A 144179-nucleotide genomic window follows, 5' to 3' on the forward strand; every position below is an offset into this window, starting at 1 on the left:
GCAATCACCAGGTGTGCGCCCAGCACAGTGAACACTGGACGTGCTTTGCTACGTGTGTGTTTCAAAGCCAGACCTACTCCAGTGCTGATGACACAACTCAGTCACAATTAGGTGACTGGACCTTCAGCCTAAGGAAATTGTATTAATCACTTGCATAATTACTGTAGCTTTAAACGATATCCTTATAGCTATAGAACAAAGCTGCCTTTCTTACTCCTATTCAAAATTGTCTTGACTTGCCTTTTAGGTTTATGGACTTACTATGACTCCAGATAAATGTGCTTACTCATGTGGGATATCAATGCCCAGACCCTGATTTCAAACACCACAGTGAAACTCTGTCTGGGAATTCGCTCTGCCTTTAAAAATAAGAAGGAGGCGAAGAAGAAAGAGGAGGAGGAAGAGGAGGAGGGAGAAAGAAAATTAAACAGAACGAGGGTGAAAACAGCTTTCTCAGTTACACCAACCCAAACAATATATTGCCATTTTTTCTGCTTGCTTGTGCATTATGTGCCTCGTGACTTTATTGAATGTGTTACAGGATAGTGGTTAGGGTTAACGAGGATGTGGCTTTGAGATCTAAGGCGAAACATGGTCGTACATCCTTTGGGCACGTTGTCAGGAGAGACCAGTCCCTGGAGAAGGACATCCTGCTTCGTCAAGCAGAGGGGCAGTGAAAAGAGGAAGGCCCTCAATGAGATGGACGGACACAGTGGCTGCAACCATGGGCTCAAGCACAGAAGCCATTGTGAGGATGGTGCAGGCCGGGCAGGGTTTTGTTCTGTTGTGGTCGCCCTGGCACCACAGGGCTCGATGGCACCTAATGTGGTTAGGTAATTACTGGTAGGTGCCATTGAGTCCATTTCAACTCATAGTGGCCCCAGGTGACAGAGTAGATTTGCCCCATGAGACTTCTGAGGCTGTAACCCGTCTGTGAGCCACTTGCTAGGCCTTCTTCTCATGGACCGAGTGAGTCTGAATGGCCAACCTTTCTGTTAGCTGCCGAGCACTGTAGGGTTTTTTTGTTTGTTTGTTTTTTAAATGAGGAGATCGCTTGAAAGGAGAGAGACAGAAAGATGAAACGAATCTTAGAACCTGACGGGAATGTGGACAGGGATGCTCAGGGAAGAGAGACCCTAAAGAGCAGGACGGATGACTCCAGGTTACTTCGAAACCAGTCCCAGTGGATGCTGGGGCTCCCAACAAGGCGGGCATGATTTTGTGTTTTCCATTTAAAATTCTTGTATTAAGACGTCGACCTTTTCCTGTGTTGCTACAGAGCCTTTACAATTACCTTTTGTGATTGTGTTAGTGTGGGTAGACTAGAGAAACAAAACCATGGACACACATGTGTATAAGAAAAAGGTTTATATTCAAGAGCAATTGAACATGGAGAAAACATCCCAGCCCGGTCCAGGTCAAGTCTATAAGTCTGATATTAGCTTATATGTCTGATAGCAATCTATAAAGTCCTCTTCAGACTCAGGAAACATATGCAATGAAGTCAAATCAGGACAATCACAAGCCAGCGGGTAGAAAGTCTTTGGGTCCAGTGGTGTAAGCATCTCAGCACTGGCAGGGGTCTCTCTGTGGCTTCTCCGGCTTCAGAAGTCTGGTTGCATCCATGTGGCTTGTCTTCTGCAATGTCTCCAAGGGAGTAGCAGGGAGAGAGAGGTGTCTTCTGCCTCCAAAGATTAAGTACCTGATTTCCCAGAATTCTCAGGAGAAGCCCATGCCCACAGAAGTCTCATTGGCTATCTCCAGATTGACAGCCCAGACTCCACCCCTACACTCTTGATCCTTAAATTGACTCCAGACTAGGTGACTGCCACAGTGATCTACTGACACATTGCCCTGTATTTAGGTATTGGATAGTCAGTTTATCATTAATATTAATAACACTGATACACATCTGTAAATAGAGAACTCTTGTGTCACTTACCTCTCTCCCTCGAGATAATTTCTGGGGAATTAGAAGTGTGGGATTTAAAAATATAATAAATGTTCTGCTTTGCCATATTGCTTAGATGTCTTCCTAGGACCAAACCCGTGGCCATCGAGCAAATTCTGACCTGAAGAGGTGTCCAAGGCTTGGTAAATCTTTACCGAAGCAGATGGCTGCAGTTTTCTCCCTTGGAGGCATTTATGTTGCTACAAGAATTAAAACAAGATTTCAAATTTCCTGTAAACTTCCCCAGAATTGGATTTTTATCATTTTCTTAAACCTTTGAAACTACTGCTTTATTCCTTTTATTTGCCCTTGTGTGATTTGCCTAGATCGGCCCTTCGTGTTTGTTATCTCGAGTGGAGGGGGTGCTGTTTACATACAGACACACCGACGTAGCATGCTCATAGAGGACAAACAATAACTCGGGTAGTTTTAGGAGTAGTTTGTGGTCAGTTGTTGCTCTTTTTAACTCTTTGTGCAATTAAATTTGAGCAAAATCTGCCCTGAGCTCCATATGCGGTGCCCTATCTCCTGATAGTAGTGGTCAGTTTGTGTTGTAGGATCAATGTCCTCATCCTCCCGACCCCCACCCCGCCCACACTTATTGAACCACGAGCTCCTTTCTGTAGTCTCTATACTCCGCATACAGCATTTCCCCCCTCTTTTTGGTAAACTTGTTTATATTTTATTAAATGTCTTAATTAGACCCACCCCCCTCGCCACTAGTAATGCTACTTACCATTGAGCACACACAGAAGAAGATGCTTGAACTTACAAGTATCTTCAAACCACACTGAAGATTATCAGAACCATTCCCCCTCTTCCTCCTTTTCCTCTTCCTCCTTCTTTTCTTCTTCCTCCTCTTCCTCCTCCTCCTCCTCCATCAGTTAAGAATTATATGAGTATTCTCTCTAAAACATAGATTAACTGACCCTATTGCCAATTTGTCTAAAATTTTGACTTGGAGATGTCTATTAGCGCAAATAACTGAAATGGTGTAAATTTTACTCCAAAGAATGCCTCCATATTTCCATCTCCACAACCACACAGTTGTACACACAGTGGCATCACTTCTTAAACACTCTCTCCAGGGACTTCCAGAATCAGCGGTTCCTTCTGCGAAGCATGAAGACTCATTTTCCGGTCTTGTGCCAAACTGCTCAGTAAGGACGAGGAAGCAGTGAGTCGATACACTCATTTCCCAACGAGCACTTGTTTGGGGGCTTTGTCAGCACTCTTAGTCTTTAATTTTTAAAGAACCCCTTTCCTTACCCTTAGGTTGTCTCCCACTCTTCTGCCCGTTGCCACCACACACATTTATATTTCATACACATGACACTGGGCCCATCTTTAATGCCCGCTGTCGTAAACAGCGAGGGCCCTGGTGGTCTGGTGAGTGTTGGGCCACTCCTCAGGATAAAGATGGAGCAATCTGTTTCCGCAATGATCCACATCCTGAGGAACCTATAGAGCAGTCCTTTAGGGTCATATAGAATCCACTGAACAGCCGTGGGAGCAGATCATCAAAAAGGAGAAGGAGGAACCCAGACTGGATAAATGGAACCGCTACTCTTTACTGCTAGGCTATCCTAGAGGATTATTTGCAGCACTACTTCAAGTCTAACCTACCATGGGGAGGGGTGGGAAGAATGCCTTGTTTGATATCGCCCTTTTCACTGTGTGCCTCACCACAGCCACTTGAACCCTAGAGCGGTGGTTGGGACCCTACAGGGCCAAATTCTACCTTATTCCTGTTTTTGCTTTTCAATTGCGTTCTTGGTTTACACTGTAAGTTGACAGCCAATTGGGCTCCCAGTCAACATTTTCTGTGCAAATTGTTCCGTGACACTAATTTTTCGTAGTGTGTCTACATTCACCCTCACTGTGTTCCTCTTGTTCTGCTTTGCATAGGGGCTTGCTCCGACTAATATTTGTTCACAATTGCTTGAAGTGTTTTTTAAATCATTTTATTGAGGGTTCAGAGCTTTTATAACATTACATACATCAATTGTATTAAGCATATTTGTACATATGTTGCCATCATTTCTAAAACATTTTCTGCTTGAGCCCTTGGTATAAACTCCTCTTTTATCCCTTCCCTCCCCCACCCTTCCACACTCGTATATCCTTGATCAATTAAATATTGCTGTTATTTCATATCTTACACTGTCCACTGTCTCCCTTCACCCACATTTCTGTTACTCGTCCCATTGGGGTGTGTGCGCTATATATCCAATCTTGTGATGGGTTCCCCCTTCCTCCTCCATGACCCTTATGATACCACTACTCCCATTACTGTTCCTGACGGGTTTATCTTTCCTGTTTTCCATGTGTCGAGAGCTCTTATCTGTACCAATGTGTGTTCTCCGGTCTAGCCAGATTTGTAAGTTAGAACTGGGTCATGTTAGTGGTGGGGAGAAAGTATTCAGGAACTAGGGGAATGATGTGTGATTTGTCAGTGCTATACTAAACTTTCCTTATACCGCTTCTGTGATGGGATATCCAATTATCTAATGATGGGCTTTGAGTCTCCGCTTCAACATCCCTCTTTCATATTGATATAGTTTGATTTGGATCTTTTGATACCTGATGCCTGATCCCATCAACACCTCATGATCATGTGCTTTTTCATGTGGGCTTATTTGCTTCCATGCTAGATGGCCGCTTATTTGACTTCAAGTCTGTAAGACCCCAGACACTATATCCTTTGATAGCTGGGCACCATCCGCTCTCTTCACCAAATTTGCTTAAGCACCCATTTTGTCTTCAGTGATCATGTTGGGAAGGTGAGTATCAAAGAGTGCCAAGTTATCAGAACAAAGTGTTCTTGTGTTAAGGGCGGCCTTGAGTAGAGGCCCAAATCCATCTGCTCTCTTAAGGCTTACCATATAAATATATGTACCTTGGCCTCTATCTCTTTCATTATAAATTGATATGTTTACATATATACATGCCTATAGCTATACCTCTATAAATAGCTTTTGCCTCCTACTTCTTTCCTCTCTTTCCTTTCACCTTCCCCCTATCCCACTGTCATGTTCGCCCTCCTTTCGGCTCTGAGTTTCACCTCTGTGGCTTGCTGAGGTTTTGAAGGACATGGATGTTTGGGTGAGGAATGAGAGAAGAAATTCACTGCGTGGAGCCACCATTTTGAATGCCGAATACTAGAGTCAGCCCAGTGTTCTTCCTTCAAGGCCGCAGTGAGGAGGGAAGCCTCTGGCTGACCTGGGACGAGGCCCAGTGCTTGGGGAGCAGGTCTTCCTCTTCCCTTGGGGCCTCACCCAAGACTCTGAGGTGCTGCTGGGAGAGCCCTTGGGGGTCTGGGTGGGCAACTGCTTTCCTTTGGCGCCACTTTCTGGGAAAAAATTTCCTGTGTTTGGATTTTATTAGCCAATAAAATTAAGGGGAAAATTCTGGAAAAAAAATCACAGCACACTGTTGTTACTCTTGTGAATGAATAACATAACTTGCAACTAGACTAATAGTGTCTAAATGGATTTTCTGTGCTCCCAGCCAAAACACATTTCATAAAGTTACACAGAGATGGACGGTATCCCAGTTAATAAAAACAGCCGTGGGTGAAGGATGTGTGGTCTAGCAGAAGGGAGCTGATTATTGATGCACGGTCCCGGGATTGCTGCATTTCAGCCTGGTTTTTATTTTAAGATGAAAATCAAACACGTTACTAAACAGTTGAACTTCAGCATTACTGCCAAACCCCACATGTAAGATGTATATTTATTGAGAAAGCCTTTGGATAGAAAAATATGTAGGTGGAATTTTATGAGGTATCTTGAATACGTCTCAACATTGCATTATCAGTCCATTCAAACCAATCCTAGATTTCCCCTCGTCTTAAGTAGAAATGATTCACTTACTTGACACAATGGATGTATATATGGATTGTGATAAGAGTTGTACGAGCCCCCAATAAAATGATTTAAAAAACACACACCAATAAATGATTCATTTAAAATCACATTTGTTTTTTATTTCTTGAAGTAATTACTCCTTACCCGGGGATTGATGCACAAATTCTAGAATTTTAACTTAATGGCTTAAAACCAAAATAAAAATTCTCTAGTGCTGGCAGCGGGGGATTCTATAACTTAGAGAATCATTTCCATAAGCACCTTTCCTCACAATCTATTGTCATAATATATTTCAGAGTCTGACTTCCTTAAAAACCCAAACAGCCAACCAGTTGCTACAAGTCAATTCTCTCTCATGGCAATGCCATGAATCTCAGAGCAGAACTGTGCTCAGAGGAAGTCAGACAGTAATTTTTCATTTTCAATGTGCTGGGTTGATTGGTGTGCTAGCAACCATTTAGCCAAAGACTATCAAAAACACAACTGTATGAACACCTATGCATATTTATTTAAAATTTTACTGATAAATGTGTGGCGCTCTATTTGCAAATAGCAATAAAACGTGTAACACTCATGAAATCCAGGAGAGGCAAATCTAAGTGACAGTAACAGGATTAATGGTTCCTTGGAGTTATGGATGGCGACGTTGGAAGGAATGGGGAGCTCATAATTACGAGTACAAAAGTGAAGAAAATGTTCTCAAACTGATAGTGGCGATGATTTAACAACTCTTCTTGATGTCATTGAACTAGCGAATTGTATGATATGTGAATTATTTGTCAGTAAAACTGTTGGAAAATTAATTTTAAAATGAAATATCCAATATTCTATTGCAAATTCAAAAATGCCAATTGTATCTTTTGTGGACTTTTAAAAAAGATTGTGATTTGAGTAAAAGCTTACAGAGAAATTTCATTTTCCGTTCAATAATCCATGTGCGTGCTGAACTGCGCCATCGACTGCAGCGGCCACAAAGTAGCAGCACGTTTCTCAGTCCCTCCTCATTTCCATGCAGACTTTTCCTATTCCTTCATGTCTCCTGAAATTTGTTCCTGGGCAGATGTTGTTCTCTTCGCCTTGTGTGGTTGATGGCTATAAGGAGTGTGTACCTCTGGGGTGGGACTGTTCACCTTACAGACCTATTGCTTGACCTATTGAAAGGTGAGTCACAGGGAAGGATTCAGTTCCAGGGTTGAAGAGTGAACGTCTGAAGGTTCCACCAGTTTCTATCAGTCCAGTAAGCCTGGTCTGTGGGGAACCAGCCTCCACAACCAAATGGATCCTAAGGGGCGCTTGTGTAACTGAAAGGTAAATTAAAGAAACACCAGCAAGGCATGCAAGGGCTCACCTCTTCTGATGGCAGGATCCAGAGAGAGCACAAATGTGTTCTCACAAGCTTATATAATCTTGGACATGCAAGCCGCGTCATACACATTCATGTTAGAGCCATACACAGAACAGAAAGGGGGCATGGTAGGGGTTTACATGTATCAGGAAGGTACATAGGTAACAGGATGGACAGATTCTAGAGTGAAGACGGTGGCTTACCCTTGGCTGTCCCTGAGTTGGCTTGCTCTTAGTTTTCCCCGAGCTCTTCTCCAGGGGAACAATCTATAATCCTTATCAGAAGGGGATGGGCCGAATTTAGGGTGGAGAGGTCTGATTGCTTTTTTTTTTCTTCCTTTTTTATAAATTTTATTTAATGTTAATAAATTTTATTTAATGAGTTTTACATGTCTTTGTCATCCATCTGTTGCTATTTAGTTGGCTCAAAATCTTGTAAAAGTTCATCTTCATGATTGCTTTTGATGGCAAACAACCTTCCGGCAGATAACCGTCAAGCTTATAGAAGCAACCATGTGCTTGCAAGCAGCATCTTAAAACTGGCGTGATTATGGGGAACATTGTGGACAATGACTTTAGTTAGGAGAATGTTACTGGGCTTCATCTCCAACTCACAAATGTGAAGGCCTCCCTCCACCAGAGTCTGCCTCCCAGACTCTTCATGACGAATGCAGAGAATTTGGTCACATACACGGTCTTCCTGGTTCTCAATTTCCCACACTGGTCTTTTTCATGGTTTTGAGTTTTCTTCTATCTAGTACCTTCTAAAGTGATTCCTTTCAGAACAGTCAGTAGTGGGCGCTGAGCACCATCTAGTTCTGGTCTCAATCACTGTGAAGACAGTTTTCTTGGCCCGTTAACTCTGTAGCCTAATTGTTTCCATGCATATTTGATTTTCTTCATTTTTCTTTGCTCCAGGATCAATAGTTGCTCATTAGCTGGCTATTCACGAGCTTTTAAGACTCCCGTTGCAACTCACCAAACTAGAATGTAGAACATTGTCTTACTGGACTATGTTATGCCTATTGACTTAGTGTTCCCCGAGATGGTGATCCTAAGACCCAAGGCCTAGCAACTCATTCCTTCAAGGTGTTTGGTATGACTAAGACATTTTCAGAACTCTGTCCCTGTACACTCTACTGCATGCACATGGATATACTTGCAGCACCATGTAAATACACACATAGAACTATCCTCTGCCAATCCTATGCACACTGACCCTTGTTAAGCTTGTCTATGTCCATTAGTTGTATTTGCTGTCGAGTTTGTTTCGATTCATAGCACAACCCTATGTACAACAGACAAAACACTGCTCAGGCCTGTGGCACACTCTAAATTATTTGAGCCTGTTGTTGCAGCCACTGTGCCAATCCATCTTGCCGAGGACCTTCCCCCCTTTCACTATCCTTCGACTTTGCCAAGCATGATGTCTTTTTCCAATGACTGGTCTCTCCTGATAACATGTCCCAAGTACGCGAGACAAAGTCACATTGTGTTTCTAAGGAGCATTCTGGCCAGGCTTCTTCCAAGACAGATCTGTTTGTTATTTTGGTTGTCCATGGTCCATTCAAAATTCTTCACCAGCACCACAAAGTATCCACTAGTAGATTATTCTTACTGCTGTAGTAGGATCATGTCTTCGATGCCTTTAACTTTTGCGCTCCTCCGGTGTTTTTGTTTGCTTGTGTACTTTTGCATTGACATCCCCATTATTGTACATTGCCTTTCCCAAGTTAATACATGTCTACCCTCCAGTTAGTGATTTCCCGTCCTTTCCCCTCTCAGCCCTGTGACAGAAGGATTCTGGGTGGAAGCCTTTTCTTGACTTTTAATAGTAGTGATCTCATACAATTTTTGTCTTTCAGCCACAAGATTTTCAATGGCTGATTTTTTCAAGTGGATTGCCAGGACTTTCTTTCTTTTTTTACATTTTATTAGGGGCTCATACAACTCTTATCACAATCCATACATATACATACATCAATTGTATAAAGCACATCCGTACATTCTTTGCCCTAATCATTTGCTCTCCACTTAAGCCCTTTGCATCAGGTCCTCTTTTTTCCCCCTCCCTCCTTGCTACCTGCTCCCTCATGAGCCCTTGATAATTTATAGATTGTTATTTTGTCATATCTTGCCCTATCCGGAGTCTCCCTTCACCCCCTTCTCTGCCATCCATCTCCCAGGGAGGAGGTCACATGTGGATCCTTGTAATCGGTGGTTCCCCCTTTCCAACCCACTCATCCTCTACTCTCCCAGCATTGCCCTTCACACCCCTGGTCCTGAAGGTATCATCCACCCTGGATTCCCTGTGCCTCCAGCTCCCATATGCACCAGTGTACAACCTCTGCCCTATCCAGTCCTGCAAGGTAGAATTCGGATCATGGTAGTTGAGGGCAGGAAGCATCCAGGATCTGGGGGAAAGCTGTGTTCTTCATCGGTACTACATCGCACCCTGACTGACCCATCTCCTCTCCTAAACCCCTCTATGAGGGGATCTCCAGTGGCCGACAAATGGGCTTTGGGTCTCCACTCTGCACTTCCTCCTTCATTCACTATGGTATATATAATTTTTTTTGCATGATGCCTTATATCTGGTCCCTTTGGCACCTCGTGATCGCACAGGCTGGTGTGCTTCTTCCATGTGGGCTTTGTTGCTTTTGAGCTAGATGGCTGCTTGTTCACCTTCAAGCCTTTAAGACCCCAGACACTATCTCTTTTGATAGCCGGGCACCATCAGCTTTCTTCGCCACATTTGCTTATGCACCCGTTTGTCTTCGGCGATCGTATCATGGAGGTGTCCAGCCAATGATATGATTTTTTGTTCTTTGATGGCCAGGACTTTCTTTCAAGGAAACTCTGGGTCTTGAACTTCTAACCTTTCAGTTTCTAATAGTGTATTAAACATTTGTACTATCTGTGGGCTCCTTAGCTTAAAACAAACAAACAAAAACAAGCCTATTGCTGTCTAGGTGATTCTAATTTATAGTGAAGCTGTTTTTCCCCATAGGCTTGCCAAGGCTGTAGTCTTTATGGAAACACACGACCACATTTTGGGTTCAAATTACCAACATTTTGCTGAGCAGCCGAGCACTGTGCCATTGTGTCACCAGGGGTCCTTTTAGCCTTTTGGGGGGTTTCCAGTATACTCAGCACACTTCATTTTAACACTTTACTTTGCCTTCCTGAGCTGCCCTAAGGGTTATTCTGTTCAGCTTGTTGACTTCATCATTTCTTGCACTTGCCTTAGCTACTCTATGACGAAGAGCAAGTTTCAAAGTCTCTTCTGACATCCACTTTGATCATATTCTTCCTTTCTTATTTCTTTCTTGACTTTTTGCTTTCTTTGTGTATGATGTTCTTGATGTCATCCCACAGCTCATCAGGGCTTCTGTCCTTAGTTAGTGTTTAATGTATCAAATCCATTCTTGAAATGTTCTCTAAATTCAAGTGAGATACACTCAAGGTTGTATTTCAGCCCTCATGGACTTATCTTAATGTTATTTAACTTCAACCTGGACTTACATATGAGCAATTGATGGCTTATTACACATCTGGTGCCTGCCCTTGTTTTGGTTGCTAATATTGTCCTTATCCATTGTCACGTCCCATTCCTTCAAGCTCAAAATCTCACTACCATCAAGGCAATGCTGTCTCAGCCACCCTTGTGGGTTTCTGAGACTAAAACTGTTTACAGGACTAGAAAGCCACATCTTTCTCCCAAGGAGCTGCTGGTTTTGAACTACCAACCATGCAGATTGCAGCCCAACATGTAACCACTACAGCACCAGGTCTCCTAATCTCTTCCTACAGATGTCATCAATTTGCTTTCTGTGTATTCTGTTTGGCAAGGTCCAGGTATAGAATCACTGTGTATGTTGTTCAAAAAAATGGTATTTACAATGAAGAAGTTGTTGATCTTGCAAAATTCTATCTTGTGATTTCCAGCTTCATTTCTATAACCAAGGCCAACTACTATTCCTTTCTCTTTGTTTTCAACCTTCAAATGCCAACTGCTGATAATTACCAATGTGTCTTGATTGCATGCTTGATCACTCTTAGACAGAAGAATTTGAAGAAAAAAAAAGAATTTGGTGGAATTCTTTAAATTTCTCCATCACTATCGTTAGTGGTTGGTGTGTAAGTTTTAATAATGATTATGTTAACTGGCCCTCCTTGTAGGCACATAGATATTAGCCTATGCAGACAACATTGTACTTCAAAATAGATCTTGAAATATTTTTTGTTGATGACGAATATGATACCATTCCTCTTGAATTTGTCATTACTGGTGTGGGGTCCTGGTTACAACTGCTGGCACCAGCACCATGACAGGCTGAATAAAACCAAAGTCTGGGGCAGGCTTAAGCTCTAATTTCAGATTCCTGGACACTGAGGTAATTCTGTCAGAGAAGGCATCACCTGTCCCAGACTGACCAGTAAGGAGCAGCGACCCCCCCGCCCAATTGACCAGTCAAGAGAATATGCGCAAAACTGCTCACCAACCGCCAGTAGACAACGCTGATGCCAGAAGTTTTCTCCAATAAGTTTAAAGAACAGCAACACTGGACTGCCCCTGGTCCCTAGCCCCATAAAAGCCCAGGGAACAAAGAACTCGGGGCTGATTCCCTTTTAGACGTTGGATTCCCCGCAGCGCTGGGCAGTGGAAGGAGGGAAGTCCTAGCTCGAGCTAGCGAGTAAACTCCTTTTGCCGCTTTTGCATCTCAACTGGTTGTAATTCTTCCGTGTGCCCAAGGTGAGCTCGCGTTCCCTTCCCCAGTCCAACACTGGCATGGCAAACCATATGCTTGTCTGATTCAGAATGCCTGATACCAGTCCATTTCAGCTCACCAATGCCTAGAAACCCGATCTTTAAGCAGTCTATTTCATTTTTGACAACTTCTAGTTTTCCTAGGTTCATGCTTCATACATTCCATCTTCAGATAGGTAATGGGTGTTTGCACCTTTCCCCCTCATTTTGATTTGTGCTCTCATCAGCAAATGAAGGTCCTGAAAGCTTTATTTCAGCCACATCATCAAGGTCAACTCTACTTTGAAAAGGAAGCTCTTCCCCAGTCGTCTTTTGAGTGCCTTTCCCTCTGAGGGGGCTCATCTTCTGGCACTGTATTGACGACGCTTTCTTGCTGTTCATATGGTTTTCAGTAGTTAATTCCTCAGAAATGGACAACCTATCCCTTCTTCGCAGTCTGTTCTCAGTTGGGAAGTTTTGCTGAAACACTTCAAATTGGGTTACCTTGCTGGAATTAAAAATACCAGGACAGTTTTCAATACCACAACAACACTTCAGGCACCACAATATGACAAACAGACATATGCAAAGATCTTTAGTTAGAAAGTAAAAAAATTAAGAATGCACTCAGCATATTGGAAGCTGGAAGAACTGAAGAAAAATTGCAACAGTGAAGGATATTTTGGGGAAAAATATTGAACAATGCAGAAAGCATCAAAAGATGATAGAGGGATCACATAACTCATTGTATCAAAAAGGCCTGGGGGGGCATTCCATTATTTTGGTAGGTATCATATCATCAAGAACAAATGACACTGAGGAAGAAACCCAAGTTTCGCTGAAGGTGTTAGTGAAAAGCAAGCCTCCGGGAATTGAATGACCAAATGAAATGTTTCAGTAATCTAATGAAGCAGTGGAAGCACTCACTCATTTATGCCAAGAAATTAGGAAGACAGCTACCTGGCCAATCACTGGAAGAGATCCATGTTTGCACCCAGTTCAAAGAAAGGTGACCCAGAAGAATGCAGAAATTATGGAACAATATCATTAATATCATATACAAATAAAATGTTGTTGAAGATCACTCAGACAGGTTGCAGCAGCACACCTCCAGGGAGCTGCCGGAAACTCAAGCTGGATTCAGAAGAGGACATGACAGGAGAGATAGCATTGCTGATGTCAGATAGATCTTTGCTAAAAGCAAAGAATACCGGAAAGATGCTTACTTGTGTTTTATTAATTATGCCAAGGCATTTGACTGTGTGCATTACAATAAACTATGGTGCACATCAAATATGGGAATTCCAATGCACTTCCTTATGTTCGTGTGCAACCTATATATGGAACAAGAGGCAGTTGTTAAACAGAACCAGGGAATACTGCATGATTTAAAATCAAGAAATGTGTGCATCAAGGTTATATTCTGTCAATCTGTATGCTGATCAAGTAGAGAAGCTGAACTTATGAAGAAGAATGGGGCATTGGAATTGGAGGAAGACTTTAATATGTAAATGACACTTGCTTACTGAAATCAAGGAAGACTTGAAGCCTTGTTGATAAAGATCAAGAACTTCAGCCTTCAATGTGGATTTGCAACTCAATGTAAAGGGGAGAAAATCCTCATAATTGGACTAATAGCTGACACATGATAAATGGAGAAAAGATTGAAACTGTCAAGGATTTCATCTTGCTTGGATCCACAATCAATGATCATCGAAGCAGCAGGCAAGAGATTTGAATGATGCACTTCATTGGGCAAATCTGCTGCAAAAGAACTTTTTAAAGTATTGAAGAGCAAGGATGTCACATTGGAGACTGAGTTGGGCTTGACCCAAGACAGGCATGTGAAAGTTGGACATTGAATAAGGAAGTCGGAGGAAGAACTGATTGATGTACTTGGATTTATGGTGTTGGTGAAGAATGTTGAACAGTACCATGGACTGCCCCAAGAACAAACACTTCTGGACAGCCAGAACATCCTTCGAAGCGAGGATGGTGAGACATGGTCTCATACACTTTGGACATGTTGTCAGGAGAGACCAACCAGTCCCTGGAAAAGGACATCATGCTTGGCAAAGTAGATGGACAGTGAAAAAAAGGAAGACCTTTGAGATAGTTAAAGCTTATTGTGCCAACATGGCCGATAAACACATGTGGGGTTAATTGAAGGGCGGAGAGATAAATGGCTCAGTGAGCCTCACCTCTATAGTTCTCAGGTCTCTTGCTTTCTGATGGTCGGGCCAGGGTGCAGTTGTCTTAGCCGGTTCTCTGATTTAGCTGGCAAGGTTCACTTCCTGCAAGACAACCCTGAGGAGAAGTCCTATGGACCTACCCCGATGCAGCCCTGGGTGATGGAGCAGCCATGTGGAGACCCCTGCCAGCACTGAGAGGCTTACACATTCACTGACTTGGCTTTCCTCCTGCAGTCGGCATCATAGTGTGTGTTTTGTGAGATGGAGGAGGACTTTGTGGACTGGTGTCAGACATATGGGTTAATGTTGGACTTGTGGGCTTGGGCAGCACTGGGTTGGGATGTTTTCTTGATGTGCACATACCCTTTATATAAAACTCTCTCATACATAGGAGTTTCTATGGATTTGTTTCTCTAATGTACCCAGACTAACACACCTTGAAGAGATGGATTGATACAGTGAGTGCAACAATTGGCTTAAATACAACAACAGCTATGAGGGACCAGGCCAAGGCAGTGTTTTGCTCTGTTTCACATAGGATCGTTGTGAACTAGAACCAACTTGACAGTGCCTAGCAACATGGTACTTAGCAAAGGGGGGTGGGGGCAGATGATAAGTCACGATACAGGAAATCTAAAAATCCTAGGCTTTCTTTTTTCTTCTGGAAAAGGTAACTTTTAATTCTATTATTATAAAAGTTTTCTTGTCTAACAGATCTCTTTAGTGGGACTCAGTTGGTGGGGGGGGGGATACCACTGGGAACTGCAACCTTCTCTTTCAACAAGACTGTAGAAATGACTAAGAAACCGTGTTACAGGACACACGCAGCTTGCACAGAGTGGTTAGAATCCTGTGTATGATAGTTTCTCTCTTTTTACACCTCTACCACAGTATAGGTATCCTGTCGAAAAACAAGGACACAAAAATCAGTTTTATGGACATGTGCCAAACGTGTTACTTCAAGGCCATGCAATTAGAGTAAGTTTTTTATATTAATATACTTATTGCTGCTTTAACTTTTTCTGTAGTAAGTATGCACCGGTGGCAGAGTGGTTATCCACTGGGCTGCTAACCACAAGGTCAGCAGTTCAAAACCACCAACTGCTCAGTGGGAGAGAGATGAGGCTTTCCATTCCCATAAAGAGTTATAGTCTTGAAACTCCAGGGGCAGTTCAACTCTGTCCTATAGGGTCACCATGAGTCAGAATCGACTTGATGACAGTGAGTTAAAAAAAATTATTATGTTAGGCAAGGAAAAGTACTATTTTTCCTTAATTAAAAAAAATTTAAAGCATCTTTCTCACTTAGTGCTATGGAGAAAGTGCTGACTCACAGCAGGCCCTGTAGGTGTCTGAGACTGTAACTGTTTATGGGAGTAGAAAGACCAGGCTTTCTCTGGAGGAGCTACTGATAGTTTCGAACTGCTGACATTGTGGATCGCCGTCCAATGTATAACCACTACACCACCAGGCCTCCTGTTTCTTTTTTATTTGGGGGCTCCTGTTTCATAGCAAGAAAAATACTGATACAGTCCCATATACCTACCACCAAGACTTATAGGTATGCAATTGTATTGCTACATTATGTACATTTTAAATCATATACAAAACAGATTTTGAAAAAAAAGGATGTTAATGGAGTAGTCCATACTTTAATAAAAGTTTTGTTCTTATTTATTTATAGCATGCCAGTGAGTTTGAGAGTGATGATGTTGACTGTGTTCCATTTCCCAGTGAACTTCAATTTTGGAATCGTGTTGCATTTACAGAGAAGTTGGGAAGATAATACAATGGGTTCTTCGGAGCCCTTGGTTACAACAGGGGTGGGAGCAGGGGCAACACGCCTCCCAGATCACCAGGCGGCTGTGGTACTGAGCCTTAATGCAGGAGACTACCGTCTGGACCTGCTGTTGCCCTCCGCCGCCTTCCCACCTCAGTTTCCTCTTCTGAAAACAGGGTTGAGAACTCATCCATCGCAGAGTGTAGAGGGAGACTAAGTCCCCGAGAAGATGGTTGACTCTTTGTGGCAGCTTCCTTCTCTGTAAGGGGACATTGCCTTCCCTACAAGGTTTCAAGTTGTCCAGCCACAGAATCGTCTTTCCTTTCTTTGTTCCTGTGCTGCTCAGGGGTTCCCCGTGGGCTGAGCTCTGGTTTGAGGTTGTGGAAATGCCCAAGGAGAGAACCAATATGTGTATGGCTCCGCGGTGGGGGTGGGGTGGGGGGTGGGGGACAGAATTCTCTCGCCTACAAGTGGTTTGGGTTCAATTCCGGGTCCAACACACCTTGCCTGTAGCCATCACCCTCTTTCAGTAAAGGCTTAGGTGGCGCTGTGATGCGGATCAGCTTTCAGCAGAGTTCTCAGACCGACTAGGAAGAAAGGCTTGGCAATCTACCTCTGACTCAGCAGCCCATGGCGACCCTAGGGATCACAACCGTGTGTGAGGGGGTGCAGGGCCAGGCAGCCTTTTGTTGGGCGGCTTGCCATGAGTCGAAGCGACAGCATGACAGCTAACCCCAACAACACTGCTCAGACATCACAAAGCTTGTTCTGGAAAACACAGCCCACAGCCCTTCCAGTATTAAGGTTGTGTGTGTATGTGAAAGACAGAGAGGGAGAGAGTGGTTGGTGACCTTTTGAGAGCCTTCCCGTCTTGAGATTCTTGGAATCCAGATAAGCAGAATCTAAGCTTGGTACTTGGATGCTGGGAGGAGTCTTGAGCTGCGTCTGGAAAATTCCAGGAGGAGGCTTCTTCGGTACATATGTCTGAAAGGCTGATTTGTTCTAAAACGAGCAAGTGCGTGGGTTGCTTCATCCCGCTGCTCCTCAGCACCCTCTTCTCGCCCCCACGCCTGCAGAAACCTGCTCTGCCTTCAGCCTCCACTGCTGCCTCTTCTTCAGACTCCTACAGGTGAAGCGGACACAACCTCTGTCTGGTCCTCTGTCCCTGCCTCCTCCTCCTGCGTGATGACAAGGATCAGAACAGCCATTCTAGAATTGCTCGCTCCTAGAACTTAGAACCACCGGGTCCAGTCTTTCTTGTACCTTTAGCTACTTTGATCACTTAGGGGAACTTACACGTACCTGGGCCCCATCCTCAGCAGCTCTGGCTTCATTGACCTGGAGAGAGGCCTGCGCATGGGCGTTTTGGAAACCAAACAAAAGTAACTCCAGTGTACCGTCCAGCCAGGATGAGAAGCCCTGCTACTCTCCTGGTTTTTCCAGAGCATCGCTGACTGAAGACAGAGGCCCTGCCTGGCTCATTAGCTACTGTCTCCTCCTTATTTGTTGAATTCACGAACAGCACATGTTTGTTGACTAAACGAACACATTTACTCTTCAGACTGAGTTTCTGGGACTCCAGGCCCCAGTCTTACTTCAGCCGGCATGGTTTGCTGATTGTTTTATGGCTCTAGTTACAGCTGGTATGCATAACACCCATCGCTCTAACTGAAAACTCCTGTTCATAATGTTGTTGTTGTTAGGTGCCTTCGAGGCCGTCTGACGACCATGACCCTGCGGCAGCAGAAGGACGCATCGGCCGGTCCGGCGCCGGCCTCCCAATCGCCCGGATCCTCGAGTCCATTGTGACAGCCACGGTCCCCTCCATCCTGTGCAGGGCCTTCCTCTTTGTCGCGGACCTTCCGCTGCTTCGTAATTAATCCTTCACAGCGAGGGTTCTGCCCAGAAGAGCCGCAGCCCGGTCCAGGTTCTACTTCCCCTAGGCGAGGGATCGAACTGTGTCTCCTCCGGACAGGCGTCGAATCCTCACCCCTGTACCTGTGGATGCGATCCTGTTGGAAGGTGGTCCTGTGTGGAATTTCTGTTATGTTAACGACGTGGGGTCGTGTGAGTGCGGAGTGTGTTCTAAAGCTAACCACTCCGAGTTAGCAAAAGAGCGGATGAGACGCAGCGACACACGGGGAAGAGAAGACAGGAGCCAGGTGATGCCCGTCTCTCAAGGGGAGAAGCCACGCGCAACCGTGGGCTCTCACGAAGGAAGGGAAGAGCCAGCACAGCCACGCGTTGGACTGTTGGCCCTGAGAGCTGCAAGAAAAAACATTTCTAATTTTTAGACATTTTTTGGGGGGTGGCATTGTGGGGGAACTAAGACATCCTTCCAAACATGGACTTTCTTCTACGATGCAGGTGGCCTCCGCATGTACCTGTTCAGCCTGATCCTCGCTCCCGAGATCCGTCTCCAAACCTCCACCTTTTCATTTGATAGTTCTACTTAAATGGTGCTCATGAATTTAAACATGGCTGAAATGAAACCCGTCCGCTTCTCTTCCAATCTAGCTTATTTCACCCGCTTTCACCTTCCCATGAGTGGCTTCCCTCTGCCTAGTTCACCCCCAGACTCCAGAGTCTTAGCTGGATGGAAGACGTCCCATCTGCAATATAAATTGCTTCTTTCACACTTATCCTTAATTCCACCCCACCCCCCACTTTTCTTTCCTGTCCTCTTTGATAATTCCATATGATGATATTATCACTACTTGTTATCTAAGATATTACAATAAACAGCCTTCTAACTCACCAATTCAATTCAGTTAACAAAACTATTTGAAGGACTTATTTTGCACCAGGCCTTGTGCTATCTTTTGGGGGTACAAGGTAGAGAAGACAGTGTGGCGCATTCCCTCAAAGAGCCAAGAATCTGGTGGGAGAAAGCAGGAAGTGGGATAGGGTGTTGAAGTCTCATGTGACAGGCATTGACCTTGGAAGACCACCACGAAACCTAGGTGAGGAACTTGAGCTGCTATCACGAGGGGAACAAGGACGAGTGAAGAACTGTAGGGGGGACAGGAACATCATCTGATCTGCCTTTTCAAAAGGTCATTCCAGCCACAGAAGGACGGCCAGGGAGAGACTGGAAGAGTAGGGTAAACAAAATGCTATTACAAGAATCCAGGCAAGAGGGTGCGGAGCAGAGAATCACTTAACATGATCCTACCATTTTCCATTATGTGAGCAATCTGGGACAGTTAGGAGCTGTCAATGACATTAATGAATCAAGTTGAGGGGGGGATGCATCTGGAATCACCAACTCAGAAGACGTGGCTCGGGTCACCACCGTAATACACCTCTGGACCATGTTACTCAAGCAAGAACACTTCCTTTGAGGCTATGCTTCGCGTCCAATGTATCTGAGCGCTCTGATAAAGTTCTCTCTCGTGCTCTGAGCCTGGCACCTGTCTCATCTTCATCTGTCTTCCAGCTCGTGGGACTTGAACCAGCAGCCAATCGTCTGATCCAGTTCTCTGGCTTCTGCGGCCCTGGGAGCCAGCTTACCAAAGTGGGTTCCCTGGTCCTGGAAACCACATGAGTCGGGAAAGGCTTCCAGACTGACATCTGACCCACAGATTCGGAACTTACTATCCTCCACTGCTGAAAGATGGGAGGGAGAGTCCTGAGGGGAGTGGGTATTGGAGATGGTGGAGCGGTACAGAAGTGTGACATCTTTCACCTCCTCCTATTGTGTAGGAACCTGCCTTATGCTGACCCATTTAACAGAGCCCGTTCAGCTAGAAGGAACGAGCACCTCCACTGGAGCAGAGAGCACCTTCGATGAGAAGGGAGACAGGGTAGACTTCAGAGATAGTTCAAGTTTGGGCAATACATCCGTGTACTTCTGGAGATCAAATGGCTTGTAGGGACTTCAGAAAAAGCCATTTCAGCCGCCCCTTGCATCATTTTCTATGGAAGGAAAAGGGAGATGAATGATCTAAGGCCACTCCCTTACTGAAGCCACCTGGCCCGACCCTCCAGCCAGAGTGTCTTCCCTTTGCACCTGCCTTTGGTAACTGATGCCCGGATAGACAGACGGTCACACGCTGTAGGAGGAAGATAGATCTGCTGTTAGTGGGTATAGAGTCAGCACCTGGCTCATGGCAACACCATTCACACTGGAACAAAATGCCTCTGTCCCTGCATCCTCCTTATAGCCGGTGCAGTCACACCACTGTGATCCATACAGCCTGCATTGGCTGACTCTCAGAAGTAAGTCACTAGGCCTTTCTTCCTAGCCCATCTTAGTCTGGAAGCTCTGCTGATACCTGTCCAGCATCATAGGCAACGAGCAAGTCGCCCCTGACAGATGGCTGTTCATGAGGTGCATTGGCCAGGAATTGAACCTGAATGGTTAAGAAAAGTTGACTAGAGGCGAATGAAGCCTAAATGGCAAGGTTTCTCACTTCCCCAGGCCCCTCTTCAAGGTGCTGGATGACCTTTAGCAATGTAGTCACCTGGGTAAACATATAAAATCATACTTGGGTACCACCTGATCCACCTTCCTCTCCAGTTTCTTTCGACTATACTTTCTCTTGTAAGAGAGGAGGGAGAGTGGCTGTGGGCATTTGGGGGAATCCAGCTAAGAGGAATTGGAGTTGGGGATGCATTTAATTTTCAGTCAGTGGGATAACATATGTGATTCATATTCTTTTGCCTTTATAATGATTACTATTGGGAATGTCTTCTAGAAATACTCTGTCACCCACTAGCCTAAGCAAAAGGTCTTGGCTGGAGATGGGGCGCTATGAATGCACCCTAAAGCACCTGGCAACAGAAGTGTGTAGCTACCGGAGGAGAAACGGCTACCCACACCCACTGCCATCCAGCCGATTTTGCCTCTTGGCAACCCTATATCTCAGTGCTTCTCAACCTTCCTCATGTGTGTGACCCCCAACCATAAAATTATTCTCGCTGCTACTTCATCACTGTAATGTTGCTACTGTTATGAACTGTGATGTAAATATCTGATATGCAGGATGTATTAGGTGACCCCTGTGAGAGGGTCATATCGATTGTGGAATGGAAAAAGCTACTGCCAAAAAGCTAGAGGCAGTGATGCTATGCATTACCTTCCCTACTGAAAACAAACAAACAAACAAACAAACCAAACTCACTCCCACTGAGTCCGTTCTGACCCTCAGGGACTCTACGAGGCAGGGAAGAACTGCCCTGTGGGCTTGGAGACGTTAACTCTTCGCAGGAGTAGAAAGTCTCCTTTTGCTCTTGAGGAGCAGCTGGTGGTTTCAAACTGCTGACCTTGCACTTGGCAGCACCCTGTGCCACCAGGGCTCCATTTTCACAGCAAGAAAAGTGGGAAATCGGTTTGTGTTTCTATTTGCATTAAGGAGGTTACCCTGTTGACTCAATGGTTAAGTGCTAAGCTACGAGTTGAAAGGGTAGTAGTTCAAACCTACCCTCCTGCTTCCTGGGAAAAACCTGGCATTTTGCTCCTGTAAAGATGACAGTCCAGGAACCCCTAGGGGCAGCGCTACTCTGCCACTTGGGGTTACTGTGAGCAGGAAATGACTCAACGGCATACAGCAGCAACAAAGAACGCACACATAATGAATGGGGAGTTTAGCTCTAAAATGATTTTTTAAAAAATTGAGTCAATTCTGATTCCTGGCGATCCTGCAGGACAGGGTAGAATCTACTGCCTTGTGGGTTTATGAGATTGCAATGCTTTATGGAAGTAGAACGCCTCGTCTTTCTCCCAAGGAGCAGCTGGTGGTTTTGAACTGCTAACCTCAGGGTTAGCAGCCCAACATGTAACCACTACAGTGAGCTAATTAAAAACGCAGAAAAGGCGTTCATCTCTGAGACATGGAAGTGGGCGGGTATGGGTAGTGGAGGGGATAAAACACTTTTTAAAAATCACTTGATTGAAAATTAAGTTAAAAATTTAAATATCTAGACGCTATGCAAAATGTTTATTTGGAGGGCAGTGGGGGAACAGGTAATATTTATTTACATGTTTCACTTGGCTGTTTTGCATGTTTTCAATGTTTCGCATGTATACATAAGGCGTTACTTTAAAACATGTTTTCTAGATGATAAAATTCATAATGGAGAAGACCTTAATGAAGATCCTAAAAGAGCCATTTTTTATTATTATTTAAATATGTGGTTTTAAAATCATTTTATTAGGGACTCATACAACTCCTATCACAATCCATACAAACATCAATTGTGTAAAGCACATTTGTACATTCGTTGCCCTCATCCTTCTCAAAACATTTGCTCTCCACGTAAGCCCCTGGCATCAGGTCCTCATTTTTCCCCCGCCACCCCGCTACCCTCTCCCTCATGAACCCTTGATAATTTATAAATTATTGTTTTGTCATATCTTGCCCTGTCCGACGTCTCCCTTCACCCACTTTTCTGTTGTCCGTCCCCCAGGAAGGAGGTCACATGTAGGTCTTTGTAATCAGTTATAAGGACCTAAAAGACTCATTCTGTTGGGTGCTGTAAATGTGAACCCTTTTCCACCTGGGGTGATTTGTTCCTCCAACCTGCCAACCTGCAAAGATACACTGTGGACTACATTTCTAGTTAATAAAAACAACAGTCCCCAGAATTCCCTCTGGAGTTGCGTCTAAGAGATGCCATGCAGGTCTCCCAAGATCAGGCCAGTCCTTTCCCCCCCCCCCCAATATTGATTCTGATGATCTCCAAAAAGAAGCCCCCCCCCACCACTTTTAGGGAAATGGAGAAATCCAATTTAAAGATATTCTGTGAGCATTGTTGATTGATGGTGAATTTAATCTATATTTTAGCTCAATTCATGTGCTCTCTCTTCAGAGTGCGCCTGGTCTGTTTCTCAGCTGTGTTTGCCCTAGTTAGACTGTGAAGTATGGCTGGGTGTTTGTTGACATATTCTCTGGGCAAGGCTATTTGGGAAATACCAACATCGCCCTAACTTCCTCTCTAGGCATCAACCCAATTAGTTTCCCTGCTCCTGTTGGGGCTTGTGTTTCAGTGAGTTTCAGTAATTAACGTAGCCCTTTTCATCATCTTCCTGGGAGCTCTGATGGTGGAGTGGTGAAGAGTTGAGCAGCTAACTGCAAGGTCAGCAGTTCGAGCTCACCAGCCTCTTCAAGGGAGAAAGAAGGGGTTTTGAGTTTTGGAAACCTAAAGGGGCAGTTCTATTCTGTCCTGTAGGGTCACTACAAATCAGAATTCACGCCATGGCAGTGAACTGAGAATCAACCACTTTGAAATTTCCACCAAATGACTTGGGAGGACGATGCAAAAGTCAGGTGTTTGTGATCCACTTAGGGGGTTAGATAGCTTGCTAATAATGTAAATAAGGTACATGGTGGGGCCATGCAAATGAGGTATATGAAACTCTAATGAGGTGATAGATTTTGCTATGCTGCTGGACTTACAATGAGCCAACACAGAGGCAGAAAGGGGGATCACATACCATCAAGAAAGAAGACCATCCCAGGAGTAGAGAGCGTTCTTTAGACTTGACATTCTTCATGCTGAACCTTCTTTATTCAGGAGACAGAGAACAGTGACACTTCAGATGGCAAAACATGACAAAAATCAGAGCCAGACAAATGGTGGCAGAGATACTTGGAGACTGTCCAGAGACATAATGGTGGGCTTCCTGGCCCCTGGAGTAAGAAAACTTGAGTGTCTTCTGCCAGGAAGCTTGTGGGTGGAGTGGGGTATCCCCAGGCATTTGTTCAAAGAGCCACAGCTGAGTTTCTCCCGACTTCCTGGTAGAGTGGAATGCCTTTGGGGAATGCCAGAGGTGAAAGAGGTATACAACACTTGCCTGAGCAGGGTGGAGGCCCAGGGACTACATGATTGAGAAGTGAGGACCAGACAGAGGCGCCCTGGTGGGCATGTCTGTCTGAGAGGAAACTATCAGATAGTTCCTGTCTTGACCAAAGAACTGTATCCTGAACAATTCTGATCCAGAATTGTAATGTGTTCACATCCCTTATAAACCCTATACTCATGAGTATTAGTTGTGAGTTCTGTGTACCCATTGCATCAACCTCAGCAGAGTCAGGGTGCTGTGGGAAGGACGGTGGGTGTCTGAATTAGTAATAAAAGTAGGAAGGTGGAGTTATATCTGACCTTCACCTCAAAGGGCTCTTCCATTGGGCTCATATTAATGATAATTGTTTTCTCTCCTCATAAAGGCAGAGGAGGTCAGTTCCCGGCCTTGTTCCTTTCCCCGCCCCCTCACACGCATACATCATTTCTACAGGGCTTCAATCTGGCTCTCTTGCAAGAGAATAATCTAGTTTAGTTATCACAATCACTTTCAGATTTTCTTGATTTATTTTCTTCTCCAGCCTTGTCTTTATTCCATTGCCTGGACCTCTGCCTAGCCAGCTTCCAAATCACGTTGTCGTTCTCAGCAGAGTCCTCTTCTCTCAAACTTGGAAAGGACTTCAGAGATCTTTGCAGTTCTTAAATCCACCCACTGCTGTCAAGTCCATTCCGACTCTCTGCAGCCCGGTAACAGAATTTCCCAGGCTGTAAATCTTTACCGGAACAGCAAGCCGCCTCTTTCTCACGGGGCTGTCAAGTGACTTGGCTTTCCATTGTTGGTAGGAAGGGGTGCTTAGAAAGCTGTTCTCCAAGGATACTGAGAACAAGCTAAGAGGACTTTTGCTGACTCTTTAATATCTCATGCAAATGACAAGAGTAACCCGAGGGGAAGAGATTGGGGAACAAGGTCGTCATTGCTTAACCTTGGGTCAAAGGCAGCAAATTTAAGTCAGATGCTTTATTGAAGGCCAATAGGCTGGTATGGAAAGCACTCTGCAGGTGGCCTCATAAGACAAGGACACAGAAAACAAAGGGCTTGGTCACAGCTCACCCATTGCCAACTCGTGGTAACCTCACGTGTGTGAGAGCAGAACTGTGCTCTGCCGCATTTCCAGTGGTTGATATTTTGGAAGTAGATTGCCAGGCCTTTCTCCGGAGGCGTTTCTGAGAGAACTTGACCCTCTAAGCTTTCAGTTAGCAACGCAGCACGCTAATCATTTGCTGCATCTAGTGATTCCACCTTTCAACACACTGACCCAGTGGCCTTGGACAGTCATTCCTACTTGCAGTCTGGTTTCCGTTCTTTCTACAATGGGAGTGGTCGTAATCCTTCACGGTACACAACAAAATACAGGTGAAAATGCTTTGTAACTATCAAGAGTCTTACAGAAGGGAATGCACGTGTTGTCTAAGGTGCTATATACCTCGTTTAGTAAGTCTGGGAACCAGCCCAGCCCCTGGAGGTGACAAAGTGGAGGATTTGGGGTTGACCTTGTCTGAGCCTGCGTGGCACTGGCAGAATCAGCCGTGACCACTGTTCACTTCCACAGAGCCAGGGGCAGCCTGATGTGTGACGCCAGAGTGTGGGCAGGCTGAAACGCAAGGATAGACACTCCCTTCCCGTATGAAACACTCATTTTCAAAACGGATGAGAAGAATTGACTCCATAAAACGGGTTGAATTTTCCCCTCAGGACCAATAATGAGCGTAGTGCCACCAGGAGGGGGGAGGGGAAGGTGCAGGGAGGAAGTGGGAACTGATCACAATGATCTACATACAACCCCTTCCGGGGGGGATGGGCAAACAGAAAAGTGGGTGAAGGGAGATGCTGTCGGTGTAAGCCATGAAAAAAAAAAGATAAATTATCAGGGGTTCATGAGGGAGGGAGGGTGGGGGAGGGGAAAATGGAGAGCTGATATCAAGGGCTCAAGTAGAAAGAAAGTATTTTGAAAATGAGAATAACAACCTATGTTCAAATGTTCTTGACACAAAGGATGGATGGATGGATGGATTGCGATAAGAGCTTCAGGAGCCCCAGTGAAATGATGAAAAAAAAATAAAATAAAGTGTAAACTTTCACCTAAAACCCCCCCCCAAACAACTAGCCATTAAAAACCCTACTGAGCACCATTCTTTCCTGACAGACAGGAGATCACGCTCCGTTAGAGTTGACTCTTCAGCAGCTGGTTCTTGGTCCCACTAATGCCAAGTGTCATCAGAGTTCCGGTGGTGGCAGCCACAGCTCTTTTCTCTACTGTGTGCATTTTCTCTTGGAAAGTAAGTCAATCATTAATGGGATGATATTTTAGTGATATGTAAATATCCAGTTTCCCCAAAACTAGTTTTTTTTTTAACATAAGGGATTTTGGTTTTAATAAATAAAATCCAAACGGTAAAAACAAACAAAACAAATGGGTGAACCTTGACCCAAGAAGCTGATTTCCACACGGGGCACCTATAATGTTTTCTAACAGAAGTGCACTTGGTGTTTTGGACGGCACTGTCTCCATTGTGCAGGACTTCCAAGCTTAGTATCTCTGGTCCCCATCCACGCACTGTTAATAGCAACCTCTAGCTTCAGGAATATCCAAAGGCTCTTTACCCTCTGCCCTTGTGTCCAGGGAGCCGTACAGCCTCACACCGGCTACTGGAAACCTAAGTGATTATTCCTAGAAGGAAACGACGTTGGAGCAAGAGTCAAAAAATTATGCTTTAATTCTAATTCTGCCTTCAACTAACTCTGTAATCTAGAGAAATTAATTTCATGTCTCTAAACCTTAGCTTTCCCACAAACAAAATGGGGGCACAAGTCTAGAGGTCCTCTGAGCTCTCCTATCGACCGTTGCTCACATGCGCCTCTCTCTGACTACCTCTGTCTGCAATGCTTCCATTCGTGAGCCTTCTCTTTAGTCTGGAAGTGATAGGTGGTGTTTAGCTGTGCTATGTACTGACCTGTGTGCCCTCAAAATAGGTTGAATCCTAGTCCTTATACCTATGGATATGATCCCATTTGGGAGAAGGCTTTTCTTGTTGTTATGTTGTGCTAGGGAGGACATATCAGTGTAGGGTGGAACCTAGACTTAATAACATTTTAGTGATAGAAAGAGCAGCATAGACAGCCTTCCTCTCCAGCTAGTTTCCTGAATTTGAACTTCTAACCACCTAACCTGTAAGAAAATAAATTTCCCTCTTAAACAAGTGGTGCTGGAAAAATGGATATTTACCTTCATAAAAATTAAGCAAGACACTTATCTCACTCCATACACAAGAGTAAACTCAAGGTGGATCACAGACCTTGAAATTAAACCCCAAACTATTAGGGGCATCAATGAGGGAATTGGGACCAACTTGCGAACTTTGGCGCAGGGAATACACAGGCTATGAGAAATAGGGAAGGACACAAACACAGAGGAGGCACAAATTGACAAATGGGATATACTGAAGATAAAGAGAGTAATAAGAGAGTCCACGGACTGGGGAAACATCTTTAGCAATGATACATGAGACAAAGAACTTATTACTAAAATCTACAATACTCTGCTAGCTTTCAAAAAGAAAAAAAACTAATTGCCCACTTGAGAGGTAGGCAAAGGACTTGAATAGAAGTTTCACAGGGGCAGAAATCCAAACGGCCAACAAACATATGAGAAAATGTTCCCGATCTTTAGCCATAAGAGAAATGCAAATTAAAACAACAATGAGGTACCACCTGACACCCTCAAAGGTAGTCCAATTCAAAAAATCAGAAAGGAGGGGGGAAAGGAAGTGGTGTTAACAAACCCAGGGACAAGGGAACAAGTGATCCAAATTGGTGGTGAGGTGGGTGTGGGAGGCCTGTTAGGGCATGATCAAGGGTAATGTAACCAAGAGGAATTGCTGAAACCCAGGTGGGGACTGAGCATGATAGTGGGACAGGAGGAAAGTCAAGGGAAACAGAGGAAAGAACCAGGAGGCAAAGGACATTGATAGAAGTCTAGATAAAGACATGAACACATGCAAATAAATTTATATATGAGGATGGGGAAATATATCTATGTGCATATATTTATAGGTTTAGTATTAAGGTAGCAGAAGGACATTGGGCCTCCACTCAAGTACTCCCTCAATGCAAGAATACTTTCTTCTATGAAATTGGCATTCTATGATGCTCACCCTCCCAACACAACCGCTGAAGACAAAGCAGGTGAATAAGCAAATGTGGTGAAGAAAGCTGATGGTGCCCAGCTATCAAAAGATTTAGCGTCTGGGATCTTAAAGGCTTGAAGATAAACAAGTGGCCATCTAGCTCAGAAGCAACAAAGCCCACATGGAAGAACACACCAGTCCATGTGATCACGAGGTGCCGAAGGGATCAGTTATCAGGCATCAAAGAACAAAAAATCATATCATTGGGTGCACACCTCCATGATACGATTGCTGAGGACAAAGCGGGTGAATAAGCAAATGTGGTGAAGAAAGCTGATGGTGCCCGGCTATCAAAATGTATAGCGTCTGGGGTCTTAAAGGCTTGAAGGTAAATAAGCGACCATCTAGCTCAGAAGCAACAAAGCACACATGGAAGAGGCACACCAGTCTGTGCGATCACGAGGTGTCGAAGGGATGAGGTATAAGGCATCATCAGAACAAAAAAATGTTACCATAGTGAATGAGGGGGGCAGTGCAGAATGGAGACCCAAAGCCCATTTGTAGGCCACTGGAGATCCCCTTGCAGAGGGGCCTAGGGGAGGAGACGAGCCAGGCAAGGTGTGATGTAGCAACGATGAAAAATACAACTTTTCTTTAGTTCCTAAATGCTTCGTTCCCCCACCCCCCACTGTCATGATTCGAATTCTACCTTGCAGGACAGGCTAGACAAGAGGAAGTACACTGGTACAGATAGGAACTGGAAACACAGGGAATCCAGGGTGGATGATCCCTTCAGAACCAGTGGTGTGACTGGCGATATTGGGAGGGTAGAGGGAGAGTGGGTTGGAAAGAGGGAACTGATTACAAGGATCTACATGTGACCTCCTCCCTGGGGAATGGACAATAGAAAAGGGGGTGAAGGGAGACATGGAACAGGGCAAGATATGACAAAATAATAATTTATAAATTATCAAGGGCTCATGAGGGGCGGGGAGTGGGGAGGGAGGAGAAAATGGGGACCTGATGCCAGGGGCTTGTGGAGAGCAAATGTTTTGAGAATGATGAGGGCAATGAATGTACATATGTGCTTTACACAATTGAAGGATGTATGGATTGTGATAAGAGTTGTATGAGTCCCTAATAAAACGATTAAATAAATAAATAAGAAAATAAATTTATTTTCTATAAAACCTGTGGTATTTCTGTTACAGTAACACTAATAACTAGGACAGTTCCAATACATGTATATACATATTTCCCCCTATACTTTTCTACTTTGCACACATATTGCTCTTTATAGCCAAACATTTCCTCTTGCTTTATATTTGCTCTCACACTTGCTTTCTTTTTCATTCTGATGCATGCTCTCTTTCACACTTTTATCCAACCTCTCCCCTCTAGTGGCATCTTTCTATTATATTTAAATATGCTCATGTCTTTCCCAATGTATCTCTTTCTCCTCACAATCAACATTGTTTTCTAGAAAAGTGTCTTCCATTTTTTTCTGCTTACAACATAATGCGTGCTAATTAAAAAAAAAACTAAATTTTTCTCACTTTAGATTTTCTCAAATTTGTGAGAATGCTGTAAACAGTTTTCACATAAATTCATCTACATCGTTAAATGTTAACATTTCATCAGATTTGGTTTATCTGTCTATCACCTATGAACCTATCTATTGTTAAAAATAATCAAAAGCCAAAGAAATGGAAACAAAACCTAAGGTTTATTCTGTATGCATATTCGGAGATTAATCCAATTGTAAAAAAAAACAACAAACCAATGACTTGAAGTTGACTATTTAAAATGAAATTTAAAAAGAGGATGTAAGGGAGAAGACTAGAAGACAAATATTGGCTACCCCATTGTGTTATGTAGGGCTCTCTAGAGAAGCAAAATAATATATAAAATGAACTATATATGATTATATATGGATATTTATTATGATAGATAATACAATATTGTATAATTATATATACTGATTTTAATACATGCTCTTTCAACATTGTCAAATTTCTTTTTAGTGTTCATGGAAATTATCTTATGATTTTTCCTCTTAATTAGTATGAATTATCCCAATAGATTTGTTAGTATCAAACCATCCATGAATTCTTAGAGTAAACCGGATGTTAGAGTAAATCAAGAACCTACTGCAATCAAGTTGATTTTGACTCATAGAGACCCTTTAGGACAAATTAGAACAAGGCTGTAAATCTTCATGAGAGCTAATAATCTCTTCTCTCTCCCACAGAGTGACTGGTGCATTCAAATTGCTGACCTGACAGTACCACCCCCAAGGCTTCTTATTATTATTTTATTTATTTTAAGACTGTCTGTTTGTTAATATTTTATTTAGAATTCTTGCATCCACATTTATAAATAAGATTGATTTACAGTTGTGTGTGCGCAAGGTTTGCTATTTATTAGTATCATTGTTAGATTCTTACATAAGGAAACCATCTAGAAGTTTTCCTTTCTAAGCTGTGAATCAGTTTCAAGAACATTGGTGTAATCAACTTGCACAGGTTTGGTAAAATTTCCTGTGAAATTCTCTGAGTCTGTTGCCTTCAGGAGCCCTGGTGGCGTAATGGTAGTGAGTTAGGCTGTGATCCACGAGCTCAGCAGTTTGATACCACCGGCTGCCCCGTGGGAGAAAAACTGGGCTTTCTACTCCTATAAAGAGTTAGAGTCTCAGAAACTCACAGGGGCAGGTCTACCCTGTTCTATAGATTCACTTTGAGTCTGCATCACCTCAATGACAGTGAGCTTGGTTTGTTTCTTGGCTGCCTTTTCAGGGAGTAACTCCCTGTGTTAGTCTGGGTTGGCTAGAGAAACAAATTCATAGACACTCATTATATGTATAAGAAATAGCTTTATCTAAAAGAGCAATTGTGAGAATGCCACGTTAATAGAACAGTGTTCTTGCAGTGAGGGAGTACTTGAGTAGAGGCCCAATGTCCATCTGCTACCTTTAAGCTAAACCTATAAACATATGCACATAATCTGTTTTCCCCATCATCATATATAACAATATTTACATATGTACAAGCCTTTATTTAGACCTATATAAATATCCTTGGCCTCCTAGTTCTTTCTTCTATTTCCTTTTACTTTCCTCTTGTCCCACTATCATGTTTAGCCTTCATTTGTGTTTCAGTAATTTCTCTTGGTTACATTGCCCTTGAGCAAGCCCTATAAGCCTCCTACACCCTCCTTGCCATCAATTTTGGATATTTCGTTGTTCCTTTGTCCCTGGGTTTGTTAACACAAACTGGCATTTCATGATGCTCACCTTCCCGACACAATCTCTGAAGACAAAGCAGGTGCATAAGCAAATGTGGTGAAGAAAGCTGATGGTGCCTTAAAGGTTTGAAGATAAACAAGCTGGCTGAGAAGCATCTAGCTGAGAATCAACAAAGCCCACATGGATGAAGCGCACCAGCCTGTGTGATCAAGAGGTGCTGATGGGATCAAGTATGTGAATGGAGAGGGGGGTGCCCATGGAGTGGAGACCCAAAGCCCATCTGTAGTCAATTGGACATCCCCTTACAGAAGGGCCACAAGGAAGAGACACACCACTCAGGGCTCAGTATAGCATCAATGAAACATACAATTTTCCTCTAGTTCTTTAATGCTTCCCCCCTTCCCACTCTCATGACCTCAATTCTACCTTACAAATCTGATTAGACCAGAGCATGTACACTGCTACAGATAAGCGCCTGCAACACAGGGAATCTAGGAAAGATAAACCCCTCAGAACCAATAATGAAAATAGAGATACCAGGTGGGTAAGGAGAAGGTAGGGGGAGAAGGGGGGAATCGATCACAAGGATCAACATATTACCCCCAGTGGGTGAAGGGAGACAGCAGATGATGTAAAATATGAAAATAATAGTTTATAGTTTATCAAGGGTTGATGAGGGAGGGAGGGTGGGGGAGGGAAGGAAAATGAGGAGCTGATATCAAGGGCTCAAGTAGAAAGAAGATGCTTTGAAAATAATGGCAAAATATATACAAATGTGCTTTGCACAATGGACGTATGCATGGAGCTGTAAGGGCCCCCAATAAAAGTATTTAATAAAAAAGGCTCTGCATGTTGTTTTATCATTATTGTCTTCAGATGTGGCAAACAGCAGTGGAAGTGGACATATGTGGTTTACCTATTGCCATGAGGCAGACACGCCTCCACACTTCTTCCTTCTTCACCTATTCCGACACCCACCATTCCTCCCACGGCGCTCCGTTTCTGTGCTAGGTTCCGTAATTCGTTGCAATGGCCTCACAGAACTTGCAAATAATAGTCATAATTAAGGGCAGAATTAATTAGGGAATTAACAGGTCACCACAAGTTAGGATCAACAACAAGAAAGGATATAGTCATTGGTCTCCTCAGCCGGCAGCCAAGTCTTTCTCCTGTTCTCAGTCTCTCAGCCACATGGTCCCTAGGCCTTTGTCTCCATGGGCCAGTAAGCTAGCCCCCCTCTCACTTTGTCTCAGGCCAGATGGAAAGCAGGTCCCCCACGGTCTCGGCACTGCTGTTCTGAGTCTTCCCGTGACCGTCGCAGATGTATCTCAGTAGCCCCTGCCCCTCAGACAGAGATCTTGCAGGTGCTCTCCCGAGGCCCTTGGGGTTTCTCTCTCCAGGATGCTTAGAACTAAGAGGGTGGTAACGAGAGCTGGAAAATTCCCTCTACTCCCTGTTCGCAGAATTCCACCAAATCATTTGGTCAGAGGTACAGAGAGTTGGGAAAAAAGCCCTATTAAGAAATTTCACCCCACCACACTAGATAGTTACAAATTTAGTGGCTATTTTCTCTTAGATTCTCCAAGAGTTTTCCCAGGTTGAATTTTTACATTGTCACATGAAATAGACTTTTTATGTTCTAGTCGTCTTATTAATTCTGGTTTTGTTGTATGCTAGACTGAGAATGGTTTCTTGCAACCTACTACCTTGTGAATTTTCATGAATGTTGTTTCATGGGCTCCTGTTGAGGAAATGTATATTCCTTGGTTTCAGAGCACAAAGTTCAAATTTTACCTACTGGAACTTTCTACAGTAAAAATTTTATCCAGAAGGTCCTATATATGCACATCATTGTTTGTTTACCCACTTGATCTGTCATGAATGAAAAGAGGTGAATTAAAGCCTCCTTCTAATATGTTTTTGTTTATTTCTTCTTATTCTTGTGTAATTTATGGCTTATGACCGTTATTGTATTACTTGGTGAATGGGTCTTTCAAAGTCATTACATCTTCGTGGTGGATCTTTTTTATCTCATTTGTACGGTGTTTGAGACATACAAAACCTTTTAAGGTCTTATATGATCAAATTTTATCGAAATTATTCTTTATGGTTTCTGTGTTTTGTGTCATGCTTAAAAAAGTTTTCTGTACTCCAAGCTTTCAAAATTATTCGTTCAACCTTTCTTCTAGTACTTTTGTGTTTTTATTTCTTACGTACAAATTTGAATTCACCTGGAATTTACTTCGAGGGAACGAGTGGATAGGTGCCTAGCCTCACCTGCTCCCCAACACATATAATAACTTTTACCTCTTCAACTGGCTTGTCAGATGTCTAAACTTCTTCACTGAAGAATCAGTTAGACCAGATCTGTTGATTTGCCTGGTGCTCAGCATCCTTTGCCTCTTGTTTAATTAACAGTCTCTCTTTCTGCCTGTGGCACCATCTCTCAGTCTACACGGTTTGTTTCTAGTTGGGGATCCTGCTCTAGGGTTGGATGTGTCATGAAACCTGGTCACACCACCCTGACTACGGTGCTTGGTCCAGGGATGGGATGTGATACATGCTAGGTCAATCAGAGTCAAGAAGATGCAGCGCTATGACTTTTATTGTTATTATTTCAGAAGAGAGTTTTTTTTCCTCTGGGACTTCAGGTTGTAAAAGTGTGATTCTGGAGCTTCCAGAGTCCACAGCCACATGCAGCCCAAGATAAAAACAACACTGAAAAGCAGAGTGTTGGAGAGATTTGGTGTCGTTGAAGTAATTTCCACCTCGGGGTTCAATTATGCTGAAAATTTTCACTTACGTGAGCCATTATCTTTAGGAAAGTCTTGAATGATTTTGAGTTGGGACTTTCGCTTTCGATCTAAAGAGCTCTGACTGAAATATCTGCGGATATGAAATAATGCTTCTGTATCATATGTAGTGTTCTAATATGAACTTTCCTCTCTAATCTGTTCCGTTGATCCACTGGTCTCATTCAAAGATTATAAACTAGGGGGATTTGGTTTTCAGATGGCTTTTGTTTGATTAGTTGAATATTTAAAACCTATTGAAATATCAGTGTTGCTGTGACTATTGCTGCTTCCTTCTTTAAAATATTCCTTTTAGCCAAACTGGAGTTTTCTTTGCAAGAAGGCTATGGCCCCTGGGCAGCCGCAGATTCTCCTGATGGCTAATTGGCATTGGATAGAGGTGAGGCTAATTTCATGTTCCAGAACATTCTTGCTTAGTTTTTCCTCCGATAGCCTTTCCTTCCTGTCATCTAAGGGCCTAAACCAAACCAAACCAAACCAAACCGGTTGCTGTGCCCTGTAGGGTTTTTTATAGCTGATTCTTTGGATGTAAATTGCCGAGAATTTTCTCCAAAGAACATCTGGGTACTTAAATCTACAACCTTCCTATTAGCAACTGAACACACGAAGCATTTGCACTATTCACCAGTCACCGCTAGATCACTAGAGCAAGGACCCCCAACTTAGGCTTTGTCCTAAGCAACCTGACCTAAGAAAAAGTTCTTTCCCAGCTGTTCTCAATACCCCGCCCTCGTTACAGTCACTAACTTGTGCAGTAGATCTTCCAACACTTGAAGTGGTGCCGATTTAGGATGTTAATTCTTTTGAAAGTGCCTGCAATGTTTTCTGGATCTACTAACCGTTAAGTTCTACTGGATGAGCAACCTCCAGTGTAATTTGATTTCGGCAAGATCCACAGAGAATGATGAAAACCTTCAGGTGAGATTTAGCTGGGGAACAGGTTACTTATTAATGGCTTTGGGGAAAGGGTACTTTATATTGGAAAGACCTGTCACCTCCACCTTAACCCTGTGATTGAATTCAGCATCACTAATAGTGGCACAAGCAGACATGATTGCCTTCTGAGGTGATTTGATAGGAAGTACACAATGACACGTAAGTAGTAGTCCGGCCTGAAATGTTTAACTGAATCCAAGCGTGAGAAAATATCCGACAAGTCAAAAGACCTAGAAAAGCTCCTTTCACCTAGGAGCTGAAGTGTGTGAAAAAAATATACAGATAGATAGAAGGATAAATTACTTTAAGTGTTCAGATGAGTCCATTAAACTACTCTTTCAATTTTTTAAAGTTATAAAATAAAAAATAAATTTATTTTTTAAAAAAACCTATCCTTTGTACAACTTCACAAAAGATATGCTACGTAAAAATCTCACGTGCCTTCAAATTTGGTGTTCCTCATTCAATTAAATAATTAAAACATCATTTTATCAAATCATATTGTGAAATGTGTATTATAATTATAGTCACTACTCATCTTACTTCAGCTCCTAATAAGATTTTCTATCTCCTATTAACAAAAATAAAATTATATGCGAGCTGTTGGATCATCTTGTTTTAACAGTATACACCTTCCTTTTTCATTAACAGCCTGGGGAATTTCATGCGTCTAATGAAATTAATGGAGCTATTTCAGACTTTTATGCATTATTTTATTACATTATTCTCAAAAGTCGTACACAGGGCACAGTGTCCACATGGACACACATTTACTGAAAGAATACCTGTTCTTCCAGCATATTCATTGCATCAATAATAACTGGAACTTTAGTCACCCGTTAACACTTGTCTTATTTTGGTGGCTTGAATGTTATTCATGACAATCAATGTACAGATATTTAATTGTGACTTCATTGCTTTAAGCACTCCTTCTTATAATATGCATCGTGTGCTAGTCTGGGTTGTCTAGAGAAACAAATTCACAGAGACACATGCATATAAGGATGAACATTATATATGAGAGCAATTGAACTTTGAGAAAACATCCCAGCCCAGTCCAGATCAAGTGCATAAGTCCGATATTAGCTCATATGTCCGATACCAATCTACACATTCCTCTTCAGACTCACGAAACACAAGCAATGATGTCAAATGCAGGGCAATCACAGGCCAGTAGGTGGAAGGTCTTGGTGGATCCAGTGGCGATACAAGCATTTCAGCGCTGGCAGGGGTCTCCACGTGGCTCCTCTGGCTCAAGGCACTAGCGTAGCTCCAAGTGCCTTATCAGCTGCAATGTCTCCCAGGGAGGGAGCATGTGTCCTGCCTCCAGCCATTTATTTATCTCATTAGTATCTCCAAAATGAGGTCACCAAGCTGCGACCCAGTAACAGGCCAGACTCTACCCCTTCACTCCTAAGTCTCAAATTGACAACAGATGACGTAGCTACCACATATTGTAAAATGTTACTCTAGATTTTTTGTTACTTCTTAAAATGTACAGTAACACTTTTATTTGAATTGAAAAATGACACCAGATTCTTAGTAACAGGAAGTAACTCTGATTTGGCTGATTGACTTGACAATGAAGTCCAGCCTTCCAACAAAGGTTCTGGTAAATATTTTCCCGAATCTTTATTATAGCCTGATTAAAACAGAACCTCTGAAGTTTTCAAATGTATTTAAAGCATTGGATAACACAAAGGCATCTAAACAAAAACTATTGAGTGATGAGGCAGACTGAAAGATGGCCCATGATCTCCAACCCAAGGGAGAGTCCATGCCTATAGATATTGTCCATTCGTATAGATAGAGATATGTTTGGTATCATGTTTTTAAAGGCCCTGAGTGTAGGTGGAACCTGGAACTTGCTCCTGACCAATTGAAAATGGCAAAGGTGATGGGAAAGATGAGATTATATGCATGTGCCTATAAGATCGTATCACCCATTTGGCTGAGAGATTCCCTCCTTTGCTGCCTTTGAGGATGCAAATGCCCATCTTGGGAAGGCACCTGTGGTAAGTGTTTATCTCAGATGTGTTATGTCACTGGAGGTCACTCTCTTGAATGTTTGTTATATGTTTTTCATATGAAACCCAGGATTGATGAACCTATAGAGACTGCAAGTAGAATAAGTTTTGGGGTGGGGAGGGAGGGAGTGTACAGTGGAGGTGGTAGTTGGGTAAAAGGGAGCTGATGTCAAGGAGTTCAGGGAGGAAAACAATGCTTGAAACTGACTGGTAGCAATTGTACAGTACTGCTTGATGTGATTGAACTATGGAATAATATGCTATCTGTGTTAACTCCCAATAAAATGGTTTTGAAAAAAAGAACAAAAAAAGGCCCTTCTCGCCATTCGGAGTTTTGAAGTTCACATAAAGTGGCTGGGTGGAGCTATGCAAACAAAATGCTTGTGAACCACCAAGGAAATTGGACAGTTTGCAGGGGTGGGGCCACAATGCAAATAAGGTGTATGGGACCTTTGCAGGGGCAAAGAGGGTGTGTGGAGTGCTAACGAGGAATCTGATCAGTTTTGTTCCCCTACTAGGCATGCAATGAAGCATCATAGAGGCAGGAGGAGGGGGCCTCAGTATATCCAGAATTACCTGGAGCTTAGTATGTCCTCCAGACCGGGGTGCCTATGCCGAGAACCAATCAAAAGACAGAGAGAGCTGTAACATTGGAGATGATGTGAGACAGCAAGCATGGCAGAGAAGCAGCACATACCTGAGAGATAAGTAGCAAATGGCCTGGGGGGCTTCCTAGTCCACAGAAGGAGGTGGCTTCAGTAGACTTGGGGAGAGAGCTTGTTAACTTCACACAGGAAGCTTCCTGACAGAGTCATAGTCCAGACTGAAGGCTGCAATCCTTGACCGTCATCAGCAAGGGCTTCCACGTCCTCACTTTCAGCAAGCAAGGTTGTGCCATCTGCCTACTACAGGTTGTTAAGCATTCTTCCTCTCATCCCGATGCCACACTCTTCTTCAAATAAGCCAGCTTCTCTGATGCTTGACTCCGCAAACAGATCAAATAAGGATGCTGAGAGAGTATAAGCCTGTCACCCACACCTTTCTGGATTTTAAACCATGCAGCAGGCCCTTGTTCTGTCCACACCACAGCCTCTTGATCCAGGTACAAGTTCCACAGGAGCACAATGAAGCATTCTGGAGTTCCTAGCCTTCTCAAGGATATCCGTAGCTTGTTATGATCCACACTGTCAAATGTCTTGGCATAGCCAATAAAAAACCAAACATCTTTCTAGTATTCGCTGCTTTGCGCCAAGATCCCGCTGACATCAGTAATGATAGTCCTTGTTCCACATGTTGGAATGGAGTTTCTGAAACACTTAATATGCTTATGCAGAACCTGTGTACAGACTAACAGAACTAGAGGATACTGTGTGTTATAAATAGGACAGTTATGTTCCGGGGTCGTATCCTTTGACAATATTTATTTGATTTGTATGTGGAGCAAATAATCTGAGAGACTGGATGGCATGGGGAAGAAAACATCACCAGGACCAGAGGAAGGCTCATTACCAACCTGTGCGATGCAGATGACACCACCCTGCTTGCTGAAAGCAAAGAGGACTCGAAGCCCTTGCTGATGAAGCTCACTCTACAGAATAGATTATAGCTCGACATAAAGAAACAAAAATATGCACAACTGGGTCAATAATACCACCTTGCTAAAAGTAGAAAATACTAAAATTATCAAGGATTTCATTTCACTTTGATTTATAACCAATGCCTGTGAAACCCAAGTCAAAAAACACAAACACCATATTGCATTAAGACAATGTACTGTTTGCTGAAGCCCAAGCGGGTGAACAAGTAAATGTGGTGAAGAAAGTTGATGGTGCCCGGCTATCAAAAGAGATAGTGTCTGGGGTCTTAAAGGCTTGAAGATAAACAAGCGGCCATCTAGCTCAGAAGCAACAAAGCCCACATGGAAGAACACACCAGCCTGTGTGATTGGGTGGTCCTGAAGGGATCAGTTATCAGGCATCAAGGAACAAAAAAATCATATCATTGGCTGCACACCTCCATGATACCATTGCTGAAGACAAACGGGTGCATAAGCAAATGTGGCGAAGAAAGCTGATGGTGCCCGGCTATTGAAAGAGATAGTGTCTGGGGTCTTAAAGGTTTGAAGGTAAACAAGCGGCCATCTAGCTCAGAAGCAATAAAGCCCACAGGAAAGAAGCACACCAGCCTGTGCGATCATGAGGTGCCAAAGGGATCAGGTATAAGGCATAATGCAAACAAAAAAAAAAAGAATATAAGATATAAGAGTATTGTGAAATGTTGTCCAGGAGAACCCCGTTTAACACACCCACTCACAAGAAATCATTCAGAAGTGGGACAAAAGTCAGAATAGAAAAAGGATCAAGTAGAATCAAAGATCAAAAAGGAAAGTCAGTCAGATCCTAGAGAAAAACAGGCAACGAAGGGAAAAAACTCCTGAAAATCAGCTACCAGTTGATTTTATGGAAGGTGATTCCCCTTCCAAACAATGAATCTCTCTCCATACCTGCTCTCCACATCCGTGTCCACAGATCCAGATCTTCATCAATCTCAAGGTGGATTTTGGGTCGCTACTACATCCACAGTCCTTCACATCAATTTGGTTGCTTGTTTTTGAACTTCGGATATCTATTCCCATTGACACCTCATGATCTTACCTGTTGGTGTGCTTCTTCCATGAGGGCTTTGTTGCTTCCCTGCTAGATGGCTGCTTGTTTAACTACAAGCCTTTAAGCCTCCAGACGCTATATCTGGAGAAGAAAGAGCAAGGTGAGAGGAGAGGAAAAGGGAGAGAAGAAGATGCAAAACACCTATTGATTCCATTCAGATGCAATTCTAGAATAGCCAACACAGATGTCTGATGAGAGAAACCCGCACGCTATATCTTTTAATAGCCAGGCACCATCAGCTTTCTTCACCACATTGCTTATGCACCCATTTTGTCTTTGGTGATTGTGTGCTGATCATAAACACTTAATTTTCTACATGGCAGATTCCATGTCAGAGAGAACAGTCCTTGGAGAAAGACATCGTGCTTGGTAAAAAAAGAGAAGCAGTGAAAAAGAGGAAGACTCTTGACACGATGGATGGACAGTGGCTGGCACAACAGACTCAAACATAAGAACAATTGTGAGGATGGCACGGGACCAGGCGGTGTTGTCTTCTTTTGTACATAGGGCTGCCATGGGTGGGAACCAACGCAAGGGCACGTAACCACAACAACATCACAAAGTAAATCAGCTTTCCATTCAACAATTCCTAAAAATAAGGAATTTATAATGAAAGGCACCAATGAACAAAGAGTCATTACTATATTTGCTGATGCACTAGATATTTTTTAAAACATCTCCTCTGCACGAGGGATAAAGCAGTTAACAAAGTAGACATGGCCCTGCCTTCATAGAACTTACAATTTACTAGGGAAGAGAATAAATTAATCTTGCCTGTAAGTGAATAATTAAGAGTTGTGAGAAGTGGTATGGAAAAGATACTGGGAACTGAAAGAGTAGGAGGGTGAGAGAAAATTAGGTGAGCCAGAAAAGGCTTGCTGTGTGAGCCCTGAACTGGAGTTAAAAGCTGAGCGGACGTTAAGCTGCTTGCAGGGCAGAGATGGGATCAGAGGTGGGGTAGCATTTCCTGTCCAGGGTATAGCGCGTGTCAAAGCTGGGTACTGGTAAGATAACCACAGAAGTCTAGGAGTGCTGGAACATTTAAAACAAAGAGCGGGGCGCGATGAGCCTCACCTTGTAAGACTAATTGAAGGACGTTGTCTTTTCCCAAGAAATAGCTATACATGTTGTTGTTTTGCATAGTTAAGAAAAATACACAGACTCCAAATGCTCTGTTCAAGAGTTTTGGAAAAATATGCACATCCACCTTTGTTAAAGAGACAATACACCATTCACCCCAGAATACTCCCTCCGACCCATTCCTGCCCACTGGTTTGCTGCTCCTATTTTCTGGCTTCTGTTATGTTAGTAGGTGTCTCAGAGGCGCTTCTGATTCACGGTGACCTGATGTACAGCAGAGCTAAACACCGCCATCCTCCCAGCGTGTGGGTTTCTCTCATCAGACATCGTGCTGGCTATTCTAGATTTGCATCTGAATGGAATCAATGTGTATTTTGTGTCATCTTCTCTCCCTTTTCCTCTCCTCTCACCTTTCTTTCTTCTCTTAAAATGTTGTTGAGCTTCATCCATGATGCTGTATAGTGTCAGTAGTCCTTTTCATTTCTTAAAATTTACATCATTTTTTGGATGATAAAATGATGGATCATCAATAAATCATCTTATCATCAATAATTGGTTTATCATCAATTATTGATGGTGAAATGATTATCATCAGCTCTCCGTATGTCAAGCACATGTGTACATATGTTACCATCATCATTTTCAAAACATTTTCTTTCTCCTTGAGCCCTTGGCTGCAGCTCTGCTTTGTTACTGAGTAATTTCCTGTTGCATAGCTGTAACTGTTAAGGATATACATGGGCATCGATAGTGGCTATTAGGAACAAGGGGTTGAAATAAAAAGAATAAGGGGTTTATACATATTCCTGTGTAGGTCATTTTGTGAGCATGTGTTTTCTCTCACTCGGATTCGTACATTAGATTGGAACTTCTGGGTCCTATGACACATGTATGCTTACCCAGTATTATTATTTTGCTGTCAATTATGTTTGCTGTTTACTTGTGCTTTATTAATGATGCCAAGGCACTTGTGTCAATCATAGCAAACTATGGATGACATCCCATAGACGGGAATACAGAACACGTCATTGAACTCACATCGAATATGTACACAGACCAAGAGGCAGTTGTGCAAACAGAACAAGGGGGTACTGTGTGGTTTGAGATCTGGAAAGGCGGGTGTCAGGATTATATCTTTTCCCCACCCTTCCTCAGTCGGTATGCTGAGCACAGAGTCCGAGAAGCTGCCAAGTACAAAGAAGGCGGCAGCATCAGATGAGTGGAAGGTTCTTGGACAACAACCAGGACCTGTAGGATTTTCTGTGCTACCGGCAGAGCCTACGCTGCTCACAGGCCCTCTAGGTGGGTCCTCATCTTGAGGCAGCTGCAGGCTGGCGAAGCAGAATCAAGCAGCAGGGAGATCACAGGCTGCTGGGTGCAGAGGCGTGGAGATCCAAGGTTGCTGGGAGCCTGTCTGAGCACTGACCATGCCCCAGTTGGCTCCCCGGGTCAGTGGCCCAGCTGCTGCTGTCCCTGGAGGCTAGCACAGAATCCAGCAAGGCTGAAGGGAAAGGGGTCCTGATTGTTGTTTTTTTTTTAAAGTGGTTGTCCCATTTTAGTCTTACAGAACACTGCATCCTCACCAGATGCTGCGATTTTAGTCATGCTAGTGAGTAACATTGGAAAGCCTTAAAGCCAGATATCAATGTTACCAGTCTAGGGCATTAGCACCCCCACCCCCACATCCACTCCCACACACCCGCACTGGAGGGGGCTGGAGTGAGGCAAGCGTGGATGTGATGCGAGCCACTAAATGGGGATTGTAGTCGTCCAGGTGAGAGATGATGAGGATGAGGAGGATGATAGATTGGTTTTCTGACACATCCAAGTCACCTCAAAGGTTAAATTCCTGCCCTAAGATGGCCAAACAAGTGACCCTGACCACACTGGATAGACAAAATCAAACGTGTTTGCAGCCCCAAACAAGCCCCACAGGGCATGCCCCACAGAGCCATGGAGGGAGTTTCACTTGAAAACCGAGTGACGATGCAGGGGCAATGGGAGGCAGGTAAGAAGGTGGTGAGGTGAGTCCTGGTTTCTGGGGAAGATGTTATTGGCTCATTTGAATAATTTTGTGGCTGGTAGGGAGATGAGACCTCTTAGGTTGAGAACAGCGTGGGGTACAGCTGCTCTGGTTGATAAGAGAACTAGCCAAGTATGAATGGGATATGCACATGTGGCAAAAGTCAGGAAATATGTGGGGCCTTTTGGGGCTCAGAGATAATAAAACACATCGAAATTTAGGTAGTGATGATCCAGAAAATAAAATTAATAGGACTTGGTTTCTGACCGACAGCACTAGAAGTGATCCAAATTATTGGTTTTTGTTTCTTTGCTTACTTCTTTGGGTGGAGTCACTTGCCTTGGATTTGGCCTTAATCACAAACAAAGAATACTTCAATATTTTATGCTAAACATATCATCATTAAAATGGTATTGTGGAAGAGTATTTTTTGACCTGGAAAGAGTTGTTAAAAAATACATGTATCTTATATATATTTAAAGCAACCACTGTGTCTAACCTATATAATATGCCCATATTTTTATATTTAAAAAACATTACAGAACCGAGAACCCAGGCCGGTGCCATAGAGCCCTGAGACACTGAATTCTGCATCTTTGGGATGCACTGCATGCTCTAGAAGCTGCATTTGTGAGACCCCACAGGGAACCCCACTGGGTGAACTGAATGCTCTCTCAGACACACTTGTAACCTGCGTGAGGACTCAAGCCGGAAAACACACGGTGTCCCAGGAAGTAGAAGACAGCTGTACCAACAGCAGTGTCCTGTCGGCTGGTGGACAAACAAGATCTTGCTACATCAACATATGTATTATTCTGGCAATCCTGTGATGTCTATTCTATTAATTTTGCTTATGCTTGTGTTTGGTAGGGTGGATCTCAGGGGTGCGCTACCACTGGGGGGTCACCATCTTGAGGTTGGGTTATTTGTTTCTCTGTTTTTTGGTAAATAAAACCCAAGGATGTTGAGCATACAGAGAAAAGAAAATATAACAAGGGTTTGTGGGGAGGGGTGACACATAGGTGTGGATAAGGAGATGACATCAGGAAGCCCAGGAAGGAAAAGTATGTTTGGAGACTGATTATGGAAGCAATTGTACAATTATGTTTGACATGTTGAACTATGGAATGATAAGACATATGTATGAATTCCCAAGTTACAGTGAATTAAAAGCAAAACAAATAAAAACAGCATAGATCTGGGAATGAGTTCTGGGCTCATACTGAATCCTAGTTCCAACTTAAGAATAATTAGTTCTTACATTATGGTCCTGCTCAATATTCACCTTCATGAAATGATCACTGAAGATAAGGTGCTACAGCAAAGTGTGGTGAAGAGACTAGATGGTGCCTGGCTATCAATTAGAATAGTGTCTGGAGTCTTAAAGGCTTGGATTCAAACAAGCAGCCATCTAAGTGAGGAGTCAAGTTCACACAGAAGAAGCATACCAGCATGTGTATCCAACAATGACATTTACAAAATTCGAATATGGTGAAAAGTATCGGAGCTAAAATTATGACCATCCAATTTGTAGGAGACATTGGAGGACAGTGGGAGCCCAAAATCCATCTGTAGTCGGAAGAAGCCACGGGCAGACCTGCTCTAGCCAAAGGCCAAGAGTCCCAAACAGCCTTGCTATCAGGCAGAAGCCATTGTAATCTTGATTGGGCTAGATCAAACTTGGCATTTGGCCAGTTGACGTCCCAGTAGACACGGCCTGAATGTGTTCTGGGTGCCAATATCTCTTAGTTGTTCCACGACAGAAATCTCTTCCCTGGCTTTTAGATGTTGATGGAGGTCTTCTCCCTCTCAAGCAATAGTCGTATTTTTGTCTTTATAATTTGATCCTTCGCACCTTGGTGCAATTTGTTTTCATTGTTTTCTCTTGGTTTTCCCAGCTGCGAAGCACAGGAAGACTGGATGCATGCCACTGACACACAGTGTTATAGGGAATGCAGGGGGTGGGGGGATGGGGGACGGGGGGGAAAAGGGGGATGGGGAGTAAACAATGAAGGTAAGAGGGGGCAGGGAGCACTAGAACTGATCATGATTGTACAACTCATTTGAAAGGCGATTTAACTACGGGGGTGGGGGAGTGCTCTAAGATAGATGTGGTGGTGATTGTACAATCTGATCGAACTATTCAATTGTATGCTATGTAAATTACGTGCCAATAAAACTGTTGGGACAAAAACAACAACAGTACAGAGAATAGCTACTGAGAGAAATGCACAGGAAAGTGTTAACTGCAATCTCTAGACTGAATTCAGAGTTGTGCTTTATTTGGGTGATGGATTTTTCTCCTTTCTCCTACGAAGAACAATGACTAATTAGGTAGCATGAAAAAGGTTATTGAAAAACACTTAACATTTGAAAACTAGAAATTATTTTAAAGAACACAAAACAATAATGGAGTCCTTTGGGAATGGAAACACGGTTGGAAACGACAACAGCATTGTAACCTCTCCACCTTTAACCTCAAATGGCAATTTCCCACCCACTTCCTTCGGAGAGGAGACTGGACGTGGATTCACATGCCTCGTTCAGAGACAAGGGTTTTGAGAGCTGAGAGAAGAAGGGTTGGTAAGAGAAGCTGAGCTGAACTCAAAGCCAGGATTTGGGAATCCATGGACCCTTGTCTGATCCCTGCCCCCAACTGAGAGCAAACCCAACCTCCTTGGGGTGCAGTGGTATTGCTCAATCCTACCTCTACCATCCCATAGAATTCGCTCTTTCAAGGCATTCATGACCTCCATATTGCTAAGCCCATGCTCAAGTCCCAGGTTTCACCTTGGCCATCTGGGAAGCTTCCTCGCAGTTGGTCTCTTTCCTGCTGGACAGCTTCCGGGTTGTGTCTATTTGATCGGCCACATTTTTTCACTGTTCTTTGCTGGTTGCCTTTCATCTCTCCAACCTTGTTATTTTAGAGAGCCTGAGGTCTTTCTAACTATACCCCTTGCTTTGATGATCTCATCCAGTCTCAGCTTTAAATACACCTTTACAAACTAACAGATCCCCATTTCCCACCTCTGCCTTGTGCGTCTCATCCCTGGACGGAAGACTTGTACCTGATGGTCTCAACATGTTCATGGGAAAATGGAACGAAACGGTAATGTAATTCTTCCATGAACTTTTTGAAGTCGCCTTGTGCATCCCAACCCACATTTCCATTTGGACTTCTAATCGGCATCCCAAACTTCACGTGGCTGAAACAGACCTGCTGTTCTGCCAACCCTGTCCCAAGTTTCTCCTTCTTCTCCATCTCAATCAATGATGATTACCCATCCTGGTGCTCAGGCCCCAAACCTTGGGGGCCACAATTGACTATTTTTCTCCCTCCCCACATCTAAAACCTATTGACTCTACTTCCAAAGCATATTCATTTCCATACTTATACTTCTCTGTGTTCTTGGGCTGGACCCCCAGCTCACCTCCCTTGAATTCCTGGAGCTTTCTACTTGGCTTCCTGCTGTTCTTTCTTCCCACTCAGCAGCCAGCACAACCGCTTGAGACATGGATTGGATTATGTCACTCCCGGGCTCAAACTTCTAGTGACTTCTCATTTCACTCAGTCAATGCTGGTCTTTAGAACACCTACATGGCTCTAAATGAGATGGCCCCAGTCCCTTTCCTATCCCTCACCATTTTTCTCACTCCCTCTGTCTGGCCCTGGCCCATCAAGGCGCCCTGGAGGCATCGTGGGTTAAGCATTGGGCTACCAACTCCGAGGACAGCAGTTTGAAGCCACCAGCTGTTCACGGGCTTTCTATTCTTGAAACTCCATAGGGGTAGTTCTACCCTGTCCCATAGTCACTGAGTTGGAATTGACTTGATGGCAGTGTTTGCTTTTTGTGAGGATCACCATCAAAGAACCCATCTGCACCCACACTCTTGACTCGGGGGTTCCCTTAAGGGGGAACTAAGTTAGTCATTGGGTCACTTCTGCATTTCCAGATGGAAGGAGAGAAAGTTCTCAGTAGGATGATGGAGAATCTTGGGGCTATGGATTCTCTTGTGAGTCCTTCAGATCCACTTTAGCTGGGAATGGGGGTGTATTTTCAAGGAACGTTAAGTGCAAGGGCCTTAGAGAAGGCTGGTGCTTTGGGCTGCCATGGGTCCGTATGAATGGCAGCGTGGAAGGCATTTAAGTATGTGCATTGACTGGAGCATTCAAATATAAAGAGGTCATTCCATGTGCTATAGGACCATGAATAGAGTGTTAGTCTGGAACCAGTGTGAAATCATTCCTATCTAGCAGTGCCTAGACAATCACCATGGCTTTGATGATGAGACTGAGCCTTCTTCAGAGCTTCCTTAAAGGCGGTGTCTTAATGCTGAGATAGTTTTAGTTTGAGCATTGTGTTGTTGAGAAGATGCGCAGTGCATACACCCATTCAAAACTGCTACAGGTACATGTCAGAGACACTGATTCCATTCCCTGAGTTGTGCAAACATTCTTAGTCCCCTTTGTCCAAATGGTTTCTCCCCCATGAATGTAACCTCACTGCTTCCAAGATTTCCTAGATATTGATGTTCCTAATTATTACACTCGGGTACACTCTCACTCTTGGACTTCCTAAAAGAGACAAAGACAGAGAACAGTGCATGAGTAACCTCACTGACCAGGAGGTTAGGGCTAGAGCAGCTGAGACCATCTAGTGAAAGAAATCCTTCCAACCACAGTGCTGGGGCTAGAACCCAAACGTCCTGCCTCCCAGTGTCCAGTCCTCTTTCTACAGTAGCCACTGGGAACAGTCCAAGAAGACAGCCATTCGGAGGCGAACTGCCCTGAGAAATTTCAGATTCAATTTCAACAAAGTGTTACTATTTAAGTAAGGCTGCCAGAAAGATAATGGCGTTGAAGAGAGGCTCTGGAAGCTATAAAGTACTATCCAAAGGTTAGCGATCTGTGGCTCACCGCCAAGGTCAACAAACCCAGGCCCCGGTGGAGGGCAGCTCCGAAACTGAAGGAGCTAATGCTAGGCCAGTCCTCCAAGGGGCCCTTTCGGAATGGGACACCAATGTATTTCCTGGCACCAAGAGGACAGTGTTTGCCCTGTGTGCCGTGCCACCTCTATTCCAAGGACAATAGTTCAGCTGGCTAGAATCAATGCTTACATTATACATTTGTGCTCAAACCTAGTTTTCCTGGCCTCCTTTCCTTTCACTAGTGTTCCAGAGGTCAGACTCTGGGCTCTCGCCACCTGCACTGCTGGCTGGCAGGGTGCCTCTCCACGGTTCCCAACCGCCTGGGCCCATTTGTTCTCCACTTCTGCGCTAGTCAGCATCGGTCCCAGCTGCATTTGAGTTTCGACTCTGCACACCGTCGGTCGGGCTCTCAAAACCACGTTCTGTGCCTTCACACTACCTCCTTTGTCATCCAACGACTGAGTGAGGATTGTTTCCCCTGGCTTGGCTCGTGAAAGGGGATCCCGATGCTGAGCAAACTTCGCATCTTCTGGCCTCCCTGAGCTCCCTACGGTGGCAGTGTCTAGTGACTCTCTCACATCACGTTAACCATCTGGGTCTGGGCCCAGGCTGGACGCGCCCGTGAAGAATGGGGAAGCCAATCGCAAAGCCTTATCACGGTGAAGCAGAGAGGCAAAGCTAGCTTTGGCCGGCACCCTCCTGCCCTTCTCCCTGTCCGGGCCGATGGCATTTCCGTGGCAGGCATTTATTCTTCCGGGGCTCCAATGCAGGCTGCTGCGCTGGGGCACTGTCTCAGGTGTTTCTACACTTAAGGGCTTGTAAAGCAGTAAAAGAGAGTAGATAAACACAGAGGAAGCCTCTGTGCTCGGATGGGAAGAAGGCTCTGCATACTTCTCTCCTGTAACAGGAGTCTGGAAGAGCCCACATTGAAGGTGCAGAGGAAGAACACGGGCATGAGACTCCCGTACGCTTGCCAGCTGTTCTTGCTCCCACTCGTTTCCCAAGTGAGATGCACAAAGAGCCAGACTCGGAGGGAAGCGTTCTGCTGCTTCAAGGCTACCACAAACCAAGCTGGCAAGACCGGAGGATGGTCTGGGAGGGTCCAAGGCCTCACTCAAGATTTTTACTTATCAGCATCAGGACGTGTTGGGCAGTGGCAATTAGGGAATAAAAGGACTTACCTAGTTCGAAGTGGTTTGCACAGGACCATTCGAAGGGACGCGGCTAGGATGGCTTACCCTTTCACACACACTGGAGCTCAAATGTGAGCTGTCCGTCTTAACCAGCGAGCTGCCTTGTGGATGACTAAGAAGGTGGGCTCCAGGAAGGGGGCCCTCTCTTTATCTCTTAGCCCTTTGGATCAATTTTTTAGCCAGGCTTTGAGTGCTGAGACTAAACAGCAGCTGTACCCCTCGATTTCCAGGTAACAATCCCCTCAACAACCCTTCACCTGTCTCCCCTCGCACCCCCGAGCGTGGGAAACAGCCAACCAGACAGAAACATGGAGCCAGGTGGCTTCACAATGAAAGCACTCGAGGGAAAGAAAGAGGCCGGTTCCAGGCACTCGGTAAACTGAAAGCAAACTTCTTTATTGTACACAGTACAGAATATAACGCAGCTTGGCAGGATGCATACGGCCCTGCGCAGGGGAAAGTAGTCCAAACCAACCGGCAGCTTAAAGCCTTTCTGCACTGTGGGCTTCCACACTCTGGAAAAGAAGCCAAAAACAACACAACACCCCCTCCCCTCCAACCAAAAACCCATCCAGGGGAGCATGAGTTCTTTGGGGATGCAACGGTGGTGCCGCATCCTCCGCCCTGTGACAGCACAGGCCTTCCGGTCACAGAGGGGAGGGGACCTCAAAAGTCCCTTCCTACTCAGAAGACAGCGAAAATCTACCGCTTCCCCAAACAAAACACCCAAACCAGGAGAAGTCAAGAAAGCCAAAAACAAATCCTATACAGCATTTACAACAAATAAATCTCTAGCCGGCTGGGGTAAAATGTGCATATATGTATAGACTACGAGTAGGTTAGAAAGCTATAAATATGGTCTGCAAAGACTGTTGATTAGAGCACAATGCTAATTAGGACCCAAGCTGTTGGTTCAATACCTTTGGGGGCCAATTAGCTTCCATTAGAGGGAAAGCCTTGTGTTTCCATAGCTGTAAAATCCACCTCCCCTTCACCCCCTGAGCCACTTCCCAAATATGCTCTTGGTCATATGGGGGACTTGGGACCAGTGAGCCTGAGCTTCACTTATAGAAAAACCAGCCCAGGCCCTTGTCTTCTGCTCCCCGAGCCAGCCTCGCCCATTCCTTCTTCACGGGCTCAGGGGTGTGGGGAGCACTGAGCTCCAGTGCCAGGCAGGCATCTGCCTGCCACTTCCCATTAACATTTCATCTACTTTGAACTCCACTGATACGTAGCTGTAGCTTGGCCGTTGAAAACGTTTTCCGTATAAGACAGCAACCAGAATAAACGTTTCCAAAGAAAACGGTGGCAGGAAGCTAAAAGGCCAGCACTGTGTACCTGTCAGCGCCACACAGAAGCCTCAAACCCCATTGAGTCATATGCAGGGTTCAAAGTCCAAGATGTAACGATAAAGGAAAACAAACGGGTGAAATGGAAATTGTCGTCAGTCATGCCCGGAAAAGAGTCCCTACGGGAATTCCCAACAGGTGGGCCAGTTTCAAATGGGCAAGACATGTATTATGTACATATGCTTTCCAGAGAGGGCACGGTACTGAACATGGGGAGCTATACACATGGAATCGAAGCTGGGTGCCCAGAATGCCCTGCACACTTCAAACATGTACAACTCGGTGCGGGTGCTCCCTCAGGCCATCTGGTGCAGAAAGCACAAAGCAGGCCACGGGCAGGCTTTGACCTGGCTTGGGAGAAGTCCCCAGGAAAGCCCCTTCAAGCTGCAGCGTCTTCATAAGGCGGCCTGGCCCCGTCGAAAGGACATGGTGCACAGTTACCAAAAGGTTGGCTTTTTTTTTTTGGCTTTTTTTTTTTTTGCTTTAAATACCAAAACTACAAAAATCAGTTTATAAACTGTTGTTGGTTTTAAACTCCAAAACCATCACCCAAACAAAATATTGCCCAAATCAAAGCAAAATACTGTCAAGTGTTAACCCCCATCTCTTATACTGAAAGCCATCCATACAGTCATGTGACTTGGGAAGCGGAGGGGTTTGAGTGCGTGGCCACATGTCCAGAAGGTCCCCAAGAGTCCTGGTGCTTTATTCTTTGAGAACCAAGGCGTGGGGAATAGCTGTTCTGACCTGCCCCTCGGCTTTCTTTACCCAGGGGAATCTGTTTCAATTGAGCTCCAAATTCCAAGATGGATTTTAAACCCTCTGCAGTCTGAGCCTCCCCAACTTAGCCTAGTTGCTCTATGGATTTGTGATTTTTTTCAAGACGTTGTGCAAATCGGAGCCCACCGGTATCAAGGCATTTAGTAGTCCACGATCAAAGAAGATTGTCACTTACACACTCACCTGGTTTGCAGGTATTAATTAACCTGAACAAGGTATTGCTTTGCATATATTGTCCATGGCAAGGAGGCTCCATTTCAATCCCTTTCCAGAAACCTCATCAGCATCGGGGCCGAGGCACCAGCCCCTTCTCCTTGGTGGTTTTCTGCCCCACCCCCACCCCCGTTTCCACTTGCTAGCCAAGGTGTCTGTCTTTAAGGGTGACAATCCGAAAATGGCTTGGGCTCTCCAGATAATACTCAAAGGACAAGCTTTAGGAACAGCCAAGAACACAAACAAAACCACTGCCCTCGTTTGCCTGAATGGGAACTGCAAGCTCTAGGGTTTGGCCGCACAGCCACTGAGAAACTTAGTAAGCAAAGCCTTCAGCGTAGGGGAGGCTGCCGCAGTGATCCATATCCAGGAGGTAAGCGGGGCTGTCTTCAAAGTGGGTCAGTGGCAGGGTGTCCTCCTCGTTGAGGTGGCCCTCGGACTCAGCCTTCAGGAACGGGCGCTGATGGTCAGGAAAAGCCATGGAGAAAAGGGCATCCGGGTCACAGACGAATTTGTAGACGTATCGCTCACCTGCCACCTGAGAGAAAGAAGACCGCCTTCAAGACCCAGCCGGATAGGAAAATTACAGCGATGGGGACGGCAATCAATGACATGAAACAAAATGCGTATGGATTGTTACCCAGAAAACTGACCTGACTTTGTAGACCTTTACCTGAGTCCTAATAAAGTGGGAGAACAAAGGCCAGCTGAACAGGGCGCAGAGAGGAAGGATAGACTAATGAAATATTTGTAGTCACCCAGCTCTCAGGGAGCCAGGGACCAAGGGAAGCTCATTAGCTAGCTAATTAGACAAATCATTTAGCCTTACTTTGATAAACCTCAGGAGCTATTACCTACCAATTGTTTTGTTGACGCTATGCTGAGAGTGGATCCTATCAGCAGCTGAAAAAACAGCCATTGGAAATTCAAATCCACACTAGATAAGCTTTTACAAGAGAAAAGTCTCACTTTCTCTCTATCAAGGGAGGGTAGGGTTACCCCCAAATGATAAGGACTGGGAAGTAGTGCAATGCAGAAGTCAGGCCCCATTTTCAGTTCCCTTCAAAGCACATCATCTTTGCAATATGGCTTTGTTACTTAGAAGGGTTAGAAATTAATAGAGAACCTATGTGGCAATTTTAAGTACCTACCAAAGCCAAATGGAATGGTATTTTGGCTTACCTCCAACTTCAAATTACTCAATCCATGGCCTTCTCTACGTTGAAGAAAGGTAATGGATAACTGCCATTCCGTATGGCTTTTATGCACACCATTATGAAAATGAAGGCGTCCTGGTAGCGCAGCAGTGGGTTACACACTGAACTGCTAACTGCAAGGTCAGCAGTTCAAAACCACTAGCTGGCTCCACGTGAGAAAGATGAGACTTTCTATACACCCTCCCCTAACCCCCCCAAAAATCACATCCTCAGAAACCCCAGGGAGCAGTTCTCGTCGGTCCTACAGAGCTGCACTGAGTCTAAATTGACGCAATAGCAGTTGGTTTGGTTTTCATGATCAGAACCAAAAGGGTCATGGTTACTCAAGGGCCTGATGATGTAGCTGAACGACCAATGGTGAAAGGGTTCACCCGCTTTTTGCTGGTTGTTTAGCAACAGAATACCAACAGCTGATTTGATCATCGCTATTGGTGAAATACTGCAGAAAGTTGAGAACAGTGGCTATAATTACTGACACAACATTCTAGATTAAAAAATTGATTGTTGAGCTTAAGCCTACCTTTCTATCATAGGAAGCCAAAGACCAATGATGCACGCTTCACCATGCTATTGAAGCTCTAAAATCTTTGGGCTTTGCTTCCAAATGCTAAATTTAAGGAGTCTGTTGCTGCCGACCTAGTTATATAGGGAACAGTCCTATTATTCTGGGAGGTCTTCCGGCCCGTGGATAGTGACACTTCTATGTCTGGTCACCTGAACTTGGCTGCTCTTTGAAACTCAAACAATGGAAAAACCCGGAGCTGTGTTTTCACTAATAGTGACTCCGACCCTCTCAAGCGGAGTCGGAAATGCCCCTTTCGGATGCCCAGGATGTAAATCAGTGGTTCTCAACCTTCCTAATACCGTAACCTCCCAACTGTAAAATTATTTTTGTTGCTACTTCATCACTGTCATTTTGCCACTGTTATGACTCGAGCGAGCCTTGTGAAAGGGTCATGTGGCCTCCAAAGGGGTCGCGACCCACAGGTTGAGAATCACGGATGTCAATCCTCTTGGGAGCAGGAAAGCTCATCTTCCTCCTGAGACACCAGCGCCTAACCCCAAGAGCTGCACTTGCATCATCGGGAGTCTTTAGGGAGGAGCAGAGGCATACTCCCAACCAGCCCTTCTTGTTTTTGAAACCAGCTTTCTCTTACTGACCTTGGGCCCACCGCCCCTCCCAAGTCAGTATGTGTATGGGGCAGAGGGAGGCAGGAAGGTACAGTGGGGGCTTTCGGGTCTGGAAGGAGTGGTCAGGTGGTCCATATGCTGTGACCTATGCAAGCAGGGATGGCCAAGTAAAGAGGGCGCTGGGAAGGTTCTTGTTCTTAACAGAGCAAGTCGTTTATGATAGGTGGTGGGGTTTGGGTCCCCTTCCGTTTTATAGCATGCTCGATAACAGGCAGGCAACATTTATCCTGTGGCAGAACAAAGGCGCTATGAAAACGTGCCTGAAAAAAGATGGCTAGACTGGGGAAAACAGTGAAATCTCAAGGAATTCAAGAGCGCTGGGAATGGACCAGTTCTTAAACCATGCAGGTAACTTCACAAGGATGCACGTGTGTTTTCTGTTCATGTGGTAACATGCCTGATACCTTACAAGCGCATCACATAAACTCTCTGGTGGCGCAGTGGTGACGTGTTGGGCTGCTAACTGCAAAGTCAGTAGTTCAAACCTACCAGCCGCTCCCCGAGAGGAAGATGGGGCTTTCTAGTCCCATAAAGGGTTCCAGTCGCGGCCACTCACAGGGACAGTCCTACCCTGTCCTACAGCGTCACTGGACAGCGAGTCCAGAATCAACTTGATGGCACTGAGTTTGGCTTTTTTTGGAAAATCAATGGTTCATTAAATCATAATTCAGAGTGGGGTGGCCTTAGATCCTGTTTTGCAAGCACTAAGAACTCAAGGCAGTGCTCCCCCAGAGATGGATTGACTATCTGAAGGTGGAGCGGGGAGCATAGGTCACAGTGCCATGTGTTCAAGAGAAAGACGGACCTGGCTTCAGGGAGGACCGTCTCGGGAGCACTGTCCACAGCATTTCTGCCAAATACAGCTCATGGGCCCCTAACTACCCTGACAAAACAAAAACACTTCCTGCCATTGAGTTGACGCTGACTCACAGTGACCTGTCTGTCTGCCTTGGAGTGGTTAGTGGTTTTGAACTGCTGACCTTGCAGTTAGCAGCCCAATGTGTAACCACTATGCCACCAGGCTCCCTCAATGACCCTATAAACTGCGGAAATCCATTCAGGCACCCCCTGCTTTTCCAAAGTTCTCTTTACTTTGCTTTTAGGGAAGATGTACCTATTTTTGCCACGTGAAAAGAACTCTACGTGAAAGAATTTTTACCAAAAAGTGCAAAAACGCAAAACGAGCGCTCAGCGTCTGTTTGCAGCAGCTAAAGAGGCTGAGCACTTCCTGAACGCTGAGAGTAGTGTCACCAAGCTCCGGCCCCTGGACCTACAATTGGCATCACGTTACCAGAGCTTTGAATCTCGTCTGTGAAGTGTGAGACTGTATGTACGATTTGGTACATGGTGGTGGTGGGGTGGATGACGCAGTGGGCTGCTAACTAGATGGGGAGCAGTTCAGACCCAGCAGCCCACAGGGGAAAGATGAGGCTGGCTGCTTCCAAAAAGATCTAGAGCCTCGGAAACTCATAGGGGCAGTAATACTCTGTGCTTTAGGGTCAATAGGAGGCAGAATGGACCCATTGGCAGTAGACCGGGCTTTGTGTTGCTCTTATGTCACCTGACTTGGGAGGTTACTTAGGCCTAGGAATGCTGGGAAGTTTTTCCCCATCCAAATAAATGGTAATTGTGTCTTCACTTTAGGCTACACAAAACACTCTACTTTTGGGTAGCAGGGAAAACCTGTCAATGCCAAATTGTGGCGAACAGCACAGGATAAAACGTGATGGCTATGAACCAAGGGTCTGTAGTCCTCACCGTCTATATGTGGGATTTTAAGATTAACCTCCAACCACTGAGCCCAAGAAGGAGTTTGTTTTGGCTGCCTCAAAATCGGCTTCGTCCTCTATCCTGCCAACAGCACTATGCCACCAGTTGACCCAGCTGCTCACAGACAGACCTGGCCGATTTTGGCTTCTCAGTCCGAGTTTCCGTTTCTTTTGACTGTGAAAGTGAAGGAAGATTTCCCGACGGGTCTAACACCTTTGAGAGTAGCAAACTATCGTATTTGGAGGGCTGGGTGCTTTAACTGAAGACTCTAACCAAGCTCCATGGGAGAGGAGCCCTTCAGGGTGACACCCCCGCATGCTCCTTTATGGGTACAATGGACGGCCTACTTTCCGGGCCATCTTTGTAATCAGAGACAAGGTGGCTACAGCCCCGCAGCCTACTGTTCCTGCGGTGTCTTCCACATGAAAGCTCTGGTTTCCACGGGCCCCAAAGCATTAAAGGGACCTCCCCATATGCCACTTTCTGGAGAAGGGTAAGAACTGTCTACTCCTGAAAAGAGTTTCAGTCTCAGAAACCCACAGGGGTGTCGAGACCAGGGCCCTATAGGGTCGCGATGAGCTGGAATGGTCTTGATGGCAGTTGAGTTGGAATTTCTGAAAATCCTATTTGGCTCTTGCCTTAAGTTGCCTTTTTAAAAACAACAACAACAAACCCTCCCCCCTCCCCAAACCCCCAAGGTTTTCTCTCCAATGACACAACCGCTAGACGCGAACATCTGCTGCTAGCCACGTTACAGAGTCTTGGGACGGAAGTCCTTGCTGTTCTCTATGAGAGGGTTCAGGGTAGTGTAAATGTCTGGTAAGCGCCCACCTTCTGCATGATGCCCTTCTCGTAGTAGTAGCGCAGAGAGCGGCTGAGCTTGTCGTAGTTCATGGCTGGCCGGTTCTTCTGAATGCCCCAGCGCCGAGCAACCTGCAGAAGAGAAGCACCGAGCAGTGGACACACATTCCCCTGCACCTGCTGGTTTGCTCTGATTCCCAGGAGGGTCCGTTCTGTAACCTCACTGGCTCTGGCCAGGGACCCGTTTCCCTGACCTGGAAGGGAAAGGGTTTACTTCTCTCCAAGCCAAGCATTCACCAGAGGTGATATTCAGTCCTGGGAGCTGGGAGGTGAGACCAGGAGGTGGAAAGCTCCTAGCACTTTAAGACTGTGCAGGGTTTGGCGACCATCCCAGAAGCAGCAGGCCCTCCACCGTTCCTCCACGTATGAATTATTGACCAATACCCATAGCCCATTAACATGTTGCCATTAAGTGCTATGGTTTCTGTAGCAGTCAATAAGGAATAATTAGAATGGTCATTCCTGAAACATTAGAAACACACTAGTGAGTTGCTAATGGGCCAGCAGAGCAAAAGTTCAATTCTAATAAGATTGGAGAGGGGCTGGGAGATGTTTACTTATTGCAGCTCGTGGAGTAACGGGGAATCAGATCATTCCAGCCTGCTGCCATCCAATCGCCTGCTCCCAGCGGACTTGCAGAATGGACACTAAAGCATGTAGCACCATTATCCACTCAATGAAATATTAACAGGGCTTTCCACACAGTTCTGCAGTGCATTACATCCAACCCAGTCCACCTGAGGTACTGTGATGGGCAGACGTAACTGGAGCTTTGGGCTGAGAGATCTGGTAGCAGGAATACTTCTCAGTGGGGTTAGCCAATTACCAGAGCAGCCCAGCAATTTCTGCTCTAAGTACTACTAAAGGCACCCCAACTCCTACGTATAAAGATGACTAATGAGGAAGGAAGACTGCGGTGGCACAGCGTGTTAAGCACGGGGCGGTGAACCCAGAGGTCTGAGATCTGAACCCACCAGTTGCTTCTGTAACGACTTACAGCCATGGAAACCCCGCGGGGGCATTTCCACTCTGTCCTGGCAGATTGCTGTGAGACGGTGGTGCGAGAGCCAGGAAAGAAAGGACGACCACTAGCAACAAGAGTCCTCAAAGGTCTGCAAACGTGTGCACAGCAGGGGCCACGCCACGAACGTTTTAGGTCATTTAGGAAACTTTATTTTTCTTTCTTTGAACAAAATTACCTACAGTCGCGGTACCACATAATGTGTGTGTGGGCAACATCCAACTGCATCCACATGCCTGGTCCCATCGTTCTATCAGAGCTTCCGAGATCCCAAAGGCCGAGCCGGAAATAAATGCAATAGCTTCGCCCAAGCAACACGTAGGCCTCCTGGCTGTGGTATACAACGTGACTGAGCTGTCAGGTGCATAAGGTATGTATGGTCCAGACACAATTCATCATACATGTTTTGATAGCCACAAAAAAAGCCTCTCATACTGGCTTGTTGGAAGGGGCTTATATGAGGGGGACTCCAAAAAGTTCCTGGGAAAATGGAATTGGAAAACAAACAAAAAAAGGCCTTAAAGCCCCCTCCCATGGACTGTCCTGCCTACCTAAAATGTTAACTGTGCACTAACACATGTGCAGACTCACACACAGACAGCAGTGCCCAACCTCATGTACCCTCACGTAGCATTGCATCTCGAGGATTGTAGTTCTCTCTCCATTCCGTTTCCTTTAAAAACTATGACCATGAGGTACATCGCAGCACCCACACGCAACCAAAGCTGTGCTAGTGACAGCAGCCACCAGAGGCAAAGGTGAAGTATTGTTTGGAAATGAACCCAAAGGTGAAAGATCAGTGCCTGCTACTGCTTGCAGTTTGGACATGTCCCACCGGACAATCACAGCCATCCTCAAAAGAAAGGAACGATGCTCTCTCTCCAACCTAGTCAAGGATTAGCTAGGCTACTAGACTATTGAAAATCTGAAATGGACCTCTGAAAGACATGGAGACCTTGCCAATGCTGTACCCTGAGAACCCAACACAAGCACGACCCCTCCCTTGTGGCATGCTGGTGGGCCCTGCTAAGGCACGCAGCGAGTTTGGAGACAAAGCAGGACCGGATTCCGATATGGTGTTCACCCCCCCATTTCACAGGGTGTACCCTGGACCTTAAGCCATGCCTGACTATATTCTTTTGATCTTGTGAAAATCAAGCAGGGAGTGGGAAGTGAGTGGAGAGAAGAAGGCCAAAAGAAAAGTGGATCTTAAAGCACGCTTTCCTTAAGGATTTTGGCAGGTGGAAAGGAAGAGTCCCTGAGTTTGGGATTTTACAATGACCTTTAGTAAATACCAGAAATGATCATGGCAAGTGAATAAGAATGCACCTGTCCTGATTACATTAGAATACTTCAATAGCAGGCTTCTTGTTTGCCTGGCCCAAACAAAACAAAACAAAAACCAAGAAAGCTCCATTTCCAATTGCCTTCTTCATTCTCCTATGCCTTGGGTTGGGTCTCCAGTTTTCTGTCCCACATGGTAGTTACATCATCTGGTGTCAATTTGGGACTTGAGAGGATTAAGAGTGAAGGGGTGGAGTGTAGTCTGTCAATCGGGTCATAGGCAACGAGGCCTTTGTGTGGGCATGGCCTTCTCCGGAGGATTCTGGGAACTCCGGTATTTCCTCCTTGAAAGTGGGAGACTCTCTGTCTGCTCACACCCTGGGAGATATAGCAGCTGACAAGACACATGGAACTACCCTAGTGCCCCAAGCTGGAGAAGCCACGTGGAGACCCCTGCCAGCGCTGAGATGCTTACACCACCACCGGATCCACAAGACTTCCCACCCACTGGCCTGTGATCTTTCTGCATTCAGCGTCATTGCATGTGTTTCGTGAGTCTGAAGACTTTATAGATTGGTATCGGACATTTGGGCTAATATTGGACTTATGGACTTGGTCTAAACTGGGTTGGGATGCTGTCCTAATGGACAATTAATTACCCTTCATATAAAACTCTCTCATACACACATGAGTCTCTATGAATTTGTTTCTCTAGTCTACCCAGACTAACAGACCCCTTTCAGCCATTCAATTTTATCTTCATGATCACAAAGGGCACAATTTACCTCAATCCCACTGAGAACAACAACAAATCCCAAGAAGCCCACAAATCCAGGAACCAAGGGCAGATAGCGGCCGAGGAGGGGAATCTGTTAAACCAATCACGTTGTTTAAAAGAAACAGCACATTATGAACGTGTACTTAATTGCTGTCAGCCACAAACGAGGCAGGGAACTTTAAACGAAACGCAGCCTCTCACTTTACTATGTTCAGTGGTGAAAAACAATGCTGGCATTTTTGTTTTTGAATATTCTTAACTTCGGATGCGACCTCCTTTTTCCCCTGTCACTTGCATATGCAACAGCTGACTGGGTGTTTGTGTATGCACAGATTTCAAAGCAGTTCTGGTAGCCATAGTTACTGACTCATCCTCTCGGGCCAGAGCCCGCCGCTTCCTTGGCCCTCCCCTGGGCTGCGCCTTCCATAGCATGGTGTGATGCGGCACAGCTCCGACGCAGCTGGAGAGCAGGGCTGCCCCCTTTTCTGGCGGGTGGCAGCGGGGTGCGAGACAGGCAAGAGTTTGTTCCTGCTCTTTCATCTTGCCCATCAGTGACTATAATAGCACACATCTGAGGGCTGATGCTGAAGGAGTTAAACTGTACTCATCTCCCTTCCTGCTCTTGAGAGAGAGAGAGAGATAGAAAGAGAGAAAGAGAGAGAGAGAGAGAGAGAGAGAGAGCCCAAGCCACAGCGCGGGCGAGCAGCCCGTCCTTGTGAGCCTCTCCATGGCATCAGTTATCTGCCACATGTTCAACAAACAACCCTACCCCCAAAATATTCATTAATGCAGATTCACAGTTAAAATGGCTCCAGATTAAAGCCGAGTCCGTCATAATTGAGAGGGTGCTAAGCTGGATGACGAACAGAAGACATTTGATTAGGGGCCTGCCAAAACGAAGTTCTAAAACCACAATTTCCATGCACAGTGTAATGGATACGACGGATAATTACCCAGAGTGCACTACTCAGCCCACAGCTGCCTACAATTACGTCCCAAACAGCTTCCTCCTCCGCCTCACCCTTCAAGCGCCCCACATGACAACAACCCTTTTCGTGGGGTTAGTGTCTTCCCGGGATTAACAGGGTGCGGCCCCCAGAGTTGTGCGTGGAGGGGGGCAAGGCTAGACAAAGGTGTGTCCCCAGGCCAAAGTGCTCACGTGGAGCTGAAGGGGCCTGGGCTGTGGGGCAGCAGCAGGCAGAGCTCAGGGAAGGCTGGGGGCTGCAGGGTGGGGCGGGAAGAGGCACTTCCCGAGGCCCGAGCTGCCCAACCCGCTCTGGGAGGAAGCCTCAAGGGCACGGTCGGCCTCTCAGGGGCCTCGGCTGCTTGGCATTTATGAGCGTTCTGGATTAATATTAGTTTCTTGTTAAAGTAAGAGAGCCAGGGCCCCGTGCCATCTGTTCATCATTTTCTTTACCACTGGTAGGAGAGCAGAAGATTCAATAACCTCTTCACAAAGGGTCATAACCAGGTTTACCTGCAGCTGTCCAGCCTATGCTTAGACCCCAGGCAGTGGCCATAAAGTAATAAAAGCTCCTGTTTGTGAAATGAGATAAATCAATAAGGGCTGCCCACATGACAGACCTGCTTTCAGAGTGAGTCTGGCCCACATGCTCTCTCTCCCCCAGCCTCCGGCAGATGAGGAGGGCGGCGAGGAGAAGAAAGATGCGCGAGATGGCTTAGCGCTAAAGCAGGGCTTAGAAAACCCGGCAGCGCCCACCCAACTCGGGCTTAGAGCGCGGCCTGGGCTGTAACGGAAACTGTCGACACGTGAGCTAGGTTGACATATTTCCACTTTCACGAATGACTCCAGACAGGGACCGTCATGCGCAAATCCTCTTTAGTAACTGCCTTAGTCTCCTGCCAATCGGGATTCGTTAGCTTCGAACTCACAGTCTCCTCCCCACCCCTCCCACCCCCCATCTTAACGTTCAGGCTGGTTCCCTGTCCCAGGCCAGATGCCTCCCGCTGTAACCCCCACGCCGATTTCTTCCCTCCGTGTGCTAAAGTGAGCGCTGGATTCACCCAACGCCTGAGAACACTGTTCTTGCTCACAAGCCTCCCAAATGCATGCATCTCCCGTCAACCCCAAGCAACCCAAAGACCGTTCCTGTTGATTTAATATGTGACACCCAAGTATACGTTAACCCTCCAAAAAATGCACGCCAGCTTTCCCAGGTAGTTATTTCTTCACAATCATCTAACCGATAAAGCAAATAGGAACCGCATGCTAAGCGCAAAGCCCAACGTACTGTGTCTTTCTCTAGGATAGCCAGGAAAGGGATTCGGTGCTGTGGCTTCTCCTCTGAAGAAGTACTGGTTCTTTCCATAGGCTTTTCTGCCATTAGTTTTTGGCAGACCAACAATACCCTTTTTCTTGCTCCGCCCGCCCCTTACAAACAAAAGACGGAAGGCTTGTGTCTATCTCTGAACTATTGTGACGCCACATAGCACGCTTTAATAGAGCTAGAGAGAGCTCATAAGAATGACCGATCTCTCATAATTTCATCTCTTCAGGTCAAGGCCATTTGAGACACTGTAGTAATTGCCTCCTGTAATAGCTTCCCGAAATCCCACACGACATCTTCATGCCGCCTCCTATATAGGCTACGGCATGCAAGGGCCGAGGCCGAAACTACCGAGCCATCATGTTCAGAAGACCTCTCAAGAGGGAAGGTCATGTCTCCTCCTTGACTGTGAGTCTCCCCATTCATAGGCCCCAGGACTCAGATTTTGAGGAAATGCAACCAACTACGCTGAGGAGTTCTGGCTTATCCGATTCACAGGAAGGACAGTGCCCGGCGACTGCTAGGCCAGGATGGGAATAAGAGCGGGAATGTTTAATACAGTAACGAGCCCCAGGGAAACATGAACAACAAGCTCATCACAGGCGCCCTGCAGCCAGCACTCACCTCCTCGGGCTCTATCAGCTTGAATTCCATGCCTCGGCCGGTCCAGGCAATGAAGTGGGCATTGGCTGGGTCGTCCAGCAGAGTAACCAGGAACTGCCACAGCTGCAGAGAACCTCGCCTCTGATAGGGGGGCCCCTCTCGATACAGCGTGGGCTCCTGTTTGACTTTGCCTGTTTGGGGGGCACCCACACACAAACGCACAAAGATTCCCGTTAGAAGTTTCTCAGGGGATTTGGAAAAGGAGCTGTGAATGCCCAATCAATCACTTAACTCCGTTAGACTAACCCAGTTGCCGTGACATCTTTAACTTTCCGGTTTAGCAACAAAGCCTTACCTTCCAGCCTCTCAGGTACCACACAGGTGTCATCGAAGTACAACCGGGGATCTTTTTCGTATGGAAAACCTGAAGGAGAATTTAAAAAATAAAGGCTCTGTGGTTAACAAGTTCTGTGGTGCATTCAAACTATGGATTTAGGGACTACAATGGGATTGACCTTTCCAGGCTCTAAGCCCTACTGCTGTTCTATCTTTGCAAGCCTGCATTTTCTGGGGCTTGAAAAGGACTCAGGTGCTCATGTTCTGATGTGGTCACCGGAGCCTCATCCACAACAAAATCAATTCTGCTGTCAGAGCTAAGACTGCAAGGAAGCACTGCGTCACCTGTCAGTTCCTGCACATCTTCCTTATGGGTCTGCGTGGATCAATGGTGCCGTGACTAAGCCGTTGTATCTGGAAAAATCGCACCTGTTTCACTGGATGGATTTAGTTTAATCTGTATACAGTCCCACCACTTTCCTGTTGGCTGCTATGAATTCCAACCTTCCGTATAACTTGTCCAGACTCCATCAATTATGAAAGCACCTGGGGTACAGGGAATGTTGCCAAAACGAATACAGACTTTGGGGCTAGTGGAGCTTTTCAAAGAGCAGCGAAAGTTTCAGAGTACCTTGGGGATGGTATTATCACAGACAGGCTGGAGAGAATTATTCAAGAGCCCTAGCAGCGAAATGAAGTCAAGCAATGAGAACCAACTGATCCCATGACATCACTAAGAGGAGATGACAGAAAGGGTCTGACCAGGGCCAACCCACATTCGGTGCTGGCCACCATGTCACCAGGCACCCTGACAAAACCAGAACTAGGTAGCAGGCAGCCTCAGTGGGACGACCTCCTTTCCTGTGGCTTCATCCATTTCACAGGGGTGGGGATTAGAGAAACCCTCTACCAACATAACTGCTCAGGAGAAAGACCCAGGAGCCCTTACTTCCCGAATGAGGCTTCCCTGTGCTGGCTGACACACTTAGTTGGACGGCACAGGTGAGTGCGTCAGGTATGCCGTGGGGATACACAAGGAATGGTGCTCTGCAGTGAGGCGCTTCCATTGGCTTTTGAGGGGGAACCCGCTGGAACTTGAATAATCCCAAGGGTAAAGACGCCAAGAAATAATGGGCTGTTTATTCTTCTTCACAAACTGTCAAGATCCACTCGCTTCTTGGCAGGCCTGATTTCAAGGTATAGGACTGTGAGACAGGGCTTTGAACCACTTCACCCTAGTTCCACTCCGGGTCCCGTGATCGATCCCCCTCCCGGACACCGAATGAGCCACGAGATGCATTCTTTTGGCAGTTGGCACAGGCGTGAAGGGCTATTGAGACTCACGCTTCAGCACACAGAAAAGGCTGGAAGCATTTTTCGATGATTCAATAGCTGCATGTGCAGCAAGTTGAGGTCGCGGTGGCACAGGAAGCACTGGGGGTAGGGGTGGTTCTAAACTAAGGCAAACTCCCTTGCAGTGGAGGGCAAGCACCAGTCAGACTTTTTGAAATGTAGCGACTGCCTGTATATGGATTCAGAATCTAGATTTTTAACAAGATCTTCAAACGATTCTGAAGTTTACAGAAGACCGCCGATTCCGATCCAATATACCTGGGGTGGGAAGGCAGACTGTCAGCAAGGAGTCAAACCAGGCTCCAAAGCCTACCTTGGAGGAAATAGACTCTTTTGAGGTTTGTAGGATTTATTTTGCTTTCCTACCAGGCCCTGCTTCCCGGTTGCTTGACAACATAGAAAGGGGGGATATTTTATTGGCTTTTATTTATTACCCAATACAATTAATACTTATTGTGGGAACTGCTAAGAGACACTGAGCACAGAGAGAGACACGTGGCCCTTATATCTCGCCTCGGAGAGAGGCAGACCACAAGCTAGGGCAAGAAATCGAAGAGTCGAAGTGCAGTGTGGAAGTTAAGAGAGGGCAGGCCCTGGGAGCAGATCCCATCAGCTGTGTGACCGAGAGTGAGCTGAATCTCTGGGGAGAACGGGGTGAACATGACTCAGGCCTTACAGAGTTGGGGTGAAAATTAAATAAGTGCCAAGAAGAGCTCAGCGTACGACGTGTGCAAAGAACAACAGGTGAGCAGGAACTGCACTCTGAACTAAGTATTATATACAGCAAATGTCCAGGGAAAAATACAAGCTTTAGCCTCTAGCATAAGTCCTAAATTCCTTGAGGATAAAAACCAAGTCCCGAATGTTGTTATCGCGTCCCAATATTTTATACACACTAAGTGCTCCATAAATATCGGAAAAAGTGAGAAACCCAATAATCCACACGCACCAAAATGATACCACGCTTAAAAAGTAGCAAATAAAAAGAGATTATCCTTCAATGACCATGATGATATATTTACTATCTGATTTGGTACTGGGGAGCAGATGGACTTTTATGGCAAGCTGGTGTACTTTGTGTTTACCAATCGGAATTACAGTATCCATCACGGGTCATGTTTTGCCCCGGCTATCAGGAAGCTCTGTGTTTCCCACCTTTCCTGCCTTAGATATCTAGGCTCTCGAGGGACTTCCTGGTTTTTTTCAGCTTCCTGGTTCCCTGAAGATGGCCGTGTATCTGAGCCCATCTCTGCTTGCTCACTTGTTGACTTATAACACACCCACAACTCACCTGGGCTACTAACCAAGACAATCCACTCCCTTATGGGATTATATCTGCAAGTATCAAAACACCAAACTGCTGGTGACCCTACAGCACAGGGTAGAACTCCTACCCCTGTAGGTTTCCAAAACTGTGAACTGTTTATGGGAGCAGAAAGCCTCAACTTTCTCCTTCAGGGTAGCTGGTGGCTTCCAACTGCTGACCTTGAAGTTTAGCTGGCCAAGTCTTAACCCACTCTGACAGACGCCACCAGGGTTCAATATCGACAGGTACTGGGGTGGGGGGTGGGCGGGGTGTCTGCATGGGGGTGGGGCACAATTCAATTCAACCCATAACAGTTCCATGTGGGTTCTGATCCACACTATAAAGTCACGATAAGTGAACGACTTCAGTTAACCACCCGTCCGTCAGCCACGCCAGGTTATTTTTGGAGCTTTTCGTTGCTCTAAGGTAAGAACATGTTCCAGGTGTCTAAGGGGCTGGGGGTGGGGGGCATCGAAATTCTAGGTTTGGTTTTCAGAGCTAATCGGATGAAGGCCTGCCTACACAGAGTATCATTTAGGGGCCTTTTGTGGTTTCCAGTGTTTGCCTCATGTGGTTCGTGAAAACATCTGGAAGATGCTGTTGGTGTAAGGGACGTTTCAGCCGGCTGCATTGGCCCCAGCAATTCCATCAGTCATCTATCTAATCAGCCGAATAAAGGTGGCAGGAAGGAAGGACCGTTTGAGGGGCAGAGTGGAGATGAGACTCAACCCCCTACACAAGGACTCCAGGTGAACGTGCAGCGCAAGATGGCTATCTGAACCAGCACAGATGCCAATCAGAGACACTTGTCTCCCTAACTGCTTGGCAGGCATCTGTGGTCAAGCCCGTGTGGGGAGGACAGAGAAAGCACGGCAGGGTAATTTAGAGCAATTAAGACTGCTGCTGTTGTTGAAACAGCTTCTTCCATGTGTGTGGGATCAGGGAACGGAGTGGGAACGAGTGGGCAAAGAACACACAAACTTGCCAGATATTGTGTGTGTAGTAAGCAACCCAATGCCTGACGAAAAATATTTCCTATAAGAGCGTGCTCTTTCCTAAATGTTATAATTATGCAAAATGCTCTCTCTTCCCCAGCTTGCCTGCTGCAGACATCCATTGCTATATAGGAACATTCAGGAACCTGGAAGAGAGCCCCACACAGCTGTGCCTATCAGTCTGTGGCCCAGATGATGTGCCTTCCGTTCCAGGGCTGGACACTCAGAATGTCACCAGGAGTTCAGTGCAACCACACTGGGTCTCCCTTCTAAGCAGGTCGAAGGCAAGCAGCCACTTCACAGAGACCACTGTTGGGAGCTTACCACTTAGAAAATCCAACTATGCTTCATACAACTCCCACCCCAGCCCATCGAGTCGATTCCAACTTACTGTGACCCAATGGGCCAGGGCAGGCCTGTTCCTGTGTTTCCCAGACGGTACATTTCTATGGGAGCAGAGGATCATCATTCTCTCTTGGAGCCTTGGTGAGTTTGAACTGCTGGCCTTGTGGCTAGCCGTCTAATGCCTAGCTAGATGGCTACGCCCACAGGGCTCCCTCCCTCACCATGCTTCGTGGAGTGGCTTTATCAGCTTGATCCACCTTCTGTGTCAACTCTGGAATGCAGTGGCTCTCAATCTTAGTTGCACACTGGAGTCACCTGGGGAGCTCTGACACTGGAATCACCTGGGGAGCTCTGACACTGGAGTCACCTGGGGAGCTCTGACACTGGAGTCACCTGGGGAGCTCTGACACTGGAGTCACCTGGGGAGCTCTGACACTGGAGTCACCTGGGGAGCTCTGACAAGATACTGAAGCTGAAGGTCCGACCTCAGAGTCTGAGTGAATTGCTCTGGAGCGAAGTCTGTACATCAGGATTTCCCCCCCCCTCTTTTCCCCAAAGTTCCCCAGCTGATTTGAATGTGCAGCCAAAGTTGAGAATCATTACTTGACTGTGCAAGAATCTCTTGGATATTGCTGGGCTCCACACCTGGCATTTTTGATTCTACAGGTTTGAGGGAGGAGATCCGGCAGAGCGGTGCATTAAGCTGCTCTGCCAGCAGTTCGAGCCTGCCAGGCACTCCGTGGGCGAAAGACGAGGCAGTCTACTTCCATTACCATCTGCGGCCTCAGAAACCCAAGGCCATTCTGTCCCGTCCAGTAGCCATGAATTGGAATCCACTTATGGCCGTGGGCCTGGTGGCCTGACGTGGTTCCTGAACATCTGCATTTCTAACAAGTGCCAGGTGAAGCTGCTGCTGTTTTTTGAAATTGTCACTCTAGATGCTTATGGAGAGATGTATAAAGGCTAGAAAGGAGCGCTGTTGGTGCTGTGTGAATCCTAACCACAAGGCTAGCGGTTCAAACCAACCAGTTGCTGTGAGGGAAAAAGAGGAGACTACTGACTCCCGTAAAGATTTATAACCCTTAGGGGGAAATGGGGAGCCAACAACAACAGTAACTAAAAGAAAGAAGAAAATATTCTAAAATCGATGATGGCGATGACTCTTCAACTCTTCTTAATAGGATTGAATTCTATGATATGTGAATTACATACCATTAAAAAGCTTAAAGTTTTAAAACCTTGGAAATCACTGCAAGGGTCTCTAAGTGTTGGAACTGACCTGACAACAGGTTTCATATGACACACCTTCCAGGGAAAGTGTTCTTTCAGGAAACCAGCAACAACCCCAAAGTCAACGACTTCCCTCTTTGGGTGTTCAGAAGGGGAACCTTGAGATTCTGTTCTCTGAAGTCTTGCCCTCATCTCTTTAGGCCTTTCGTGCCTCCATTTCATTCCTTTCTCGTCAGGAGCTGAGTCAATCCACTTGCTTTTGTCATTCCTTTTAAGAAGCAGCTAGTCAGCAACTTCTCCTTCCCACTCTGGCCAATCCTGCCCTCACACAAGACTTCCTTTTTTCACTTTTAAGAAAGTCTTCATTCTAAAAATCAGCAATAGGCACTCAAACCTAAGACAGCCCCAGCCATGTATGCATACCCCCTCCCCAAAACTGGTGCAGCAAAAGCCCTCCGACACCCAGAATGTCACCTTCAGGAATTTGTCCTCAAGAATTCATCAAGGGAGTGTGGGAAATTTAGCTAGCTGGATGTTCGCCTCGGCTTGGTTTATTTTGGGAGTAATCTGGAAATACCTGCTTACTCATGCAACAAGTATTGTTACAGCCACTAGAGAGGTACTATAGAGGGACGTGGGGGGCTATACAGTGTCACTGGCTGTAAAACGTGCAGGCACAGGAAGAGCGTTGGGCCCTAGAGCCCACAGGGCGTAGTTCTATCTCCCCAGCTGTGTGACCTTGACAAGCCTTTTACACCTGAGCCTCAGTTTCCTCATGACACCTGGGAATAAGCAGAAAGTCCACTTAAGGCTGCGAAGGATTAATTAGCTCACAGAAGGCACAGCAAAGACCCTAAGGAGAGGGCTTTGTAACAGGTTTGTAGAAAACATGTTACTAAAAGATGATGTTTTTCCATACAATTTTTGAAACCCCTTGACAGATAGCAAAGCGTTAAGATTAATTCTCGACAGCGAGGTTGAACGTTTTCCCTTCTGTTTATCTACACTTGCATTTTCTAAATTCTGAGCAACCAGTATTTGTGATAATAAGCTATGATAATAAGTTTATACCATATACAAAAAAACACTCAAAAGAAAGCTCCTAAACCAAAGGGGATTCTAGTCCTGACTACTTGCTTGAAGTCATACATCCTGTACAACATTGATGCTTTGAGACTATTTATTCTAAATTACTTCTGCCGCACCAAGGAGGGCAGTGCTAAAAAAGGCAGAGTCACGGTGCCTTCTCACGACAGTACGATTTCCCTGAGACTCACTGAATTAGTTGGTCCCAAAGGGCCTGGACACGAAACTATAAAACCCTGACATAGAACCATCATCGCCACACACGAATAACCGTCAGGACACGTGATGAGCCAAGCTTGTGGGAAAATGGCCTTTTTAAAAAAATGTTTCTTCTTGGAGAAAATTTAATTAACTAATTAATTGTCTTTGAGTGAAAGTGTACAGAGCAAATTGGTTTTTCATTCACCAATTCATACACATTTTGCTTTGTGACACTGACTTTAAAAACTATTTTATTGGCGTCTACTTCACACATCATACAATTTAATCATTCAGTCATATTAAGGAGATATGTGCAATCACCATAATTAATTTCAGAACACGTTCTTCTCATTGTTATTAGCTCTCCATTTCCTCCATCCTCCCCTGTCATGCCGCTAGGTAATATCTAGTTACGATCCCTACAGACCTACCTAGTGTGGACTTCATATATCAAAAATCATCAAAAACACAAACAGGAAGCAAACACAACAACAAAAATCCAACAATAATGACTAGACAAAACAGAAAAAAAAAACCCTTTGGGAGTCCCCAATTAATCAACATTTCTATAATTAAACAACATTCTCCAATTAAACATTTCTACAGAGTTGTATCCATCTACAAAGTTTTGAATATAATGTACGGTACTTCTACAGAGCGTTATCAAGGAGCCCTGGTAACAAGTTGGGCTGCTAACCCTAAGGTCAGCAGTTTGAAACCACCAGCCACTCCTCAGGGGAAAGATGGGGCTGTCACTCCCTATAAGAGTTGTAGTCTTGGAAGGGGAAGTCTTCACAGGGGAAGTTCTATCCTGTCTTACAGGGTCACTATGAGTGGGCATCACGCAATAGAAGCGAGTTTGACTTTGGTTTCACAGGGTCTCATGACTCGCACCCTGGCGGCCCTAGCTCACCATAGGAACACCTCAGATTGCTCTCCCATTTAAAAAGTAACAATCATTTCTCAAACAGTAATAAGTGCAAGGGAGTACTCAACCAAGCATCCAAACTAAGTACTAAGGAGAAACACATCGAAAAGCTCGTGTTTTTTTTTTTTTGAGGGAGTTAGTAGAATAAGAGATGGTACACTCACTGAGGGTTATTGCAAAAGATGAGTTGAGGCAGAATATGTATGAATTATTGAATGTAAAATTGTGATTTGCTCTGTACCCCCTCAACTACTTCCCAAGAAAGTTAAAAGAAAAAAGAAAATAAATCAGTTTTAAAAACCTCATTTCTGAAACATCCTTGAAAAAGTTAAAAAAAGAAAAAGAAAAAATTAATCATGTTAAAAAAAAAGGAAAACTCATTTCGGAGACATCCTTGGATCCATAGAAAGCCACCGTCACTGACATAATCCCCAAGTTCTAACTTAGGCAGATCGTAACATACACAGAGGCCACAGAAAGGTTGTGAAAAATGAAATGAAAAGATAATGGAATTTTCCCATGTGTTTTACAAGCCCTCATACTGCCAGGTAACTTTCGTGTGTAAAAACAGAGAAATCAGATTTTTTTCTCCAAATTTATCCCATGAACTCTGGAAAGTCAGTGTCATAAATATTCAAAATAATAGGAGGCCTCCATGCCTGAAACCTTTGGTATAAAATGAGATAAAGATGAATTAGCTCTCATATTCACTAGCTAGGAATTTATGACTTCAAATGTAAGCCTGGAAATGGGGCAGTTTGAAGCTTCTTTGAGTGTTATTAAAATAATAATAAAACACCCAAACAAAAGACATTTCTTACCCTCATGGCTGCTGGAGAAATAGCCCCCTCTCATGTAGGACGCCTGGCAGTTGGGTACTTCTGGAAGGGAAACACACAGACACACACCATTGTCAACAGTTCTGGGGCAGAGTAAGTACACAGCTTAACCCGAGTGCCATAGTGAAGGCCCAGTGCTGCCTCGTGCCCCACGAGCCTGTCTTTATAGCACTATCCGAGAAGAAAGATTACCCCACAGGCAAAGAGGACATCTCAAAATCAAAGCTCTCTAGATCAGGGGCCAGGGGAAGGAAAACGCTCTCAAATCTGGTAAAAAATGAATTAATGGTAGAAAAGAAACTGTCTTCCCAAAGACTGTTTGGTCTCCTGCCTGTACTGACTCAACAGCTTTGGGAGTGGGCTGCAGAAGACGCCTGCTCTAGATTTTCTCCAATTTGCCCCCCAATGGTCGCATCCAGTCCTGCTCCTGGAGGCTCGTGGTATTTTTAGGCCAGAGAGATCAAAGAGGTTGGCAGTTCAAAACCAGCAGCAGCTCTGCGGGAGAAAGACTAGACTTGCTTCTCCCGTAACAGGTCCAGCCTAGGAGACCCACAGCGGGTTGTTAAGAGTCAGCAGTGACTTGATGGCAGGGTGTTTGGTTTTCCCCCACAGGGAGGCCACTCAGATCAGTTGTAGATCTATGAGGAACCTCCAAAAAAGCTCATGGGAAAAGGGAATTGAAGATGAGAAAAACACTGCCAGACAGGCATGCTCCAGAGGAGAATACACCAAAGCCGGAGAATGAATGCCAGGGCGGAGGCTTACAAGCTGGCAGTTCCAGGCCCTTGGTCATATTTCTGCTGTCAAGCACACAATGTCTCCCTTCTTCTGTTTGTCCCCAGAGCCTTCCTTCCCTACACCTATTTCTCTGCGTGTCAGCTCAGAGGTCAAAAGCAGATTCTACAACCCATTCCATTTATAAAAGCCATTTAAAATACCTATCTGCCTCGCCTCTGCCCAGGATCTTTAAGGGAACGAACTACACACAGGGGAAGACTGGAAACTTACCCACCACCCTCATATTCCCAACTCAGGTCGGGGTGGGGAGTGGGGGGAGTTGATTTCCGAAAAGAAGAAAAACAAAGAGGAGTTTCCAAGTGTGCAAACTGCAAAGTTCCAATCGTCCTTTCCCTTCGCTAATATTTCACTGACTAAGTCTGGTCTATAAGATATGTAGACAGTAAGCGGGTGATGTGCTTCACTGTGTTCCCAGACAAGAGGGGGCCCCATAACCTAACAGTAGGCGCTCTAACATGTTCGACTTCGACTGCTGATGGATGTAGGTCTTTTCTCAGTCAGCAAGATGGCAACAGAACAGATAGTCCATCAAGGAACCACAGGAGCAGGCTCTCCTATGGGGCCACTCGTACCCCAGACAGCCAGGAAATTCTCGCAGCTTACATGCGGCCTCTCTCCTTACAGCTGAAACAGTGTCAAGGTTCGCTGTAGGGACTGCCAGGTTATGAATGAGATTCGTTCCTGCATGCGTCTCTAAGTCAAATGTGCAGGTCAGGTGGAGCAGGTGCATTCAAATCGTATTTGGCCTTTTTTGGTGCAGGTATTTTCAATGGTTTAAAAGCTCCACATGCCGCCAAGAAGACTTTGTCATGAGTAGGGTTAGAGGTCCGTTCAATTGTTCCAAAGTGAGAGCAAATTAACCTAAATATTAAAGAGTTTCCCACCCCAGGCACTGTAAATACTCAAAAGAAAGCTACCAAACTTGGAATAGGACTCAAGTGCACAAATGATACGCACCTCCATGTTCAGTGGCCCTGATGTTACTAGCTCTTAAAAAGGGTACTTACCCCCAAGTTTAGACCCCAATACTCTCTGGGCCTGGCCTCTGACGTGTACTTCATAAGCCCCTCCCACCCCCTCTCTGAATGCCTACCGCACCCCCGACCACGTGCATGGCTCTTCTGCGGTGCTTTCCCACTAATGCATACTAGATTCTAAGTTCCTTGAGAGAAATTCCCGTAAGACTCTTCCCCACAGCCCTGCGCAGAGAAGACAGGGGCCGCACAGATGAATGGGCGCGTGCAGGACTGGATGCCTTGGTTTGAAGCTAACCTGAATCAACACAGTAATCCCGGGGCTCCTGCTTGATTCCCATCGGAGACTGGAACCCGTGTGCTGGGGGACCTGGCATGCCAGGGACCCCGTGTTCATAGAGCGGGTCATGGTATTCTTGTTTGAATCCTTGAGGGGGTGGGGGAGCTGCAGGGACAATAGGCTCTGACATTTGCCGGTGGTAAGTGGGGCGGTTGTCTCCAGGCCCTCCTGACTGAGGAGGGAAGGCGTGGCAAGGTTCAGACAGTTGTCGCTGAAATCTGTAAGAAAGAAATGACACATGGTTAAATAGGCACGGAATGAATAGCTACTGTGACTTACCAGTCGGGACTAGAAATTCAGATGAATGAAATTATAAAGTAATCCACCCCCCCCAAAATTCTAAAGTAGTTATTAATGCTTATTTATGGATATTTTGTTCCTGTCCCCTAATTGTGTATCACATTTCAATCCTCATAAAAGAGCGGGGGAAAGCAATCGAGGGAACAGAGCGGTCCCTCACACTGCACACACACTTCCTTCATGCACTGCCCATTTATATACGAAGCTTAAGTATCTGGTTCTAGCTGGACAATTCCTCTCAAAGCAGAACCAGCAAAATGCTCGCTCATTCTCAGCTGTACACAGAGGGAGCTTAAAGGTCACAACGTATAATCAGGTAGAAGAACATAGTGAAAAAGAAAGAAAGCCCATTTGCAATAGCAATCAAAACCAAAATCCTTGGGAATTAAGCAAGACATGTGTAGGCCGTGTAAGAATCAAGTCTTGAAACTGTTCTGTGCGGAATAGGAAGAAAATTGAAAAGAGAAAACTCACACGTTGCAAATATTTAGAACTTGGGAGTTGTTGATGTTCTGCAGAGTCCTCTAGAAAAGTAATGTGGTTCCAACCAGTTTGACCAAATGACTCTAAACTCTACCTAAGAGATTGATTTCAGAAAGGAATTATGCCCTTCTAGCGAGATACCGGCACATTGATAAATACCTGAAACCGTAGTAGAGGAAACGAAAGATAGAAAGATCCAAGGAATTGAATCAAAAGTTAAAACCCGGTAAGAATATTCCAGAATTCAATGCAAGGCTTGTCTTTCAAATCGGTGGGAAGAAAGTGGTAGACCCTCTATTTTCTACTGCAAGTCCAAATAATGTATCTTATGAATGAGAAATGTACACATAAAACTAGTGCTGGCGTAAGTAAATCTATACTGCAACGTCCACAATGGCGAGGGACGTGCAGGAAAGGCTGAGCAAGCCCTGGCAGAGCAACCGCACTCATCAAGACGGTTAACTTGCCACATAAACGTGGAAATCCCACCTCAGCACATGGAGAACTGCTCACGGTACCACGCTGTCTCTGAATTGCTCGGCCACCTGCAAAGGACCCACTCTCCTATTTCTGTCCACTACTGTTCACATGCAACGGATGCCTGGCCACTCGACGATGACCAGGTTTGGGACATACTATTCCAGTCCCCGGAGAAGTCCTGGTGACGCTGTCCACGGCTGCAGCAATAGGATCACACACAGCAGTGACTGTGAGGCTGTGGCAGGGCCAGGCAGCATTTCCTCTGTTGTACACAGGGTCCCCTGGGAACACACCCCGGTCATGGATCTACCACTTGCGGACTTACAAATGGAATCAGATGATGTGCTCGTGGGTGCGTTTGGGTGTCTCCTTTTATTGAGCGTAATGTTTCCAAGGCTTGCCCACGTTGAGGCACGTATCAGGACTCCATCCCTTTTTATGACTAGACATTAAATATTTCAATGTAAAACCAACAAAACCAAAAGAAAACCCATAAGCTAGAGAAACACCCTCTAACCATTAATTAAAAAAAAATTTAAGCTAACAAATACAGCCACGTACATAAGTAGCACTGCTGAAGTAAAGAGCTCCTACCTGATAAGTAAAAATTATCATCCCAATAGGAAAAATTAGGTAAGAGGCATAAGTAGGAAAGTCACTAAAAGAGTATCAATGGTCATAAACCAAGAAACATCAAGTATAACGTCATTAATGATCAGTTAAGTGCAAAGTAAATCCCACCCCACCCCCACCCCCCCGCCCGGCTGGATAATGTGATATCATTCAGTGCGTGGCCCATTAAACACCCTTACATCCTGGATGTGGTGAGAGCGGTCTATCGCAGTGGCAATCAACTCAAATGTGTGACGAGGAAACCTGGTGAGGCGCGTTGTGAGACAGCCACATAGTGGACAACAATCGGTCAACCCGATGTGACACCCGGAGGCTTCAAATAGTGGGAACGTGTGTAAACCACTCTGTAAACCTTCATCCGACTCACAATAAAAAGTTAAAGAACAAAAACAAAGACGCGGAACTTTTCCACAAACTTTTTGAAGCCTCCTCATATACGAATATATAAGGAATTTTCCATCTGTGAAAAACAGGGCAGGCTGCCTAAGAGCATATAGAACATTAATTTGGGGCAAAAAAGAAAAATAGTTAAAAGCAGCATACAAATGCTGACAAGATTTATGCCTAAATGTTAACCTGCTTATCGTTGAGTGGTTCCGATTTTAGATGATTTTCTCCTTTTTGTACACTTTCAGTTAAATAATGGCTGTGCATTATTTTTATAGCGTGCCAAGGAAAGCTTGCCGGTCAATCACTTGAGTGTCACTCATGTCTTTCAGCTGTCAGACAGTCCAACGGCCCTTTCCCTGTTGGACAGGCAGAAGAGAAAGGCTCAGGGGACACCCCTCAAACGGAATGACTGCGGCGATCTAGGTAACACCAGAACACGGTGTGTTCTTCCGAATCATACTGGAAAGAGGAAATGAACCATGTCTCTAAGGCGCGGTTTCTGCCCCAGCCGCGATCTTCTGCAGATCAAGACTGTAATTCTCAGTAGAGACGAGAGCAGTGGGTGTGGAGGTTCAAGATGAGCGACTCTCAAAGACTAAGGTCTGAATTCAGGAAGGATTCGAGTGCCCGAAAGTATGTGTATAAAGCAAAGCATGTGCGGACACGGTGCCTCAGGTAGGAAACAGGAGCCCAGAAGAACCATGGCTCTCGAACAACTCATTCCAGTGAGTTTCAGTACAGTCAGCAACAGCGCTTACCACCACCAGCTTACTCTCTCCTTTTAGCTCGGATCCTCTTAGTGGTTCTAATCAAGCCATTTTAACTTGATTTGAATCAATCTGTGCCAACAGGTGGCCAACAGATCTCTAGAACATCAAGATTGAAAATCTTCAACTGAAGAGATGTTGTGTGCAGATAAAATACTGTCTCAAATCAGGTGGGGTGGTGGCATGTTCTGTGGTGTCATTACCCAAAGCAGCACCTTAAGATCATTATATAACTGAACAATTTTGCACATATGAGGCAGACTAGCAAAGGAAGCTCCATTTTTGTGAGCTGCTGAGTAACTTGCTAGTTCCTCCCACCCATCTCAGAAAGGTGGCAGCTAGTTGATCTGCCTGTTCTCCATCCCCTGATGGGAATGTCTCTGCTCGTGATTAGTTTTAGAATGTACTCCCATGTTCTCAGGTTCTGGACACAATTAGTTTGGATTATTCTTCAAAATATCATTTGTTCGGATTCAATATTGTTCCTTCCCCTGGATGTTGCAATGCGAATGGTGTAGTTAATCTGGTCACGATAGCCAGGATGTGACAATATAATTCTGTTATGGTGACCAGGATGTTATCATCAATTTTGGTATTGCTTCTTTTATGACAAGAAATGTACCTTATAATGCATGCTTACTCTTCTTGAAGTTACAATTAATCCACTGATTTTGCTTTATGCTTCTGTTCATGCTTGCTTGCACCCTAGACAGATGATAAATGAGTTTGTTGGCCTTAAAGATGGACTGAAATTTGGACTCGTGACTGCAATCAAAGAATCGATTTTAGATTCTGGCGGTCCAGTTAGAATAAAGACTCTTCTAAATTATCAAGACATTATAGTGGCTGTCATGTATTCGAATCCACAACAGATACTTATTGTTTTATACTGGACAACAAAGTATCAGAATCTGCCCCGTCAACATCTTAAAGAAGCTTTACAAACTATCGGAGCTTCCTTAGGTTGAGAGTCTCATATGACGGTGTAAGCTCATCATGAATGCCAAGTTCAAGGTTGCTGTTATTGAAGGTAATCTTCCAATGGTCTTTGAAGAAGACCCTTGTACATTTGAAACAAGACTAGATTGGCATTTAAAACATGGTTTTTATTTCTCTTCTACTGCCATTCAGTCAACTCTGACTCATCTAGATCCTATGCAGGATTTCTGAGACGCGATCTTCATGAGCAGGCGGCCTCCTATTTCTCCCTCACGGCACCCGGGGAGTGGGGTGGGGTGGGGGGTTGAAACGCTGACCTAACCCACAGCGTTACCAGGGCTCTGTAAGCAGGCTGCAAGCCTGCAGACAAGTCTGGAGCGCTGGGCAGAGAGGATTTTTCTGGAAGGAGTTACATTTTATAAAGTACTTGGAACAGTAGCAAGGCACACATCCTCCTCCATTTTCTCTCCACCACTGTCAAAGGTGACCTTCCTAACTCAGCTCGGAGGTGGCCTGTACCACTTAGTTCTGTAACTCGAGCCTCCGCAGCTGACAGGCCCATCACCCACTTCCGCTCGCTGTTCATCTCGCCTTTCTGACTGCAGCCAGAGTGGGCCTGTGATGGCCTCTTCAGGAAAAGGTCCTTGCAGCTGGGGCCAGCCGGCACCCTCCACCTCCTCCACCACGCCTAACATTAAGGGGGCCTGAAGCTCACAGGCCTGCGGGCCGCCCGGTGGAGAGCCCTGTCATCGGGATGGCTCAGCACTGCGTGGTTTGGGGGAGCAGAATAGCAAAGGGGACCTTCGGGATGAGGCCCGAGGTCAGCGTATCTGGAAGGAAGATTCTCTCAGGGCTTGGGGATGACCCACTGTTCATTTGCCGCGATCAGCAGTGACTCCAGTTCTTGTCCTCAGAATGCCTTCCATGAACTTGACTCGCTGACCTTCATTTGAACACCCCCCTCCTTCCCCTTTCTCCACAAGCCTTTGAAGCATCTGAGAATGTGTTGTATACAGAAGACAACCACTGTGACAGGCCGTCTCTTCTTCACCCAGGCGGGCAGTCCTTTCCAACGACAGAACGGCTCAGCTTCCACAAACTTCTTCCTCCCCCTCTTCTTCCACTCCCCCCAGTTTGCCACTCGGGTTCCTGCTGCCAGGAGCTACCATTTGGTGAGCAAAAGACTTCTGAAGAGCAAGCATGCCTACATTCAAGAGGTTACGGATCGTGCCTTGTTCAGTCCACGGATTGAAAGACCCAGTTATTGCTTCATTTGTCGGATTTATATAGCGCCTTTCCTCCAGAAAGCTCACCCACGCTAATATCATTTGGTTTACGTTATGCAAACCGTTACGATGCTTTCTCTGCATTTCCTTTGTGCTTTCTGTTGCCAATGCACCGAGTAAACACATGCTTACAGGAGAACTCTGTGGCTGTGACGCAGGCGGCACAGTGGCTCCGGGTGCCACGTGTGATAACGGCAGCTCGGCGGCCAGCTAGGGATGACCGTGACATCTGCCAGGAGACCAACACCGTGCACACTGTGCTTCTGGGAAGGCTCTCGGAGGATGAGGAGGAGGGGAGAAGCAGCATAGCTAAAGACGAAGCTCTGGCTTGAGACCAGACTATCCTGGGCTGAACTCAACCACCACCATTTCCTAGCACCGGGGCTTTGGGCCCCTTACATAAATCCTCTCCGACTCAGTTTCCTCCTTGGTAGATCGAGGACCACCAACATGCCTACCCGACAGGTCTGTTGTAATGATTATGTAAGATGAAGCAGAGGCCAGCTTACTGGCAAGTCTCGATAGATTCAAACGCCACAATCACCTTCCCTACAGCTTCTCTCCCCAACACACATATACTAGACGCTATGAAAATACCAGGGAACATTAGGAACATGGAAGAAGACACACACACACACACACACACACACACACACACACACACACACACACACTGAAATGAAAGGCCCGCTGGTTGTCCGCCATTCTTGCTTCTCAGTAAGAGATGCTCATTTACCCAGGTGACGGTGTGCCTCCGAATGTAAGGCGTTTTTGTTCTGCTATATTACCCAGAGTAGACACTGTGATAGACAAAGTGCAACCACTGCCCTGAAAACACATCAGCGGGCTCAGAGACAACTCCCCGGGTGGTGTGTGACCAGGAAACACTGCTTAGATAAGCCGCGATAAAACATTCAGGGTGAAGAACAAGAAGAATTTCCTTTGAATGTCTACATGTCTGATTTCTGAAGAGCCAATATGCATATGACATGTGCCCAGAATATATGATGGGAAAGTAGTAGCTTTAAACACATAGTACTCTGATGATGAAAAGATTTTGTGGAATATAGCTAAAAAGACAAAATTGTCTGGCAAGACTAAAAGAGAAAAAAAGTCCAGATAAATAATTGGAAAAATGAAAAACTACAGATTAAAAATTCTATTATTTGCTTATGCCAATTAATTTTAAAGTTTACACAAAAATGGACAAATTCCTAGAAGATAGTTTATTAAAATCCACTCAATAACAGATATCCACAAAGGAAACATCAGGCGCAGATTGGTTTTACTGGTGAATTCTTCCACACTTGCAAGGAATTCAAATTTGCCATATATTGTTTCAGAATACAGAAAAAGGACCACTCTACACTCACCTAATGTGCTCACTCAATGCTAAAACCTACATTTACCAAAAAAAGGGACAATCATGAATAACACTTCTCGTTCAGTGACTTTTTTTTTCATTTATAAAAGTAGTAAAAAAACAAATCTACTGACTGTTGTACACGTTAACAGCATATACCCAGGAGCAACCAGCAGCCAGGTGGAGGCAAGAATAACACTGGTTGTGATGGTTAAGGTTATGTGCAATTTGGGTTCGCCATGGTCCTAAGGGGCATGGTCGTTGGGTACAGTGAGAGCTGGTTCTGGAATGATGTGGTCATCCTCCGCTTTGTGATGTAATGTGGTCATCCTCTATTTTTGCCTACTGCCTCAGGTCAATTAAATGAGAAGTGACTGTATTCTAAGTCACGAGTACACATGAAAGATAAACCCTAATTATATATTGCCAAACTAAGTTAGCATGCACAAAAAGGTAACAGATGGACAAGCTGAGTTTATCAAAAGAATATAAGGTTGGTTTTATCTAAGTAATTCACATCGTTTACAGACTTAAGGAGAAAAATCATCCGATTGCCTCAACAGAGAGAAAAGGTGATAAAATTCAGCATCCACTCACGTAAAAAACTCGCAGTAAACCGGTAATAAGAGGAAATTTCCATTTACTTGAAAAGAGGTCACAGAAGAACTTACAGTAAAGTGAAGAAATGCTGAAAACAAGCCCTCTTAAGACCTAGAGCTTAAAAACAACAACCAAGAGCAGCAAAATCCCACTCGAGCCATCAGAAGCAGAGTGTGCGTGTGTGCGCGTGCGTGTGTGCGCGTGCATTCGTGTGTCATTAGCTCCAGGGCCCCTGCTGCCATCCAAATCCCCGGATGATCTAGTCACTTTAAAAGGTCAAGTATTTGTATATAACTATCACATATTTTAAATCATCTCTAGATTACCGGTCGATATAAAGCCCAATACAATGGAAACAATGTAAATACCACTTTCAACATTCATCAAATACGTGTGATATTTAGGAATAGGTTGAATCTGTAGATGTGGAGGGTCAACTGTGCCTTACTGATTCCATCCAAGACCAAGATGGCTCCATTAAGCACCTACGACACTCCGTTTCAGACCCCACCCTAAGTCTGTGATGCCATCCAAAATGTGCTCGTGACAGAGGTGTGTGGAGAGCAGATACCTCAGTCATTTCATTCCTGGCCAGGCTACAAATGTGATTCACAGTCAAGGTCTTCCCTCCCTGAACATGACAAAATGTAGCGGACAAAACCAGACAGCCATTGAATAGGGAATGACTTTAAGAGAGGAAGCAGAAAGAACACAAAAATCCAAGAATACTAAATCTCTCGATTTATCTAGATCTTGAGAAATGAGCACTTTTCTACAAATCAAAATCCCAGAGAACTTACGCTTTGAACTCTGGACCGTGAGCACTCAGGGAGAAACCATTTTCAGACGAGATGATTTCCCCTCAGAAGAAACCATCCCTAACTCACCGTGCTTGATTATTCTGGGTAGAGGGACCATCCACGAGCCCACTACAATACGGATGCCCTTCAGGATCATCAAGATTTCCCACAAACAAGACTATTTCCTTAAATTTTGTCCTTTCTTTGCTCTTTGAATGCATGCCAACTAAGAGAGCAGCACATCCCCAAATTCTTAAGATGATAAATGACTTTGGGGAGCTTCTTCGGTTGAATTCGGGGCCCCCAGTGGGATCACTCTTAATTTGAGATACACTGAGAAATGGTCATAAGGAAAGAAAAAAGTACACATGGCCAGCAGGGTGGGCCTAAGACTGGAATTATCTCCTAGGTTTCTCTACCCACCACCCGTGAACACTGGCAACAGCACCATGAACACACACACAAGCTCTGGGTGGCAGAATGAAAAGCATCCCTCTTCCAGCAGCAACAGAACATGGCCGAACATGCCAAATTACATGCTTTACAGCCCCCTGCCCCGCCTCCTTGGGGGAAAGCAATCTACAATATAAATCACTGCTTGCAAGCATAGCATTTATCTTCTAAAAATAAATGTGGAGTTGTGAAGAATTACATAAAGATTATATAAAATATGAATATGCTTTTCACTGGATGATATTTTCATTGCTCGAAGCGTAAGCTAGAAAACTATCAACAAATGTGAATTGATAATCTGCTAAAGGCAGTTTAAAGAAAGAGACCTCGATGGTGGTGTTTTTTAATCCTCAAAAAAGTTACTGCATTCAACAGAAGAGATAAAGTGCCCTGTCAGCAAAGAAGAGCCGTATGCTGTGAAATAAGTGTAGACAGTGATATACACATTAAGACTTTATAGACACACACACACGGCCGTGGAGTTGATTCTAACTCAGAGTGACCCAAAGGACGGAGTAGAACTGCCCTTGATGGCTTCCAATACTGTAAATCTTTATGGGCCTAGAAAGCCTGCCTCATCTTTCCCCCCTGGAGCAGGTGGTGATTTTGAACTGCTGACCTTGCAGTTAGCAGCCTAAGTGTACCTCACACCACCAGCACGACCACTACCACCATGGCTCATTCTATAGTTGAATAGTGGGAAAACTTGTGGTCTGTGATAAAGTTGAGACGGATTTCTCAAAGTCATTTATTTAGCTTGTAGCAGACATTATAAATCTCCCCCCACACACACACCAAATCGCAAACAACAAATGGTTTCTTTCTGCGCTCAGATGCTGGTCTTCGAATGTAGGACTTCTGTATTGGTCACACAACTTTGAGGCAGTCCCTTAGTTGCTTTGAGACATGATTTTCTCATCTGTGAGATGAGATTTTCTACTCTGCTTTGGTCAACAATTATTAAAAGCCCCAAATGAGACTACTTTTAACCTGCAAACTATAGTTTTGTGAGGCAGCTGCTTTTGAAGCGGGCTGGGCTAGGGCAGGGGTTGAAGAAATAACTGGCTGTGACTTCTCAACATGAAGAAAATATATCCAGGCTTTGCCCCAGGCCTATCATCTAAATTTCTGGGATCGAATGTGGACATCTGTTTTCCTAAGTCCCTGTGAGGCTCCCTCATACTCTCTTAAGTTTGAGACCAGAACACTCAAACACATGATGTGATCAACTCAGGAGCCTACAGATTAAGTCCCCCTCCACCCCAAGTCTCTCAAGTATTGCTTCAGTATCCAGAAGGTCATCTCTTTGAGACCCATCATTCCTAAGTACAGAGTGTAAAGGTAACTTTTAGGGAGAGGTAAACTCCCGCCCCCCAAATCTACTTTCTGGTTCTGGCTTCTCCATCTTTGGACACCTAAGAGCGGAACATTCAGACAAGGGAACTTCAAAAAGTCTGTGAGGACAAGTCCATTGTTTTTGGTTCTATTTCCTCATGAATGTTCAGAAATCCAAACTGTATTCTCTCACAGGGAGGCTGGAAGCCTGGAGACAAAACCACTTCACTTACGTATACCAAGGCAATTCTGTCTGCCAAGGCTACAGGAGGGTAAGTAACTGCAGCAGAATCAGGGTATCCTTCTCCCGACTCACTCAACTGTCAACATAATATGTTTCCACAAGCCCCCTGGATCAGAAACAAGGATTGTGGAGGCAATGCTAGCAGAAGGGTTGGAATGTGAAATGATCTATGAAACACCAAGTTTGCTAAGTATTTCAAATACTGGATATATACCCCTCACATTTTCTCTAATTAACGGTTTGAAAAATTAAAACAAAACAAAACAAAAAAAAAAACACCGCTGAAATTAAAATGGCACCTAAAACAGAGTTCAAAACAAAACAACTGGGAGGCGTAATGAATGAGTTCACCCACAGAGATTTTTTTGTTTAGTCTGCGGAGTATTGTTGTTTATCACTTGAATTAGTTGCCAACTGAAAACAAAACAAACTTTGTACCCAACCCCCCCACTCAAAAAAACAAAACAAAAAACAACAACAAACCCCAAACACATTTCCACATCAGGAGAGAACCCAACGAGTGAGCCAGCCCCTAATCAGACTCCCCACCTTGGGCCTCAGGTAGCAATGGTATTCATGGTCTTTGTTGTGAAATAACTGGACAAATGATAGATCTCTACGGTGACTTTTATTTTTCTCAGCAAAGAAGGGGGGGGTGCAGAACCAGGGAAAGGTGCTCACTCTTTTTTGTATTTCATCTAGAAATAAAGGGATCTCCAAGTAAATACTGGTGGGCACTCAAGTTGAAGCCAGCCCGGAAAGGTACATTCATACATCCTCCCACTTCCTTACACCCACCCTGCGCCGCAGAGCAAGCAAGCAAATACAAGTCATCCTCTTGCAGCGTACAGCCCCTTGGTAACATCACTGACAGAACATCACAGCTGACTGCCAACGGTCTTGACTCATCCCAGAGATTTAAAAGCAAAACAAAACCAGGCTCCAGAACAACTCATATAAAGGAAGACCACAAGCATCCAAAAGAAAACTTGGAAGAAGACCTGGAAAGCTGGGATGTAGGAGGTCAAGTTTAAGTTTGCAGAGAAGGGCTAATACTTCACAACTTGGGTGAATGAGTGACTGGGTAAGGCCGGGACATCCACATTAGGGATGTCTACAACTCTCTGGAATATAACCAAGAGATTTCTATCTCAAAAATAGATAATTACACGCAGGGTCCTTAGCTAATCTTCTCCTGTTAAAATGTGTTAAGATCAGATGAGTAATAACACTTGCTTTAACTTGGCAATCTCCCCTAATATAAAAGTAAAATGGTAATAAAGTAATTACGAGCAGCAAAATCCAAGGTCCAATTCTGGTAGGCAGTCAGTTTCCAGGAAGGGCTAGGAAGCCTGCCCCTGCCAAAGCTCAGGGAGATTCTGTCTCCTGGGCAAGTTGATCTTTAAGTGCTAATGGTAGGAGGATAGTACTAATTACCTCTCCCTTACCTGCTTCACAAGCATGCTGTAATGTCCATAAACCACTCACAGTACCTCAGCAACAGGGTGGTATATAAAGAGGCCACATTATTCATATTATTAGTCTCACCGCACAAGAAGCCTCAATGGGATGAGAACTTTATAGTCTGTGGTAGATGAGATAAGCAATGGACTGCTGACCCAAAAGGTGGGCAGTCTGAATCTACCGGCCATGCCACTGAGAAAGGAGTGGCGGTGTGCTTCAGTAAGGCTTGCCACCTTGGAATCCCCATGAAGTCAGTTCTACCTGGTCCTATAGGACTGCTATGAGGTGGGATTAATTTAAAGGCAATGGGCCTGGTAAATATTATTGTTAAGGTGTCAAAGGCAGAGATGCCACTTGGCAGACTTCAAGTGGGCCTGACTCAAGCCTTGGTGTGTTCAATGGACTCATGCATGTGAACACATAACAGTGAATTGGGAAGATCAGCCAGGAATTGATACATTGGAAGTACAACGTTCGCAGAGAAGATTCAAAGTACAGCGGTCTGCCAGAAGGAAAAACCTGTCTTGGAAGAAGCGCAGCCAGAATGCTCCTTCGAAGCAAGGATGGCCATGAACCTTTGCCTCACACGCTTTGGATACGTTATTAGGAGGGACCAATTCCTGGAGGCGGCATCGTGCTTGGTAAAACAGAGGGGGCAGCCCGAAGGCGGCAGATCCTCAGTAAGGTGGTTTGACAGGGCGGCTGCAACAAGGGGCTCAAACATAACAATGGTGGTGTTTGGTTCTGTTGTTCAAAGGATCACTGTGAGTCAAAGCTGATTCAGCAGCACTGAACAATAACCAAACAAAAATGACCGCCCTCCTTACCCCTTCCAAGGAGAGAAGGAGGCAATTCGAGAAGTCCCCATCAGCACCCACCTCGGTTCTGAAGGGTACTGGTTTTCAGCCAACATCTTTGGCATCTGCATGGACTGGTGTAGCGGTCGGGGGACAGCAAAGGTCTGCTGCTGTGGTCCGGTCTCTTGAAGCGAATGAGGCGCGGGGGCAGGTCCCACACCTTGAACTGGGACGGTGGTGGCAGGGGCATGTGTTGAGGTGGGCAGAGTTGCCTGAGGTGGGGGAAGCAGGGAATTCTGGTGAGTGGGTGACAGGGGCGTGGTGGGGGGGGTTAATGGCTTGAACCCAGAGGGAGGCTTCCGATCATAGGCACTGTAAACAGAAAAAGAGAAGAAGCCATTAAGCAGCAATCAAGGCATTAGCATGGTTACCAGGTCCAGCCAACCATTGTTGCCAGGAAATGACAGCGTTAACATGGTTATGTCGCTAGGGAATATTTGTACCTCGGAAAAGTGACAAACCCACTGCGTCATGGCACGGGGACTTGTTTAACACTTCTAGTGATTTTTTTTCCCTCTAAGATAATTTTAGCCTCTGCTTCCGGTTCCCCCCCCCCCCCTTTCTAAAAGAATTCTCTGTGTGTGTGTGTGTGTGTGTGTGTGTGTGTGTGCACTGCGCAGGGGTGGAAGGGTGAGGGGAGAAGCTGCATTCCGGAGGCGGATGGACTCTGGTCCCCTCTCCCAGGCTGCTGCCTCCCCTCCCCAGGCATTAGTCAGCATCTGTGAAGGATACACCTTCTGCTGTCACATCACGTGAACGAACAACTCTCCTCTCCTCTCCCTTTCAGGGACACCTTGTGTTTATCTTCCCGAGCAAAGGACCGGTTTGAAATTAAAGCTGCCTTCCCGGGGCCTGGAGAGTCTTAAGTAAAGGGCACGCGCATCAGGGCTTTTTCATATATTCTGATTTGCAGATTACCTCTTTGGTGCTTAAAGTTCACATTAACATATGACAGGCACCAGGAAGTAGACACCCCCCTCCCTGGGAGCTACAGATCAAGTCTCCAGGAGGAGTTGAGGCCCTGGCCTCAGAGGACTCAGGATGGTATAAGAATGGAGCCGCCAAGCTTTCCCAGGTCTGGGGCTCCAGGCGGCACCCCACTCCAAGTGGCTGGAGCTATACCCGGAGGCCTTAAGTTGTCCCGATAGAAAGACAGAAATGTTTAACCACCCAGTGTCTGCTGGAGGAGGGGCTCTGGTGACATAGTCATCAGGCATTGGGCTGATGACCTGTCACAAGGTCAGCAGTTTGAAGCCACCGCCAGTCGCTCAGAGGGAGGGCGATAAGCCACTCTATTCCCTTAGAGAGCTATGTCCTGGCAACGCACAGGGCAGTGCTGGTCTGTCCTACAAGGGGCCTGTGGCCATCGACCCGAGGACAAGGAGCTTTGATTTGGGTCTGCTGGGTGGATACCAAGACGGTTGGCACGACGGCTACCGTCCAGAGGCTTCCGGGGCCGGCGGACTCCACTTACCAATAGTTGTAGAGGCACTTTTCTGCGTAGTTAGCACCGAGGGCCTGCTCGTGGCTGCAGGAAGACAGCTCGGAGGAGGGGCTGTGCAGCTCCCGTTTGATCTTGGTTGGGGGCGGGGCATGAAGCACCACTGAAATCAGAAGAGGGCGAGGCAGAAATAGGGTGAATGGGGTGGCATACCTTCCTTCTGCGCCGTGTGTCAGTCAAGACAAGGGCCCGTCCATCTAAAGCCAACAAAAGGGACTTTAAAGCCAGCGATCTTTGGCTAGGCTTTGAATCAGTCAAGTCTTTCCTTGGCCCGAGGTCCGTTTCCCTTAACAATGTCTCTAACGTCCTCAAAAATGCTGCTGGTGATGGTTCTTTTGAAAGATGGGAGTGAGATGGAATACCGGGGATTGCAAACCTGAAGAATTCGGTTTCCAAAATAGAACAATGTAATAAAAAGCATGTTGATCAGTAGCGTCACTGGCTTAGAGCTGCTCATCAAGATCCGTCTTATTCAGAGGCACATTTACCAACTAAATATGTGGCTCTGTAAAATCCTCCTTCATGTAATTCCAGGCGTCGGATCTGAGCTAAAAATGTTCAATTTGGGGACCTGTCAAATAAATAAATAAATAAGTAGACCAGACCACTACCCAAGTCAAGTGACCTGCACTGTGCAGGAAGAGCAGCCAGTCCTGAGGCTTCTCCTTCTTGCCCCAGGCCCTCCCCAGAGCCCCAAACCGAAGGGCATCTGACCCTCCCTTTTCACCACTGGTTGCCAGTGAGTCGATTCCAAATCATGGGTACCCTATAGGAGGAAGGATCCCATGGTCTTCTAATACTGTAAATCTTTATAGAAACAGACTACCACCTGTCTCCCAGTGAGCAACTCATTAGTGGGCTCAAACTACCGACCTTTTGGTTCAAAGCTGAGTGCCCAGCTTCTGCTCTCATCAGGGTTCAGCCTACCTAAAACACCCCCCCCACACACACACACACCCAGGCTTGCTCTTTCTTATCTAGAAGCCCAGTCATTTCAGAGGGCCGGTCCCCATGGGAGGACAGAAGATGCTACACTATGAGGGCTGTCTTCTACAGCCGCGGGACAGAATGACTGACTGCTCCTGGAGCAGTTACTCTGGAGGAGGAGGGAGGAGAATGGGTTAACGGCTCAATTGAGTGCTGCTTTCTTCCAAATCAAAGTTCTCACTCAATAGCATACCAAGGTCAGTGCCCTTGTAATCCACTAATCGTTTCTGTTCACTTGATGTTTACTCTGAAAGCATTTTCAGAAGTTTGGTTAATTCTTAATAATTAATTATACAGAGGCAGAATTAGCTAAATGATCATCTCTTTTCTGGCGAATGAGCATGAACAATCTTCTTGCCTGGAGTTCTGGGTTCAGGAGTGGTCATGTTAGATGGTTTATTACAGATGACAGGTTTATAAAGCAACATTGCTTCACAGCGGGGCTTCCAACTGGTTCATTCCAGCTGGATGCCCTGCTGAGAAGCTGCATTTTTTCATGCAAGATGAACTAAATCGGAACCTATATTTAAACTAGGTCCTATAAGAACCACTTGGGGATCTTGTTAAAATCTAGATTCCGATTCAATACATCTGCAGGAAAAAGGCAAACCCTTAGCAGGCTGTCAAACGGGATCGAACCAGTGGGAAGTCCTGCGGCAAGGTCCTGCCGGTGACTGACTGGGAAGGTTGGTTTTTCACAACCCTTTCCTCGCACAATACCAATGTCTTTTCCTGAATAGATGGAGAAGTACAGAATTGGCAGATTATATTTAGAAGTCATTAGCGTCTCTCTTGTGATTTTTTGATGGTGACATCATGGCAACCTATACTCATTGTTATCAAATATTTTCAGACATTCAGATGCAGAAAATAGCTATGCTGTTGACTGAATGTTCTTAGTGGATGAGAAGGGAGAGGTGGAAGAATTGACCCAGAAAGCCATTTTCCCAGTGTACTGGAGATTTCCTGCTGGTCCTTGGCATGGCCCTGTTTGGCACTGCCCCTCTTCCCACCAGTCTACCGTCTTAGAAATTATGGAAAATAATAGGGAAAGGTGATGATGCCTGAATTTTAACCATATTTTTATGTTCTTGGTCAATCTCCTTTTCTTATTTTACCTCTAGATAATAAATGATCATTGCTAGTTCACTAAGACATGGGAAGGAAATCATTATAATATGTTCCATTTTCTTATTTTGGATTTTAGGCGTTCTTAACCATTCACAATATTATTATAAAAGTTACCAGGTCACCCGACAAGACTAACACCGGAAGTACACCTAACACTATGGGGTAAAAACCAACACCAGAGAGTAAACCTAACACTAAGGGGTAAACCAAAGTGACCAAGCAAAAAAAAAAAAAAAGTTAAAAATTAACAATGGCTTCAGGAATAGAATGCATCCATTTGTGAAAGAACCTAAATGATCAACAGATTCTGACATTTTTAATGTCCTCAAACCTACACAGCACTGTAAAGTGTGCAACGTATCATTGTAGCAGGAAGTGACGCAGTATCTTCTACCACTCCAACCTTGTCTGAGAAATGCAATCTGTGTTCTCTGTTCAAAGGAGGTGTCGGGGAACACTTGAGTGAACGATGAGTATGTCCATTAGGCTCTTAACCTTGAAGGCAGGGACCCATGCATGCCCTGCAAAGCTGGGCACATGTTAGCTCTGAGTTTACTCTCCCCGCCCCACCCCCACCATGCCTAGGACTCAATTATTTGAAGGAAAGAAGAGAATGAACGAAGGCAAAAGTGTGAATGGAAAGCTACACCGACAGAAAAGCCACTAGGGACTTGACATGGGATAAAGAAAAAGATCAGTTCTCCTAAGAATTGCTGGGCTGGAGGACGCGCGAAGGAGCCCGATTCTGACTGACCTCGCGGGGTCAAGGTATGCTCCTTGCTTTAAGCCCCGTTTCCTTATTTGTGAAATGAGGTATGCGATACCGCCTTTAGAAATAAAGAAAATGGCACAGCACCTTGCAGATGGTGCTATGATGTTGTGTAATTATACACTGTGTTTGCAAAAATAGAATGCTTGCTTTTGCACAGTGGGATTATTTACTCAAGATGATAAAGACCTAGGACTATAAGGGATGGTGACGAACTGGAATTGAAAATGGACCATGAACTCTGGAGGCGGCCAGAGAAGAAATGCTAAAAAGACCCACCTATTTGAACCTGTAAGCCATTTCTTTACCTAGAAACACTGAGTTTAAGCTTACTTATAGAAGATGGCCATCTGTGTCCTGATAATAATGCCTAGAGAATGCCTTGTCTTAGAGGATTCTTTCATTTGCCGTCTTCTACAGATTAGGCATTATGCAGGTGCACAGAGGGTGAGAATGGTAAGCAAACAGAAATGGTCCTTTCCTGGCATGCATGATGTAATGAGGGATCTGGTTTGGGGGCATCTTCTCACAGTTGCAGATACAGATAGACTAGGACCTGACCGTACACTTAATTCACACCCTTGCATTGATCGCTAAGAACCCTGAAGCCCAAAAGACTTAAAGAAAATGTTCAAGGTCTTGACACTGCTGCTATCAGAGGGGAAGGAAGCAACGGTTCCCCATATCACTTCAGTGCTCTTTCCCACACTGACAGAAATGGATAATGATCCAAGGACCCACTTTATACAATGAAAATTAGGGACAAGATTTTATATATATATATATATATATATATATATATATATATATATATATATATATTTCAACTAAAGCAACAACAACAGCAAAATCACATTATACCTGGTTAAGAGAATCATGGAAACATGAGTGGGAGGAAATAATACTTCTGGAAAAGAATAAAGAAACTGTGGCAGTTACATCATCATTGGTCAATCTGAGGATTAAGAATGGAGGAGTGGAGTCTAGCCTGTCAATCAGATCATAGCTAGTGAGGCCTCTGTGTGGGCATGGCCTGCTCCTGAGAATTCTGGGAAATCCTGTCTTCCTTCTTGGAGGTGGGAGACACTTCTCTCTCTATTCACTCCCTGGAAGACATTGCAGCTGAGCTGAAGGAGGCACATGGTCCTACCCTGATGCACCCAGACCTCTGAACCCGGAGAAGTCACGTAGAGACCTCTGCCAGTGCTGAGATGCTTACAACGGCACCAGATCCAAAGACTTTCTATCCACTGTCCTGTGACCGTCCTGCATGCGGCGTCCTTGCATGTGTTTCATGAGTCTGAAGGGAGCTTTACAGATTGGTATCGTATGGGCTTGGATTGGACTGGGTCTGGATGCTTTCTTAATGTACAATTACCCTGTATATAAACCTCTTTCTTATTCACCTATGGGTTTCCATGGATTTGCTTTGCTAGTCTAACGCAGAGAAAGAGACACCCAAGGCTCCTGAGCATTTACTGGGGGCTAAGATGCTCTTTGATCTTTCCTCCACTGGTTCTGAAGCTGCTCATTGGTCCGGTTGGAGGGTTTCGGCTTCATGTTGAGGTGTAACTCCCGCTACAGGCTGCAGTCTTTGAGCTTCAGCAGTGCTTCCAGCCCACCTCTTGGCTTTCAGTCAGCAAGAAGAAAAGACCGTTTGGATCCAGGTCAGTGGCGTGCGGCAGGGAATCAAAGGAAGTGCGCCCTTGGGCCAGCCTGCTGCGGAAGGTCAATTTGAAGTGTTAAGAACAGGGAAGAGGTCACTTTGAGGACGAAGGACACCTGACGCAGACCTGGTATTTTCCATCTCTTCACAAGCATGGGAATGCCGGACAATGTAAGAGAGATGGCAGAAGAATGGACGGTAAGAGAGAAAGCTACTGCGGACACCAGGAACTGCCAGAAGGCGGAACGACTGTGACTTCGAAAAAGTACAGCCAGAATGCTCCTTCGATGGAACAAAGGCGAGCCTTCACCTCACAAACTTTGGACATGTTCCCAGGAGAAATGAGTAAGTACCCGGAGCAGGACGTCATGGCCAGTACAGAGCCGGTGAAAACGAGGAAGACCCTCCAGAAGTAGATTGGCATGGTGGCTGCAAAAATGGGTTCAAAGAGCCACCGCTGTGAGGGTGGCAAAGGGATGACGAGATGACCATTGGGGACAAATATGTTGCACTGAAGAGCCAGGCATAAAAGGATGCACACTGCACGCATCCGCTTTATAAAATTCTCAGAAAGAGGCAAACAAATCCATGGTATTACAAGATGGGAAGGCAGCTGCCCTTGGGTGGGTGGGGGCAGAGGCCTCTTCCCGGATTGCGATTTGAGTTTGGCTTCCTGATCCAAATTCTTGCCATGGTGGGTATGTGCAGTTTTGTAAAATTGCATAAAGTCCTGCCCTGAAGAGTTCTGTTATTTAAAATACCGATTTTAGAAGAAGAATAAAAGGTAGGCTAACTCTCTTGTGGTCAAAATGGCACCATTTACAATGATTTCTCCTATTTTAGAAAAGCTTTCTTTTCTGATAGTAGAGAAGCAGGCTTCCAAAGAAATAGCATGATTGTTTTAGGATGGGAAAAGCAGACAAGTTGGTCCATTCACGAGAAATAAGAATTCCCTCCACTGTCTCCTGACTATAAGCACAGCTTGGACGCTGTCCAGAGCATCTCATGCCCCACTTCCCCCACCCCAAGGCTGGCAGCAAACTTCACGACGACAGACCAAGGGTCTGACCAAAGGAAAACACTCTTGTTGAACGTTATAAAGAATGACGGTTCAATTTAAACGGGTTGGGTTTTTTGGTTGTTTGCTTTGTTTTTAAAGGAAGGGCAAAAAACGACCTTGTCTAAGACAGCTTTCCTTTGGTGTTCACAAGCATCAGAGTTTCAATTTGCCACAGGCTTTGCTGTGAACACTGACGACGCTCACCTAGCTGCAGTGCGTCAGACACGGCCCAGCAGTTAAGCAGACTGCCGTCTGAGTGGAGAGCAACCAAGCCCATCCTTGATCCTACCGTGTCACACACACAGGCATTGCCTACCTCCCCCCAGTGTCGCTTAGGTTTGGGGTGACGGTTCCTTTCCCCTCCCTTCATGAAGGCAGACTCCTCTTTGCCCAATTAGCTGTGCACACCTGACCCTGTTTGGTCACAATCAACAGCCACGAGTCTCTTCCCACGGAAGGCTGTGCCTCGTGGCGGAAGCTGACCACGATACCCACACCTGCCTCCCACTGGCAAACAGCCACCAGGCTGTGTTGCAGGTGACTTGGAAATGTCTCTGGAGCCTGCCCTACGCTTCTGGCCATGATGTGGGATGTTCCCAAATAGGTACGGTCACATACTCGTCGAGATTCGACCACTACATAAATCCTAAAGGGAAGGCCGTTTCACAAACTTACTACTCTCTTGGTTACCAGATTTGGTAATGGCTCTTGTCTTAGATTATCCGAACACCTCATCTCCTGCTTAGAGGAATTCTGTGCAGTTAGCCTGAGAACTGGGGTACTGTTCTTTGGGCATGAGAAGTAGAACATGAGAAAACAAGACAGAGTAAAAGACGACAAAAGAAACACCAGGAGGGTGGGGTGGAGGGGGGGGACCAATTACAGGGATCTACATAACCTCCTCCTTGGAAGGCAGACAACAGAAAAGTGGGTGAAGGGAGACGTTGGACAGTGTAAGACATGACAAACTAATAATGATGAATAAATAAGGGTTCATGAGGGAAGGGGGAGCAGGGCAGGATGGGAAAAGCTAGGAGCTGATACCAAGGGTTCAAGTAGAAAGCAAATGTTTTGAGAATGATGATGGCAACAAATGTACAAATGTGATTGACACAATGGATGGATGGATGGATGGATAAGAGATGTATGAGCCCCCAGTAAAATGATTAAAAGAAGAAAAAAAAAGAAATACCAAACAAGGAAGTTTTTCCATTTGACCACGCTGCATGCATAAGGAGAAAGGCAACCAGATAAAAGGTAGATAGGAGAGTGTGAACATGGTACTGACAAACCAGAACTGCAAGAGCCCCCAGAGAAGAGCAGGTGTGGCCTCCTTTCCTTTGATTTACCCATCAATTGACTGAGGGGCACAGTAGGATATGCACGAGGCTGCTAACAGCAAAGGTCCCAGGCTAGAAACCTCCAGCTGCCCTTGGGGAGAAAGATGAAGCTCTCTGCTCCTGTACAGATTTATAGCCTCAGAGACCCTGTTCTGTCCTTTGAAGAGGCTGAGTGAGAATCCATTAAATAACAGTGTGCTTGGTTTGGGGTTTCCGTTTGAGTGCCCTGTGGGAAAAAGAGCAGTCACCAGGGCTGTGTCCCCTGGGTCCTGTGGTTTAAAAAAGCAAAACAAAGCCCAAAGGTCTCCTGGCCAACATCCTACTGCAGTGGTTCTCAACCTTCCTCAGGCAGCGACCCTGGTGACCCCAACCATAACATTATTTTCGTTGCTACTTCATCACTGTCATTTTGCTGCTGTTACGAATCGTCATGTAAGTATCTGAGATGCAGGATGTATTTTCATTGTTACAAACTGAACATCATTAAAGCATAGTGATTCACCAAAAAAACAATATATAATTATATATTGTGAAATTATTTATTTCTAAAGACAAATAAATGAAATTTTGTCTTGAGTCATGGTGTAGCATGGGTAACAGTCTTCACGCCGGGTACTCCTATGTGGGTGTATATCATGTGGGCAGACCCGCCTGGAGACGGACAGAGGAGCGGCGTCTCGGTTCCAAGGACCATCAGAAATACTATGTGTTTTGCAATGGTTTTAGGCGACCCCTGTGAAAGGGTCGTTTGACCTCCAAAGGAGTCTCCACCCACAGGTTGAGAACCACTGTCCTATGGACTTTCCTAGCCATAGCCTTCTGTTCTCTAATGGACCCAAAATTCAAACTTGCCAGTAACTGGGGGAGGGTCAATAGACTGTCTTATTTTGTAAGCTCTACCTGTTACCAAGAAGAGTCTGGAATTTTCCTTCATTATTTCAGGGCTGGGTAGATTAGAAACTCCTTCTGATGCTGTACTGGTGAGTGACAAGGAGAGGGGCTAACACGGTTCTGGGACCCCAGGAGCTGCAGGGCAGAGAGGGTGAGCAAACAGCTTCTGGTGCTTTAAAAGGAGGAGCCTCCCAAGGAAGTGCCTGGAGTCTGTTCCTACCGAATAGCAGGTGTGCTCCAACTCACCAGAACTGTTAATATTGATTCCGCCTGGCAACAGTTCCCCAAAAGGAAAATGTGAAATGTTACCAAACTTAGTTAGGGGGGTCAAGTTCTAAAAGCAGATATGGGAAGTGGGTCATTGTCTATAATATCTGACACTGCCAACCTTTGTAAGAACTCATTCACACACGAAGCACGGGAAAATCCACTATTTAGAAGCTGTGCGAAGAAATGTTGGTGAATCTCCCAAAGGCCTTGTCTTACACATGTATAAACTCTCCTGCCCATTTACCTCCAGCTCACTGGCACTGGTCTCTGACCAGTGTCCTAAGACAAAAACAGGAACCCGTGTGAGAGACGCTGTAATACGGGCGATGCCCAGGCCTGATAGGCATTTTCTATATATGTTCCAGGGACACATTGCATTTGAATGTGTATTTCTACATATCCTGTAAAAATACCCTCCCGCAAAAGCCATCAGCTATGAAACAACTGGTCAGGACTCTATTAAAAAGATAATGGTATGGGGAGGAAAAAACAAAGATTATTCTTGATTAAAGAAGACCCCCAAAACTTACATACCATTAAATGCAATGTATTTACTAATCCTACCTTAAAAATGAACAATTAGAAAGTTCTGAATATAGACTATAAACTTGATAAATTTTACTGAATAATAGCTCATTTTACAAAGCTATGTTGGAGAAAGAAGCTCTAGTGGCCAAGTGGTTATGGGTTTGGCTGCTAGCTACAAGGTAAGCAGTTCAAAATGACTAGTTACACTGAGGGAGAAGGATGAGGCTGTCTACTCCTGTGAAGAGTTACAGTCTCAGAAACCCACGGGGGCAGTTCTACCCTGTCCTGTAGGATCACTGAGAGTTGGAATCGACTCGGTGGCAGTGAGTGGGAGAATGTCCATCTTCTATGGAGATGCTCACTAGTGAAAAATCATGATGCGTACGACTTCTTATACAGCAAGAAAACACATATCTATACAAAGAGAGAGGTGAAGAAAACACAGTAACAGGACTTAAAAATAAGTCAACAAAACATAATATATTCCATTTCCTTCATAATATTTGGAGAAATAAATCCTATTATGGTAACGTACGGTTGGCTAATACGCCAAAAGCAGATTGATAACTCAAAATCACGTGGTTGCACATGAAGAAGGCTGCTCCTGGCCTGTTACCAAATTGAAAAGAGGCTGCTCTTTCCATGCCACTGACCATGTTTGGATTAACATGGCCTTGGGAATCTAAAGGTTACACAAGAGTAAGTGAATCTCAAGTGTGTGTGGCTCTGGGCCACTGAGAAAGGACAAGGAAATACTCTAGGGAAGGCAAAGTGATAACTGCCTTAATATTACCATGCCCATTGCCTGGTGTCACCACTACCACTTCCCGGGTTAAAAAAAAAAGGCATCAATCACACCAGAACCAAACTCTCAATTAAAATACGATTTATTAGTAATTCCGTATGCATCATAATAAAAACGTACACTTAACACAAGTCCAGAAAGTATGCTAGGGAATTTCCACTCCTTGTGAATAGATGTGCACAGTAGGTTTAGAACATTATCAGAACAGCTAGACAAACTCAATTAAATGTCATCCCCGAATACCCACAAGAGAATAATTCAGTCATCACCAATCCAGGTGGGTTTGCAGGTAAAATAATTAAGGTTGTCTTCCTTTGAGGTTCCCCCTCCTTCTGGTCCCTCCCCAACAGCTCGTTTGGCCCCTTCTGCCTATAAAGGCTGAGCACGGCCAGAACCAAGACTGAAGGGGGAAACCCGAAATGGTTGTCTAAACTTTTGCTGCTCTGAGCCTTTGGGAAAAACGAAACACCACACAAGAACTTCTGGGGACCGGCCCAACCGAGTTAACCAGCCCCACATCAGAAAGGAGTGTGGAAGTTGAGACCTAACTTACATGATAAAATATACAGTGGCTTGGAAATCCTCTGTGCATTTGTGCCGTAGGATTAAAAAGAGTGATGGCGGCAGGATTGCGGGATGGGATTAAAGCTCTCCACACAGGTATGGGAGAACCAATATTTAGGCCAAACACCCCGTGGACAGACGCGAGAGCCCTCAGGCAGCTTTACTCCTGCAAACATATCCGTATTTCTTTGAGACCAAGGTCTACATGAAGAAAGTCAAGGGTTCTGCTGAGAAACAGGATTTGGTACCCAGAGGCAGAGAAAAAATCTTTTCAGGATAGCACAGTTGCACGATGCAGGGGCTTTGTTTGTTTGGGTTCGTCATACCAGGTCATTCCCAGCCACCCCCCTTTCGGTTTGTTCTTTTTATCAGTGAGGATCAAAGAATTGATTGTCATGTTTCTGGATCCAGGTGTAAGATCAACCATGAGGTGGCAGAATTCATCAATGGATAATTTCAGAACAGTGCACTTCCTGGCTAATCACTTCCTCTGCACACTAAGTAAGAAACTGATAAATCCAGTTCCTGGAACATCTGGCCCCAGGAATCGGATTTCTCCTGGCACTGGGGAAAAAAAAAACCACTACAGTCAACGGAAGAAAGGCTTCAGGAATTGGTGTGTCAACTGAAAACCACCACCACCACCAACAACAACAAAAAACCCCAACAACCTCCAAAACACTGAGAAAAATCAAACCAGCAACTCTCTATTGTATGTGATTTAGAGATTTGGAAATTAGGGCTGATACAATCAGATTAAGAAAAGTAGGCCTTGAATTTATCATCATGACCTGGATGATGGGAAAAGGCAGAAAAAACCAGCAGGGTTAGGGTTACTTTGGCATAGGAAATAAACCAACCTAAAAGGCAGCTTCATCATCTTGAAGTCCGAATGACCTTGCAAGAAAACACCGGGGATTACGAGAGGGAAATAACAACCTAGGAAATTAGAGCCAGGTCCTTCTATAGTTGGAACAGAGGTGAGGGAAGGAGCTCTCTTCTTGCCCATAAGAATTGATGGAAGTCATATCAAGTGTTTGGAAATTCAAGAGCCAGGAACCGTTCTGGGAAGGATCCTGGGACCTCCAGCCCCGGGGCTTGTTCGTGAATGCCAATTTAAAACGTGGATCCCCTGCTCAAAAGACAAAAGGGAGACTTGGTCGTTGGAGCACCTATACTCAATTCACAAAAGCGGTGACCGGGACACAGGTAACAGGGACATCAGAAGATTAAACATTCTGAAAACGCAGCTGCAAGTGCCTTGAACACGAGTCAGAAATTAGAGGGTGGCGTGGAAAGAGACGGGGCCAACCGTACAAATGTCTACCAGCATTAGAACGCAGTGTTATCCGGAACACCTCTAAGAGGCACCTAGAAAGCCAGTGGAATGACTTCCTTCCAGGATTCCGGAATCAGAGTTCCTGGGAGAATCTCTCCTACCTGGGTTTTAAATTAGACAACACAACTGACACCACGGAGAAGTTAAAACCGTGAAGCCATGCTCTGCAAACCTCTCTTCCATTTTCTGTTTATCTCAGATAACTCTCAATCTCTACTATGGACTTGAGCTGACAGCAGCAACACGGGTCTGGTTTATGAGACGTGAAGTAAACCGGAGCTCGTAGGACGGTGCCTTTACTGGGCCATGCTGGCTGTACAGAGAATCAGTGCTTACGAGCCAAGCTGCTGCAGGGCTCCCAGTGGCTCTGGAGAGGGACAGGCGTCTACATTTTGTTTGTTTAGGGCTGGCACTAGGGTAATTTGTGCCTTTACTGCCCCCTGGAATGTGGACTACACCATGCAAGATAGATCCCACAGCAGAGAAAGCCAGCATACCAGCAGTTTCTACTCAAGAAGCCTCAGGCTGTGGCCTCAACAAAGGCTTTTGGGCTTGGGTGAACACAGAAAACGATGAAAATGGAGGGTTTATTCTTATAAAGGAACTTGCATTTCTTTGTGGGAAAGTAAGGCATCCAATACTCCAGTTTACTGCCGGCTGAGATCGTGCCGTTGACCCTGGACCCACTACATTTTCAGCAAGAGTCCCCGGTGAGTTTTATGGATACCCAGGAATCTGGCTATAATGCAGATTCTGATTCAATATATTGGGTGGAAATGCAAATTCTCAGCAGGGGGTTGGCTCAAAGCCCTGGTGGGGAGGGGATTGACTTGGGGAACACTTTACAGTTAAGGCCTCTAACAAGGGCATTCTTATGCTCTTGGAAGCAGAGTATTTGAACTATAATGCTGTATTACTTAATGACTTCACATAACATGGGGTGAAGGTGTTAGGGTTGTTTCTTCAAGGCTCAGCTCAATGAGTAAAACTAGTAAGTGCAATTCCCCTCTCACAGAGGCCGGGCCATGGCAGCAGCTGGCCAGCAGAATCCGCATGGTGGTTCAAGATGAAATTGCCAGCTGAAAACACTGCAGATCAAAGAAGAAAAGATTCCTTCTATCGCTGCATAATGTTTACCCATCACTCAACAGGTGGGGTATTCCGCTCAGGCTGGCCCCAGATTTGGCTCTCTTCATCCCGCTTGGGCTCAATGAACTAAACGTCACCATGTGGAAGCCACACGAACGTCCCAGGAGGGCTCAAGCCTGCCCCTACCTCACCTACCTCCCACGGAGAAAATGCAACCTGGGCCACGGATGGCACCCACGCTCTGCAGGGCAGACGGAGGAAGGATAGCTTTGGTTACAAGGAGCTAGAGTGGTTCTTCAAGAGATCTCTTTGTCCCTTCCATCGCATGCGGCTGGAAGCTGCCCCAGCCCTGGGAAGAGATCAAGGCACTGGGCCCAGGGATAGGAAGCCAGGCTGATCTGTGGTGCCCCTCGGAGCAGAAGGATCCTCAAGGATGACCCACGGCCCAGGGGCAAGTTTGCCAGGGGAGAGCAAGGAGCTGGGCGAGCCCCTGGTGATCCCCTACGAGGGGTGGTGGCTATGTGGAATTTGAGACATTGGACTTGCCCTTCCTTTACTTCTTTGCTACTAATAATAACGCAGGTGATGTTTAAAGGTTTCTACCAAGTATGGCTGGCTAAGTTAGAAAGGGAGAGTCTTTAAAGTTCTTCTCTTCCCAAAGTAGTCCTATAAGCGAGAGAAGCCCATGTGGACGGATGACCTCAATCAGCAAGGTTCTCAGCTGCGGGGGAGAAGCACAGCGCTTGGCACTCTTGTTCTCAGCACCGAATTGCATCTTTCAAAGTCATTTCAAACATGAAATCTGTTATCAAACGAGGAAAACAACATCCGTGGTAGTAGAGACGTTTTCTTGACCCAGAAGTACAAATCTCACATTTACGATGTACTTCCTTGAACTTGGCACTTGCTCCACATTTTTGTCCGAGAACCACTTGGGTTTCTGAAGTTCCTTTCCCTTCCCAGCACTCGCCGATCCTAACGATGGCAACTGAGGTGGGGCTCCCCTAGAAAAGTATTTTGTACAGAACGAATTGTTCTTCAGTGCAGAAAAGGGTCACATCTCAGACATAACTAGGACCTTTGCCTTACTGACTGCCACTTTGAACCAAATTTTGATAGGAGAGAAACCAAAGAATTTAACAGAGTAAAAGGCTTGCCCAAGTATGCAGAGCTGATTCTGAGGAGCGTCAGATAAAAACAGCTTTATTCTCTGGTTTTGAGTGCATGGTCTTCCTTGCAACTACCCTCGGGAGTTGGGGGTGGGAGAGTGGGGGCGGTGTCCTTTTGGACCGTGAGTCCACAGAGCTGCCTTCTCCCTGGGCCATTTGGTTCCTTTTGTGCCTAAGAGCCTGGCAGATGAGAAAGGTCCCTGCCTGGCCCGGGTTAAACCAAAAGAAGGGTGTGAGTATTATTCAGATCTATCAATGACTACTTCCCGACGGCAGCGGTTCTCAATCTTACTCATGCCGCGACCCCCCCCAACCGTAAAATCATTTTTGTTGGTACTTCCTAAGTGTCATTTTGCTATTGTTATGAATCCTGTGAAAGACTCGGTCAACCTCCAAAGGGGTCAGGACCCACAGGTTGAGAACCGCTGCCCGAAGGGAAGCTGCTCAAAGAATTTTAATGTGCTTCTTACTTTTATCAAGAGGATCTTTCATTTTCACACGTGAGAAACCAGCCTAATGAAAGCCCTGTCCTCCCGGTTCCAGTGCTGCTAGAGCACAGTATGGTTCCTCCTCTGTGGGGCATTTTTCCAGGAGAATAAAGACAGAGAGACAGACGGAGACAGTGACACACAGGGACAGAGAGGGCGCAAATCTAAACCTTGAGCCTGAACATCTTTCTTGTCACTTACTCTCAAAGTACAGAATTTTCATCTAAGCCGGCATTACAGTGAAGTGTTAAGCTCCTTGAAAAAGGAGTTCAGCCCCGTGGAAAATTTCATCTTAAAAATCCATCTTTAAAATCCCATGGGAGAAAATCCAAACCTGAGGGAAATTGGCTTCTCACACCAGAACCCTCCTCTTCTATCTATAGCCTGACTTCTCCTAAAAGCAGAAACTCAGCAAGTGCGTCAAGGGCGCCCCAACTGTGACATTACTTCTCCCTCACACGCAGCCTGCCTGGGAAACATAGCATTAGCTGCCCTGACTCTAAATGCAGCCCAGGAAGCCTGGCCCAGTGCATGGGCTCAAAAGGGGAAGCAGAAAATGAGAAACAGCCTTGACTTGTTTTGTTGTTTATCTCTTGAGGTCATACCAAGGACTCCCAGAACCCCCGTTTGGAGACCCTCCTCTATCCCTTATCAGCTGGAGGCTGGTGCTGAGGGCTGTGGAAAGCCCAGTCAGCAAGAAAGCTAACAGGAAGCTCTGATCGAGTGTGCTGGGGTGCTATGTCACTCACCGGGTGCAGACCTGGTGCTATGGCAAAGTCATATATGAAGAGACCGACCAAAGGGGGTTCCTGGCCTTTGACGACTCCTAGGGAAAAATCGTTTGCTGATTCTTTCCACGGGAGTTCTGGCGGAGCAGTGGTTATACATTTGAGTTGCTAACTGCAAGGTCAGCAGTTCAAAACCACCAGCCGTTCTGCAGGAGGAAAACTGGGCTTTCCTATTGAGGGGCTAAATTTAATATTCACCAAGAATACAGAACACATTCAAACTCTACGAGATTTCCCTCCTGATTCCTCAAAAAATAAGATTTCTGACTGGGAGGGAAGGAGGTGGGGGGGGGCAGCATGGACTGGCCCAGGGTATCTAACAGCACAGGGAAAGGATCACCACTAACTGACTCTCTATTAAAATGCAGATTCGGAAACATGGGGCTGGCCTGCCAGGATCTGGTCTTTACCCTGGGTGACCATGTGGAAGAGACATCCTCCCTCTTGTATTCCACCTTTTCTATGGGCAAAGTATAAAAGACCCTCATTAAGTGCCCTTTCAGGCACTTACAAAGCAGTTCCAGGCACTGAGCTGAAAAGTGTTTATGTAAGCTCAAGGCCTCCTCAGCCCTGCCGGAGACGCACACACAGCAGAGTCCTCTTACAGGGCTGATATCTAGGGTTACCTCCTGAGAGGCTTCCAACTCTCGCACAAAAGGACAATCTGCCCAGGCCTGTTCTTTTCGTTCTTAATAGGGATGGGAAGACATGCTTGCTCAAGACCAATTTACAGTGAGAAATATTTCAGGGGGGCAGGGGGCGAATCGTCTGCGCCAAACAGAAATGCCAATAGCCTTATTATGGTGGCCAGGGCGAGTGTCCTAGGAGCAAGAGCCGGGCAGAGCTCTTTCAAAGTCCCATGGGAAAAAAGGGCACTGGCTCATCCCTGGTTGGGTATGGTTTGGGAAGGGATCGCTCTGTATGCTTGTCACACACGGTCCTGGTCTAGGTCAGGTCCCCACTGGGGAAAGCGGTGTCTGTGAACTAGGATGTTGGGGAATGTTGAAGGGCAGTTTTACTGAGGCAAGGGGCTACCCTAGAACCTGATGCTCATCTCTCTGTGGCTGTGTGTGTGTTTGGGGGAGGGGTCACTGGTTTGGGGTGGCTCGCAGGCTATGTTATTCCGGTACTTCTGGAGTGGTCATTCAAGGTGATGTATCTGATCAGTGCCCAGTGGAGGGTTTGCAGCCACAGTGAGGCTCCCCATAGTTGAGTACCCCACTGCAAAGTGTAATTTTTTAAAAAATGGCAATTATCTGACCACAGTGGTGGGGGGGGAACCTAAACAGAAAAGCCACGGAGCAAGGAAGTGGCGTGTCAATCTAACAAGAAGTCTGCACAGTGGCAGGCCAACCTGGATCTTCAGCCATGGGCAAGCCTGGAGGTCGGGCAAGCCTGGAGGTCGCAGCACCAGATCAGTTAAGTATCTGCCACAGGAAGCAGGGAAGCAGAAGATAAAAGGGTAATAATAGCTTCAGATCAAGCCCCAACACCTCTCCCTGCAGGGGAAAGAAAAACCCTCTCCTGCAGGTTCACTCCCTTTAAACAGCTAGTCTACACGGCTCGGCGGGTTCTAGTGCCCTCCGGTGTTCAGCAGCAGCCCAGAGCCTGCGCCCGGCAGTCTGAGGGTTAAAGTCGGCACTTAAAATAAAAACTCAAACCCCATTAAGCCCAGGCTGCGAGGACAGGGCGCAGCAGGGAAGTCAAAGGAAACTAAGGTTGGAGGCTCTCCAAGCTGCCAATCACAAGCGTATTTCTAACAGTCCCCGTGTTGTTCGAGTTGGTTGTTTTTCCACAGGCTGCACAATGGGGTCTGGTTATTCATTGAAAAAGTCTGCAAGCGCGCCCCGCCCTCCATTCACAACCAATTTGGAATGCTCCATTTAGGCAGGAGGGGGACTCTACCACTCGGCTCCCCCGGGCCGGCGTAACAGGGCCCAGCTGTCGCCGCAGGGACGCTTGCTCGCCCAGCGAGTTGTGTTGATGTAAGAAATTCGGACGCGGCGGGGCGCCGGCTTGCTGCGCGCCCTCTCAAGCATCCAACTGGCCGAGACCCCGGCTGAAATCTGCAAGGGTGTGCAAGTCAGGGAGACGTGAGGTCCGCAAGGGCCCTCTGGCAAGCGGAGAGAGGCAAAAGACGCGAACTATCTTGGGCGACAGTGCTCAGGATCGGCGTCAAGCGGCGGAGACTCACTCTTCAGTGGTATTTTTCCTTGCCCCGGAGCGAGCTGAGTTGCAATACAGGATTGCGCAGGGGAAGCCAGCGTCCGGGCTGCTCCGATTCATCAGCCTCCAGGGCCACCTGGCTTCCACCGCAGGGGATTGGGGGGAGGGGGGCGTCTCTGGAGGAACTGCTACGTTCTCTGGCAACAATCGGGGAGGGGGTGAGCTACCTATGATAAACAGTTCCACCGATGCTGTGCCAGGCGTCAGAGTGCCCTCCAGAGAGGGCAAGACACAGTGTGGGGATCTGGGGTTGGAGGGCGAAATCGACTCGGAGGAAGTTGGCAAAGTACAAAGCCAAAACGTTGGCGTCTCACAAAGACGTCTCCGGTATTCTCTTTCAAGGCTTCAGTAATCACCCTGAGAGCGATATGCTCGGGGCAGCCAGCCTGACAAGTAGCCTCCATTTCACGGAGGAGCTGACGTTTTCATGAAAATCAGATCTAGGAGGGCGACTTTGAGCTCATGAGATGTTCCTTTCATAACAAGTTCGGGTGTTTTCAATATCTTGTGATTACTTTCTGACCGCCAGCTCCCAGCCCACCCCACCCCCTTCAGTGACCTCACATGGTCCCACTCGAAGCATGTCTCCCTCCATTCTGGTCACAGCACCCCCCACCCCATACCTGCCTCTAACTCCCGGGCCTTTTGCTAGCTACATCTCACTTCTTCTCCTAGATGCTGGCTCCAGCGGGGCAGAGGAGCCTCCCCTATTTGCGATGATCGGGGTGCCCTTCTACGTGGAGGCTCTTGTCCCTTTAACAGCTGAGTTGTGGGGGAGTCTACAGTCATCGACTTGCCAGGCCCAAAGATGCACTTAATGTTATGGTTACGTGACACACACACACACACACACACACACACACACACACACACACACACACCCCACCCCCCCATACTGGGCTCTTCCTTTAAGCAGCTAAGCGGGGCCTCTTAGAAGACTAGGGACAATGATAGGAACTGACAACCAAAGCCTCTGTTAAATGAGCTTGATGAGTTCACAAAATGATTTTTTTTTAAAAAGCAACCTAATCCGGTACTGGCATCAGCGTGGCTGGCACCAGCCCAAGAGCTGGGAGCTGCAACATGACAAGACTCTGAGCTCCTTGGAGTCCAAGCAGAGAGCACCGAGTGCCAGGGCACAGATGGGCCCCAAGCTGCCTCAAGGGCAGCCACGCACCCTCGCAAGGAGGCTGTGAGCCTCTCACCCGGAATGTTCTTTACCACCATGAAAACCCAAGCAATGTGTGGTTCTCTCACCCGGCCTTACCCTGCAACAGTATGACTGTTTGGGGAACGAAGTAAACCATGACACCACTAGATGGTAGGACTGGCAGCGAGCACCCATTGGCTGTTATACCATGCTACCCATCCCGCCTCACTTTATAAAATTGAAGGGCCCTAAAGTAGATGAATGACACCATTTACTGAAGGATGCCAGGATTTCTGTTACTTCTGGCACCTACGTCAAGGATCTGCCCAGTAGGCACAGATGTGGACTTCTCCAACCCAAGTCCCTCTACCCAGCACCAAGGATAGACTTGGAAGGAAAGGCTGCTGGGTTTCATTCAAGGGCTTAGAGCAAAGAAATTCCAAGGGCCAGGGAAAAGGACAACGGCATGGTTTTTAATAAACCCACCTGCAGTAAAATGACAGGAAAACAGACTTGGTCAAACACACAGCTCGTTTTCAATACAGGGTCACCTAGCTAGCTTGGTCTTTATTGAGTCCTGGGTGTAAGGATCCAACTCACTTTCAAAGCAGAAAGGAATTGGAATCTTTTTGTACCCATGAGGGGGTAAGGGAGGGGACTGGCTAACAAAGGGTTTTATAGCAGCCTTGAGAAACCTGGGGCCAATAGTGCCTCCCTAATGCGTTTCCCCTCCAGTAGCCTGTTCTTTGCTCATTTCCCCTTCTCGTCAGAATCATGGGCTCTTAAAGGGGGTAAATTTCTGATACCCTTGCCTCCCAAGTCTCTTAAAGCATTCAGTTTTCTTTATTTTCCAAAACAAAAAGACCTGAGGGAGGGCCAGAAAAACTCAGAACAAGTAAACCTGGGTATTTGCTACACCACACTTCTGAGTTCAAAAAGACAGGCTCTCATCAAGAAGGGCAGCCTCTATGACATCAACCACACATGTATTTCCCTTAAAAACAAAACAAAAAGAAAACCAGCTATATTACCTCACATGGACACAAGATTAGGATCAAGCTCAAAGGCTGCGGTGACACTTTATCTTGTTTTTCCATCCACCAATTGCAATGTATTTATGCAAAGTCGATTGTATCGGTTAATTAGCCAGTCCTTAGGGAATGGCAAACTTCCTCCAGTCATTTCACACTTTTTGAAACACAGATCTAAAATGAACACTTCCAGGGGAAAGGTAGGGTCACTTGGGCTTAAACACAATTCCTGACATTTTGTCTCATGTGGAAGCCCTAATTTTATTAGGCCTTCTCCTCAGCATAAAATATCCTAGTTATTCATGAGGTGGATGGGTAAGCATTTATATCACCCATTCAAAAATGAGATTAAAAAACTCTAAAATCTGCACTTAAAAAGGAGTCTGCAGTTTATTTGTGCTGACATCTCCAGGACCTTTAAGTACACTCAAGCAGTCAGTTCATAAAAATGAACAAAATCTCCTCTCTGAGTCTAAACACTGAGTTCCAATCAGTCACAGACTTGACTTATAGTAAATTCTCTGAGAAAATGCCCATTAAGGTTATGTATACAAACTATGTACTGACCCAAATTCCCTGGTTGGATAGTGCTATGGATTACTACTACATGGAGTCCTGGTGGTGCTGTGGGTTTGACATTGGACTGCGAATCTCAAGGTTGGTAGTTCAAACCCACCAGCTGCTCTGTGGGAGAAAGAGGAGGCTGTCTGGTTCCATAAAGATTTCAAGTCTTAGAAACCCTATGTAGGGTCATTATGCATCAGAATCTATTTGATGGCAGTGGGTACACATCTATAGCTACCTATATCTATGGCTATATATTTGGCTATGAGATACATAGTTAATATATAGAATGTAGATATACAGTTTTATCTGTACATACTAATATCTTCTAAGAAACATCAGTTTCATCATTTTTATTTGTCGTCAAATCGTAGGTGGAAAAACTCAAGTACCAAGTTGTTTATTAGTAATAATTTGCTAACTGTCCAATTCAAGAGGGCATCTATCTGTATACACACACACACACACACACACACACAACACACACAGGGGCTCAAAAAGTTTGTGAAAAAATCCTATTATCTTCAGCTTCTACTTTTCCATGAACTTTTTTGTTGCCCCCTTAATGTATATGTGTTTACACACGTGTAGTTTCTTCCATGTCCCTTGATTCACCTATCTCCTCCCTCCTTGCCCCAAACTTCCCTAGCTCTCTGCATCTTACATAGTCCCCTACAAAATGAGGGAGTCTGCTAAGATTTCTGTAAAACAGTTGGACAGTCTAGACTTTCCTGGGGGTGGGGGGCGGGCACTGGCAGGCTCCGATGGTCTAGAGGCTATTCTTTTTAATCCTTTGAATTTAATCTCAAAGTTTCCAGGTTTTGGAGTAGGGGTGGGGGTGGTGTGTGTGTGTGTGTGTGTGTGTGTGTACGCACGCACGCACAGGGGGTGAGGCACTTTACTAATGGCAATTTTCTGAGGTGGAGGTGAGAAGCATACAGCTACACGTAAATCGGGCAGTTGCCATATCTGTAAGGGTTAAGGCTTTATAAGAACAATGGTCTCATTTATTCAAATCACATTTAGGAGATGATGCCTATGGGCAAGAAACAGAAATGGGGGAAATGTATACAATATAATCTCTTTAGAAGTTGAGCTATGGTGTGTACACACATACACACACGCACACACGCCATCATCTTTCAATCACTGCCATTCCAAATAAAAACGAGTTCCCATACTAGTACTTCTGTTACACACACACATTCCCCCAAAAAAGAAAATTATCTAATCATTAACAGGAAAGCTTGACTACCGCCCACAAGAGAGCAGAAGAACATTTGCCTACAAATGTTCCTGCGACTGAGATTACTAAACCAACAGCATTTAGGAAAAAGATTTGCTTTACCCAGTAAGTGGAAGATTGGTTCATTGCACGGGTGGTTCAAGCCACCTCCTAGGCCTACATTAAATTCGAATGAGTTTCTCCCCCTCCCCCAGAGGAGTCAGGGGCTCTTGTATTCGCTGAGGAGGAGCAGTAGTCGTACCCCCACCCTCAACCCCCGGCCCAACAACACTGTGCAGTGAGCTCCCAGAGGAGGTAGAGTGGGTTTGCCAGCACCTGGCTCCATATCTCTGCCTCTGCACCGAGTCTGAACGGCAGGCCCACGCAGCCACAGAACTCAGGGCTGGAGAGCCATCACCTCCCATGTGTGTCCAAGCCAAACATTCAAGCAAGTCTGTCTATCAGCAGTTACCCTACTCCCTGCTCTGCCTCTAGAAGTCAGAGTCAGATAAAGGAAGTATTAAAAAAGAATTCTTATAAGAGAGTCATTAAAAGGCTTTTCTGCACGTCTCCACTATTTTCTCCTCAGAACACGAGAGAGCCTCAATCTAAGAAATAAAAGTAAAAAGCAAACAAAGTAAACAAACACCTCACACTTGGTAAGCAGAAACCTCTCAGCTACAGGAAACATGGGTTGGGCAGATCAACCCCACCAGCCCCCGCATAGGAGAAAGGGGAGGCTGTAAAGAGGTATAGCAACCCTCCCTTGTCCTCCAGGGTCCCTGTGAGTCGGAATTGATGGGATGATAGTACGTTTGGGGCTTTTCTGATTATTTTTAACTAAACAACTGAGCACATTCTATAAGCTGGGCAGGAATTTTTCTATGGAGCCGGAACATTGATTGGGTCCTTTGCTGTAGCCAGTTTCTACAGATAATCCTGTGTGCCTGCCATCTTTAAAGAACCCACCCTGGTTTCAGCGCATGAAATCAACTGAAGTGCAGTCATTGCACCTCCCCTTAACTCTTTGGGCTGCGGAAAAGCAAACAAAAGTGTCAATAAAAGCATTTCAAAGGGTCTCTGCCAAGAAAGCCACCTCACAAAGAGACTGCCATTTATGCTGCTCTGAGCAAGAGATGGAAAGGCCGCACCAGGCTGTCAACACAGAGCCAGGTTGGATTACAGATCTTTTCACCTTGTGTGTGCGCACACATGCACGCGCGTGCATACACACATACACCTTAGGTTGTGGTAGTTAGCCTTTCATTGGCAAGCTTCCCAATCACTTGAAAGCAGAGGGTACTAATTAACACACATTTGCTTTCCTATAGCAAAGTCCCACAGCAAGCCGTGACAAAGCTAAGGTAACCACGTATCGACAGAGTTAGTTCATTCCCTTGTAAAGGCTCATGGCAATATGCCTTGAAAGTGAGGCCTATCATTAAAGAATGTTGAGCTCGACCCTCCCTGCTTTCAGTTAACGATGCAGAACACTCTTGAGACCCACAGGTACCCTCTCTTCTCAAGGAGACTTTTACACACACACACGCACACACACACACACACACGATAAAACAAAGCTGGGAAGAATTTATTGGGTGCAAAATGAGAAATCATATCCTTGCCTGGCTCAGGTGCTTGCTATTATAAACTATGACTAAGAGACATGGTTTTCTCTATGATGCAACTCTCAAGAGAGGGAGCATTTTCTCCAGCCCTCTCTTAAACCTGCTCATTCGCCAGTGACTAATGCTCTCTAGAGCTGCCCTGTGCTGCTCAAATTTCATCATCCAGCTTTGTCCTTGATAGCTCTGCCTGGACCACAAAAGCACTCCAACCTGTTGAGGGGCGCCCTGAAAGGTCCGTGCAAATCTAGCTGGTCCCTGCTGGCGAGAGAACCGGCTCTGGTCTTCCTCACTGCATTTGACTGGCACAGCAATGGCCACTGAACGACCACTTTCAGGAAACCTTTCCACCCCTCTCTGAATGGGAAAGCCACAGCAACGACATGAAAAATTTGGAGTCAATCACTCAGGTTCCCCCTGTGACCACTCTGTGTGAACTGAGGAACAAAACTGACACACTGTCGGGTGAAACCACAATTAACTGGATTCTTAGCATTAATTATTTTTCTGAACTTTTAAAAGAAAGAAAAAGATCAGGTTCATGGTTCCCATTCAGGATTTCATTTATAAAACCAACCAACCAACCAACAAAAAGCCATGGGAGAACGCATTGCCAAACGCTTTGTGAACTTTAGAAAAGCACTTATAAATAATTTCAATATGGGATGAAACAAATGTTTCGGGGTTAACTCTGACTTACTGAAAAACCCAAACAAGAAATGGTACAGTGCCACTCTACTGGCTGCAGCTGAAAAGGAATATTCTGGACCTGGAGGTGCCATGACCGAACGGTTTCAGAACAAATGCACCCCGAGACCAGCCAGGTACTTACAGTTATCCGACTGGAAATCTGGGACAAATTGCTCATCATCAGGAACTTGTGCTGCAAAAAGAGATTTTTATTTTAGACTTCTAAGCTTTATTAAAAAGCACAGCAAAGTGTTTTATAGAGAAAATAGGACAGCCCAGAAACTTGCCTTCTGCTAACCAAGCCTCTTGCAGTTGACTGAGATCTTGAAACAACTCTGCAAGGAAGAACAGAAGACACCGAAATGAGGACAACTCCTTGTCTGGGGAAGAAGCGTCTTTGGGGCGCACACAAGGGCAATGCACTGGGGAAGTCATTGTCTAGGAGAAGGAAGCTTGACTACCTTCAGAATCATGGGCCAGATCTGTGTCCAAAAATTTCCTCTTCCTGTCAATCACAGGCCGGCCTCGACATTCCTCTGCCTGAGATTTCTGAAAGAAGTCAACAGACAGGGAAGGTGAGAGGGTAATAAAATTGTCCAAAAGGAGGTCGCACCACTAAACCAATAGGGACAAGGTCCCTACATGGGGGGGGGGGGGAGGGAGGACAAAAGAAACCAAAAGCCACATAAACTTACCCCTGGGACCATAAAAGGGACTTGCTGATCATAAAACCCATCCATGGTGCTTCCAAGTTCTCAAAGATCACTTTGAAAGGTCTCAGCATCGAGTAGTTTCGTGTGTGGGGAGGAAAGGGGTCCTCCTGTAATATAAATGTGGAAGATCTTAACTGGGGGTGTGAAGAGATGAAGTGATTTTATAGTGTTCTTTCTTTAGCAATGTGCCAAATCATTACCTTACTCTTAAGTACTGAACACCCACCTAAGGTGTAAGCTTTACAGACTAATACCAGGATTTATGAAGGGCATCCAGTGTGTGAAATGTACCTATATCCTGTCTCTCCGGATCAGTTATTATCCTACCCACTTCTCATTGGTGCACAAGGTCAGGTTCCAAAGACTAGTATGCTTTTGCTTTTTAAACCAGCATGGTGTGAAAATGGAGGATTACCATACCAGGTCACCAAAATGGAAACTGACTACATCATTACACAACTGCCAACTTACATCACTTTATAACTGCCAAACCACTGAGACTCACGGTCCAGCCAAGTTCACACATAACCTCACCGTAACCATCACAGCCGTTAGTGTTCCTCTCGCCTTGCACCTCCTTATTGCCACTGCCATTATGTACTTGGTTAACACCCCAAACTGTTGATCTTCGTATTATCCCCAAACTCAAAATGTCAGAGAACCAGATAGTGGCTAAGTGAGGGTTTGAGATTGTTTGGCACAGCCGATCTTCCAGGGTATTTGTCGTGTCTGGAATTTTTAGAGAGAGCATTAAACTGTTGACAGTGTAATAACAGGAAGCATCGACACTGGATTAAAGTGTTCTAAATAATTGGCAATAAAGAATCTGAAACACATAGCATTTCTGAAAGTACTTCGTAGGTCAATGATAACACACTGCCTATAATTCCAGGAACACACGTCCAGAGGAGCGCTGGAGTTTCACAAGGGGTGGTGGGGGAGCAAGGTTGAGGATTTCTGTGCCACTGCTCCCATACAAGAGGGACACCCACAAGGGTGACTCTGCTCTGTCCTGTGCGGTCGCCGCTACAAGTCAGAATCCACTGACTGACACGGAGTGGGGTTGTATTTATTTATTCTGGTATTGATCAGAGGCACACTTACCGCCTCACCCAATCGTGCATTTAAAAAGCACTTTCCAAACACAGGTGTAGAATCCGGGATGCCAAAAAGAACTCCATGGACATTGACAGAGATAGCTGATATCTCTAACTTCAGAATCCCAGAGGGGTTCAACACAGTTGGGGGGGTGGGGGTGGAATGAAAAGATGATAGCAACAGCATTTTTCCGCAAACTTTTTTGGACACTCCCTCTTATCTTTGAAAAGAGATCAAGGAAATTTAGATTCCACTACTCATAGTCTAAATACCTCTGTACCGCCAGATGTTTTAAAATGAAGTCAATGGAAAAGATCCATAACAAGAAAATTCAATTGGTTTCTTACAGTGAGGTCAATATTCTCTCCCACGTCTACAAACCCTGCCCCCACAAGAAAGTGCACACACATAGACACACACACACACACACACTCACGCACTCACTCACTCATTCAACAATGGCAAATGTTGGGAGAGAAAAGCGGCTGCTGGTCAAACGGGAGAAAGAGACCTAATTTTACTTGAGAGGAATGAATGGACCGTTTTCGGAAAGGCACCAGCTTCCCTATAGCTGTATTTGACTCTCCAAATCAGACCGCGGAGTCAGTAAAAGCGGAAGAGAAAACACGCATTTCATTCACCCTAAGCTCTAAGCGTGGATACAAATCGGAAGAGGGAACTTTTCCCCAGTGGATAATTTCATCTAACTGCGTTTTTCCACTGCATGGAGCACTATCAAATATTCAAAAGTGAGTGGAATGTAAGGAAACCCTGCCTGGAGAGCCTCTTCTCAGCACTTTGTAATCAGATGGCTTCAGAGTCAAAGAGGGAGAGAAGGAACGAGCACACAGTTCTTAGCTTCCTAGGGAAAACTACGCCCCAGTCGTGCTTTCTGTACAGCGCCAGAGGGTTCAAGAATAAAACCGCCCTCTCAAACGTCCCCGACCTGCGTACAGAATCCCAGCAACCTCAGCAGTGATTTGCGGGGCGTGCAAACCAGCCCTGTGTAGGTTCCCAAATCTGTTATATTAAACCGAGGCCTTAAAAATTCCGGATCTGTCTGCTGGCGCATAGAGAACAGGCGGGGGGAGGTATTTTCAGCTTCATGATGAAACACGTTGCAAAATATTTCACCATGAAAAACAAGAAAAGAATCTTTCATTAAAAAAAATAATAAACTGTCACACACCCCAAAGAGATATCGAGGTTCTTTCAAGTTGCTCTCCAGAGTTCAAGGGCTAGCAAAATTGTGTTCAAAATGTAATTTAAAAAAAAAAAAAAGAAAGCCCGCAGGGCAGACTCGAGTTCACTCAGGAGTTTAAACCACTTCCTTTGTGCACCCCCGCCGCGCCCCCCCCCATCTTGCGGGTGCCCCCAGGAAAACGCGCACAGGGCGGCGCGGCGAAATCGCGGCCCCTCCCCCGCGGCGCGCAGCGGGCCCGGTTTTATGAATGGGAGAGCGAGCCGCGGCCGCCACATCAGGTAGAAGCTGTAACTGGATCCCTCGCGCAGGGCCCCATTCACAAAATAAGACACACTTCCACCCAATTCCCAGCCTCCTCTGTGCAGGAAAACTCCTCGGATGCGCCCGCGCCCCGCCCCCACCCCCAACGCACGCCCAGCCTCCGACGCAGGCCCCTCACCCCCAGCGTTTTAGGAAACTAGCTCAATGCTTCATTCACAAAAAGGGAAAGGGAAAAAAAAAAACAGCCGCAGGGAGCAGTGAGCCAAAAAAACCCGCTTCATTCATAAAGTCACCCACATTCATAAAAACGAACTGAAGCGCCGGCTCTACCACCTCCCCTGCCACCCCCGCCCACACCAAGCATCTCTTTGGTACCCTTTTCCCACCAGAGTTCGGTTCCCCCCCCCCCGCACCCCGAGGTCCCCTGGCCCCTCAGGAAGTGTGTGTGGCCAGACCCCTAATCCAGCCCCGGGTCCAGAGTCTCTCTGCTTGCTCCTGATTTATTCTACCATCCCCAAGCCGGCTTTCGGGTGCTCCCGAATTTCTCGAGAGTCATCGCGCAGCCGGACGCCCTCAATCTGGGTGGGGTGTAAAGATGCGGGAGTGGGTGTCCACTGTGCACAACCTGAAACTCGCCAGGCCTGCCCAAGTTCCCGGCCGACCCCCAATCCCGCAGGCTACACTTGCCTATGTCACTTAACCCTTCCTGGGGCTCCGGGGACAACGTCTCGCAAATGCCCCCCCACCCCGAACTGCTTCCCACCCCCTCCCCCCTGCAGAGCTTCGCCAGGCGTCTCTTCTCGCGAGCCTCCCAGTCCCCTCGGGGCTCTCAGATCTCCAGAGATTGGAAACCCGCAACTCCGTGCTCCGCCATCCCTGCCCGGGAGCCCCCGCACCGGGCGCCCGGCGAGCCTCTCCCAGAGGTGCGGAAACCCGCTCCGGCGCTCCGGAACCGTTAGCCACTGCACACCCCCCACAAGCCGAACCGGACCGGGCCACCGGAGGAGGGGGTCATCAGCCTGGGGGGGCTCACCCTCGATGTAAAGTACACCCCACTGAAGGACTGCCAATCAGCCCGTGAACTCCCTCCACTGGGCCCTTGGGACCTATTCCTGGCTCCAGCTTCACGGTCCCCTGCCCCCGCAACGCCCCCTCACCTGAGGCGGCGGCTCTCCTCCCTTGCAAGCGGTCCCGGCGGCGCAGGCGCGCTCACGCACGCGCGCACCGGGCCTGGGAGCCTAGGTGAAAGGCTGGGCCGAACCGCTCAGGGACACTGAACCGCTCCGTGCACCCGCGGCTGGACTCTGCGCCGCAGCTGCCAACCAGGCTGGAGTGCTGGCCCGGCCCCCCGCAGCCCCCCGCTCCCGCAGCCGCTATTGGCCCGCATCCCTACCCCAGCCTCATTCCTATTGGCCCGAAGCCTCTCCTGCGGTTGTCCATCATCTCTTGTTTACCCTGTCTGCGGGCAAATCCAGCAGAGCCGCCCCACCAACTCTAGCCCCCATTGGACTGCGCCTTGTCCTTTCCCCCACCCCCTCAGGGCGCTGCTTTGCATAATTTATGCACTGGAGCCATTGTCCAATCAGCACAGGCTTGTTTATATAATGAATGTAAGGACGTTTTTCATTCATAAAAAACGCGACCTGAGGGGGAAGCTTAGCTGAGTCAGTGAAGCACTTAAAGGGGCCGGGGCCGGGAACAGCAGCCGTTTTTTCTCTCCTCACCACAATCCGGCTTTTCACTGAGACCAGGCTCCCCCCCACCCCACTCCAGCTCCCCACACCCCACCCCAGCTCCCCCCACCACCCCCCGCTCCCCCCCACCTCTGCCCCCAACAGCCTAGTGGCCAGGATTGGACCGCTTGGCGCCAGACGTTCGCAGCTGCAGCACGAAGCAAAGTTATCGTTTGAGAATTCTGGCGAGAGGAATTCGTCATTCCACCCAGAAAGAAACTCGCTGACCGACCTGGGCGTTCGGCCCACAGAAACACACCAAGCGGAAACCGAAGCCTCTAATCTTAGTTACCTTTTAAGAGAGGCCTTCATTTCTTTTCACCAGGTTTCCAGTGGGGAAGAATAAGCAGTATCTCCCTTTAAAATCTGAGCCCACAAACAGATTTTCCTTCCCATTTTACGGGCAAGGCCTAAAGACCCAAGCAAGTCCCGTTTTCTGCCCCTGTTTAATTGCAGTCATCACCTCTGCCAGAGTGGGTTCTGGACCCTACGTGAGAAAGTGTCAAGACTCAAGAATGCCCGGGGACAGCACTGGCCTGGCTACAGGAGCCCGGGCTTGCGGGCCTGCCTGCCTGCCTGCCTGCCTGCCTCTCGGGGCTACTTGTTTCTCATTTGAGTGTTGAATGCAAGATGGAGCCTTTGCGAATTAGATCTCTCGTGCAGCTGGGAAGGACGAGAAGCAACTCTGCCTGCCAAATGATCCGATGGGGCACTAACTGCAATCGCTGAGTCGTAACAGGCTGTTCCGGAAGACAAACCGCAATCCTTTCCCCCCTCTGCTCCCTCCCCATTCTAGTGAACGCCATGGGGCGGCGCTCACCACACCCCCCACACCCCGCCCAGGCTGCTAGTGGCTCCTAAGGGAGTTAGTTCCTCCCCTTCTGTCGGTGGGTGCGCAGTCCTAAAGTCCGTGCATGCTTCTTCGTGTGTTGCCCGTGAAACATGGGAGTGCACTCCCGGCTGCTTGGGTCCTGGACCCATCCCTGACCAGCGGTGAGGTACAGACCCTGGGAGAGACCCGTATGGAGGGGTCTTGAGGGTGGACAAATGCTTTGAACTTTCTCCCCAAGAAGTTCCTTGATAGTCAATTGCCTAGTTGAGCCCTTTGCTTTCATTCCTGGCTCCAGGAAGGCTTCCTCTTAGCACCCTCAGCTCACTCCCCAGGGAGGATGGTGGCTGCTGGTCTTACCCTCCTTCAGCTGCCCACCCAGCTTGTTCCGGACACCCCTGTAAGGGCTTCATCCAGAGGGCTCTATCTCTCCACCCAGTGAAAGGGAGGGCCCAGTTAGCGCCCCAACCCACTTGTCCTACCCAAATCTTATCCTATCTCCGTGTACTCTCTGAGCATGTGTTTCTCAAGAATTGCTTTTGATATACTCTTCACAGAAGCCTCTCAGGTCCCACGGGACTGCATGCCTTGCCCAAGCGTGTAAGCCACAGGACCTTCATCACCAGGACAGCTCCACAGGGTCAGACTTCATGCCTGCAGAGTGGCTCTGGCGACCTTGGCCTCAAGCCAACGCTCTTCTCTTGGGAAGAGAAGCTGGGGATTTGGGGTTGTTGTTGTTTCTGCCTCTCCGTGGGCCTGTCTCTCAGCGGCCCAGTGCACAGCGGAGTGAAAGGCATGCTGCCTGGCCTTCAACCATCCTCCTGAGAGGCTGCAGATGGGATGACTGTGAGCTGCACGGTGTTCATTGGCTGCTGCTCAGCAGTAGATGATCAGGTCTTTCTTCCTGGTTCGTCTTAGTTTGGAAGCTCCACTGAAACCTGTACATTGTTAGGGTGCGGTCTGGGATGAAGGACTGATGAATAGCGGCTCAACTGGGGGTGGGGGTCCCTCAGTGGCACAAACAGTGAGCGTCCCCCCCAGTCAGAGATGCCTGGGAAGAAGAGTCTGATGGTCTACCTGTGAATCTCTATGGAGCACAACTCTGCTCTGACTCACAGGGGCAGCACAACTTGGAGTGGATCAGACGGCAACCGGTACTTTATAGGTTGGGGCCAGAGGGATTTGGGGGTTCGGGCTTTTATATGAGGGCTGTCACAGACTCAAGAGGACACATCAAACCCATGGCCGGCAAGTCAATTCCAAAGTGTGGCGACCCAATAGCACAGAGGGGACCGGCTCTGTAGAGCTCCCTGGGATGTGCAGCGTCACGGAAGCTGGCTGCCATGTTTCCCCACAGGGAGGCTGGTGGCTTCAAGCTGTCCACCATTTCATTATAAGTCAAGTGCTTTAGCTACTGTGCCACCAGGGCACCTGGACTTAATATCAGAAGAGAACTATTACCAATGAATTATTTAGTTAATTGGTAAATATTTATTTTTTCACCAAATAGTTGATCAGACTTTACGATAGACCACCCCCCAAAAAAAGTATAGAAATGAATACAATCTTATCTTCACATCTAAAGAGCCCTCAGTCTTCTTGTAAAACTTGAGTAGTTGAGTCTGCTGAACACTCAGCATATGACCTGCTTTGTGCATATACTTTTCCACAGAATGTCTCATGCAATCTTTAAGTAATCTGAATAGGTCCGTACTACTATTATCTCCATTCTAGAAATGGGAAACAGAGGCAGAGAAGTTAAGTAACTTGCCCCAAGTCACAGAGTTACTAGGGTGCTGAACTTGGCTTTAGAATCTGTTCAGGGGAGATCTAGCAGGTCCCTGTATTTCTCAGCAAACTTTACCAAACCCATGGCCATCAAAGTGATTCTGACTCATAGTGATCCAGTAGGACACCATAGAACTGCTCCTTAGGATTTCTGAGACTATACGTCTTTACAGGAGTAGACAGCCTCATCTTTCTTCTGAGGAGTGGCTGGTAGGTTTGAACTGCCAACCTTGAGGTTAGCAGCCTCCCTCTTAACCCACAATGCCATCAGGACTTCTTCAGCAAACATTCCTTGAATCCAGACCTACAGAGGAAAGAAAAGGTTGGAAGAAGGCTCAGTTCAGTTGGAAGAAGATTTCAACTCAGTATCATGTTAGGGATGTTTGGAGTCATCCCACCAGGAATCTTGCATCTGGTCACCAGTCTCCTCTCACAGGAGGCACTGAACAGAGACAGCTAGGGGGAGTGTAGAGGGATTGGGGCATTGGGGTGAATGTATGGATCGTTCTAGTTCTGAAATCCTAGGGTTCTGGAAACCTGGAGCTTTTTGATGACCAGGGTGGGTCAGGCCTTGGGTCTGGTTGTCCTCATGGGGTATGAGGGTGCTGCTTGGTATGCTTGGGCCAGCTCAGGCCCTGGCCGGCTTCTAATTGTTGAATGTTTATTGGTAACTTTATTCCTCCTCCCTCTTTTCTTCTGTTCCTCCCCTCAGTCCACTTGTCCTCATGCTGTCTTTACCTTTATAAGAGCTAAGGGTCGGCAGTGAGAAGGTCTTTGTCTAGTACAGGGACTCTTCCTCCCACGAACGAACGCTGCTTACATTGGAGGTTTTGTTGAGCATGTGTTTTCGTATATCATTCCCTATCCTCCAGGAGAAAAACAGCACTGGAAAAGAAAACACACAGAGAGACCAGCCCTCTGAAATAGCCAGCTAGTCTTAATCTAGCCTTTGTCCTCTGGCAAGAAGCAAAAGCCAGTTAATCACTGTAAGACAACTAGACCCTTGTTCTTTAAACTCAATTTGCAGGGTGTCTTCAGGGAAGCAAGGTGGAAGGAGAGAAAAATAAGCCCCTGGCCCTGAGCCTGAAAGCTGCTGCTTCTCTTTAAAGGAGACTTTTCAAGAAAGCTGCTGCTTCTCTTTAAAGGAGACTTTTCAAGATCTTCACAAGTTAAATTATAAGACGGGAAACCAATAGTATGAGATCACCAAAATGGTGGGGGAAGCATGGTGACTTCATGTATCCTAATGAAGATGACGCTGATGTGCGTGGCAGCCCTGTCTGGAGGAATGGAGCCCGGCTAGAGGCTGGGGCGCGGCTGACAAGGACCATGGGAGCCAGTTCCCAGTCCTGTGTACCATGAAGGAAAGGACTTGAAGGCTGGTTAAAAAAAGGTGGGGGGCATGGAAATGCTCTTATCTCTACGAGAGAGAGAGGAAGGATTCTGACCGACACGCCTCCGTTTCCAAAATTCAGAAATCGATATTTAAAAACCTGAATGATAATGTTTATACATGAAAAGAGTCTTATAAATTCGATGTGTCTTTCCCAATGGCTGTAAGAGAGGGGTGTGCATGTAAGGGGGTAGGGAAGCTAGATGCCTTGAAACAGAACTCCCAGAACGGAACAGTGAGCATACTCAGGCATGGTGAAGCAGGCCACCATTGTCACTGGACAATTTGTGCAGAAGTAGTGGAATGGGAGCCAAACTGCTGTGGAAACCTTCATAAGAAACACAAGAAACTTTTTTAAAAGTCTCTTTATACAAAAAGGAACTCTATATTGTCTTCGGGGTTCCTGATAATAAGAGGAAAATAAACCCCAAAGCCAAACTCACTGATTCTGACTCATAGTGGCCCTAACCGAACGGGGTAGAACTGCCCCTGTGAGTTTCTGAGACTGCAACTGTTTGCAGGAGTAGAAAGCTCCATCTCTCTGCCATGGAACTGCTGGTAGCTTTGAGCTGCTGACCTTGCACTTAGCTGGCAGCCCACCAGAGCTCCTTATGGGAGCAATAGCAGACATTTATTTCATATGAGCCAGGCGCAGTTCTAAACACTTCACAGGTATTTCCCTGTGTCAACATGTTAACTCCAATCAGGGGCTGAGTATCCCATGACACGGTCTTCCTTTACTTATTTGTTAATCTGTGCTAAACACATGTTTAACAATAGGTGACATGCACAGGAGTCTCCCAGGATGAAAAACATGGGCAGCTATTCACTGCAGGCTAGTAAGTAAGCACAAGTACATCTGTGCTAACTTGACCTGCTGGGTCCTCCATTCCTATGCGGGATTGTCAGTTCGAGGAAGCTTTGATTCGGTGGGAAGGTACTTTGTGGTTGGAAGAGAGACAAATGCCAGCCAGACCCAGAAGCAGAATCATTGATGTTTTGGGGGCAAATATGAAACTGTACCCTACCCAGATTAGTAAGTAGGCACAAATAAACCAGTGCTTACCTTGCTTAGTTGGTGAGCCAGCATTGACCCCAATAAATCTTTACCAAAGCAAATAGCCTTCCCTTGTGTGAGAGATAATATTATTAGAACATCTCCTTTTCTCGAATGAGGAAGCTTACGCATAGAAGGTTCAATACATTGTCCTAGGGTTACACAGTGAGGTGCCCTGGTGGCACAGTGGCCTATGTACTGAGCTGCCAACCGCAAGGTCAGCGGTTTGAACCTACCAGCTGATCTGTGGAAGAAAGACGAGGCTGTCTACTCCTGTAAAGGTGTATAAACGCTTGGGAAACCCGCAGGGGCATGTGGTACCGTCTAGGGTTGCTCTGTGCTGAATTGGCTCAGGAACAGTGAGAGGGGAAGTGCACCCAGGCAGGTTCCTCCAGACCTCCCATTAACCACTCAGCGTGCTGCCTCACCAGTGCTGTGTGAGCCTAGTGGCTGCAGCAGGCACCGAAAGACGTGCAATGTGGCCAGGCTGTTTTAGACTTCACTTACGTTCAGTCACCTAACCTCCTAACAGCGTCCCCTGTGGTAGAATTCCCAGGTGCCCCTTCATTTTATAGATGAGGAACTGAGGCTTGGCGGGGATTGCTAACCTGCCCAAGGTTACAGAACTAGTACCAGGTGGAGCCGAAGCTAACTACAGGTCTTAAAGTCCTTGCTCTCAAGCAATTCACTCTGTGTCTTTAATTCTTGTCATCTCCCTCTCTATCAATGGCCCTCATCTTCCCTATGGAGCTCCAACTGCTGACTTGTCACTCCATGACAGTCCCTGTACTTCCTGGGGAGCCTGCTCCAGTAACTCTAGCCAGACATCTGTTTACAGGAGTAGAAAGCTCTTTCTTTCTCCCACAGATAGTTTGGTGTTTTTGAACTGCTGACCTTGCAGATCACAGTCCAATGTATAGCCACTACGCTACCAGGGATCTGGATACGTCACATATGATGTATTATTTAATACTCACAGTTTTTCTCAGGTTGTAGCAGTACCCATTTTGTAGATACAAAAAACAAAAACCGAGGCTCATTCCACACAACCGCTGAAGACAAATAGGTGCATAAGTAAATGTGGTGAAGAGAGCAGACGGTGCCCAACTATCAAAAGATAGAGCGTCTGGGGTCTTAAAGGCTTGAAGTTAAAGAACCAGTCATCTAGCAGAGAAGCAACAAGCCCACATGGAAGAAGCACACCAGCCTGAGTGATCATGAGGTGTCGTCAAGCCCAGGTAACAGGCACTAGAAGACCCATAACAAACAAACAGAACCATATTGTTGAGAAAGAGGAGGGGCAGAGCAGAGACCCAAAAGCCATCTGTAGACAATGGGACATCCCCTCACCGAAGGGTCACAAGGAAGGGATGAATCAACCAGGAAGCAGTATAGCACCGATGAAACACACAATATTCCTCAGGTTCCTTCAGGGTTCCTCACTCCACTCTCAAGACCCCAGTCCTGCCTTTCACTGCAGGCTAGACTGGAACATGTGCACAGGTACAGATAAGAGATAAGAGCTCAGGACACATGGAATCCAGGAACAGGAATGGGAGTATTGATACCAGGAGGGTAGGGGGAAGGTGGGGAGAGGAAGAAGGAACTGATCACATGATCTGCACATAACCACACACACCCCAGCGGGACAGACAACAGAAACCATGGAGGAAGGGGGAAAGCAGTCGGTGTAAGATATGAAAATAATAATAATAATTTATAATTTATAAAGGGGTCATGAATGTGAGTGGGGAGGGGAAAAGAGGAGGCTGATACCAAGGGCTCAAATAGAAAGTAAATATTTAGAAAATAATGATGTCGACATATACAAATATGCTTGGTACAGTTGGTGAATGGATTGTTTTAAGAGCTGTAAGAGCCCTCAATAAAGTGATCTTTTATTAAAAACAAAACAAAAACCCGAGGCTCAAAGTGAGAGGTGGAAAACATGCCTGAGGGGGTCACAGTTAGGAAGGCACAAGTCAGGTCTTGGAAACAAATGACAACGCAGTTCAGTGAGGCCTCATTCTTCTCGTGGTTCCTTTTTGGAGCTCCAGGATGCCCTGTCTCTGGTCTTCAATGAACTCCTAATTCTTAGATATTGTTACATGTCTGAGATCAAGAAAACCCAGGTGCCTGGGTAGGGCAAGAGGTTTATGCTCAGTTACTAACTGGGAAGCTGGCAGCACGCGCCCACCCAGCGGCGGCACTGTGGAAGAAAGTGCTGGCAAACGAGTTCCAATAAGATTACAGTCCAAAACGTGCCACAGAGCAGCCCGACTCTGTCACATGTGGGGTTGCCACGAGTCGCAATCGTCTGCAGTGGATTTATCAAGACAGCCTAGGGGCCATGTAATATGTAGATTCCTGATGGCTAGGAGACTTCTTCCTTAAGTCCCAAACTATAATTAAAAAAACAGTGGAGGCAACAAGAAAAATCTTTGGAAAGTTCCCCTGGCCTTCTCAGCCGAGTCCAGCTCCCCTGCAGGATTGTCCCAGCACCAGGGAGACCCTGTTGTCCCTGTGAGTCCCAGGAGCCTGTGTTCTGGCCTTGCGGGCAGAGCTGCCTGTCCTTGGGCAGTATATCACATGCCAATGCCATGCTGCTTCCCCTGAGACCCATGGTCTTCCTGGGAGAGCAGGGGACTGCCTGTCCCCACATGAAGGGGCCTCAAGCTGCTCGAATTTGGGGAATCTTGTGTCTGAGCTTTGGAGTTTCCCTGCGCTTTCTGAGTGTTAGAGTGTCTATCAGCACATCCCCACACACCCCGCCCCTGCTTCTCCAGCAGCCCCACATGCCCATCACGCTGGGCTGCCTCTTACCCACCCGAGCCTTGGAAACCAGCAAACCAATTGAGCCCGAAATGAGTGTCCGGAAAGAGTACCTGGCTTCTGAGCACGAGAGCCAACGAGCCCCCTGGAAGGAGGAAGTGAATGGGTTGGAATGTGTAGGCTTGGCAAAATCTATTTCTACTGCTCAGAAACTTCTGCTTGCTTCCTTTTATGCCCTTAGTGGCGAGGGGCGCAGCTGACCAAAGGGTAACCCTTCCTGTGACATCTCAGACTTTACCCCCACAGCAGGAGCAGCCTAACCAGAACTCTCTCCCCTGGCACTGTGTACGTTCTGGCATCTCCCAACAGCTCTATGGAAGCTCAGTAGATGTGGTGCTTCTGGACCATGGATTCTCCTACGGGCCCGCTTCAACCAGGCAGCTGGGGAGCCCTTGGCAAGACAGGCGGTTCTTCCAGCTCTTGGCTTGGTCTGTGAGTGCCCAGCCTTCGCGTGGGCTCTGCCGGCCTGTGGAGAGAGTTGTATTTATTTTGAGTTGGAAAAGGGCAAGATTGGCTATGGCCAACTGATCAGAGAGCCCCCAGATGAAAGGCTCCCTCAGTGGATTCAATCTCTTGGCTTCCAGTGGGGCAGCCAGTCGCCCTTGGAACGTGAGGCTGCCCTCCCGCCCACTACCGCTTAACACCAGACAGCCCCAGCAAGGGTTTGAGAACCAGTGCACACCCCCGTGCCCACATCCTGCTCTTGTTCCTTGCTAATGGTCCATCTGCCCACCTCTTGCCTCTGCGATAATAGGCGATTTTGAACCCGTCAGGAAGCCTCTTCTTATCCACGCTCCTCACCCTTCTCTGTCTCCTTTCCCACTGGGAAGCCAAAGCTCAAATAAAACAATGCCAAAACAGCCACATCACATCCCAACAGAGCCCAGATGTCTCCACCCCACCGAGGTGTGCATGCGCTATCTACTGCTCCCTGTTCAGGACTTGGCCTCCACGCAGGACAAAACCCAAACCCACTGCCACCCTGTCGACCCTTTATAGAGTCTCTGTGACTGCAGATCCTGACAGAAGCTGACAGCCTCAGCTTTCTCCCTTGAGGGGCTGGAGAGGGCTGAACTATCAACCTTGAGGTTAGCAGGCCAACACCTAACTCACAGCCCCTTTCAGGACTCCTTGCAAGTAGGACAAAGTGCCCCCAAGACCATTAGGAAGCAGTGGTTAGCTCCCTCACATTGGGCTGCTAACTGCATGGTCAGCTCTCTGGGAGAAAGATGGGCATTCTACCGCTGTACAGAGTTCCAGTCTCTGAAACCCGCAGGGGCAGTTCTACCCTGTCCCATAGGGGGGCTATGAGCCTGTGGCACTGGTCTGTGGGAGTTTCCCCACTGTGCCACCAGCCACCTACCTCTAAGAGGCTGGAAGGTCAGTACCGATTCTCAGTAGGATGTTTAGCTCAATGAAAGGGACTCCCACGTACCTCCATTTGGGTCTGTTTTGTACTGAAAATTGCACAAACCCTAAGTGTAGTGCTGGGAGACTTTTTAAACTTGAACAAACACCTTTGTGCATCTAATACCCAGATAAGGACCAGAACATTACCAGCTTCCCTTCCCCCGAGAGCCCGCCTGTGCCCCTTCCACCCACTGACACCCCACACGCACATACGCATACACACACTCATGTAAGGGGGGCCGCCACCAAGGCTTCTCTCAGCATAGATCAGGTCTTGGTGTTTTTCACATGGTATAAATGGAATCATTTCATCCCACACTTCCATGCCTGCTGTTTCCCTCAACATTCTTTTTATTGTGTGTGCGAAGAGTTGCATCTCGTTCCTTCTCTTTGCTGTCTCGTACTGTGTTAGTCTGGGTCGACTAGAGAAACATGCATAAATATGCATGTGTGTGTGTGTGTAGGAAAGATCTTTATATAAAAGAGCTTGAGTAGTGAGAAAATATTCCAGTCCAGATCAAATCCATAAGTCTGATATTAGCCCATATGTCTGATACCAGTCTATAAAATCTTCTTCAAACTCACGAAACACATGCAAGGACACCGAATGCAGGAAGATCACAGGCCAGTTGGTGGGAAGTCTTGTGAATCCAGTGGCAGTGTAAACATCTCAGTGCTGGCAGAGCTCTCTACGTGACTTCTCCAGCTCCCAGGGCTGCATCAGGGTAGGTCTATGTGGCTTCTCCTCAGGGATGTCTCACAGGGAGTCAGCCTTGTCAGGAGAGAGTCTCCAAGGGAGGGAGCAGAGAGAGAATGTGTCTCTCACCTCCAAGGAGTTCCCAGAATCCTCAGGAGAAGACCATACCCACACAGCGGCCTCATTGGCTATACCATGATCAACAGGCTGGACTCCACCCCTTCATTCTTAATCCTCAAGTTGACAAATGATTATGTCACTACCGCAGGTTCTCATTGTGTCGATCCATTACAGCTCTGACCCACTTCACGGCTAACAGGCACCCAGTCTTTGCTATTACTAATCATGCTGCTGTGGACATTTCAGTGAGACGTTAGTGCGTAACTTTTGGCAAACATCACTTTAATCTTAATTGGCTCATTGATGACCTAGTCATCAGGTTAATTTCAGTGTTGTATTCCTCTGAAAAGTAGTGCAGACTCAGGATAAAAACTTCAATGTCACAGAAGGATGGAGAATGAAAATAGAAGCCAGGATCACCTCTTAGCCTGAGGCCGTTCTCTGGGAGTGCGCGCTGCTGTCAGTTTCTTAAAGCGAAATGGTGGCACCGGGCTGAAGTGCTCAGCTGCTAACGGGAAGGTCGACATTTCGAACGCACCAGCTACTCCATGGTGGTAGCAGTCTGCTTCCGGAAAGAGTCAGCCGATCGCCAACAAATCGATTCCAACGCAAAGCCGCCGAGTGAGCAGAGTTGCTGAGGCTGTAACTCAATGCAAGTAGACAGCATCCTCCTCCCCCTGCTGAGCAGCTGCTAGGTTTGAACCACTGACTTTGTGGTTAGCCATCCAGCACTACTAGGTTCCTTCCATAACGTTCACAGCCCTGGGAACCCAGTAGGACCGCTCTCTACCCTCTGAGGTCTCTGTGAGTCAGAATCGGCAGCGTGGCTTGGGTTATCAATTTCTTGTGCATCATTTTAACATTTTCTGTGGCCTAGACACTCATGTCTAAGTACAGACATCACAGTCTTTAAGAAAACACCTATTGGAGTTCACGTGACTCCATGCACCCTGGCCACCGCGCCTCCGGTAGTCCCAGAGGTAAGTGCAGGCGGGTTTTGGCCACGGAAGGTGAAAAGCCGTTCCCTCCTGCTGCGTGAGGCCGGGCTATCACTTTTAATAGGCCCGTAAGCGATGTCAAGAGCTACCGTCTCAGACACCCACAGGGAAGCTCCACCCTGCCCTCCAGGGGTGCCATGCGTTGGCATCCACTGTACGGCAGCGAGTTAGGATATTTTGGTGGTTAGGGTAAGGCATATGGGGGCTTACACAGCAGTAAGTTTCATGTCCACAGCATGTCTTGAGTGACTGGAGTCTGCTCAGCTTGGGGCTTGTCTGGGAAGCACGCAGGTAAAAGGCACAGGTACAAACAGCTCTGATACAATGTGTACAGGTGTCCGGAGAACGACCTGCCACGGAAGGAGCACCGAGAGCTCCCAGGGAGGCTCCAGAGAGAGTGGACACTTGGCAGCAGCCCGTGAATGACGAATGGCCAGAGCTTCTCTGGGCAGAGGGAGGAGCGAGGAGATTTCCAAGCACACCAAGATATAGAGGCAGGTCCGAGCATGTCAATTGTTTGTGTGTGGCTGTACTGTGGGATGCTGGGGGCAGGGAGTAGACATGACTGAGGGGGCTTAATAGGTATTTGGGGGCCAAGAGGTGAAAGGTGTTATATAATGATTGCAGGGGGGGGTCTTTCATATTTTGGAATCTTGGGAAAGATTTCACAGATAGTTAAAAACAATCAACCAAAAAAAGCACAGTGAAGACGGCTTCAAACATCACAGGCTTCCTGGTGCCCTTCCTGACAGTCCAGGTTGGTGCCTGGTGAAAACATGTATTGCGTTGTTCATGCATCTTGTCTAGCCCGCCTGACAATCAGCCCCTATCAGATTCTCGTCTCAGTTCTCCAGTGCTAGCACCTGGTCCTTAACAGGTGGTCACCAAATGATCCCTGGACATTTGCATGAATCCGGAATGTCCACTGTGTAGCAGAAGCGGTCAGATGATGAAATGACTTGTTGTTGTATCGGATAAATCTGCTGTAGGAGACCTCTGTAGAATGTGGAAAAGTGAGGCTGTGATTTTGAGGACTAGGGTGCACCTGACCCAAACCGTGGTGTTTCCATTGCTTCGATGCACAGGAAAGATGGACATTGACGGAGGAAGGGGCAAGCAGCATCCGTGTGTGTGAACTGCGGTGCGGCTAAAAGGACAAACCGACCTGTCTTGAAAGAAAAACGGCCACGGTGCTCCTGAGGGGCCAGGATGGTGAGAGGACATCCTGTGGACACGCTGTCAGAAGAGACCCGTCCCTGGAGAAGGACATCATGCTTGGTGAAGCAGAGAGGAGGCAGCGAAAAGAGGAAGGCCTTCGATGGGATGGAGTGACGCTGTGGCCGTGACTCGGAGCTCAGGCACGGGAATACTTGTGCGGGTGGAGCTAGACCGTGTGGTGCTTCGTCCTGTCTTGGCAGGGTCACGGCGGCTTGGCACTCACCCCGTGGCATCGAACAGCAACAAGAAAGCACCAAGCTGGGTTTCCCTCTCTCTTTGGATTTGTGTTTACATGGGCCAGTTTCTGCCTTGCCTGCAAGGCGGGAGAGGAAAAGGGAGCGGAGACCGGCCTCTGCAATAGCACAGGGAGAAATTCGGGGGTGGGGGGGGGGGTTTCAAGGGAAGCGCGGCATTTCCTTGGCATCAGCACGTGGGGTGGGCTGGAGCTGGATGGGATCCGACAGCCGTCATCTCAGCCCTCAGCAACTCCAAGGGACTCAGGCTGCAGGAAAGTATGCACATCTCCCATCTCCATTTCTGAAATCCAGGCCTGGCTCAGAAGGAGGCCATCCGCCCCACTAGCTACCTCCACATCACCCATGGCCTTGAGGCTGGTGAGATTGAGCACGTGGAACATGGTAGAAGGAGCACTTTCCATTTCTTCTGTGACCTGGGAATACTGGGAGGACTCAGGGTGCAAAAGGGGAGGATCTTCTTTGCCCAGGGCTTGCCCGGTCCTCATCAGCATCGCCAACTTCCCTGGAACCCCTCTCCTTCAGCCAACCAAGAAGCCCGCCATTCCTTTCAGTCTGCCCATCCGGGAACTTTCTTCACTGGGCCGCATCCTAGTGGGGAGGATCTCAAATGCCCTTGGACCTGAACCACGTTTTTGTTTTTAATTTTTTAAAAGATTTTTTTGATGAATCGTTTTACTGGGGGGCTCTTACAAATCTTATAACAATCCTTCATTCAAGTGTATGAAGCACACTTTTACATATGTTGCCATAAACATTTCCAAAGCATTTTGTTTCTACTTGAGCCCTTGGAATCAGCTCCTCTTTTTGCCCCTCCTTCCCCCACCATCACGAAACCTTGATCAATGATATATTAGAATTATTATTTCATGTCTTACACTGCCCGTTGTCTCCCTTCACCCACATTCCTGGTATTGATTCCCTAGTGGTAGGGGAGCTATAGATCCAATCTTGTGCAAAAGGATAAAGAGTGTAAGATCCTACTTATACAAAGTATCTAGAGCAGTCGAAGGCACAGAGATGAAAGTGTATTGGAGAAGGGGAGGTTGGCGGGAGAAAGGATCAACTTAGACCCCCTCCCAGGGGGACGAATAACAGAAACGTGGGTGAGGGGCAATGGAGGACGGTGTGAGGTATGGAAAAAACAATCTATAACTTATCAAGGGTTTGTGAGGGCGGGGAAAGAAATGGGGAGCTGATATCAGTGGGAGGAGAATGCTTTGAAAATGATAATGGCGACATATGTGTGAATGGGCTTGACACTGGAGGAATGTATGGATTGTGATAAGAGATGTAAGAGCCCCAATAAAAGTATTTTTTAAAGGGTATTGGAAGTTGGGGAGAGAGAGGAATATTCTCTCATTATTCCTTAAGGGATACTGGGTTCTGGTTTGAAGTGATGAAAAACTGAGAAATGGATAGTGGCAACAGCTACATATACGATGAATGTAATGAATGTGACGGAATGGTGCACTGTAAAACAGCTCACATGGCAAACTGCATTGGGTGTCTGCTACCACCACACAATTTGGACTTGAACCACTTTTGACGTCTTTGCTCACTCTTGCTGCTCCTGGCTCTGTAGCCTGCTCGCTTTATTATATTTATCTGGGTTTCATCTGGACTGAGGAATGCTCACCTTGAACCTGGATGCTGACCTCAGGACCTGCTCTGACACCCAGGTTCTGTTGCAACCACCCTTGAATTGAAGAAGCTAAATATGGACTTCCCCTTCCTCCCGGTAGATTAAACAGACCTCAATGCCAAGATGTAATTTTTCATGACAAGATCCATGTTTTACCCTCTCCAACCCACAGGCTCCTGACTGGGATGTATATGTATACCTTGGAAATGTAAATGGTACCGAGGAGATAACCCAGGTGCTACTACGGTAAGGGCTCTAAAAGTCCTGGTCTGGAGAAGAAGCTCTATTGATTCAAAGATGTTCAGTGAGTTAAACTGCCTCCCCCTGCTTCCCAATTCACGGCCTTCTTCCACAGCTATTAAATTATACCTGGTGAAAAGAGAGTGGGCAGGGAGTCCAAAGTCCTCTTTCTTTTTCCAACTGCATCATTCCTCCCTCTCCCACCACGGATGGGAGATGACACCCACCCTAGAATCTTCTTTGACTATTGTCAAGAGATGGTGACTGTGAAGATGTCCAGCGCCTGCTAGATGGGGGCAGTGGACTGGGTTCCAGTCAGGGCGTTGCCACTTGCTAAGTAGGTGGATTTGTGGGAGCTCTGGTGACACGGTGGCTATGGGTTGGACTGCTAACTAGCAGATCAGCAGTTCGAAATCACCCACCGCTCCTCGGGAGAAAATGAGGCTTTCTACTCCTGTGAAGAGTTATAGTCTCAGAAACCCACAGGTACAGTTCTATCCCATCCTATTGCGTCACCCATGAGTCAGAATCGACTCAGTGGCAGCGAGGTTGGTTTCAGTAGGTGAATTTGGGCAAATCATTTGATTTCTCTGAGCCTCAGTTACGTCACTTGTAATCTGTGGGTGATAGTGCAAGCAGTAAGGTCTCTGCAGAGGAGTATGTAAAACACTTGAGAAGCAGCTCGCAGAGTGTCTGGCACTGAGCAGGGCTGTAATACATCTTTCCCTCTTCCTTCAAGAAAGATGGGGCTTTCTACTCTTGCAAAGAGTTACAGTTTTGGAAACTCAAGGGGGGGCAGGTCTATCTTGAACAGGTAGAGCTGGCTTTTAGGATCATTATGAATTGACATAGACTGGATGTAAGAATTCAGTTGCAATGTAAGGAGTGAGCTGCTAACCAAAAGGTCAGCAGTTCAAATCTACCAGCTGCTCCTCAGGAGAAAGCTGAGGTTGTCTGCTCTGGTAAAGATGTACAGTCTCAGAGATCCAGAAGGGCAGTTTATTCTGACCTATAGGATTGGACTCACGGCATGCTTACCACTCACTAGTCCAATTGACTTTTTTTTCCGTAAGCTGCACAATAACATTCCCGGGAAGAAAGGGTTCCCAGCACCTTCCTCCCTTGTGGATTTAATTGAGCCTTGTCTTCCTAAGGACTTGCCTCTGATGTCTGCGGTTTCTCTTTTCTTCACTGTTTTTGGAAGAAACCAAAGGAACTCTACCAGATTTCAGGCTGGAGGGCAGCAAGCTTTCATGGAGGTTTTGCCATTTGGCTGAGACCTTACGATGGGTCTATGTACGCTTTGGCAGAAAGGACAGAGCTAACAGACTGAGTAGCGTGGGGGAGGCATGCAGGAGTGCCAGTGTGTGTTATGTGGAGGGAAGAGGATGCGAATGGATCGGAATCAATGGTTTACAAAGTCATCCAAGCTCCTTGGCTTATGGTAACCATCATCTTATTAGAACAATCTGATTTTTGTTAAAAAAAAGATGATTACCAACACATGTGGTGTCTAATTCTATCACATGAATGTAAGAACAAGCTTATTACTAGAAAATGGGGATTTATTTTATGTGTATATATAAAACTACAGCGAGGAACACGTGTCTGTGAAACAAACGGGCAGTTGGAGGCCATGTGCTAGGCTCTTCCCGAGGTTTGGCATTGATGATTCACCAGGATATGTTCCTTCACTTTGTCCTCTGCGGCACTCCCCAGAGCTGGGTAGAGCTGCCGGTATCCAAGGGCTAACAAAACGTAACACTGAGAAAATTCTGTCTTCATTCATGGTCTAGGCAGTATACATAGGTACACATACATGTACATGCATATATGTATATATGTTATGTATATAACACATATACTTGGCATGTACAATGTACAGTTCTGACAGGAATGTTGTGTTCATGCAGTCAACCAGCATCATGATCCAAGTTCTCAGTTCTTCCATCATCCATGACAGAAGCTCTGTATCATCATCATCATTTTATTAGTTTGTAAAGGAACATCTCTTTCCAATGTCCGTGACCTCTGTGGGCTGCTGAAGTGCCCTCTGGGAGGGTGGGGAGGGCAGCCAGGCAGGCAGACTGGGGCAGATGCAAGGCAGAGGAAGGCGTGTCTGCGGGGAGTGGGGTACGGGTGGTCCAGTGGAGCTCTGCACAATCTGGGTCTGACAGCGACTAGTGAAAAGGGACCATCTGAGAAAGACAAATCTGATGGGCACGAAGGTGAGTTGAAGGACATCAGAGCAGAGAGGCCATAGGAAGATGGCGCAGGACCCATGTCAGAGATGGGAGGTCAGAAAAGGCTTTCATCAGCTGACACAGGAGCGGGAGGAACGGGGAAGGCTGGCTGTGGGTTATCTGCGCTCTGAGTGCCTCCCAATGAGTGAAACCGACCCAGCATGTCCTGCTGCTGCTGCTAGCTGGGACAGAAGAACAGTCACACTTTCAAATTCCTCCTGTCAGTGACTAAGCTCTCCACACCAGGCGTGGGAGGAGGCTCTTCCGTGTACCTCCCCCTTCCCTCTCTTAATGCCATGGATTTCTTGCCAAAGCCTTTGCTCTGGGCTGATGGTGGATGGTTGAGGTCAACTCTAGTCGTTTGGAGGCCAAGTGAACTGGTAACAGAAACCTCGAGGCTGTTACATCTGTTATGTAAAAAGACTCGGTATGCTCCATGTACACAGGGGAGTGGAGTGGAAGTGAAAAGTGGGCATGCATATCCATCCTGATGCACTGCATCTTTAAAAGTCTAAGGCCTAATTCCAATCAGAAAGTACTCCTCTTACTTTTGCAGTTTCTCCAAAATTGTTTTTGTTTTAATAACAACAACAACAACCACAACAAAAATCATCAGCCTCCTTAATTTACCAAAGTTGGGGATTTTTAATTTGGTCTTTGAAACTTTTCAAATCAGAAAATGATTATATACTTATTGGATACAAGAAAAATGCAAAAATTATAAAAAAAAGAAACTAGCAGGCACCGTGATTGCAGAAATGAATACCAGTAACATTGAAACACATGGCCTCCCAGTGTTTGTTCTTTGCTGTATTGCAGAATGGAGGTGTTTTTTAATAGATAGCTTTGTATCTTCTTTGCTTTGTTCCATGTACCATAAGCATGTCCTCAGGGCATTAAACCCTCCACAAACATCATTTTTTAAGGTTTATCTAATGTGCATTCTTTAGGATCCCTGGTTGTGTAGTGGTTGTTTGTTGGACTGCTGACTTTAAGGTCAGCGGTTTGAAACTACCAGCAGCTCTGTGGGAAAAGATGAGGCTTTTTACTCCCACGAAGAGTGACAGTCTCGGGGATCCACAGGATGTGTATAGGGACACGATGAGTTGGACTGGCAGTGAGGGAAGGAGCCCTGGGGATATAGCAGGGTAATCATTGGGTGGCTAATTGGAAGGTTGGTGGTTCAAACCCACCAGCTGCTCTAAGGAAGAACAAAGAGGCTTGGTTCCTGTAAAGATCTACATTCTTGGAGACCCTTAGGAGCAGTTAGTTCTACTCTGTCCTATAGAGTCACTAAGAGTAGGGAGAGACTTGGTGGCAGTGGACTTGGGTTTGGTTTCAATATGCCTTCTTGTGACTTTCACATTCTTTGCTTTTTCTTTATTGTTGGGTATCAGATTGCTTCTAGTTTTTTCTTCTTTCTTTTGAGGTCAAAAACATACCATCAGGAACTTTTACCACCCTCTTCCCATCCCCTTAATCTTAGCATTTATTATCATTATTTTAGCTTAAATAACTTAACAAATTAATTGGAGATCAAGTCAACCCCTGTCATCTACTTCAAATTAAGATCAGACTGCCCCTTGCCATTTGAATGACAGTTGCCACCCAAAGGGAGGAGGCCCCAGGCTGTCAGTCCAGCTCTGGGAGTGTGTGTGTGTGGGGGGGAGGGGCTTATGCTCAGCCCACACAGGTGTTGTGAACACCTGGGGGAGGTGTTACAGAAGCCACTCTGTCATGGAGGAACCTAAACTCTTTCAGCTAACTCATTGTCGAAAGAAACAGGGACTGTCAAAGAAGTCTTTTAATCAACTGGATTTAATCTAAATAGCATGTGCTAAAAATAAGGCTGGAAAGAAACCCAGGGGCCTGATGGCGTGGAGAAGAGCGGTTCTTTGGAATCGCAGTCCCGTGGGACTAAGCTGGAACCAGCTCCAGGGCCCTTGGTTTGGGAGTAGCTGGTGGCGCAGACAGTGAAGTACTTGGTGGGCCCTGGCTTCCTGGAGTCCCACACAGCCTGGCTGGGGGGAATGGCAGGTGCTCTGGGGAGTCCGCAAACCCGAGTAGTTCTGATCCTCGCTGAGCCCTCTGGGTCAAGTTGCTCGGTTTCTCTGAGCCCTAGACCATGATGCAGATATTTCTCCACCTTCCCTGCCAAGGGGATTGAATTGTATGCAGATTATATGCCAATAAAACGGTTCAAATGAACAAACACTGATTGGGGTGGTGTTGGGTCAAGTAGAGGGGCCGAGAAACAAAGGAAAGCCCTCCGGGAGCTAGGGGGACACCATGGCGGTGACACTGGGCTCAGAAGCAAGAACAATTGTGAGGAGCCCTGGGACTGGGCAGTGTTTCATTCTTTTGTGCACAAGGTCGCTATGGGTGGGGACCTACTCAACGTCGCCTCACAGCAAGCACCGCCAAGACAGGGCCAACAGCAGGACTGTGCCCTCCGGGGCGTGAGGTGCCTTCTCAACAGCATCATGAAGAGGTGTGTCTGACCTTGGGCCAGCACCAGACACTCCAGGTGAGTGTGGACGCAATGCCCAGTCTGAGGTCCTAGTTTCCCAACCCAACGCAGGGGCCTCCCACCTTCTCTCCGGAGGCTCTGAACACATGGTTTCATTTGCACACTCACGTTGGGGTTCCCCTTAGCCACCGCTATGTTTTCATTTCTTTGCCCCAGCCTGTCAGAAGGGGCAGGACTGGGCGAAGGGAACATGGAAACGCTGCCTTCCTCTGACGGTCGGAAGGCCTAGAAAACCTGCCCACATTCGGAGACCACTGTATCAGATGACAGCTTATTAGAGGAGGTTCTGAACTTCTAAGAATTCCTTAGGAGGAAACAAACAAAAGACAAAGATTTTCTGCCAACCAGCTTCTCCGGTAGAAATCTGGGCGGTGGTCAGGAGCCAGGGCAGGGGGTGCTTTTCGGGGGCATGGGGAGGGGGCCAGCAGGCTGGCAGGGGTGACCGAACCCACACATCTGTGTGGGCACGTGCTCATCAGCTAAACACAGACAACGGAGACTTCTGGTGTGAGTGTGTGTCTGCCTGTTTTCAAATCACAGTTTTGGCGTTTCCGGATCTGCGGAATGCCAAGAGTGAGTCCCAAGATCGCTGGCGGGGGAGTCAGTGTCTGGGGACCGAAGGCCTGCAGAGGCCTTGCTTAGAAACCCCTCAGGGGCTAGGTTGTCCTCCAGTCTACACCTGTCCTCCTGGCCGGGAGGGAAAGGGTTACTGGTTTCCTGCCCCCACAGGGGACATTTGACTTTTGCAGCTCTTTGAAGTGCCCTCAGATGTCTAAACATCAGGCAGCTCTGTGTATCTTTGCAACAGATTAGAACATATTCACGTTTTATTTGCTCACAGAGCAAATATTTCCCTTGGAATGAAACCGAGGCAGCGGAGCAGGATCGGGCAGGATCCGCCACTAGAGATTCCTCAGGGCTCCCCCCACCCCCCAGGGCAGGGACTCTGCCCACCCCCCAGGGCAGGGGCAGCACCCCCGCCCAGCAGCCCTGTAGGTCGGGCAGTTGCCCCCCATGGATTGATGAGCTGACTCATATTATTCCTTCAGAAATATTTATGGAACACAGCCGTGTTCCCAGCCCTGTGCAGGGTACTGACATCAAAAGAGATTCAGATTCTGTGCTCAAGGGGTTCACACTCAAGTGGGGTGATAAGGCATGTTTGTATATTAAAGACTAACTGCAGTGGGAAAGATAAGGGCCATCAGAACTTGGTGGATAAAGTGTTCTGTGGTGATTCATTACTCTGTTTGCCCACGTGGTGTGTGTGTGTGTGTGTGTGTGTGTGTGTGTGTGTAGGGCAAGGGGGTGGGCACAGCTTGGTGTGTGGAGTGGTGGTGATGTGTGTGTATGTGCCTGAGTGTGGTAGGTGTGTATGTAGTTTTGGGAGGGTGTGTATATATGTGTGGGAAGGAATTAGTGGTCAAGTTGGTATGTGTGAATTGTGGGGTGTGTGTATGGTGGTAAAATATGAGTGTGAGCATCCATGGAGCAAACTGTACCCATGGCGACCCCCATGCACAATGGGATGGAATCTGCCTGCTCCTGCACCCTCCCCAGGGTTAGGTGCAAACTGAGCTGCCTAGATCCATCGACTTTTCATTATCTGGAAACATTACTGGATGTTGATAACCAGGCTTTCTTCTTGGTCTGTCCTAGTCTTGAAGCTCTGTTGGAACCTGGTCATGCTGTGACTGTGGATAAGTGCCGCCCAGGAAGTCCACACTCCTGGTGACCCCTTACACACAGAACGCAGCCCTGCCAGTCCTGCGTCATTCTCACCCTGGTTATGTTTGAGCCCATTGCTGCAGCCACTATGTCAATCCATCTCCACCAATACCAACAAACACCCCACACTCACACATACCACTATTACCTATTATCCCTTCCCATCTCATTGAGAGTCTTCCTCTTTTTCCACGCCAATCTCTACCTTATCAAGCATGATGCCCTTTTCCAGGGACTGGTAATGGGTCCAATGAAGTCTTGCCACGCTCGTTTCTACTTCCTTTGAGGCAGAAACCATGAGATGCATTGACCAGAAATCAAACCAAGGTCTCCCACATAGAGAGTGGAAATGCTACCACTCAACCATGAGTGCGCACTGGAAATGCCGTAGTGACAGCTTCCTGGTGCGTGGAGATGGGTTAGGATGAGTGGTGCCAGCATAGGAGGGGGAGGGGCCCCCCCGCAGCTCAGGAACAGTGCCCTAAATGGTGTAGAGGTGGAAAAGTTCTAGAGGACTCGCGTGAACAAGGGCTGAGTGCTGGGAGGGAAGCTGGAAAGGAAGATTTAGTTTTAAGAGAATATATATATATATATATATCTCTGCATTTGTGGTGAAGGTTTACACAGTGGTTCCCATTCAACAATCTCTACTTAAGTTATTTGGCGACATTGGTCATATTTTTCATACTTTGTGAACATTCTCATTTCTTTCTCATTGTTCTGTTTCCATGCATCTCGTTTCCCTGCCCCTCACATTAAAGTCGTCGTAGGTGGTTTTTAAAAACAGCACAGTGATTATGGGGAGCATTCATGACTGTTATCATTTGTTTTAAGTCAGTCTGTTACTTAGCTACAAAGTGACCTTATGGATTAGCTCCAGTTCAAGGTTTCAAAAGTATCTCAGGGCACTTGAGAGGGGGTTCTCCAGCCTCAGCCAGCCCAGTAGGTCTTTGTTTTTGGCTTTTAGAAAAGGATTTGAAGAAGAGCGTTACATTTTGACCAGAACTTCCTGTCAAGACAAAGGCAGTTTTGCACATCACAGCTGTTGCTCTTCCTAAACTCTTGTGAGGACCTTGTGTTGAGAGAATGGTTTTCTTCTCTGATCCCAGCTAGGATGGAAGGCTCGTGTGTGTGTGTGTGTGTGTGTGTGTGTGTGTGTGTGTGTGTGTGTGTGTGTTTCTTCTCTGATCCCAGCTAGGATAGAAAACTCGTATGTGTGTGTGTGTGTGTGTGTGTTTCTTCTCTGATCCCAGCTAGGATGGAAGGCTCGTGTGTGTGTGTTTCTTCTCTGATCCCAGCTAGGATGGAAGGCTACAGTGTGTGTGTGTGTGTGTGTGTGTGTACCCAGAGGACCGAATCTCTGAGTACTGACTTGGCCCTTGAGTTCACACTACTGGCTGCGCCGCCGTGGGAGAACCCCAGGGCTTCTGCTCTGCGAACAATTACAGCCTTTGAAACGCACAGGGCCAGCGCTACCCTGACATAATAGGTCGCTATGAGTCGGCATTGTGAATGAGTTTGCTTTTTCTCTGCATGGCAATGGGGGAATTCATTGACAGACTATAATCCTAGAAGAAATATTAGAAGATGAAATGGAACAGGAAGAGAAAAGCAAAAAATCCATTTTGAATCCTTAATAAAGGAGGCCTGGCGGAGCTGTCGGGTGACTTCTGGGTGAGTTGTTCAAACCCACCAGCTGCTCCACCACAGGAGCAAGATGAGGCTGTCGGCTCCTGTAAAGATGTACAACCTTGGAAACGCTATTTAGGGTCACTCTGCATGGAGACCCATCGGATAGCAGTCAGTTGGAGAGTGTAATGCTAAGAGAAGCCAGACAGAAGCCAGGACAATGTCGTTGGCCTTATTAATGGTTCCTGTGAGAAAAGTATCATGAGTAGGTTTGGAGGCACTTAGATTTAGAATCTCGGGGCTTGAGACGGATCACGTGGCCATGGGAGAGCCTTAGATTGCTCCTCTTGGGCCGATCTCGCAGGGTTGTTGTGAAGAACAGAGGAGACCACGTGCCTGAGGGGGCTTTGTGAACTGTGAAGGACTGCAGACCCGTAGTCATTGCTGTCATCCTTGAGAAGAGCCTTGGCTGACAATGAGCAGGTGGAATTAGCAAGGTGCTCAGGACAAACTCCCAAGGGAGAAAGATGAGGCTGTCTCTCTGGTCAAGTTTTACAACCTGGGCAACCTGAGGCTGTGAATCAGTGTGGACTGAATGGCTCCGGGCTTTGCTTTCAATGGCTAACTTTAGACCTTGTGTGGCACAAATGGTGACCTGACCAATTGCTAGCTGACAGTTAGATGGGTAAGCTCACTCAGAGGTGCCCAGGACGATAGACCCGGGGAACCTGCTTCTGCAAGGTCACACGACTTGAAAGCCGGATGGAGCAGCCGTGCTCTGTGCACACGGAGTCACCATGCGTTGGAATCGTCTTGACAGCAATTCACAGCAACGACGGCAAACTGCTTCCATAAAGATTACAGCCAAGGAAACCCGGTGGGAGAGCTGGATGTTGCAACACATGGCATGGGGTTTCCAATGGTTGGAATTGACTGATGGCAACCGGCTTGGTGGTTCGGTTTATGGCATTCAAAAAAGGATACTGTAGAAACCAGAGCAGGGCCACGCGCTCTAGCTGCCGGTCATTCCTGAGGCTCCACGTAGTGCTCCGTTCTGGTGGTCACCTTTTAAGACGGACCTCAGCAAACTTTGGCTGTTGCAGACAAAGCTGCCAGAGTAGCTTAGGTTTGAGTCTTGACATAGAAGAGATGATTTAAGAATTTGGAGGCTGTTCAGTCTGGAGGGAAAATAAAAAACAACTGAGCTAGGATACGGCTCGTTAAGAACCTGTGATATGCAGACGACACAACCTTGTTTGCAGAAAGTGAAAAAGAACTGGGTGAATTTGTTGATGAGGACCAAAGATGACATCCTTGAATAGGGAGGGCTCCTTAACGCAAAGAGAGCAAGATCCCTCGCAATTGGACCGATAAACAACATCACGATCAACAGAGGAAAGATGGAAGTTGTCAAGGATTTCCTTTTACTTGAGTCTGCTCTCAACGCTCATGGAAGTAGCTTTTAAGCAATCAAGCCATGTCCTACATTGGTCCAATCTGCTGTAAAAGAGCTCTTTGAAGCGTGGCAGAGCAAGGAGGTCACTTTGTGAACGAAGGCACTCCTGACCCACACCATGGCACGTTCAACCAGACAATGAATAAAGAAGACTAAGAATTAATGTATTCCAATCACGCGATGGTGGCGAAGAACATCGAAACTACCAAGGACTGCCCGAAGGATGAACTTCTCTGCCTTGGAAGGAGTACAGCCAGGACGCTCTTGAGAAGGCAGGATGGTGAGACTTCAGCTCACGTTTGTCAGGAGAGGCCAGTCCCTGGAGAAGGACATCCTGCCTGGTCAAGGAGAAGGGCAGTGCAAAAGAGCAAGGCCCTCAAGGAGGTGGTCTGACTCAGTGACTACAGCAATAGGTCACACATCACAGTAATAACGAGTAATATAAGACTGAGCAGCGTTTCCTTCTGTTGGACGGAAGGTCACGATGAATCAGAACAGACTCGATGGCACCTAACCACGACAGGGAGCTGCTTCCGATGAGCAAGCTGCCCTGCAGAAGGAAGGGAGGGTCCACTCTCCATGCTAGTGGCTGAGGTGGGGCACAGGGAAGGGAGTGCATTTTGGCAGATTAGGGAGCAATAGGAACCTCTCAAAGCCTGGGAGGGAGCTGTTCTTGGATGGGCCCTCTGGGAAGGCCAAGGACTCCCTGAGGGTGAGTCTTCAAGGAGAAGTCTCTGCCCAGGTGACAGGATGCTGCTTCAGGGCGTCCTGCTTGGGTTGGGAAGTTGGATCTGTTGTTAGTTGCTGCCCAGTCGGTTCTGTGCACAGAGTACAATGGCTGCAGAGGATTTCCAAGGCTGGGTGAGGTTCTGGAAGCAAACAGGCAGGCCTGTCTACAAGACACCTCTGGGTGGGTTTGAACTACCAGCCAAGTGTTTCACTGTTTTCACCACCAGCTTCTCTCTGGGCTCCCTCCAATTCTGAGATCACAATTTCCCCCTTCTGATCTGCCTTTGCTGGCAGTCCCTGGTGGTGCACCCAGCTGCTAACGGAAACAGCTGGAGCTTCCAGTCCATCCAGAGGCATCTCGGAAGAAAGGCCTGGTGATCTACTTATGAAGCATCAGGCCCTGCAATATCCCCGGGAGCACAGTTTTTCTTTGTAAACCTGGACTCTATCGCACCCGGCTTTCTGTGAACTTTCTGCTCACCCTGAAGTTCTTCGGATTCAGAAATCCTCCTGTAATAAGGGACCGGGCATTGAAGACAAAGGCGCTTTTGTTCTTTTTCTAAGGACACCTAGTAAGTACCCAGCTAATGGCAGGCATGGACTGGAACCTGTTCGTGGACGTTCGAGCTGCTTGTAAATGCTAAAGCAAAATGGATAGAAACCACTTGTTCTGAGTTCATTGTTTAAAATGCAAACACAACCGCTGAAGGTCTTTGTTCTTGAAGGGACCGCTGTCCCGTTTCCTTGTTGACACAACTCTTTTGTTAGCAGCCCTGATTCAAGAGCCTTCTCACTGGAAGAGCCCCCCCCCCCCCCCCACGCCTGCTCTGCAGCTCCCTAAGGGAAGGGTTTGCTGACGTGGCTGCATCACACTTTGTGCAGCAGGTGTTTTCTTGATTCCTTGACTCCAGACAAGCCTTTTTTCCGAGGAAAACACTTCTCTGCACTTAGTGCTGCAGCTGGGACGGTGGGAGGGGAGTCGAACCTCTTCCAGGGAGTGGGCAGCTGAGCTATTTAGGTTTTTTGGTTCTTCCCCCAAGCAGCAATTACACCTCTGTCTCCCTGTGCCCCGCCTCAAACAGCCCCACCATCATTTCAGAAACCTCCACCTGGACCAGGAGGCACAAAATAGATCTCTGGGCAGACCCAGGGGGAAGGAGGGAGGAATGGGTAGGAGGGAATAACATTTTGGTGGGGTTTCCTGTCACCAGCGCCCTTGGCCTGCCTGGAGAATGCCAGCAGGGTGTGAGCCTGGACTTTGAGGGCCTTGCTTGTGAATCATGGCAAGCTTGTCACAGAGGAAGCACAGCCCGGACTTCCAATGCAGGGACTGGCTAGTCAGCCCCACAGGGCAGCGAGGAGGGGCCTGAAAACACAACAGAAGTCTCAGGCTTTGCAGACCTATTGACTCTTGGGAGCTCTGCCGAAGGCTCATGCCTCCTTGCCTAGTCTCACCCCGGTGTGGCTTGAAGCTATCAGTTCAGTGCAGCTTCAGCCTGCAAACCGCCTGGTCTTCTTGTTCTGTGGGTCAGCATGGACCTGTGCTCGACAAGGTTTTCAGTGGGCGATGTTGCATGTTGGGCTGCCATCCGCGTGGTGGGCAGTTCGAAACCACCAGCATCTCCGAGGGGGAACGACTGGGGTTTCTACTCCCGTCAGCATTTACACTCTCTGAAACCCCCAGGGGCTTGCTGTGAGTTAGCATGGACTCCATGGTGGTGAGTTTGGGGTTGGTTTGGGGATGTTTTGAAAGTGGGACACCAGAATTTTCTGATGAGATATCTTTTCCTAGTCTCGAACCTCCAACCTTTGGGTAGCAGTTGAGCACATGAACTACTGAGACCACTGGGGCTCCACCAAGTATTTGGGCGGGGGCTTACCTATGAGCATATTTGGCTTCCTCTCTCCCTCCGTAAACCCAAACTCCCTGCCATCCGATGTTGACTCATAGTGACCCCTAAGGGTTTCTGAGACTGTCACCATTTACAGGAGTTAGAGAGCCACCCTTTCTCTCGCTGTGCCAACACGGAGCCACTGCGCTGCAGGGCCCCACCCGGGAGGTAGCAATGGCATTTCAAGCCCTCCCAGTGCTGGCATGCCAGAGGCGCCTCCCTGTCAGGGAAAAACTGTGGGAAGACCACAGAATCTTCAAGAGGGGCAGGCACGCTTCTAGCGACCCCCAGCTGACCAGATGAGCCAGATTTCTCAAGCCATGTGGGGGTTAGGGGGAGAGGGGAGAAACCACCCGAGGTCAGAGGTCATCCATCTGTTGTCATTTTAATTTGCACCACAGGGAGATAGATTTACGTATACACAGTGCACTAAACACAGGTCCACGGCACTCTAGGCAGGCAGGCAGACGGGCAGGCGCAAGCAGGCAGCCACCAGGACAGAACGACAGGCCTGCGGGGTCGGGGGGCAGCAGGGGGACAGGATCACTCTGCAGTGGTCTGCTTCTGTCCACCAGGGCCCCCAGCCAAGGTGTTTCAAGACCTGCCCTTCAACCTCTGCCCCGGCACACCACAGCACTGAGTGGAGCAGGCTTTTCCAGCGGTGGGGCTTGAATGTTTCCCATCACACCGGTGAAAGTAGGAGAAACAGAGGAGGTTTGTTTACATTTCAAGGTGTGTGTGTGTGTGTGTGTGTGTGTGTGTGTGTGAAACAGTGAGTGTGTATAAGTGAAGAAGGACTTATCAAAAAATTTCTTTGTGACTCCCCCCCTCCCTCCGAATTAACTGATTTCTGGGCACAATTGATCTTGTTAGGAAGGTGGATTCTCTTCTGATCCTGGGTCAGCAGGGCGAAGGGGAGCTTTGGGTCTGGTGGAGGACCGCAGTGCCACAAACCAGCCTCCTCTCCAGGGTCCCTGCGAAGGCAAGGTCATTGAAGCAGGAAGGTCTCCAGAGCTCCCTTCTTTGACAGATGGAAGAGGGGTCCCAGAAGGCTGAAGGGCAGGTCTGGGGCCATGTGCAGAGACAGGATGGTCCTCGCAGGGTTCCCCATCAGGGGCCGTGAGCTGGCTCCCTTCCATGGCAGCCTCCTGGAACGCTTGCCAGCGTTTCCCAAGACAGAGGGTCTTATTTGTTTTCTGCAGAGAGAGAAAAGCATCCATCAGCATCCTCTCCGTAGGTGGTTTCTGGGAAGCATGGTCACTTGCTTATGTGACTACTTTCTCCGAGATCCCCACGAAGCATGGAAGCTGATGGTACCCAGAGTGGCACAAAGGGTCACTCCTTCCCAGGAGACAGGCGAGGACAGCTGTGCTCGAAGCTGGGTCAGCAACCTGCTGTGGCACCCCCTGCTCTCCACTCGGGGCTCCTGCCTCCTGCTGTCTGGAGGAGCAAGAGAAATGCCGCAGGTTGACAGACCTGCCTTCTTGTCAGCGACCCACCCCCTAGACAACTGCCTCTGCCAAGATGGTAGGCCAGCTCGGCACGAGCACAAACCAGAAATGGTCATCCTGGGAACAGGTTAAGGGGAGGCCTGGTCTGCTACCCTCCTCCCCAGGTGCCTGGCGCAATGGCTTTGGAGAGGAGTTTGCCTACATAGATAATGGGACACGGGGTGGGTGGCCACCATGATGGTTCCACACGATCCCCAGGGAAAGACTGTGCTCCGCTGCCTCCCAGCTCCTGTGACAGGATGCACTAGACGGGCCCGTCTAACACGAGGAGCCTGTCATTCCAGAACTCTCCGCTCAGTGGGATTTTCATTTTAATTGAGAGAGTCTACCACAAGTCGTGGCTTCGGTTGGGTTATGACTGTGGAGTTTGGCTTATTTGTTTTTGCAGGAAACGGAGCCCATTTCACTGCCATGGGTGTCTAGTTGCTTGTGTTCCTGATTCGGTTGATGTTACTCGGAAACTAAAATCCTAGGGTCTGAGATATCCAGCCATTTGCACTAGAATTCCCAACAGTTCTGGGTCCATAAAAGTACTTGACACCTCTGATGAAACTCAAGAGGTGAAGAGAAAAAGGAGGGGGCAGGAAACAGGGAAGGGGGAGCTTTCAGGTAGACATGAAGGGTAATTTCTTTCTGGGGGAGGTGGGGAGGGTGAGGACAATGGAGTGCTTCCAGCAATGGGGTTATGAAGCCTGTCCGCTGATCTTTCCTGGTCCTCCTAAGCACAGGCTGGTCTGGAGACATCCAAGTGGGCCAGTGCCCTTAAGATCTTTTCCCATCCTTGGATTGGGAAATCAACATCAGGGGAATCCAAGCAAGGAGACGGAGAAGAAGCAGGCAGCGGGGCTTGGTGAGCGAAGCAGGAGGT

The 144179-nt window shown here is 46.7% G+C and overlaps 1 protein-coding gene across 1 annotated transcript; it reads right to left on the reverse strand.

The window, feature by feature from the left end:
* Positions 1-49102: 49102 nt before the first annotated feature.
* ETV5 (ETS variant transcription factor 5) lies at positions 49103-114680 on the reverse strand. Its single transcript, XM_075556177.1, has 13 exons — positions 114537-114680; positions 110799-110923; positions 110565-110652; positions 110391-110438; positions 110246-110296; positions 86682-86811; positions 85229-85519; positions 72772-73031; positions 70684-70743; positions 62438-62506; positions 62104-62273; positions 56079-56180; positions 49103-51607 (listed from the first exon to the last, which is right to left on the reverse strand). The coding sequence occupies exons 2-13, from the start codon at positions 110841-110843 to the stop codon at positions 51386-51388; spliced, it is 1536 nt and encodes a 511-aa protein (XP_075412292.1). The 5' UTR covers positions 110844-110923; positions 114537-114680; the 3' UTR covers positions 49103-51385.
* Positions 114681-144179: the final 29499 nt, after the last annotated feature.

Source organism: Tenrec ecaudatus, chromosome 8 (genome assembly GCF_050624435.1).
Source record: "Tenrec ecaudatus isolate mTenEca1 chromosome 8, mTenEca1.hap1, whole genome shotgun sequence".
NCBI lineage: Eukaryota > Metazoa > Chordata > Mammalia > Afrosoricida > Tenrecidae > Tenrec > Tenrec ecaudatus.

What these genes read in the sequence shown, in the direction of transcription:
- ETV5 (XM_075556177.1), bottom strand. Translation starts at nt 110,843, where the DNA reads ATGGATGGGTTTTATGATCAGCAAGTCCCTTTTATGGTCCCAGGG. An exon ending in AAGTGCCTCTACAACTATTG is followed by an intron (nt 85,520 to 86,681) that starts GTAAGTGGAGTC and finishes TTCTGTTTACAG; the next exon opens with TGCCTATGATCGGAAGCCTC. An exon ending in AGCTGATAGAGCCCGAGGAG is followed by an intron (nt 56,181 to 62,103) that starts GTGAGTGCTGGC and finishes TCTCTTCTGCAG; the next exon opens with GTTGCTCGGCGCTGGGGCAT.